This window comes from Callithrix jacchus, chromosome 11 (genome assembly GCF_049354715.1).
Source record: "Callithrix jacchus isolate 240 chromosome 11, calJac240_pri, whole genome shotgun sequence".
Lineage (NCBI taxonomy): Eukaryota > Metazoa > Chordata > Mammalia > Primates > Cebidae > Callithrix > Callithrix jacchus.
Genome location: NC_133512.1, coordinates 14142660 through 14286838, shown reverse-complemented (window position 1 = coordinate 14286838; position 144179 = coordinate 14142660). Strand labels below are relative to the sequence as shown.

The following is a 144179-nucleotide window of genomic DNA, read 5'->3' as shown; positions in this document are numbered from 1 at the left end:
AGAGAGTTCAGGAAATGGCAATGTGGTGGCTGGGCTGTGTTGTGAAAACATAGGAGTACGCCATTCAGACACAGACCGGAGTAAGTAGGAGGGTGACCCGGCAGGTGGAGTTCCTGGGAAGACATCTCAAGGGGACAGTTCTCAAAGTGGGGTCCCCAGACCCAGCATCATCTGAGAATCTGTTAGAAGGTCTCAGGCTCCACCCCAGATCTACCAAATCAGATCCCTGGAGCTGGGGCCTTTAATTATCCAGCACCTTTAAGCACAAATGCCACAGTCGTAGCCTGACTTGACTAGAACTGAGAAGAATCAGGAATTTGCTATCGGTGGTCTGAGGCTGAAGTTTGAGTGTCAGGACCTACACTGTAGGGATGAGGCCTGCAGTTTCCAAGGCACTCGCTCAGAATGACCTCATCTTTGGTCATGTTTCTGCCATCACCATCTTGCAATTCTTAATAATTTATGAACATGGAGGCCCTCATTTTCATTTTGCATCGAGTCCAACAAATTATGTAGCTGACCCAACAGAGTATCAGAGAAAAGACATGTGACCTTAGGCTTCATTTCTTCACAGGCAAATGGGAAGAAATGACCCTGGGGAATGTATTTATTTGGAAATCCAATTGAATAATAGAGTTATATGTGCTTTTATGAAAACCTATAGAGTTCTACATAACTAGCCATATTACTCAGTTATTATCACTACTAGTTAGTATTTAATGACCCGTGGTGGAGAAATGATTTTTCTGTCCTAGATTATTAAAAGCTCAGGGAAACCTTGCTCAGTTATTCCTACCCTTGGCTCCTTAAACAGAGCCTGTTTTAAAACAAAGAGATCCTCTGAAAGCTGGCCACAGGGACGGTCACCTATCCAAGCTATGCTTCTAGATATATTCTTCTTCTTTGGCACCTTTCATCAGGAATTCTGGCTCACTGGAGTCATCACTATGGCAACTCCATTTTTTTTTCAGTGTTTGTTTTAGGTTCGGGGGCACATGTGCAGGTTTGTTATATGGGTAATCGTTGGGGTCTGGTGTACAAATGATTTCATCACCCAGGTAATGATCATAGTATCTGATAGGTAGTTTCTCAACCCTTGTCCTCCTCCCATCCTCTCTCTTCAAGTAAGACCTAGTGTCTGTTTTTCCAACTTTATGTCCACGGGTTCTCAATGTTTAGCTGCCACTTGTAAGTGAGAACATGTGCTATTTGGTTTTCTGTTCTTGAATTATTTCACTTAGGATAATGGCCACCAGCTGCATCCATGTTGCTGCAAAAGACATTATTTCATTATTTTTCAGGGCTGTGTAGTATTCCATGGTGTGTATGTACTACATTTTCTTTATACAGCCCACCATTGATGGGCATCCAGGTTGATTTCATGTCTTTGCTATTGTAAATAGTGCTGCAATGAACATATGCATGAGTCTTTTTGGTAAGATAATTTATTTTTTTTTTAGCTATATACCCAGTAATGGGATTGCTGGGTCAAAAGGTAGTTCTGTTTTAAGTTCTTTGAGAAATCTCCAAACTGCTTTCCACAGTGACTCAACTAATTTACATTCCCACCACCAGTGTTTAAGTGTTCCCTTTTCTCCACAACCTTATGAATATCTGTTATTTTTTGTTTTTAATAATAGACATTCTGACTGGTATGAGATGGTATTTCACTGCGTTGTTGATTCGCTGTTTCTAATGATTAGTGATGTTGAGCATTTTTCATATCTTTGCTGGCCGTAGCTATATGTGTGTCTTCTTTTGAGAAATATCTGATCATGTCTTCTGCCCATTTGTTTAATGGGGTTGCTTGTGTCCATGTATACTCAGTGTTTAGCTTGTTAAGTTCCTCATAAATTCTAGATGTTAGACCTTTGTTGAATGCATAGTTTACAAACATTTTCTCCCATCCTATAGGTTGTCTGTTTACTCTGTTGATAGTTTCTTTTGCTGTGCATAAGTTCTTTAGTTTAATTAAATCCCATTTGTCAATTTTTGCGTTTGTGGCAATTGCTTTTGGTGTCTTTTTCATGAAATCTTTGCTCATGCCTATGTGCTGAATGGTATTGCCTAGGTTGTCTTCTGGGGTTCCTGTAGTTTTGAGTTTTACATTTAAGTCTTTAGTCCATCTTGAGTTGATTTTTGTATGTGGTGAAAGGAAGGGGAGTAGTTTCAATCTTCTGTGTTTGACTAGCCAGTTATCCAAGCACCATTTATTGTATAGGGAGTCCTCTTCCCATTGCTCATTATTATTTTGACTTTGTCACAGATCGGATGGTTGTAGGTGTTTGACTTTATTTCTAGGTTCCCTGTTCTGTTCCACTGGTTTACGTGTCTGTTTTTGTGCAAGTAGCATGTTGTTTTGGTTACCGTAGCCTTGTAGTATAATTTGAAGTCAGGTGGTGTGATGATTTTGGCTTTGTTCTTTTTGCTTAAAATTGTTGTAGCTATTTGGTCTCTTTCTGAGTTCTATATGATTTTTGGAATAGTTTTTTTTTTTTTTAGTTCTGTGAAAAATGACATTGGCAGTTTGATAGGAGTAGCGTTGAATCTGTACATTGCTTCGGGCAATGTGGCCATTTAAAAAATACTGATTCTGCCTATTTACGAGAATGGAATGTTTTTCTATTTGTTTGTGTCTTCTCTGATTTCCTTGAGCAGTGTTTTGTAATTCTCAGAGAAATTTCTCACCTCCCTGGTTACCTGTATCCCTAGGTATTTTATTCTTTTTGTGGCTGTCAATGGGATTGTGTTTTTCATTTGGCTCTCAGATTGGACGTTATTGGTGTATAAAAATGCTACCGAGTTTTGTACACTAATTTTGTATCCCGAAACTTTACTCACATTGTTAAATAAACATCATCTGACTGCCTCTCGTCCCAGACTATACTCTCAACTCTGGCATTTTTGCCAGAACCCAATGATGCTCCTACCTAAAGGCCTAGAGGAGTCTCTATCCACAGAGCTATCACCACCCAAACCCACATTTCCTTTACCCTTAGCTTAAAAGACTCTATAAGACTTATCATATTGCTTTATTACAGTGAGTGCCCAATAAATATTTGATGAGTCATGAAATTCTATTAGGGTCTCCTTATCATTTTCTCCATTGGACATATAAATTCATGATGCTGTCTTATACAGTAATCCACAGTAGAATGTGGCTACAGATCATTGGGTAGGATCCATCTCAAGGATCCCATTTATCAGTGATTCATTTTGTTAGAGATGCTGGTTCTAATGTAAAATGAACATTGAGGAAGCTACAAGGAAAAATGCCATCTTTTGAAATGTCCTTAATGTCACTTTCTTCCATGTCCAGTGGTCATAGCAGAAATGACAAGTGTCACTGTTGAAACCAGCGCCATGGCCTCCTAAACTGGTTTTGTCATTGCAGCTCTGTGTCTTCAACATTCCACTTCTCCCAACACCCCCAGAGGCAAGGTTCTTCATTTAAATCCACACCATCATACTTGCGGGTTAAACCGTTTAACTGCATTCCTTATCTCCCACCTGTAGTGAAATCCAAACTCCCGGTTACTAGCCCCACAAAATAAAGCCCTTGTCTCCTCTTCAGCCTTCTGGGGGTCACTCCTGCCTCACTCACTACCCTCCAGCCATCCAGGTTTCCTTCAGGTCCTCATAGATTCCCAGCGCTTTCCTGCCTTGGGCTACCACATGCAGGTTCCCCACCAGGTTCCTCTTCCTCACCTGTGGTGCTGCCACCTGTCTCTAATCCTTGGGACTCATCAGGAGTCAGTCCCAAGTGTCCATCTAAGCTCATCCTCCCTCCTGTGTCCTCTCACAATTCTTAGCTATCATCCTGAATGGAATGTGTTGTATTTACAAGTGTGCATTCATCTGAACGCTGTGTCTGCTTGAAGGTGATCAGCACCACTAAACAGATTATAGATTCCTATTCTCAGGATGACAGGCATGATGGCTCTTTATTTCAATAATTTTTTCAGACTCTGTCACAGGAGTCATTTGATAAAAATAAACAAAATTGAATAAATAAATGGATTTATTAAAGTGATTAATTCCATAATCCGCTCTAATTGTAACAGAGCATCAGAAAAATCCTAAACCACATAAATATTCTGATATTGACACAGAATTTAAGAGTTAGAAGTCAGTGTAGTGAAAATATTTAAGCACCCATCAAGAAAAGGGACTTAAGACCCATAAGGTGAGCATTTCTGCTCCTGCCCAAGACGAATTAACAAGAAGCATATTTATATTCCCGCCTGAAACAACTCTCCATCTTTCTTGCTCTCTCTCTCTCACACACATGCCCACACATAAACACACACACACAATGTATACAACAGTGATATTTAAGACTTTGCACATCCGGCAACACAAGACACCTGGGAGAAGGGAACGAAGGAAGTAATGCCTGTACTTGCCCCAGACAATTTTCAAGTCAGGGTGCATAAGGACAAGCCCAGGTGGAACTCCAGAGTCTCTCTGAGTAGAAGACAGAACTGGAAGTCCAGGGGGATCAGGGAGCTAGGGTTTGCAAAGCAGAATACAGGGAAAAGAAAGAGGCACTGAGAGAGAGAGAGTTCCAAGACCAGCATAGACTTCTCTTAAGCCCTCAGCTAAGTACAGACCAGCCCATTTTTGCACGTGAGGAAATCACACAAAGCTGGAGAAAGAACCATCTGAAAGTAATAGAGGAAAACATCCTCAGGACTCACACAGAGAAGGAAATATTCCAGTTTCTACCAGCCAGTTTGGAAAGCATCATAATTCACAGAGCATCAAGCACAGCACTCAGAAACATGTTTCAGAGAAGGAAAAACATATTTTTGTTGTTAATGCTCTGGTCTCGCCTAACACAGCAAGACCTGAAAAATATCTCACTGTTTCCAAGCAATTTAACTATGTACCAGAGACAAATTCAAGAATATCTGTAAAAATAAAAAAGTATCCAGCACATAATAAGGTAAAATTTTTGTCTGGCATCCAGTCAAAGATACAAGAAATACTAAGAAAGAGGAAAAAAATCATTGAAACTGACCCAGGTGTGACACAGATGATAGAATTTTCAGGAAAGGCCGAGAACACAGTTACTATGCCTGTGTTCCACATGTTCAGGAAGTAAAAATGGAACATGTTAAGAAGAGATACAAAGATATAAAAAGATTCTGATCAAACTTCTAGAGTGAAAAAGGATAATATTCAAGATGAAAGTTATACCACACAGACTTAACAGATTAAATACTGCATTGGTGAGCACGAAAACATAGCAATAGAAAGAATTCAATAGAGAGAGAAGTAAGACAGGGAAGAAAAAGAATTGAGTGCAACTGAGCTGTGAGACAACATCAGATGGTTAAATAACAGTATAATTAGAATCCTCAAAGAAGAGGAGGGGGCAAAAAAAAACATTTGAAAGAATGACTAACATTTTCCAAATTTGATGACATCTGCAAACCACAGAAGTAAGTAGCTCAAAGAAATCCATGTACAAAAACCCCGAGGAAACAAACACCAAGACACCTCATAGAGCAATTGCTTAAAACCGGTGATAAATGGAAAATTTATCAGCTAGGGCTGGGGCAGAGAGGGAAGAGAATGTTGGATACAGAGAAACAAAGATCAGGAGGACAGCAGGCTTCTCCCCTCAGAAGTGAACATAGGTGTTTGCTTATTTGTTTGTTTGTTTTGAGACAGGGTCTCACTTTGTCACCCAGGCTGGAGTGCAGTGGTGCAGCCTCGGCTCACTGCAACCTCTGCCCCTTGGGCTCAAGTGATTCTCCTGCTTCAGTCTGCTGAGTAGCTGGGATTACAGGTACCTGCCTTCACACTTGCCTAATTTTTGTATTTTTAGTACAGATGGGGTTTCACTATGTTGGCCAGGCTGGTCTCGAACTCCTGACCTCAGGTGATTCCCCCACCTTGGCCTCCCAAAGTGCTGGGCTTACAGATGTGAGCCACAGCCTGGCCTGAACATAGGTCTTATGCATTCCAGCCCTGCATCTTCTGTGCAGGAGGATTGAGGATGGGGGGGATACTTTGACAACTTTCTAGATGTTGTTGGTTACAGAATCAGGCCCAATGCCCAGTCCCTGGGGTCCAGCAGTCAGGTAGCTGCTCCACCCTGGGTGATATGAGTGGAAATAGGGGTCTCCAGGAAGCCCTGCACAACTGGGAACAGCCCTCAGAACATTGCCCTCCGATGTCATACTGCCCCTGTTGTAGCTGAAGATGGGAGTGAAGGAGGGAGGAATGTGTGCCGCCAGTCAAATGGTATGCTAAATGTCACACAGAAAGACGGCCTCTCCTCTTCTCATCCACACAGGGCATCCCTGTCTCCCTCTTCTCTACTCACAGGACGATCTTCTCTGCTGTCCCAGTTGTCAGGGACTTGGGTTGCGGGTGTTTGTACACAGACCTGTTCTCAGGGTGACAGTTGCTCAGAGCAAAAAGGGACTGTTCTTTGTTTTCACCTCCCAATCCTGCAAGCTGAAGATCCCAGAAGAGTCACAAACATGCATCCTACCTCTAACAAACGTGTTGCACAATGACTTAAACACAGGGTTCTCAGACATGTTTTTTCCAAATGCACAGTTGTTTTATACACACACATATATATATATATATGCTCACACACACATTGCACGAGTCTATTATTTGTGAATTTGTGATCTAGACAGGATTCATTTCCTTGGTATAAAACAAATAGTAATTTAGATGAGCCAATATTTTTGTTTCAAATTTTTGTTTTCTAGTAAATGGTTACAGGAGACCCGAGAATTTTTTAGTAGTTTTATCAGTTTTGGAAGATGACTAATTAAATTGCTGGATGACTGAGAAACTCAGATGAATGCATTAATTTCTGTAAGATAAAGTTTGACTTACTATGTAAGTTAAATCAACATGAACCAGGAAAGAGAGCAAGGAGGAAGTTCTTGGCCTTCTAGTATTTTCATTTGCCAGCTATGTTTAGACTTATCTGCACTTTATGTACTCAGCTGGGTGAGATACCCCCATGAAACAGACATCTTCGAGTCATTCTTTTCTCTCTGAGGTCTGACTAGAAGGCAGAGGGGCAGGATCCCATGGGAATGCCTCTTTTCTCAAAGGTTTCACTCTCATTTTTCGGATCTCTGAACAAACATTTTAAATTTTTTATCTGATGCCATGCTGGCAGGGTTGCAGGTGGATGAGGTTCCCTGGTGAGGTCGCATGTCACTTGTCACCAGGCTATGTGCACGCCCACATCTGCATCTGGCACTGGGGTAAGCTCTCCTATACCCACAATAGCTCTCCCAAGAAACCCTTCCTGTGAGAAGCCTTGATCCCATCAGGACCACGAGGTCCACAACAGACTGCTCTCTGAGGCCATTTCCCAGCAAAAGTGTAGTGGGACAGGCAGTTAAGAAACAGCCAAATAGGTGACTGCAAAGACAAGAGAGTACGGTGAGCGTAACAGTTCTTGGCCCCAGAGGCTCTGCAGGGCCCAACGCGCTGTTTGTTCCTTTCCAGAAAGCTGCTTATCAATCTTCAAGCAGTCTAAGGCAGGTGGACTGGGATTTAAGAAGAAAAAGAGGTGACGCACGCTCACAAAGATTGAGATTCTATGAGTCTAAGTGCTTCATACCGGTTATCTCATTCAGACTTACATAATAAATGAAACAGTTTATATAATCTCCATCTGTATGAAAATAAGAAAATAATAGGAAGACAATTAAGCCTGATGACTGCCTAAAGATGGAGGTAGCAAATGAAAGATTCTGGATTTGACACATCTGTCCCCCAAGATGTCTCTGAAGATCATCAGGGCAACTTGGGGTCCCCCAAGTTCACACCCTCATGATGTTCGCATCAGGTCACCCTGGATTGAGCAGGCCCTGGCAGTGAGCACAATGCTGGAAGCATGGGCACCCACTCCCATGCTTGGCTGGAGTCTCTGTCCCTGCCACCTGCACTGCTCCTGTGGCTCAAACCTTGGTCTGCCTTGTGCCTCCATTCTGCTTCTCCTCCTCACTTTGACATCACCTTCTTAGAAGACTTCATTGCACTGATAGGGCAGCCAGCAGATGGGCAGCCTGGCTGGTCTCTGAACAAAGTCTGAACAAACACTCCCTGCCTTGCCCGCTGACTGAATTACTCCCCTCACTCCAGAACAAACCTCAAGGCTGAAGTTTGAAAACCTGAGCAGCCTCTGCATTTCTCATGCCACCATCCACAGTGTTAGCTTCTTGCCTGCTGCACTGTGCCTGTGGCAGCCCTGGATCACACTGTCCCCCAGCACTCCCGGAAAATGCTGTGCCTTCGAGTCACAGTCCCTGCCTGTCTTCTTCCATGCAGGCAGATTCAGAAACTCTAGCCCAAGCAGGACAGCCTGAGCACATGCCTTTCCCTCTCAGGTTCCATCCACAAGAGTGATGTGGTCAGTTGCCTTTGTTGGCTCTCTGTGTCCATTGCTGGGGGCAAGGACACGAGGCAGAGATGGAAGATAGAGGCAGTCTTGTATGATCATGCTAGAGTCCTTGTCGCAACTTGCTGCTCAAGGTAAGTGGAGAGGCCAGGACAGTACATGCAATGGCAATGAATAAATCCACATGCTCTATAAAAAACTGGAAACTCAGGATGACAACTGAGCTTTCTTGAGCTCAGGGTCAGCCTTTGCTTCAGCTCCTTCACATTATGTTCCTGAATAGAAACAAAAACACACTGTGCACAGCAGCATGGGGGTTGAAGGAGGCCTGAATATCTATGGTGACAATCAAAATAACTGATGAACTCAGATGGGGTGTGTCTATTAAAATAGTGGTAGCTGCCACTCAGGACTGCCCACTGTCTGCCAAGTTAGGAACATGGCCTCACATCCGTACATCCACCCTGTGAGGGGAGTGGCCAGATGTCCATTTTATAGAGGCATTGTAAAGAACTTCCGGAACTAAGGTCAGACGTGGGGTCTTCCAGCTCTAAGGGCTGTGTTGAAGCTCTGCACTCTCGGACCGCCTCGGGACCTGCCTGTAACTCTTGTACCTTCATGCCTGCACCTCACCCTGTAATGTAAGCTCTCCAGGTATACGAGCCCCACCTACCTCCCTGTACAAACACACCCACGTACTCCCTCACCCCAGATGGCATTCAAAACTTTATCTATCCTTCAGGGGTTGGTATAAATGTACCCTTCCTTATTCTATCCCCAGCATTTTGTTTCTTAAAGTGCAACTTAATGTTTCCCACTTCCAAAAAGCGTTTCTTTATTTTTATCAGTGAGTTAATATCATCTGAGAAATAACAACTCAAGTATCTCCCTAGTAAAAGTGACCCTAGTTGACCATCCTTTGTTGTAGTGTGGAGATGAGTGAGGAGAGAATGTGTTCAGCTGGGGAGAATACCCTAGAATGTGTGCCTAGACCTAGCACACAGTAGGAATGCAATAAACAAAGTTCTTGTTGACTAGCTGGCTCAGCCTGTCCTGGGCGAGGCTGTTTCAAGGGAGATGCTGCACCACAGACTGAAGCCTGACCTTGATCCCCACACACCTTCCCACCTAGACCCCGGGAGTTTAATCTCCTGGGCTGGAGAAATGTGCATACCCCACCTGAGCTATTTCACGTTGCTCACAGCTCTGGGCTAGCAAAGAAGCAGCAGCACTATAATCACTGAAACAAGACCAGCTGCTGTTATCGTTCTATAACAACAAAGCAACACAGTTTTCCCAGCTTCATGGAAGACTGCCAACTAGGAGGTCATCTGAGAGAAGCCAGTCATCCAGTATGAGTGCCATGTCATGTTTCCCCCCATTTTTGGTCTTAATTTTCTCAAGTTCCTTAGAGGAAAAGTGGCTGATGCTCAGACGATGGTTTCTCTTATCCCAAAATGGTATGGGGGATTCTTTTCAAGGAATCTCATTATCCTGTTTACTGCTTTTTTTTTCACAGTTCCTTTACATTCATTCAGTCCTTCATTTATTTATTTGCCCATAATAGGGTCATCAACAAAGATCTGTGAGGTGAACGTTTCGCGCATAATAAACCAATCAGCTTCTTCGAGGCAGTAAACATTCTGTAACAGGAATTATTATGTAATGTATGACATCCAAGTTTCTCTGGTTTATGGAGTTTCCCTGGGTTGTGGGGATGCAGAGATGAATGATATTCTGTCCCTAATCCCCATGGGGGATTCAGTAGAGAGGACAACTTATAACATGTGATAAAACAACAAGGTCAATACTAGAGCAGAAATACTGTTAAATCTGTTGGAAAAATTTACATAATCTTCATGGAAAAGGTATAAGGTAACCCAGGCCATGAAGGGGATAGGATGTCCCAAGTGAAAAGAAGTAGAAGGCCTTAGTGGTACCTATAACTACGTATAGACCGTCCCCTAAGTAGTTGCAGGGGATGGACAATTTTATTTAGCAGAAGCACAGAAGATACTGGCATACTTTCATTTCCATGTGATCAGAAGCAAATGTCAAATGTAGTCATAAATATACATACATAAATGTTCACATGGAGGGACCAAAGACTGTATTCTCTGAAGATACGTGTCCTAATTAAGAGGGTCCCTCTTGTCAGGCCAGGTGGGGCTCCCATTGAGAAGTTACAGTAATATATTATCCATTAGCACCAGAAAGAGGCAAGAGATAACTAAGACGCACCCTGCAGGCCCGGACCAAATTACAAGGCAGAGTTGAAGAGAGACTTCTAAACACCTGAACCATCTGCTTCCCAATTTGCAACATTTGGGCAGCCTTTAAATGCATGATCCAGCATTTAAGTAATCTTCATTATTCATTTGTTCAGCTCCTGTGTTCCAGACATTACATTTTTCATTAAATGGCAGTTTCTTAGGCTCAATTCAGATGGTAATAATTTGTCATAACTGGCAAAGTGATGACATCCTAAATTTTCTTAACTTGAAATGCTTGCTGGCTTCCCTAGGAATTATAGGAAAAGCTGAATGTGGGCACAAAGCTTATTTTTCTAAGGGGAGGATGCCAACGTCTCATGAGATAGAAGATTCTGTTATCTCCTGAAAGTCAAGGATTGCTGTCTCTAAACGTGTTATAAATGATAAATACAGAGCAGAATGCCTGCCCCAACACATAAGCCATCCTCTTTTTTTTTTTTTTAAGGGAAATAAGGTTCCTTTTTATTGAAAAGTACAAAAACAACACATACTGGTTTCCAGTAGGGATATGACAGTTAAAAAGAAAGACATCCTCTTAAGAAAGAAAGGAGGGGAATGCTTTTATATAATCAGGCCCCCCATTCTTTGAAAAGCTGCTTTATGGATGTAATAAGTAGGGAATTGAGAACCACAGATTCAGTTCACATTCGACAGGACAGGGAGTCTGAACCTGAGTCTGAACTCACTCAGGCTTAAGTTCCGAACCATGTGGCTTAATGCTAACTTCCTGTAGAATGGTAGGCAATTTACTGATTCTGCCTGTGATTGTTTATTTCGTCTACGAGATGAATGGCTGAACGCCTGGGCTGTAAATTATGCCCGGCAATTGAATCTCTACAATTTTCTTAAAGATTATGCCTACATATTTGGGGTTTATATATATACCTTTAAAATTTTACGTGCTGAGGAATCTGGTTACATATTTACATTTATCTACATGTGTTTTATATTACATGTTTACTCTCCTCGATGGCCTCAAGCCCCCTATTTAAACACGTCGCTGAACTTAAACTCACTACATGCTAGACTTCACGTGCACATTGTGAATAGAGACCTTGCTCAGAATGTACTTCGTTTTTTCTCCTGTTGCACAATGCTTAGTCATTTTCAATGGGCTTTATTTAAATTCTATTAATGGTCTTCTACATTAAAATATGTTTCAAGAGGATAAGGAAAATGCATCTACATCAGATAAGATGAAATATACCCAGTGATCTTGTAATTCATTTGGGGAAAAAAACACATGATGAGAAAGGAAATGTGATACTCACATGAAAAGCACCAGGTTACAGAGGCGGTGGCTGCCCTCTCTTTTGTCATTTGCTTAGGTGCACCGTGCTAAATGTGTCCTGTCTTGACTAGGCCTAGCAAGGCTGAAATAAATCATTAAATACTGACAAGCAGATGCTTTGTAAGTGGGAAGAGGTGTATAATTGTCCCGTGATCACACTCAGCGTTTCTGCCTCATTAGATACCTGAGAAATATGGGGCTTGGCTGACAGGTACCTGAGGGAACTGCTTCACCTCACTCCACCCAACTAATCACATTCAGATTTTGAAACTTACATAGCCACACCCTCTGAAAAAGCTACAACAGCTCCTTGCATGATCCTTTCTCTTCCATACCCAAGACATTTTCAAGTTGTCATATTTGAGCCCTGTATGTATAATTCACTATGGCAAAAGCTATTTGAGGCTAAGAGAAGAACCACATTTATTCCTGCTGTCTTCAAGTTGCTTTCAATAGATACAACTGCCTCTCTGTCTCACGCCCCCAAACCCCATCTACCTATTTATCATGGGTCAAAACAATAAAATAGAAAAGTAAAGGGCAATGGAAGCACAGAAGATGGAGAATTTTCATGTAACCAAGGGGCTAATGAAATAAATTTAAAATGTGTTTGCTTTTTAGAAGGGTAAGATTGCATATAGAGACATAAGAAAAAAATAAGACAGTCTGACTAAAAGAAGAGGTGGATGAATATGTGGCTCTTTTAAGGAAAAGGGTAGGTTCTAGGAATCATCCCTGGAAATAAAAGTGGTGAAATAGACTGAGATCTGATTATTGGAATAATGCAGGAATGTGGCCTCACACGCAGCTAGCAGAAATACATCATTACACATTTGTTGTCATTCTTGTTTTTGTTTCCTTGTTTGTAGTTAAAAGAGAATAACATTTAGAGAAGATATTTCCGGTAGCAGCATAGTGCGTGATTGTCATGACAAGTACAATGGAGGGAGAGATCTGAGGTCATGGAACTCCATAGAGACCGTTAACATACAGTGGTTAGTGTGTCAGGACATGAGTAAAAAAGAAAAATGAAATGATATTCATTTTTTAAGTTGTCTCATGTATTTCTCCTGTTGGGTTCAATTACAGTTTTTTAAAATTATACTTTAAGTTCTGGGATACATGTGCAGAATGTGCAGGTTTGTTACATAGGTATACATGTGCTATGGTGGTAGGCTGCACCCGTCAACCCATCATCTATATTAGGTATTTGTCCTAATACTATCCCTCTCCTAGACTCCCACCCCCTGACAGGCCCAGGTATGTGATGTTCCCCTACTTGTGCCCATGTGTTCTCATTGTTCAACTCCCACTTATGAGTGAGATCTTGCAGTGTTTGGTTTTCTGCTCCTGTGCCAGTTTGCTGAGAATGATAGTTTCCAGCTTCATCCATGTCCCTGCAAAGGACATGAACTCATCCTTTCTTATGGCTGCATAATATTCCATGGTGTATATGTACCACATTTTCTTTATCCAGTCTGTCACTGATGGACATTTAGGTTGGATCCAAGTCTTTGGTATTGTGAACAGTGCTGCAATAATCATACATGTGCATGTGTCTTTATAGTAGAATGATTTTTAATCCTTTCAGTATATACCCAGTAATGAGATTGCTGGGTCAAATGGTATTTCTGGTTCTAGATCCTTAAGAAATTGCCACACTGTCTTTCACAGTGGTTGAACCAATTTACACTCCACTAACAGTGTAAAAGTGTTCCTATTTCTCCACATCCTCTCCAACATCTGTTGTTTCCTAACTTTTTAATGATTGCCACTCTAACTGGCATGAAGTGGTATGTCATTACGATTTTGATTTGCATTTCTCTAATGACCAGTGATGATGGACTTTTTTTCATGTTTGTTGGCTGCATAAATGTCTTCTTTTCAGAAGTATCTGTTCATATCCTTCTCCCGCTTTTTGATGGAGTTGTTTTTTCTTGTAAATTTGTTTAAGTTCTTTGTAGATTCTGCATTTTAGCCCTTTGTCAGATGGATAGAGTGCAAAATTTTTCTCCCATTCTGTAGGTTGCCTGTTTATTCTGATGGTAGCATCTTTTGCTATGCAGAAGCTCTTTAGTTTAATTAGATCCTACTTGTCAATTTTGGCTTTTGTTATCATTGCTTTTGGTGTTTTATGTCTATGTCCTGAATGGTATTGCCTAGGTTTTCTTCTAGGGTTTTTATGGTTTTAGGTCTTACATTTAAGTCTTTAATCAATTTTGAGTTAATTTCTGTATAAGGTGTAAGGAAGGGGTCCAGTTTCAGTTTTCTGCATATGGATAGCTAGTTTTCCCAACATCATTTATTAAATAGGGAATCCTTTTCCCATTGCTTGTTTTTGTCAGGTTTGTCAAAGATCAGATGGTTGTAGATGTGTGTTGTTGATTCTGAGGCCTCTGTTCTGTTCCACTGGTCTCTATATCTGTTTTGGTACCAGTACCATGCTGTTTTGGTTACTGTAGCCTTGTAGTATAGTTTGAAGTCAGGTAGCGTGATGCCTCCAGTTTTGTTTTTTGCTTAGGATTGTCTTGGCTATGCAAACTTTTTTTGTTTGTTCCATTTGAAATTTGAAGTAGACTTTTCTAATTCTGTGAAGAAAGTCAGTTGTAGCTCGATGGGGATAGCATTGTACCTATAATTTACTTAGGGCAGTATGGTCATTTTCATGATATTGATTCTTCCTATCCATGAGCATGGAATTATTTCCCCATTTGTTTGTATGTGCTCTTACTTCCTTGAGCAGTGGTTTGTAGTTCTCCTTGAAGAATTTCTTCACATCCCTTGTTAGTTGTATTCCTAGGTATTTTACTCTCTTTGTAGCAGTTGTGAATGAAAATTCACTCATGATTTAGCTCTCTGTTTATTTGTTATTGGTGTATAGAAATGCTTGTGATTTTTGCATATTGATTTTGTATTCTGAGACTTTGCTGAAGTTGCTTATCAGCTTAAGGAGATTTGGGGCTGAGACAATGGGGTTTTCTAAATATGCAATCATGTAATCTGCAAACAGAGACAATTTAACTTCCTCTCTTCCTATAAGAATGCCCTATACCCTATATTTCTTTCTCTTGCCTGATTGCCCTAGCCAGAACTTTAAATACTATGTTGAATAGGAGTAGTGAGAGAGGACATCCTTGTCTTGTATTGGTTTTCAAAGAGAATGCTTCCAGCTTTTGCCCATTCAGTATGATATTGGCTGTGTGTTTGTCATAAATAGCTCTTATTATTATGAGATATGATCCATCAAGACCTAGTTTATTGAGAGTTTTAGCATGAAGGGGTATTGGATTTTATTGAGGGCCTTTTCTGCATCTATTGAGATAATCATGTGGTTTTTGTCATTGGTTCTGTTTATGTAATGGATTACATTTATTGATTTGCATATGTTGAGCCAGCCTTGCATCCCAGGAATGAAGCCAACTTGATAGTGGTGGATAAGCTTTTTGATGTGGTGCTGGATTTGGTTTGCCAGTATTTTATTGAGGATTTTTGCATTGATATTGGCCTGAAATTTTTGTTGTTGTGTCTCTGCCTGGTTTTGGTATTAGCGTGATGCTGGCCTCATAAAATGAGCTGAGGAGGATTCCATCTTTTTTTATTGTTTGGAATAGTTTCAGAAGGAATGATACAAAATCCTCCTCATATCTCTGGTAGAATTTGGCTGTGATTCTGTCTGGTCATGAACTTTTTTTGGTTGGTAGGCTATTAATTACTTCCTAAATTTAAAAAAATGTTAAGGTCACCTAGAGAGAAAGGTTGGGTTACCCACAAGGGGAAGCCCATTAGACTAACAGCAGAACTCTCTGCAGAAACCTGACAAGCCAGAAGAGAGTAGGGGCCAATATTCAACATTCTTAAAGAAAATTAATTTTCAAACCAGAATTTCATATCCAGCCAAACTAAGCTTCATAAGTGAAGGAGAAATAAAATTCTTTCCAGACAAGCAAATGCTGAGAGATTCTGTCACTCCCAGGCCTGCCTTACAAGAGCTTCTGAAGGAAGCACTAAACACAGAAAGGAGCAACTGGTACCAGCCACTGCAAAAACATACCAAATTGTAAAGACCATCGACACTATGAAGATACTGCATCAACTAATAAGCAAAATAACCAGCTGACATCATAATGATAGGATCAGATTCACACAGAACAATATTAAGCTTAAATATAAATGGACTAATGCCCCAATTAAAAGACACAAACTGGCAAATTGGATAAAGAGTCAAGACCCACCGGTGTGCTGTGTTCAGGAGATCCACCGCATATGCAAAGACTCAAAATAAATGGATGGAGGAACATTTACCAAGCAAATGGAAAGCCACAAAAAGCAGGGGGTTGCAATCCAAGTCTCTGATAAAACAGACTTTAAACCAACAAATAGTTTAAAAAAAAAAAGAGAGAGAAGGAAGGGCATTACATAATGATAAAGGGATCAATGCAACAAAAAGGCTAACTATCCTAAATATATATGTACCCAATACAGGAGCACTGAGATTCATAAAAAGTTCTTAGAGACCTACAAAGAGACTTAGACTACCACACAATAATAGTGGGAAACTTTAACACCCCACTGTCAATATTAGACAGATCAATGAGACAGAAAATTAACAAGGATATTCAGGATTTGAACTGAATGAATTGACATCTACAAAATTCTCCACCTCAAATCAGCAGAATATACATTCTTCTCAGCACCGCATTGCACTTATGATAAAATTGACCATAATTGGGAGTAAAATCATCCTCAGCAAATGCAAAAGAACAGAAATCATAACAAAAGTCTCTCAGACCACAGCGCAATCAAATTGGAAGTCAGGATCAAGAAATTTACTCAAAACTGCACAACTACATGAAAACTAAACAACCTGCTCCTGAATGACTACTGGGTAAATAATGAAATTAAAGCAGAAATAAATAAGTTCTTTGAAACCAGTGAGAGCAAAGACACAGCATACCAGAATCTCTGGGACACAGCTAAAGCAGTATTCGGAGGGAAATTTATAGCACTAAAATGCCCACAGGACAAAGCAGGAAATATCTAAAGTTGACATCCTAACATTGCAATTAAAAGAAAAACTAGAGAGGCAAGACCAAACAAATTCAAAAACTAGCAGAAGACGAGAAATGACTAAGATCAGAGTACAACTGAAGGAGATGGAGACACAATAAACCCTTCAAAAAATCGATGAATCCAGGAGCTGGTTTTTTGAAAGATTAAAAAATAGATAGGCTGCTAGCCAGAATAATAAAGAATAAAAGAGAGAAGAATCAAAGAGACGCAGTAAAAAATGATAAAGGGGTGTCACCACTGATCCCACAGAAATACAAACTACCATCAGAGAATACTATAAACAACTATACACAAATAAACTAGAAAATCTAGAAGAAATGGCTAAATTCCTGGACATATATACCCTCCCAAGACTAAACAGGAAGAAGTTGAATCCCTCAACTACAATTTTTCTATTCTTCTTTCCTCCAGGGCGTTTTTTTCTTTTTTAAATTACAGACCCACCTACCATCTTCCCCTTACAAACGGTGTGCTAACATCAATTCCTCATTGCAGAAAAGAACCAATACTACCAGTGGAGTAATACCCAAGAGTGAACATGCTGCTCTGTTCTTCCTTCCTCTCCTTTACTTAAGGTCTCTTTCTTATACTAGTATGAGAAGTAGCCAAATAGGATCTGTAATCAGGTCTTCTGTTTTAGAAAGAGTGGTTCATTGTTTTTTATTTAGGTTCCAGAAATGGATGGAGCTATTTGATTCTGCTAGAATTAATTCCAGATCACAATTCACATTATGAAAAAAACGATACACTGTTGGTTAAAACGTAGCACATGCCATCTGAAAACACAGAGTATGCAGGTAAACCTGCATGTAAATCTGGAATTAACTGCCTGTTGTTTCCAAATAAAACCTATGAGGCCCTCACTGGCCAGCGTGTTAATGGGACCCTTCCTTCCCTACGTCCACACCAAATGCTCATCTCATTGAAGATACCAACTGTGCTCTAATGATTTCTGGTATTGACCTTTAACCCCATATGCTCCCAAACTCCTCTATAAATTTTTGGACTCAGAACTGCACTATTTAAGCTCTTTTAGGAAACCCCACACACTGCACTTGCTTCCTATGGAGGACTTTTTGTGGATGAGCTGGAGGACTGGGGTGCCCTATAGAGCATCCTCAAGGACAAAAGACAACTTAGAATGACCCTTCCCATGAGTCAGAAGTGACTTACACAACATAGACATTCTCCCTGGAACACAATCAAATGTTGTCTTTCTCCTCCCTTTTGTCCTCTAGAGCTGAAAGGGTTAGAGGTGACCTGTTTCTAACAAAAACACTAATATTAAGGGGTTTGGTGATTAACATTAACTCTTGCCTTCAAAAGCTTACAGGACTATGGGGAAGTAAATGCAGAAATTTATAATTCAGCATGGCATCTTCTGTAATATGCATTAAGCACAATCAGGTTTTCCTTCTTGTAGACTCCTTCGAATATTATGAAGCCCTTGAGATCACCCCTGCTTGGCTTCGGAGAGAGTAAGCAGGAAAAAGTATAGCTTCTCTTTATGAACAAAACCCTCAGAAGATAAGCCCCCTTCATTAAGTGTCTTGTGCCAGGGTAGAGTGACACATGATGTTATTTTGGAAGAGGCATACTTGTGTGCTGAGCCACAGGGATTTCAGGCCCAAAACATCTCAGATTGAAACCTTCGGTCTCACACTTACCTTTTCTATAATGTAAGGTTTTATCTCTCTGCACCTCAGCTTTCTCTGTTGTAAAATCGGCATAATAAAAAATGCCTACCTGTTAGGGTGTTGTGTACATCAAAAGAGTTAAAACACATGCTTGAAATATTGCATGGCCTGTAATGAGTCCTACCTAATTGTTAGTGGACAGTGCCAGTGGACTAAAGATAACAATCCAAGATGCACAGGGCAGCATACGGCTTGTACCAGACTCTTTATAAGCTCAAAGAAAGGGCATGACCCATGATATTCAGCCTTTGTATTTGAAGCAATACCATCAGAGTGGAGCCTCTTACACACACAGATCTAGCTATTTTCTCTAAATTGCAATCCAAGATGCACAGGGCAGCATACAGCTTGCACCAGACTCTTTATAAGCTCAAAGAAAGGGCATGACCCATGATATTCAGCCTTTGTATTTGAAGCAATACCACCAGAGTGGAGCCTCTTACGCACACAGATCTAGCTATTTTCTCTAGATAGCTACAGTGTCAGGTCCAGATCACTGTCATGGGCTCCCATCCAGGGCACCACATTTCTCACTTATCAGTGACCCCTGAACACTGAATAGAAAAATCAAAAACTGAATCTGTCCCATGGCCCTTTCCTTCTTCTATATTCACAACTACTCCACATTGCGTAAAGGAACTTTGGTCCCGTTTCCATGAATGGCCTTCCCATCTGCCCCCATCCCACATGCCAGAGATCTGGATGAGGCCGTCAGACACATCTTCTCACTTTTCACGTGCATTAGTCTTCCTAGTTCTGGGCCTAAACTACCTCATGAAATTTCTCCCTCTAATTCTGCTCTCCCAGCAGAGCCTCAACGGTCCCCTAAAGTTGATCTGCAATCTCTGCTGTCAGATTTATCCTGTACAATCAAACTACATACTCACTCTCCTGGTCTGCACAGAGAACAAATGACCCAGTTTCAGTCAATTAGACATGCCTGCCTTGCAGTTTTCATCTAGAGAGTGATAAAAAGAAGCTGGCCCATGAAGCCCACCTGGGCAGAAACAAAGGGAAGAATATTTTCAGCACAGACCAAGGTAGCTTGCTAACTTATATGTGAAGATTATTCAAGCACATATATAGGGAGAGCAGTAACCAACTGTGTAAGTCAGAAAGCCTAGGGCGGTGGGGGTACTGCTTGTGTCTGGAAGAACAGGCAGAGGTTTCATTACTAAAAGCCTGCATTCCTGCTTAGGTACACACATTGTCTTCAGGAATTTGTTAAATAACAGTGAGCTGGCATTGCCAAGATTTAGCACTTAATCTATAAACACTAAAAGATTTTCACATGTGCAATTTTAAAAACTCATCCAATGGCGTGTCAGGTGAAACCTTATAAAACTGTAACAGAAACCAGCTGTGTGTGCAGACTCCCAGCACGTCCATGTTTGTCTCTGGCTCAGCGGGGAGTGAAGGACGTGGTTTGGAGGTAGAAAGCTCCTGGCACAGAGACACCTGGGCTCCAACCAGGAAGTAAGGGAAGGGAGAAGGGAAAGGCAATCCAGGGGTGGGAATCCAATCTCCCTGGGTTCACGCACAGTTCAATCTGAGTTTAAAGTGGATACTTGGGACATTTATTATCTTATCTGAGCAAGTTATCTGCTTCTTAAGAGTGATGAGCTCATTGTTACGGCCTTGCTTTTGACTCTCAGGCTTCCCATGGGAACTTAATAAAGAGCCCATAAATACATGTGTAACCATGTCTCTAGCATGATCCAGGCTTTTGTTGGGCTGGAAATTACCTTAAAATTAATTTTTATATGTGTGAATAAATAAAAATATACTGCCACTCCTGTAAACGATGCACACATAGAATGGACATACTCTGAACCAGGAATTTAACTGTTAAGGCTGAGATACACACATCCATATTCAATAGAATATTGTATTGGGATTTTGTAAGCAGAGCAGTAGAAAGTTATAAACTATTCTCTCGTCCCTTAAAATATAAATCGAAGTATGATAGTATTAGTAGAATATCTTGTAGGACAGTTGCTTTAATTTCCAAGCGTGTGACACTTTCTGATCTTTATTTTAACATTTAGATGCATATTATTGCATAAGAGAATTCAGAAAGAGAGTAGTTTCTCTTACCCTACTACTGATTCATAAGTTTTGACCAAAACTTTTATTAAACATAATATAATAAGAATTATACACATACATTGTACCAAGTGCCACTTTCCTGGTTTCCATGTTGCACTACAGTTACATAAAATGTAGCCAACAAGGAAACCAGGTGAAGGGGACATGGGTCCTCACCACACGATCCTTCCTACTTTCCATGGGAAAAATTTTGTAATTATTTAGAAATAAAATGTTACTTTAAAAAAGCATGCTTGCATTTCTGAATTGACCCCATTTAGTCATGGTGCATAATTCTTTTTACGTATTCCCAGATTCTACTGATTAATTTTTTTATTGCATTTTAGGTTTTGGGGTACATGTGCAGAACATGCAAGACATTTGCATAGGTACACACATGTGTTTTGCTGCCTTCCTCCCCTTCACCCACATTTGGCATTTCTCCCCAGGCTATCCCTCCCCAGCTCCCTCCCCCCTGTCCCTCCCCTCTTCCCCCCAATAGACCCCAGTGTTTGGTACTCCCTTCCCTGTGTCCATGTGTTCTCATTTTTCATCACCCACGTATGAGTGAGAATATGCAGTATTTCATTTTCTGTTCTTGTGTCAGTTTGCTGAGAATGATGTTCTCCAGATTCATCCATGTCCCTAAAAACAACATGAACTCACCGTTTTTGATTGCTGCATAATATTCCATGGTGTATATGTGCCACATTTTCCCAATCCAGTCTATCATCAAGGGGCATTTGGGTTGGTTCCAGGTCTTTGCTATGGTAAACAGTGCTGCAATAAACATTCATGTGCATGTATCCTTATAGTAGAATGATTTATAGTCCTTTGGATATATACCCAGTAATGGGATTGCTGGGTCAAATGGAATTTCTATTTCTAAGGCCTTGAGGAATCGCCACACTGTCTTCCACAATGGCTGAACTAATTTACACTCCCACCAACAGTATAAAAGTGTTCCTTTTTCTCCACATCCTCTCTAGCATCTGTTGTCTCCAGATTTTTTAATGATCGCCATTCTAACTGGCGTGAGATGGTATCTCAATGTAGTTTTGATTTGCATCTCTCTGATGACCAGTGATGATGAGCATTTTTTCATATGTTTGTTAGCCTCTTGTATGTCTTCTTTTGTAAAGTGTCTGTTCATATCCTTTGCCCACTTTTGAATGGGCTTGTTTGTTCTGTAAATCTGTTTGAGTTCTTTGTAAATTCTGGATATCAGCCATTTGTCAGATGGGTAGACTGCAAAAATTTTTTCCCATTCTGTTGGTTGCTGATTCACTCTAGTGACTGTTTCTTTTGCCGTGCAGAAGCTGTGGAATTTGATTAGGTCCCATTTGTCTGTTTTGGTTTTTGTTGCCAATGCTTTTGGTGTTTTGTTCATGAAGTCCTTGCCTACTCCTATGTCCTGAATGGTTTTGCCTAGATTTTCTTCTAGGGTTTTTATGGTGCCAGGTCTTATGTTTAAGTCTTTAATCCATCTGAAGTTAATTTTAGTGTAAGGTGTCAGGAAGACGTCCAGTATCTGCTTTCTGCACATGGCTAGCCAGTTTTCCCAACACCATTTATTAAACAAGGAATCCTTTCCCCATTGCTTGTTGTTGTCAGGTTTATCAAAGATTGTATGGTTGTAGATACGTTGTGTGGCCTCCGATGCCTCTGTTTTGTTCCATTGGTCTATATCTCTGTTTTGGTACCAGTACCATGCTGTTTTGATTACTGTAGCCTTGTAGTATAGTTTGAAATCCGGTAGTGTGATGCCCCCCGAGTGTTCTTTTTGCTTAGAATTTACTTGGCTATGTGGGCTATCTTTTGGTTCCATATGAAGTTCATGGTAGTTTTTTTCCAGTTCTGTGAAGAAAGTCAATGGTAGTTTGATGGGGGTAGCATTGATTCTGTAAATTACTTTGGGCAGTATAGCCATTTTCACGATATTAATTCTTCCTAACCATGAACATGGAATGTTTCTCCAACTGTTTGTGTCCTCTCTTATTTCGTTGAGCAGTGGTTTGTAGTTTTCCTTGAAGAGGTCCCTTAGTTTTTTGTGAGTTGTATTCCTAGGTATTTTATTCTTTTTGTGGCAATTGTGAATGGCAGTTCGTTCTTGATTTGGCTCTCTTTAAGTCTGTTATTGGTGTAGAGGAATGCTTGTGATTTTTGCACGTTGATTTTATATCCCGAGACTTTGCTGAAGTTGCTTATCAGTTTCAGGAGTTTTTGGGCTGAGGCGATGGGGTCTTCTAGGTATACTATCATGTTGTCTGCAAATAGAGACAATTTGGCTTCCTCCTTTCCCATTTGAATACCCTTTATTTCTTTTTCTTCCCTGATTGCTGTGTCTAGAACTTCCAGTACTATATTGAATAGGAGTGGTGAGAGAGGGCATCCTTGTCTAGTGCCGGATTTCAAAGGGAATGCTTCCAGTTTTTGCTCATTCAGTATGATATTGGCTGTTGGTTTGTCATAAATAGCTTTTATTACTTTGAGACACTTTCCACTGATACCGAGTTTATTGAGGGTTTTTAGCATAAAGGGCTGTTGAATTTTGTCAAATGCCTTCTCTGCGTCAATTGAGATAATCATGTGGTTTTTGTTTTTGGTTCTGTTTATGTGGTGAATTACGTTTATACACTTGCATATGTTGAACCAGCCTTGCATCCCCGGGATGAATCCTACTTGATCATGATGGATAAGTTTTTTGATGTGCTATTGCAATCGGCTTGCCAGTATTTTATTGAAGATTTTTGCATCTATGTTCATTATGGATATTGGCCTGAAGTTTTCTTTTCTTGTTGGGTCTCTGCCAGGTTTTGGTAACAGAATGATGTTGGTCTCATAAAATGATTTGGGAAGGATTCCCTCTTTTTGGATTATTTGGAATAGTTTCAGAAGCAATGGTACCAGCTCCTCTTTGTGTGTCTAGTAGAATTCGGCTGTGAATCCATCTGGACCTGGACTTTTTTTGTGTGGTAGGCTCTTAATTGCTGCCTCAACTTCAGACCTTGTTACTGGTCTATTCATAGTTTTGGCTTCCTCCTGGTTTAGGCTTGGGAGGACATGGGTGTCCAGGAATTTATCCATTTCTTCCAGGTTTACTAGTTTATGTGCATAGAGTTGTTTGTAATATTCTCTGATGATGGTTTGAAATTCTGTGGAGTCTGTGGTGATTTCCCCTTTATCATTTTTTATTGCATCTATTTGGTTGTTCTCTCTTTTCTTTTTCATCAGTATGGCTAGTGGTCTGTCTATTTTGTTGATCTTTTCAAAAAAACAGCTCTTGGATTTATTAATTTTTTGAAGGGTTTTTTGTGTCTCTATCTCCTTCAGTTCTGCTCTGATCTTAGTTATTTCTTGTCTTCTGCTGGGTTTTGAGTTTTTTGATCTTGCTCCTCTAGCTCTTTCAATTTTGATGACAGGGTGTCAATTTTGGATCTCTCCACTCTTCTCATATGGGCACTTATTGCTATATACTTTCCTCTAGAGACTGCTTTAAATGTGTCCCAGAGGTTCTGGCATGTTGTGTCTTTGTTCTCATTGGTTTCGAAGAACTTCTTTATTTCTGCCTTCATTTCGTTGTTTATACTGTCAACATTCAAGAGCCAGTTGTTCAGTTTCCATGAAGCTGTGTGGTTCTGGGTTAGTTTCTGAATTCTGAGTTCTATCTTGATTGTACTATGGTCTGAGAGACTGTTTGTTATGATTTTCGTTGTTTTGCATTTATTGAGGAGTGCTTTACTTCCAATTATGTGGTCAATTTTAGAGTAGGTGTGATATGGCGCTAGGAAGAATGTATATTCTGTGGATTTGGGGTGGAGAGTTCTGTAAATGTCTATCAGGTTTGCTCGTTCCAGGTCTGAGTTGAAGCCCTGGATATCCTTGTTAATTTTCTGTCTGGTTGATCTGTCTAATATTGACAGTGGAGTGTTAAAGTCTCCCACTATTATTGTGTGGGAGTCTAAGTCTCTTTGTAAGTCATTAAGAACTTGCCTTATGTATCTGGGTGCTCCTGTATTGGGTCCATATATATTTAGGATCATTAGCTCTTCTTGTATCGATTCTTTTACCATTATGTAATGACCTTCTTTGTCTCTTTTGATCTTTGTTGCTTTAAAGTCTATTTTATCAGAGATGAGAATTGCAACTCCTGCTTTTTTTTGCTCTCCATTTGTTTGGTAAATCTTCCTCCTTCCCTTTATTTTGAGCCTTTGTGTATCCTTGCATGTGAGATGGGTTTCCTGGATACAGCACCACTGATGGGTTTTGGCTTTTTATCCAATTTGTCAGTCTGTGTCTTTCAATTGGGGCATTTAGCCCATTTACATTTAGGGTTAATATTGTTATGTGTGAATTTGATACTGCCATTTTGATGCTAGCTGGCTGTTTTGCCCATTAGTTGATGAAGTTTCTTTATTTTGTTGATGCTCTTTAGCATTTAGTGTGTTTTTGGAATGGCTGGTCCTGGTTGTTCCTTTCTATGTGTAGTGCCTCTTTCAGGAGGTCTTGTAAAGAAGGCCTGGTGTTGACAAAATCTCTGAGTAGTTGCTTGTTCACAAAGGATTTTATTTTTTCCTTCACTTATGAAGCTCAGTTTGGCTGGATATGTAATTCTGGGTTGAAAGTTCTTTTCTTTAAGGATGTTGATTATTGGCCCCCACTCTCTTCTGGCTTGTAGAGTTTCTGCCAAGAGATCTGCTGTGAGTCTGAAGGGCTTCCCTTTGTTGGTGACCTGACCTTTCTCTCTGGCTGCCCTTAGTAATTTCTCCTTCATTTCAACCCTGGTGAATCTGACGATTATGTGCCTTGGGGTTACTCTTCTTGCGGAGTATCTTTGTGGTGTTCTCTGTATTTCCTGGATTTGAGTGTTGGCCTGCCTTGCTATGTTGGCGATATTTTTCTGGATAATATCCTGAAGAGTATTTTCCAGTTTGAATTCGTTCTTTTCATCCCCTTCTGGTACACCTATCAAACATAGGTTAGGTCTCTTCACATAGTCCCACATTTCTTGGAGACTTTGTTCATTCCTTTTTGCTCTTTTATCTCTAATCTTGGTTTCTCATTTTATTTCATTGAGTTGATCTTCGACTTCTGATATTCTTTCTTCTGCTTGGTCAATTCGGCTGTTGAAACTTGTGCATGCTTCGTGAAGTTCTCGTGTTGTGTTTTTCAGCTCCTTCAATTCATTCATATTCCTCTCTAAGTTATCCATTCTTGTTATCATTTCCTCTAATCTTTTTTCAAGGTTCTTAGTTTCTTTGCATTGATTTAGAACATGTTATTTTAGCTCACAGAAGTTTCTCATTACCCACCTTCTGAAGTCTGATTCCGTCATTTTGTCACAGTCATTCTCCATCCTGCTTTGTTCCCTTGCTGGTGAGGAGTTTTGGTCCTTTGTAGGAGGTGAGGTGTTCTGGTTTTGGGTGTTTTCCTCCTTTTTGTGCTGGTTTCTTTCCATCTTTGTGGATTTATTCACCTATCGTCTGAGTAGTTGCTGACTTTTCAATTGGGTCTCTGAGTGGACGCCCAGATTGTTGATTATGAGGTATTTCTGTTACTTGGTTTTCCTTCTACCAGTCTAGCCCTCCACTGTACAACTGCTGAGGTCCACTCCAGGCCCTGCTTGTCTGGGGTACACCTGTAGCAGCTGCAGAACAGTGAGGGATGCTACCAGTTTCTTCTTCTGCTATCTTTGTCCCAGAATGATGCCCGCCTAATGTCAGTCTGATCAGTCCTTTTTGAGGTGACTCTGGATATACAGGGGTCAGGGAGCTGCTTGAGGAGAAGGTCTGTACTTTATAGGAGCTCAAGTGCTGAGCTGTGAGCTCCGTTTTTCATCCAGGGCTGTTAGGCTGCTACATTTATGTTTGCTGCACCAGAACTCTTAAAACCCCTTTTTTTCCCTCAGATGCTCTGTCTCGGGGAGTTGGGGCTTTCTTTATGAATGTCCATTGCACTATCCTGCCCAGCTAGGAGGCAGTCTAGTCACTATTTGCCTGCTGAGGCTCCACCCTGCTGATGTGGGGTCCACCCTGTTGCTGCAGGCTCTGCCCTGCAGCCACGGGCTCCGCCCTGCTGCCATGGGCTCCACCCTGTGGCAGAGTCTCTCTGTTATGGCGGGTTGCCTCAGCAATGGCAGGCTGTGTCAGCAATGGGAGTGTACCTCAGTAATGGTGAATGTCCCCCCCCTCCGAGCTGCACTGTCCTGGGTTCAGCTGTGCTCACAGTGAAACTCTCCACCCAGAGCCTTTCGAATTGCCATTTTTTTTGTCCCCGTGGGGGTGAAATCCAGCGAGCCTGCTTGCCTGGCTCCCTGCCTCAGAGCGCCTTTTTTTTTTTTTTAAGTTGAATGGATGGCTCTCTCCCAGGTGTTTTGATCGCCCACTATTAGGGCACCAGAATCTGTGTGATTTCCCATGCAGCTAGCCACTGTGCTGGCTCAAATGCCACTTCCAGGGAATCTCCTGGTCTGGCTCACTGTCCAAGTCCCGTTTAATCAGATGGATATACTAATCTGCCCTCCCAAATCTCAGATTGCCAGTTTAGCAGGGCACCTGGACCAGTGTGTTTTGTGCGGAGTGTTGCGGAGTGCCGCTGCACTGCGGCCGAAGTGGCCGCAATAGCCAAAACAGCTGCGCTTGCATCCCGTGTCTCTCCTACACCTGGGAATTTCCCCATTCTGTGGGCAACAAAGATCCGTCTGGAAATGCGGCTTTGACTCACCCTCTGAGCGTTCACTGAGAGCTGCGATCCTGAGTTGTTCTTACCATGCCATCTTGAATCCTTCTCTCTACTGATTAATTTTTAAAAACTATTTTTGTGTTGAACTATAAGAGACTATAGTTTCATATTTTTAAATTATTGGGTTTTGTATGGTTTTTAATATCAGATTAATACTGACATCATGCAATGGATTGCAAAGTGTTCACTTCTCTATTTCATAAGAGAGTTTTGAGTGGCAGTGGTGTCATTTTTTTTTTTTTTTGCTTAAATATTTGATAAAATTTATCAGAGGGGCCAGGTGTTCCTGGAGTGTTTAATTATTGGTGGAAGAGTGTTTGGCCAGGTAATATATGTATAAGCCTATTCACATTTAACTACTTCTTCTTGAAGCAGTTTTGGTAATTTGTGTCTTTCAAAGAATTTGTTCATTTCATGTAAGTTATCAAATTTATTGATCTAAAGTTGTTTATAATATTACCTTATTTTAACATCAGTAGAATTTGTAATTATATCTCCTTTTTTCATCTTAATAGTGTGATTTTTGTCTCTTAATTCTTTATCATTATATCAGATAAATAAATTTTATTGTTATTTTCAGTGAAAAAGCTTTCAATTCTATTTATTTTTCTAATTGTATTATTTTTTCCTCTTTTCCTTTATTAAGAGAGAAATTGAAAATAGAGACAGATAAAAAATAAATAATAGGAAAACATAATTTCTATGAATTGCTTTCTGTTTTTATATTATTTTTTCCCTCTCCTTAATTTGGGAGTATTTATTCTTTGCAATTTTAAGTTAAAAACTTAGAATTTTAAATTGTTTTTCTTTGCTAATGTCAGTGTTTAATGCTATACATTTCTCTTGAAAACTGTAAGATGTATGCCACAATCCTTTTAAATCATTATTCATCAAAAATATATTCTTTTGATAATTATTTGCCTCTTTGATCAACATTATTTGTTTAATTTCTAATTATTTGAGGATTCCCCAGATTTTATTCTTTTATCTCTTATTAATTCTGGTGTGATCAGCAAATATATCTGTATTATTTGAATCTTGTTATACTTATTGTGACTCGTCTCAAAGACTAAAATATTGTCTATTTTAGTAAATGTTTGCAAATACTTGAGAAGCATGTATATCCTGCTGTTGCTGAATGCAGTGTGGCTTGAATTTCAATTTGGTCAAGTTCACTGATAACCTTGTTCAAGTCGCCTATATATTTTCTCCTCACCTCCTATTCACCTCTCTAAATAGCATGAGATGGCCAAACACAGCACATTCAGCACCAGACAAGTGAGATACACAGCAGCTCATGACTGATATGTGCTACCTGCCTGGGACAAGGGTACCACACACCATACAGGGCCACGGAGGTTGTTCTCTGTGAGAGAAAGAACAACCAGGAGCCGCAGGAGGCCAGCTTCGTAGTAACAAGAGAGGGGGTGACACCTCATTTCTGTAGGAGAATGTGATCGACTTGTGTGGGCTGGCAGGGAGGCAAAACCCAACAGGCTGAGGACCTGATGTGTTGCAGGTGGTCCAGTTTATAGGAACTGGCCAGGTGAGGAGCCTCTTTTACTGAGTGGAGGGTGTGTGGTGACAGTAAGAGAACTCATGACTAGAATCTGTGGCTTTGTGAGGCTCAAAGATCCTAGGGCACCATGTGAAATTTTTGGTCTTTGCTGATTTTTTTTTTCTCAATTAGTCTTTCAATTGCTGAGAGAGGAGTTTTCAAATCTCCAATTATAATTTTAGATTTGTCTTTTCCTTTGATCTTCATCAGTTTATATTCCATGTATTGTAAAGCTTCTTACTGAGTTTGTACACATTTAGGATCGCTATATCTTCTTGTGTATGCCACTGGCAGAGAGATAGACACACAGACCAGTGGAACAGAATAGAGAATTAAAAAATAGTCTGACATAAATACACGTACAGGTTTTTGACATAGGTGCAAAAGCATCTTTTCAGCAGATAATGCTGGGGCAATTGAACATTCATAGGCAAAAGGAAAAAAAGAAGCCCCAACATTGACTTTACATCTTATGCCAATATTAATTCAAACTGGATCACAAACTTCAATGTAAAACATAAAACTAAATATAAATTAATTATTAATATATCTGGACATAAATCTGCCATTAATTATTTGTTTCCCATTTGTCTTCTCTTTCTCATTCTTCTGATCCTCTTTTCTCAACTTTCTGTGGGTTATTTATACATATTTTAGAATTCCAATTTGATTTACTTATTGTGAATGAGTATAGTTTCTGGAAGAGTTTTCTTAGTGGTTGTTCTAGAGATTACAGTACACATATGTCATGAGTAGCACGAGGTCATGTACATTTGTGTCCTTCCCTAAACTCAGATTTTTATTGGTGTTATTTCAGTCCCCAAAACCATGAGCTAGAAAATGTTCACAGGAGACAATTCTCCTTAGGACTACCCATTCACTAGGTAGAGTTGCAGGCAAACAGGCTCATGTGATCCACAAGTCAGTCAGCATTGCAAACCATATGAAGTAGTATCCTCAATAAATATATAAATGCTACAGATTAAACATACCACATTCAACAAAGTAACATTTAAAATCAAAAATGGGGGATATAAAAATGGGGTTAATAAGCTGGTCTAAGGAGGGCGACATGGATAAGGAGAGTGTCTCAGCTGATCCAATGGATGTTAACACCTTGCAGGAAGAGTCTTTGATTTGGGAAAAAAATAACCAAGTTTCAGGGCAGATGCTAGGTGCTGATCATTAGTGACAGCTGATCATGAGTGACAGTGTCTTAACATGGGCATCTCAAGCTGGTGAAATCCTGCTCTTTTAATGGTCAAAGAGTCCTCTGGTGAAGAATGACAGTCCTCTGGCTATGTCCCTCTCTGGTTGGGTGCAGTCTTTATGGATTAGGTAAATATCTGGTCCTGTCGGCATGATGCCTTTTGAAATTTAAGACGGAGTCTTTCTAAGATGGAGTTTCTTATATCAAGGGTTCTCTATACAGCATACATAAATTATCACAGTCTAATGGTTTCAAATTTTTATGACCTTGAGTGAAGAAACCTTGCTTCCCTTCATGTCCCTTAATCTCCTTTATAAAATAATTGTCTTAAATATTTCCTGTACATACATTGAGCATCACATCAGGTGGTATTATAATTTTTGCTTCAACCATCAAATATGATTTGAGAAACTCATGAGAATTAGGAAAGTCTATTATAGTCACCCTTTTATACACATTCCAACCTGCATGTGTGTGTATTTCCTCTCTGAAATTTCAAAGTAATGCATCATTTGTCTATGGATGCTTACAAGGGTTTTTGTCTTCAGTTTTTACACATTTAATTATCATGTGTCTTTCCTACATGATTTATTTGGGTTTATCTTGATAGAGGCTTTCTCATCCTGAATCTCTCATCAGGTTTGGGAGAGTTTTCAGTCATTATTTCTTTGAATGCCTTCTAGTTTCTCTCTTTTACCCTTCTTCTTAAATTCTCAACAAATAAAATTTAGTATTTAGAAAAAATATTGTCCTAAAGGTCCCTAAAACTTTGTTATTTTTTTCCCAGTGTATTTTCTCTTTGTTGTTCAGATTGGATAATTTTAACTATCTGTCCTCAAGTTCACTGATTCTATCCTCTATCATCTCCAGTCTATTGTTGGGCTCATTTTGGGAGTTTGTTTTCTAATTTCTGTGATTTTTATTTTTCAGTTCTAAAATGACACTTTTTTAAATGACATATTTCTTTGTTGAGGTTTTCTATTATTTATTTGTTCCACAAGAATTCAGAATTGCTTGTTAACATATTTCTATTTTGGTCACTTTAAGATCCTTGTCAGATAATTTCAACATCTGATTCATCTTTGTGTTGGTCTCTTTTCTCACTTATATTGTGATGTCCTTGGTTCTTCAAGTGACAAGTAACTTTTAATTATATCCTGACATTTGACTGCTTCTTTTTCTTCTAATTTTGAAACAATGGATCCTATTTACTCTTTCTCTTTTAGTAGGCAATCTGCCTGTTGAGATGTGGCATGAGGGCTGCGTATGTATATGTTCAGTTTTCTTTTGGGTCCTGCCAGTGCCATCCCAACACAGTGGGCCCTTCAATGCAGATGAGTGGGGTGAATGCTCAGGCTTACCGTGGCTCTGCCTGTACTTTCCTAGTGAATGTGTGGCAGTGATCCATAGTCCCTCTGTTCCTTTGAGTAGGGGTGTGAGATTCACTCTATCCTGGCCTTGGCTGATACCCAAGAAAAGGAGCTAGAAAAGTAGACTCCAGGTAGGTCTACCACCCACCACCATGCCCACCTTGTTTATTCTGGTAGGAACTGGGACTCAGCTAGTCACTGGCTCCTACTCACAGTAAGGGAAGGGGTACTACCTCACTTTACATCACCTCATTCTGATTCAATGATGCCAGGTGAGAGTGGATTTACTATAGTTATTCAGTCATGGCCATGGGGCTGGAAAACTATGGTAGGACCATAAGGAGTTTTAATTAGCAATGCTTTTGAAATTTATTTTGCCTGTGTGCATCATTGTCATCTAAATACTTACACATTTTTCTCACTGCATTTCTCAAAATATATCTTAATACATAATCCTAAATAGTAATGATGTGATATTCCCAAAGATGAATATTATAGAACAAGTTATGATAAAAGAGACTATGTAATCTTACAGATAATTTAAATTAATTAATCTATAAAAGCAGATCTAAAGTCATTAAAATAAAAAAGTATGCAGTAATGTGAAAAATATTTAGAATGTTAATTATAGAAACAAATGCAAAATTGTGCATAAATCACAATTTCTAGCAAATAAAAATATGCATGCTTCTATTCGACTGTTTTTGGACTGAAACCAACACTTTTCTCCAGCTTTGTTAAGGTATAATTAACAACTAAAAATCGTATGTGTTTATGGTATACAATATGATGCTTTGATATATCCATTGTAAAATGATTGCCACCATCAAGTGAATTAACACATCCCTTATCTTATATATTTATAATTTTTCAAACCAGCAGTTTCTTAAAATTCAACCTAGTAAATTAAGATATTGATTATAGAAGCATTTAAGTGACTGGCATAAGTAGAATTATCAGACAAGGTAAGATAGGTTAAATTAGATATGTACTACCAAACTCTCTGTGTTAGTACATAGCTTATTTAACTCTTCTGGTTATGAAATGAAAGGTTTATTTCTTGCTCTTACTACAAGCTCAATGTGAGCTAGGTGAGGATGGGAAGGAAGCTCTATTTCTGTACGTCCAAGAGTGTTCAGGAGAAAGAAAATGCCACAACATGCAGTAGCCCTCGATCCTTCAGCCAGGAAGCAAAAATAAAGTGCACTTTCTCTGTACTAAGCTGAACTGAAGCCTCATTCTTTCTATACAAATTGTAAATTAGAATATTTCTGAAGCAAGTATTTTGAATAGAATATTCCAAGAATATTTCTGAAGCAAGTATTTTCAGGAACTCGATTCCAGTTTTACAAAGCAGTTACCAGACCAAACCCATGATTTGATCATCTCTGAAACAATAATATGTCAGGGTCTTATAAGTAGCATTGACAATTTCCACTGAAATTCTTCCTGAACTGTACAAGCTTCTAACCCTGTTAAGAAGTGTGGTGTATAAATAATGTCTTCACTTCCAGCAATTCGCATTTATTATCCAAAGGTGAAAATATGGCTGGTAAACCCATGTGCTTTGTACCTTGTTTAAGCTTGCACCAATTTACTCTGCTTATGATGATGAGCAAGTTGAGTCTACGTTAGCATTTGGATCAGTGAAAAGTTTTTTTTATTTCAGGGCAAGAAAATATTAACTTAGCTGTTGAGAAATGACATGCTCAAACATTGCCTAACTTGAGGAGTTCAAACTTGTTGGAATTTATTTTACTGTATGCTTTTTGGAACCAAAAGTGAGCTGAATAATGCTTTTGGCAATGACATGAGCAGCAAGGTGGGGACAGTCCTGACCTCTGCTCACTGGAATCTCGTATCAGGAGCCTCAGTGTACATCTCATTTACTTGAGTCAGAACAACTTGAATTTAAGAGAAAAAAAGTTTAGCTGCTTCTTTTATTCTTTTAGGAATGTGGGAGATCCTCAGTTCCTGTATTTTGGTGGCACAGAAGGGCACTAAAAAGCAAGAAATAAAGATTTGCCCAGAAACTCAGATCAATGTACGTCTGCATTTGGAGGTTGTCTTGGGGTGGTGGTCAGTATGACAACAAAGGCAAAGGTACTAGAAGCTGCTGGAATTAGAAGGAGAACTTCTCGTGAGCAATACCCTAAAACTATAGTGACAGATATCATGAGTAATTTACAATTAGATTAAGCTATTCTAGGGAAGAGGTAGAGTAAAATGATTTTTATTGATTGTAATTTCTCTGCCAAAACCAATTATAATTTAGCGATGTTATAGTATTTAATCTTTTCAAACATCATGTGATATAAGCATTATTATCCCTCTATGCAGTTGAAAGAACTAGGTTGGAGGACTTAAATAACTTTTCCTAGTTCATACAAAAAAAAAATCTGGAATTTGAACACATGGCTGTCTGACATCAAAGCCTATATTTAATATATAAACAGAGAGAGAGAGAGATGATAGATACATACATACATACACACTTACATACATGCTTCTCTGATGACATATGGCTCATGGATTATAAAGGAAAATGGTAAATTGAGAGTGGATCTGACATGTTAGTTTTGTATATGGTGTGAGGTAAGGAGTTTTCATCCTGATGAATATTCAGCTGAGTCCTGCAATATTTTTCAAGTTAAAATCATGCTTTATTATATAACATATTTTCATATATGTTTCATTACTATTTCTAGAGTTTTCTTTCCATTCTTCATATGTCTGGAGACATGACTATACCACACCCTTTGATCACTCTGTATTTATATTTTAGTGACTATACAGGCAAGATCCTCTATTATTCTTCAGATTGTTTCAGTTGTATGTTAGGCTTTTCTTCATAGAGGCTAATATAATTTTATTTAATTCAAAAAATAATATTTGAATTACAATTGTGAACCTATTTCAATTTACATAAAATGTCATTTATATATTCATTTTGAAATAAAATTTCTAAATCTTTTATTATAAGAAAATACTAGGTCTTTTCATGTATTCACTTCTCAGTTTTTGTTTAAGTTTATATTTGTATTTTTTAGGTATACTTTTCTGCTAAAACTATTCCTAGGGACTTTATGGATTTTGAAAGTTTTGTTGGCTATAAAAAGAAGAAGTTATAATTCCATTTTTATCTCTTGATATTGAACTAAATAAGTCTAATAAAAATACTAAATAAAGTCATAGAAGAGTCAGTACTTATAAAATTATATGCTTATCACCTTTAGTTCATTATACATCAGTTATAACTTAATAACTATATAAGAAGAAAAGTTCAAAGTGTTTTTATCCTAAATGTCTGTGAAAATATTTCAAACCAAGAAAGAAACTTCAAAACCATTATTTTTAAAAATGCACATATTTTACTATATAGTTTAAAATATTATGACAAATTATGCCAGAGAAAATCAATAACAAGTGATATAGTTTTTAAAAATATTAAGACATAGATATATAGATTGATAAAAGATTATTTAATACAGAGATTGATAAAAGATTAATACGTAAAATATACAAAGAACACATAGGATTTTTAAAGCAATCAAAAGGAAAAATAATGAAATTATTTTTCATGAAATTAGAAAAATAATAATACATAACAGATATTAATGCCCAATGTGTATAAAGATACATTATTACTTATTGATTTTTCATTGAATACAGATTAAAGTTATGATGATATATTACTTTATATCCTTCTGTTTGGCAAAATATTTTTGAAATGATATCTATTAAGCATATAAATTAAAAGTGTACTCTGTTGTATTAGCAGAGGAGTGATGAATTGTGACAACCTTTTGGAAACATGATCTATCATACCACAGAAATTTTAAAAAACATTAGTTTTGGTAATCTGTTTCCCAGAATTTAAAGCTCTGTTGTGTAAATAGTGCTAGATATTGTAAATTGGTAACAATTATAAAGCTATTATCCATGTGTGCCTGTGTGTCGATATATTGTGTATATACACAAACGTGTGTGTGTGTAATAATTAGTGTGTTGGTAAACTAGGAACATAAAAATATACATTAATAGAAAAGCATTTAAACTATGAAACATGCATACAATTTAATATAATACAGCAATTAAATGGAGTTATATCTGACTTTGTTGTCAGTTTAAATAGATTTAAATAAACTACACATAATGAAGGTTACAATTTGATAACTTTTGAGATATATGTGCACCCATGAAACCAACAACAGAGTCGGGATAAGAAACATAACCTTCACCTCTGAAAATCCCCTCATGTCCCTTTGTAATTTCTCCATCTTGCCCTTCCATAGCCCCTTCCATTTCCAGGCAAGCACTGCTTTCTCCTTCTCATAGATTAGTTCCAACTTTTCTGAAATTTCATACAATAGAATCATTGAGTATTTACTCTTTTTTGTGTTGCTTATTTCATCATATTTTGAGATTTATTCATTTGACTTGTATCAGGGTTCTTTTCATTTCTGAGTAGTATTCCATTGTGTGGACACAACCCAATTTGTTTATCCATTTCCTTCATGAGCATTTCATTGCTTTGACTTTTGAAATATTGAAAAACAGAGCTACTTTGAACATTTCTGTACGTGTCATTGCATTAACATATACTTTCATTTCCTTGGAAAAATATCTCCAGATGGCACAAATGAGAAGACTCAATAACTTCATTCACAGTTAATGAATGTTTAACTTTACAGGAATCTGTTAAGCTGTTTTCCAATGTGATTGTAACAATTTATATTTCCACAGACTGTGGATTAGAGTTTCAGTTCCTCCACATTATTGCCAGCACTTTCGTAGTCATTGTTTTCAATTTTGGCCATTCTAGTAAGTATATAATTCTTATTTTTCTATTTCCATAATGACTAATAATGCTGAGCATCTCTTTCATGTGCTTGTCATCCATTTAGTAGCTTCTTCAATATCTGTTCTAATTTTTTGGCCATTTTTAAATTGGGTTGTTTGTTATCTTATTACTGGGTTTTAGAATTCTTGATATATTCTGTATTTTAAAATAAACAAAAGAAAATGGAAAGCTGTATATGACCATGTATTCATTTGATAAAGAATATTACAGAAGGTTACACATCTTGCTGTTAACATTGTGTACCTGGGGATTTGGAGATACTGATGCATTTTATGACGAATGAGAGAGGGGTAATGCCATAAAAAAGTAAAACATGAGGGCCGGGCGCAGTGGCTCACGCCTGTAATCCCAGCACTTTGGGAGGCCGAGGCGGGTGGATCACGAGGTCAAGAGATCGAGACCATCCTGGTCAACATGGTGAAACCCCGTCTCTACTAAGATACAAAAAATTAGCTGGGCATGGTGCCGCGTGCCTGTAATCCCAGCTACTCAGGAGGCTGAGGCAGGAGAATTGCCTGAACCCAGGAGTTGGAGGTTGCGGTGAGCCGAGATTGCACCATTGCACTCCAGCCTGGGTAACAAGAGCGAAACTCCGTCTCAAAAAAAAAAAAAAAAAAAAAGTAAAACATGTCCAAGACAAAAAAGAAAGTATTATATGAAGATGGTAATTTAAACTTATAAAGATGTGCAGGAATAAATGATCACCAAAATATTTACATTATTTATTTCAAGATGGCCTAATTTCAAGTGATTTTTACTTCTTTATACTTCAATTAGCCACATTATTGTTTTTAAACCTGTGTAATTAAAAAACTAATTTGCATTGTTAACTAAACAGAATATCAAGGAAATCAGAAGTCTGAGTCACTGAGCAGATAGCGGTGATTCGAGGAAGAACCATGAATGTGGTTTGGGACACCTTTATGGCATGAGAGAAGACAAATCTTTTGTGGACATCACAAGTGAATATTCTTCATGGTGGATTTCCTGGCTATAAAAAAGAGCGTGGGTCAAAAGAAAGCTTATAGATAAAATGACCATAAAAGCATTAAATGTGCCCTTAATCTACCTACGGATGGATGTAGTCCTCCATTTTATAAGCAAGCTTTTAGTAAATTGGTGACCACTCTGAGGATTTAAAAGTGGTGCACTTTAGAGCTCAGATTTTGGATTTACCACTCTAATCAGATCTTTCATTTGCATAACTGAATAAGTCTTGCATTCAGGTGACTCACCAGCCTCTTCGGTGACTCATTTGTTTAATTAGTGAAAAAGCTCAAAAGAGATTTTTCCACAACACTATGGTGATAGCAAGTTTTAAGAAGTTACATAAATATCAAAAAGCAACCATGGTTCTTGGGCATTTTCCTACTTTAAACTATGTAATGGAAAACTTGACATAAATGCAACATCCAAAAATTCTAGATAGTCATAACTGAAAATGAACTCAGAGGTCGACCTGTTCAACTCTCATAATGAGAATTCCACAGGTATTTATTGATGACCTATCATGTGCCGGGCACTACATATCAAAACCTCTAGAATAAAGTTAAAGCAAAATTTAAAAGGGTGTTTACAGATTTAAATATTCAGATACAAATAGGTAAAATACAAACCATTTATAACTTCAATTATGTTAAATACAAAGGAATAAATCTAACAAAATAGAAACAAGAACTCTAGGAAAAAATACATAAAACATTACTGAAATGAATTAAAGAATATCTAAATATCGTGTTATACTTAGACACAACATTAAAAAGATGTTTCTTCAAATTTGTGTAGATTTAGTGAGGTAACAAACATCCTTGTAGTGTATGTGTGTGTTGTGCGTGCGTGTGCATGTATGTGTGCACATGTGTGTGAGTGTATGTGTGTGTGAGTGAGAGAGAGAGGGAAGGAAGGAGAGAAAGGAGAGAGAGGGAGAGAAAGGAGGGAGAGAGAGAGAGAGAGAGAGAGAGACAGACAGACATAATGAGATGATTCTATAATTGATATGGTATTGTATTTGTATAGCCAAGAATAACAACGATCTTCTTGTAGAGGAAGCAGGTTCTGCAAAAGCTGACTTTCAGAATCATTTGATAATTATATTATTAAGATTTTGTGGTGTTGATAAAAGGATGGGAGAATAGATCAATGGAATAAATGAAGAGCCCAGAAACAGCTCACACATATATGGTCACTTGGTTTATGACAAAGTCAGAACAGCACACTACACTTTCACCAAGTGGTCATGGGGCAAGTGCACATCTATAGGGAGAGAAAAAATAAAAATCATTAAAATCAACTTCTCGTATAGAAATTAACTCCTCATTGATTTTATTTCTCAATTGAAAGTCTAGATAAACAATAGTATATGCATATAAAATTGAATACTATTTATCAGTAAAAAGGAATGAGCTCTCAGCCATGTGAAAATGTGGATAGGTTCACATTTATGATGTCAATGGAAAAAACCCATCTGAAAAGGCTACATAATGGATGATTCCCATTATGGATATTTTGGGAAAGGAAAATGTATAAAAATGGTAACCAGGTCAGTTGGCAAAGATCAGATTATGAATTAACTGTACATCAAATTCCTTTCAGAAGGGAGAAAATTGCAACCAACATTTCCAATTCATGCCTTCATTGTTCCAAGATTAACTTTTAGAATTCTCAAACAAACAGGAAGTTCATTCAATGTAGCAGGAAACAAAGCCACAGAGGGGTTACTTTTAGAGTGAGATAGCAAACTCGCCATATAGGTTACAAACTCCCCATTGTCAATGTCCATTCCATTTCTATGGGATTTCAGGGTGCCGACTTCATTTTGATTACTTCCTGCTGGCTGTGGGCTTTGCTAGGTGCCTGAAGAACAGAAGTTACTTTCTTGGAGTTTGAAATATTTCTGTGTTCCTGGGCTCACAGGGGTAACATGTTAAAGCATCATTGGACGAGGAGGTAAGAATGTCTGGGTAGAGTGATCCTGTAGCCCCATGCATATTGTATAGCAGCAGTATAACCCACAGCAAAGATGTATGCCTATTCCTGAAAATATAGTCAGAATGATGAGGTTTTTTTTTTTTTTTTACCAAGAGGGTCTTGACTCCAAGCAAAAAGAGAGCCACTGGTTTAGTAACTTCATAGGGTTGAACATTGCATTAATTTGTTTGTGCATGTCCTAGAGGGCAGAGATGTTTTCTAATTTATTTAGAATATACACCTAACATTCAGGGTTTTTTGGTGTGTTTACTGTGGTCTCTAAGATGATAATCTAAACATTGTAGGAAAAGGATGACTCGTACCTTTCTTTGACATTTCTGCAATTATCATCAGTTTTTGTTTTGTTTTGTTTTCAATCAGGGGATGGACATGTGTTAACTATAAAATATATTACCTTCATATCAATGAGAAAGTAAGTTTGTTTCCCACTGTTAACTGGACTCAGAGCTCCTATGGAGACATCACAACAGGTTGATTAAACGCACATTTTAACAGGTTGCAGGAGGAGCTGTGAATATTTATGAAGGTGGTCCTGACACATGTGTATTGAATAAACATCTATATAACTTATGGCCCATGCTTATTTTGGGATGGAGACTTAGCGTCAAAATATATTACAACTAGGTCTTGTACATCAATAGATCTATTTAGGACGTAAATAGACCTAATTACAAAAGTGCTTAATTTCTGTAAACCAGCCAGAATTAGACCATGGTCTGCGGTCTTTTTATCAGGAGAAAGTCACTGAAATCAGTCTTTGCCTAATCAAAGCTGCAGTTATAGCTGGCGGAATAGGGAATGGGGGTCAGTTAGCATCTAGAAGACATGTAAATTGTTTTAATTTTGCTTATCTTGAGGCCAGGACTTGTTTGGCTGCTTGAGAAAAAGATAAACCTCGAGGTAGTTAGAACAGAGTGTGCTTTTTAAGCCTAGGAGTGTGTGACTTAACCCTTGCCTGGCATGGTCTTAACTCCTGCTTGTTATTTGGTATGTTATTGTCACAAAGAATCTGTCTCATCAGTCTTATGATCTTTATTTAGATGTTAATGCTGCTTAGCTGTGTCTAAACTTTAAATGGGGAAGGATATAACAAGGCACTTTCAACCCTTCCCTGCCCTTCATAACTTGAACTAATTTTTCACGGGATTTCCTTGGTCAAAAAGGAAGGGTCCATTTAGTCACTGGGGGCTTAGGATTTTATCTTTTTAGTGTTTGTTTCCCCGGTTTTGGTCAAAATATACCAGAAGCAGTATCAGTGGCCAAGCATTTATTTTGTTCCATATTCATGCTGGGGTAGTATGCTACCTGCCCCCCACCTCTCATGTCCCTTGGGGAGACCCCTATGGCCAAGGGGCTTAGAGTCAAAAGAATTACAGCCAATTACCAGTTTCAGGCCAGATGGGAACAGAGGCGAGCAGGCACTCATTAACCTTCAGAGCCCTCAGAATCTTGCAATCTCACACATCCACCTTTTCCATTGTAGTTCTTGGGCCTGGAGGGATTAAATAGTTTTAAATTCTGAAGGTAAAATAAAACATAAAGAATCAGCAATGTAAACACAAAGGTGGTAATCCCTGCCTAGTCTTAGAAACGACGGGAAAGGAAGCTCACAGGTAGCTAAACACATAAATTACTTAGTATCAAGACACAGAATAAATATTTATTCAGATGGAGGCAAAATTATTAAATGAGTCTTAATGTTTTTGAACAGAGGCCTGTCCCTGTGTGCTCATGAAAACAGGGTACTTTGATTGATGTCTTTGCTTGGGTCTAAGATGAGATTTGGTTAAGCCTGAGTTTGGTGTCAGATAATGGCAGGAGTTGGAGACTCCTTTAGATGAGATATGCCTACCCAGCAGTCAAAGCCTGTAACTCAACAGCACAAGATGAGTTAATAGTACCTGATAAAGATCTTTACGAGAGGCTGAAGGTGGTTATACTGGAGTCCATGACTTGATTGGAAGCTGTAAAAAGATTCTACAACCTTGCAGTGATTAGTTTTTATAGCTTTAATAAGTCCCCAGTAAATAAGTGGCCAAATACCTAATTTGGAATTTTGATTTTGAGGATATTTGTCAAAGATATTAAAAGTCTCAAAACATTTGATCGAATAGAATCATAGGTCACTGTAAAATCAGTTACTCATTTCACCAAAGTGATAAACAAGATTTAAAGGCAATACAGAAGGTTATATGGATGTGAAAATTTTAATCCTCTTAAATCATGTTTTTTTTCTAAGTATCAAAAGCTGAATAAAGACAACATAGCATAAAACATAAAATCTTGTGGGGTTTTTTGTTTTATTTTTTCCAAAAAGGCAAAGAAAATTCTGCAGTGTGACTGTTTTTCCTTCTGAGAAGTCCCTTTAGGTACCCTGGTAGTCAAACCTTATAAAAGAAGTACTTGGATTTCATCAAACACAGGGAGAGTGTGTTCAAGGTTATGAGTACAGCAAGTAAATACATGACTCTTAGTAATTGCATGAGAAGCTTCTTTTTTTTTTTTTTTTTTTTTTGAGACGGAGTTTCGCTCTTGTTACCCAGGCTGGAGTGTAATGGCGCGATCTCGGCTCATCACAACCTCCACCTCCTGAGTTCAAGCAATTCTCCTGCCTCAGCCTCCTGAGTAGCTGGGATTACAGGCACGCGCCACCGTGCCCAGCTAATTTTTTGTATTTTTAGTAGAGACGGGGTTTCACCATGTTGACCAGGATGGTCTCGATCTCTTGACCTTGTGATCCACCTGCCTCGGCCTCCCAAAGTGCTGGGACTACAGGCGTGAGCCACCGCGCCCGGCCGAGAAGCTTCTTAATTGTGTTGAACAATTTAGACGTGAGATGCTGAGGTGGGCAAATCGCTTGAGCTCAGGAGTTCAAGACCACCCTGGAAAACGTGGTGACATCTCATTTCTACCAAAAAAAAAAAATGTCAGTGACGCCTGGTGGGATGCACCTGCAGTCCCAGTTACTTGGGAGGCAGGGTAGGATGATCACTTGAACCTGGGAGGTGGAGGTTGTGGTGAGTTGAGATTATGCCACTGCACTCCAGCTGGGGTGACAGAATCAGACAGTCTCAAAAACATGAAAGAAAAAGAAAAATTCAGACATATTAAGAAAAGCCAAGAGTACAGAATGAAGTTATACTGGAGGAAAACATAGCTTTTCTGGACACTTTAAGATAAAACATTTTATTATCAGACCACAACAACAGTAAAAACTAAAGGAAAATAAGTTCCAGAAGCTGAAGAAAAAGTTGACGGGCAGAGTTACTGTCTCCACCCTTCTCAAGGAGAGAAAAAGCTGAACGCAGCGAATACTGAACTTCTGAGATATGAATCTGAAAGGTTTTAAAAAGAAACAGGGTATAGAATTAAAAAGAAAAACCCCTTGTAATTTTATTAAGAGCAACTTAATTCCTTAAGAAAACTTTGTTTTAATGCAAGGAACCAATCTTCAGAAAGACTATCATGTAGATAGATATGTTGATAGGTAAATTTTAAAATTATAGCCAAGTTAATAAGATTTTTTTTAATAAATAACTTCTTACGTCCATAATTTTAATCTTTAGATAACTTTTGAATTAGACAAACTTATTTTTAATGCATGAAATTTTTATAATTAATTTTGTATTAAAACATGTTTTTTGTTAACCATTTTTAAAGCCTGTGAACATCAGATGTTCACCAATGTAAGAACGTTAAAGGTAAACACAAGGGCATTTTGCTAATCATTCAGAAAATGTAGGTGTTTTCCTTAAACAATAATCTTAAATTAGTCTTATATTTGTCATGGGTTTGTAGTCATGAGCTTTTTAACCAGCCAAGAGATGGCCTCACGAGGTCTTAGGTGGAATAGAAATTGAGCCACCCATTCCTAGGGTAGGGAACGGAAGGGCACAAACATACAAAGATCAAAGCAAACAAAGGGAGTCCTCTCAAGCAAATTCCTAGAGGGACACAGGAACGTTAATAAATTGTACCTTAAAGCAATCAGTACCGCAAACTAATCATATTAGGTCCAAATGGCACAAAACTCAAAAGGCAGAGACAGGATTTCTGGTATGCACACCAGTTCAGCTTCTGCCCTCCTGAGGCCTGTCGGCTTCCCAGACCCCATTTTCTTCGCACCAATGCAGTGTTGAAGGCAGTTGATACCACAGTGGGGAGACAAGGGGGATCCCTCAGAAAAAGAGATCTTGGCAGCTGCTGGGACATCCCTGGAATCCCAGCCGCCAGGTCAGCTCTCTAGAAGCAGCAAGAGCCATTGCTGCTCTGCCCAGCAGTGTGAACAGGTAAGCCCTGGCATGTTGCTACATCCAAATGCTGCTTCTGTTGGATAGTGGGCCGGCTAGATAGCCTGAGGCATGTAGCCCTATGCTAGGCACCAGGTCACTGTAAGCAAACTCAGGATTGGCTGCTCACTGCTTGAAAAGCCACATACAGGACAAGCAAATCTGGGTAGAAGGAAAACAGCTTTATTCAAGTGCTAGCCACTTAGAAGACAGCCAGACCCAAGTCTCAAAAAGGTATTTTGCATTCTCAGGCTGGCTAATGGAGCCTTAAAGGGAAGGGTGGCATGGAAACAATGTGCAGGAATGGTGTGAGGTGTAGGTTTGCTTGTCATTTTTTGATGATTGACTTGAGTAATGGACCATCCAGAGACCTGATTGGTGTGATGTCACTGGGGAACCAATTATGGATTAACTGTGCATTTCAACATTTCTGCTTCATGCCTTAATTTTTCCAAGATTAGCCTTTAGAATTCTCAAGCAGATAGGTAGTTAGATAAATGTATAGCAAGAAATAAAGAGAGAGGTGATACTTTTAGAGTAAGCTAGCAAATTGGCTATGCCAGTTACGTAAGTGTTTACTGAATGAATGAATGAATGGAGTTACCCAACATTTAGGGTTGGCCTACATTAGAAATAAAATGCCATACACACACACACTCACACACACACACACACACACACACTTTTTTTAATTAGCTTTGAAATCTCTGACTTTTTTTGAGCATAAATGCATAGACAATATATTTATTCTTGAATACTTTCCAGAATAAAAAATATGATTGATTTCTTAAATATGGCAAAATGCTAATTAAAAAACTAGCCCCAACAGTATTTTCTATTTAAAATGGCTTAAATATCTTAAGTATTTAAATCACTTACTTAGTTCTTCCATTTTCCTTATAAAAATGTGAAACAGCTTTGAAAAAAAATGCTACAATTTTTAAATAATTATACATAAGTAAAAGTAAAATGGAATAAAATGTAAATAGTGGCTTCTAACTTTTGAATGAACATTATGTACATGGCATTATTGTTGCAACTTCACATTCTCAAACTTCATGAGGTAGATATTTTACTGCCAATTTATACCCCAGAAAATTAAGGTTTGCAAGGATTCCCAACTGCATACCAATTATAAGTGGCAAAGTGCTCTAGGGTAGTGTCCTGCCAATCCTACCACAGGCACCCACTCCCCGCATCATGAAGAATAGTCAGAACACACACGAGATTCAGACCATAGAATCTCAATGAGCTTCAATGCAGCCAAGAAAAAGAGGGGAAAATGCTTATTATATAGTATTTCTGCAAGAATGTCTCATAGAATTCTAAACCTGAAAAGTTGTTTTGTACTTCAAGAAAAAGAGTTTTCTTGCCTAAAAAAAATTGGGAGAGCCTGCGTTTTTCAGGAGAACTTTGCAGTGTACATCAGAGTGCGAACAGCTTGGTATAAATGTGCAGTCGCATCACAATTAACTGCATTTATCCAGGATTTCCTAAATGTATTTAAGCACGGAACCTTTTAAAAAACAAAACAAAACATCTTAAATCTCGCACAGAACTAAAAATAAATTAAACAAATTGAAGTAAATGCTGTTCACGTAGGAGGCATCACACCAGGTCACTAGGAGAAAAAAGCTTTTCCTGGCCATGAATTCTGGGTGGATTTTGAATGGTTCTATAAACAAAGTGCATTAAATAATGTACATAGTAGAAATTTTATTTAAAGAATATGAAAATATGCTGTGACATATTGTTAAATCTACATGTGATAAATTCTTAAATCATAGCTCAGCAGAGACAATTTTAAGAGGACCAAAGTAACAGATCTATAGTTTTGGAGTATACTGACTTCTAAATTCCAATTGTCAATTAGAAAAGAATATTTTTTTCCCAGGCTACAGAACATGATATACTTGGCATGTGTGAATTTCCAGTCAAATGGAGCTTTGCAGCATCTGCTGATTCACTTTGGCTTAATGACACCCCATTGATTCAAAGGAGAAAAGGAGAAAATGTTTATGAAAATATTCCTTTCTTACCGTCTCTCATCAAAGTTCACTGGACTCCAGAAAATGCTACCATCCAAAGGCTTCTAAAACAGAAAAGTATCGTGTGTGGTTTGTACTTATTTCAGAGATGTGATGTTGGCATTTTCTTTGCAGTACTTAGGAAGCTGTCAATTAGCTGGAGATGAGTTTTGCAGAACATGTTTATGGATTATTCAGTCCAAATACATTTTCAAAAATATTTTAGTTATTTTGGTGGGTTCAAAATACTTCCAGTACTTTTTCTTTTTCTAATTCTGCACCAGTTTTCTGACTCAGCCCTTCCACTTGGTAGCAGAGAATGTAGTGAAAACTTAAGCGTGTTTGAATGCTGTCAATTTCTAATTTTGAAAATAGCTGTTCCACTGCAGAGACCTCTTTCACATTTCCCACAAAGACTCTGGCTTGGTGCAGCACACAACTGTGCATGGATGCCTTGAAATGGCATGTGCCTGAGATTCTGTTAATCTACCATTCCATACAAATGGGTGCTCTTGAACTTTCTTGGGATATGTCTAGTTGTTGCTGAACACAGAGCACAAGTACTGAAACTTCCCCTGTAGCTGGGGCTGAACAGGTTCTGCACAAATTACTTTTGGTACAAGTGAAAGAGTGAAAGTGAATTATTGGGCTATATTAGTTCATCCTCACATTGCTATAAAGAAACATCCAAGACTGGGCAATTTACAAAGAAAAGAGGCTTAACTGGCTCACAGTTCTGCAGGCTGTATAGGAAGCACGGTGGCATCAGCTCCACTTTTGGGGAGGCCTCAGGAAACTTACAATCATGGCACAATGCAAAGAGGGAGCAGGCAAGCCACATGGTAGGAGCAGGAGCAAGAGAAAGAGAAGGAGGGAGGCATGTTTTTAAATAACCAGATCTTGTGAGAGTTTCACCCACTATCATGAGGACAGCACCAAGCGGATGGTGCTAATTCACTCATAAGAAATCCACTGCTATGGCAGATATTCAGGTTCCATGAAAAATAAGTCAAGGCTTCATCTTTCAAAGACTGGCTTAAGTTCATTCGTTTTTTTCGTACATTCTACAAACATTTATTCAGCACTTATTGTATACTATGTACTGGGTTAGGCACTGGAAATACAATTGATGAATGAAAGCTGGCCCTTAATTTCAAAAAGCTTACAGGCTAGTGGACGTGCCGTCAGGCAAACTGGCAGTTATAATTGCCAGTGGATGGCGTATTTTAATCTCTAGACAAGATTATGAACCAAGGTGGCTTCCAAGGGGAAACGACATCTAACATGGGAAACTGAAGCTTGAAGAATTACGAGACGAAAGTCTAGGATAAAGACAAGGTGTGCAGACTGATGGGGGTGGGAACACATGCAGAGAACACCATGCACAGCTGAAGGCAGAGACCTGAGCAATGTTTCTGCAAGCCAAGGAACATCAAAGATTGCCCAAAAACCCACCCATAATTACAAAATAGGCCTGGAGCAGATTCTGCCCTCACAGCCTCAGAAGGGAGCCAGTTCTGCTGACAACCTGATTTCGGACTTGTTGCTTTCAGAACCGTGAAAGAATAAATTTCTGTGAAGTCATGCAGGCTGCTAAACTTTGTTATGGCAGCCCTAGCACACCAATACAGTTGTTAAGTGTATGCTACTCTTATTCTTGTGTCTATATTTTTTTCCACTCCTTCTTCTGTGTATGTGATTCCCATCCTTTCTTAATCTGTGGGAAAATTCTTTATTATCTCCAAGATCCAGCACAGCATCTCTTCTCTGAAGCACTCACTGGCCAACCCCACACAGAGCCAGGCTCTCTTCTGTGTTCCAGTGGACTTCACACAGTCTCTGTGAACAGCACTCCACAGGCACCCTCTGTTGTCATTATTTCTGTCTTTGTCACTTAAGTGATCTCCTGGGCGGTAGGAGACAAAGTTTGTTTTCTCTATCCCTAGGCTTGATCTTAGAGCATGATGAAGTGCTGACCCCAGGAAATGTCCACTAAATAAATGATTTAGAAATTCACGAGATTGTTGTCTCTTCCTTTTCCATAATATATTGACAAGGAGATTTTCAAAGGGTACAAAGATCATCTCCTATAACGGGCTATAAAACGCAGTGTTTCCCTGTGGAGGTCACTGGTGGGCCATGACGCCTCCCTTGCAACTTTATTATTTCAGCTGAGATTAGACGTCACTGATGAGCGAGAGGAAATGTGAATGTGTGTGTTGCTTCTGGTTCACTGCCACTGTCTCACTCCCTGCTCACTTGCAGTTTAATTATATATTTTTCTCCCTCAACTTCAATAAAACAAAAGACAAATGCAAGCACTTGACGGAGGCAGTTGCCGATGGTGATGTTGTAATTGTCTAAAAGAACAATTTGTTTCTTTAGGAAAGACTATGCATGAGGGAGATTTTGAAGAAAAATCAGTAGAGCTTGGTAAATACCTGTATACAAATTCCAGGTGGGGTCAGATCTGTCTCAATGTGTTCAATTACTGGATGCCTCCAAGAATATTGGTATGTTACCCATACAGAAGACACCACAACATATCCATCTCTTCCGGTGAAGCCCTGGTCCAGCTTCCTGCATAGTCAGCCTAGCTCTTCTCTTATGCTTTACCCACATAAAGCCACCTGGCTGCTCTGGACGTTTCCTTCTGCTGCATGCCCTTTGCTTAATACCCTTAGCTCCTTGGCTGTTTGAGAAATACCTATTTATCATATGCTATCTCACGCAGCCCCAAATGCCACTCCTTTCACTACATTTCCCTTTAGCTCATCTTTCCTGAGTAGAATCCTCCCTTGCCAGCCCTCTCATGCGAGCAACCCATGTCATTCAACAGGCTACACGTGGACCATTCACCCACTTCTCCATCTCACCCTCTGAAGTTCTGGCAGAATGGAGAGCAGGCATAAGAGAAAAATATGATTTTTTAAAAAACACTAGCTTATTGCAGATAATGCTGATGGACAAAGCCACTAGTTTTCTTGCTTCCTTACCACTAGAGAGAGTGCACATGGCCAATCTCAAAATAACTCCCTCCAAGGGGCTGAGCCTTGGTTTACTGCTGAGAAGGTAGGAATGAAAAGATCAACAGGTTCACTTAGAAGTCAGGACATCCAGAAATTCTGGGACAATTTGGCTTTCCCACAGGATAAGCCATTTCTTAGTCTTCTCTCACAAGAATGAGATGCTGCATGAGGGATAGAAGAGAGGTATTTCCATTCTGGTGTGGGGAACATAGGCTCTTGGCCCTTTACAATTTGCTGAAAATCACTGACATGAGACAAATTGCTTAATAGGAGAAAAGGCATACAAATATATTCAGTGTGTATACACAGGACCCTTCAGAAGGAAGATTCAACTTCTCAATACGTTATAGAAGCTTATATTCCATCTTAAGTTTACAGAAGAAAACAGTGGCTTAGAACATGGCCAAAACCAAGTTCTGTGGTGAGTCAGATTTAGTGGCAAGACAGGTTATGAGAGGGAGTAAGGAAAAGGCTTGGCCAGCAAGGGTGGATTTATTGTGCAGATGAAACTTCCTCAGAAAGGATAGATGGTAAATGTTTCTTTTTAAACTTTTAAAGATGTCAGATGTCTCAGTGTCTCTAGATCTGGGTGGTGCCTAGAAACGGGAGGCCTGGCTGCATTAACAGAGATTCTCCATGGATGAAAACTTCCCCCACCTCAGTCTTCTGACCCCGTAGCAGCCATTTCAAAATAAATGAAAAAAGAATATTTGGGGTAAAATATTTTTATTTCCTTCACTGGTAATTTGAGAGGGAAGAGTTCTTGTTTTATAAGCAAGGGCAGAAGAGCAGGATGAGAGGGAAAGTCCCTGAATGGGTCTCTGTTATTTTCTGTAACAGCAACCTGGATGCCACCTTCGTGGAAATGACCACAATTGAAATTAAGCGCTTTCTTATAGCTTAGTTGTTACTATCTATCTTCCACTCAAGCTTATAAACTCCCCCAAGGATGAAAACAATATCTGTTTTACTCATGAATGCATGAACTTAATTCTCAATAAGCATTCAATAATTCTTTGTTAAATGAATGTGTGAATGAGAGCCAATGGTCAGAGGTGACCAAACGTGCCCTCCAGAAAGAGAGTGTGGAGGAGCAGTTTCAGACAATCGGTGTCATTTACCATCCCAGCTCATGGGGCATTAAGTCGGTCGGGATATATTGGAGCTGACAAGAGTTGTGCCTTTTTCTAGAGCCTGAGGAAGTGAGACAAGAATAATACAGGATGGTCACAGGAGAACAGAAAATTCCAGGCCACAGTTTCCCATTCCCAGGACAAGCAAAAGGAAACTGTTAAAATAGCATCAGAAGCTAGGAGCTGATCAGACTTTGAAAAATGAGGGTGTGGGCCAAGCTGGCTAAGACTGGACCCAACAGGGCATTGGATATGACCTAGGTTTTTCTTGGGACCTCATGATATGCTCAGTGACATAATTACACACCCACTATGCCATGATAGTTCTGGTAACACCCACATTTGGTATAAAAATGGGTGGCGCAACAAATGAGAAATTTCCATTTTGCTCCAGGTATCTTCATAAATATTCAACCCCTTGGTTAAAGGAACCCACAAAGATAGCAGTCCCCAAATGAGGCTGCTTGAAGCAGAGTGTTCTGGTCATTATCCTCCAGCTTCCTGAAGGAATAACTACACATGTGAGTTCTCCCTGAGCTCCTCCACTAGGATAGACACCGAGAACACCTAAGGAGCTTATTACAAAGTGTGTGGCTTGACCCCTTATCAGGCAGGATGTGCAGATGAGGATGTTGGGGCCACCAAGGGGTAGGGGTCTTTCTTTCAGGAAAGGAAGTCACAGTGGACTGGGCCAGTGGTGTTCAGGGACTTACCAAGAAACCTGGAATGCCTGGAGGAACAAAGGACAGGGGAAGGAGTTTGGTGAGACTTCAACCCAAGCTCTGAAACAAGCAAGCCCTGGAAGCCCTATCCTTAATCTGTTTTGTATACTGGTCTTAGACAAGGTTCTATTTATGCCAGTGTTCTGGTTGAAACTATCGCCAATAGTTTCAAAGCATTCAAGAATATGTAGATGGTCTCTATGGTGTACATTAGTCTCTCAGATGGAACAGAAGCCAAATTTAAATCAGCTCAGACAGAAAAAGTGATCTGTTATCTCAAAGCTTCCATGGACCAAAAATCGAGGCACAGCACGGCTCACTGCTTCTCTGCACAAAGTCAAAATCTAAAGTGTTGGCTGCATGACATTCCTGGCTGTCAGCTAGGAGCTTCTTCCAGCTTTTTATCCCTTAATCACCTGCATTCCTCATCACAGTGCCACTTCCATCTTCAAATGAGAAACAGTGCATAGAGTCCTTCTCATAACTGAGCTCTCTCTCTCTCTCTCTCTCTCACTTTCCCTGCCACATCAATTGACTTCCAGCCAGATAAAAGTCTGCTCATAAGGGCACAGGTGATAAGATTGGGCCCATGTGGGTAATCCAGGATACTGTCCCTGTTGGAAGGTCCATAACATTAGTAACTTCTGCAAAGTCCCTTTGCCATGTAACATAACATATCATATTCATAGTTCTAGGACTCAGATGTAGACATCACTGGAGGGCTATTTGCCTACCACAAGATCACACTAAACTTATGCTCAACATTCACTGGGGTGGCACTTGAAATCTAGAATAACTCAGCTTGATGGAACTATAAGTAGCATTGATTCCCAGGCCACTGTTTAGCTGTAATGTTTATTCTGTTTGGGATAATAGGCAGGACCTTCCAAGGATGAAAAGTTTAACTTGTAGCAAGTGAGTGTCTGCAAGCAGCCTGGCCACCAAGGCTGCAGCTTTCTGTTGTCTTCCCACTCGCCGAGGGAACAATGACAGTGAAAAAAATCACAGCTGAGTAACAGGATTCTTGGCAACATGCTAAATATATCAGAAAGCTGGGGAAAATGTGAAATAAGATAAATAACCATGCACCATCAGGACCAAAAGAAAGATAAAGGACACTCCAGCCAGTAGAAACTGAGAAAAAAACATTCAAACAAGAGGATGAGTCCTAGTTAACATTGTTACCAGAAAGGGGTCCCAATTCCAACCCCAAGAGAGGGTTCTTGGATCTCGCATATGAAATAATTCGCGGTGAGTCCAGGGAGTAAAGTAAAAGCAAATTTATTAGAAAAGTAAAGGAATAAATAAGGGCTGCTCCATAGGCAGAGAAGGGTGTTCCCAAAAGTAAGAGAACAAATGCATCCACTGTAGGTGCGATGCTTGTTTATGTAGAAGATAACAATAACAACAAAATCGCGGGGGAGATGTGCTGCACTGCAAGGGTCTGGGATGAAGGACTGGTAATCTTTCTAACTTCTAATTTTTTGCAAGAATTGATATAGCGAATAAAGAATAAGCATAAAGTCAACCTTATTCTTAAACTAGGAATGCTTTTGTTCTTAAGATTCCAGGACATCAGGATATTTGCTGGGTCTGTTCATTTATGGGTCTGTTTATTATTATTATTAATCTGTTCCCCTAACCCTAAACATTTTGTAACTAGGAATTCCTAACGTCCTGGGAATGCAGCCCAGCAGGTCTCAGTCTCATTTTACCCATCCTCTACTCAAGATGGAGTTTCTCTGGTTTAAATGCCTTTGACATATTTTCTCTTTCCCTTTTACAAGGGGACCTTTAATCCTAAGGGCTTCAGAGGCATGGATATCCATTTACTGTAACCTCTTTGGGCTGAATGGGGTGACGATATTCTTGCCGAACTATTAGGGTCTTTTGTATTCAGGATAGAGAGGAGCTCAGTCAGAAAGCATCCATGTGGTGAGGGCCATTAATAACTCTGAGTCCCAAAGAAAAGTGGTATCTGGAAGATTAAGTGTCCAGTTTAAGAAAACATTGAGTAAGCCTATCCTGCATTCCTACACAAAGGGCGCAACAGCAATGTATTTCAGAACAGTAAAGCAAAATAAGTAAAATTATCCCAAGTGAACTAAATAAGAAGGCCTTCCATAAACTGGGCAGTTGTTAGAACCCAGCTGATGCGGAGTCACTGGCCAATTCCAATACATGTCCAAAGCACTGGATGCAGATTTTTATGTTGCATGTTGCCCTTGTTTCTTCTGAGTAGGAGCCAGAGAGCACTGGTTGGTTCACTGGAATAAGCAGGGTCAGTCTAAATTGTAGAAAAAAAGCTCAGAAACAACTGACAAACTAGAATGTAATAAAAGGTGCACCAGTTTGTGAAACATTTTTTTCTCTCTCTCCAGTCCCCATTTTTATTAAAAACAAATCATGAGAGGAATGATTTGTTTACAAAGTAAGTTTTAGTTTTATTATACTTAGCTTATTTATAAAAAGTGCAGCAAGAATAATTATTTGCCATATAAGCTTCTTTTTAAATTGTCTTTGATGGAACTTTATTCCATAAGGCATATCAGATTAGATGTTTAAAAGTCTTGAACCCATCCATGAGTTTACCTATGCCTGCAAATGCTTGTAAGAGTTAGGTAAATTTCTGTCCTCTCAATGTCCCAAGGTAACTTGGGGCTCTTGGGCCTGTCAGAAAATGACGTTCTTGCCAAGAGTGGTAACTCATGCCTGTAATCCCAGCACTTTGGGAGGCCGAGGCATGTGCATAATCTGAGGTTGAGAGTTGGAGACTAGCCTGGCCAATGTAGTGAAATCCCACCTCTTCTAAAAATACAAACATTAGCCAGGTGGTAGTGGCATATGCCTGTAAGTCCAGCTACTCAGGAGGCTGAGGCAGGAGAAATGCTTGAGCTTGGGAGGCAGACGTTGCAGTGAGCTGAGATTAAGCCACTATCCTCTAGTCTGGGCAACAAAGCAAGACTCCATCTCAAAAAAAGAAAAGAAAGAAAGAAAAGAAACTGATGTTCTTTACTTACCACAGGTCAAAAACCCTGCAGAGCGACTGTGTAGATAAAATATGAGGACGGTTTTCCAAAGGAGCTTTTATTTTGGCTCTATAAGTCAACTGTGATTCCTTAAAGCAGTCTGTTTGTATCTGGAAGCATGTAATTCCAGTCAAAGCCTTGCTAAAATAACCAGTTTTTCTAATTGTGTTCTCTTGCAAAATAAAACAGATTCTTATTGTACTTTGCAAATAACTATATTGATACCAGTTGAGAATACTCACAAATAGTTGCCAAACTCTGGAGAAATTAGGTAGAGAGAAATAAATATGCTCCAGATTTCATTTATGAGACTCAATTTTGCTAAAAGTTGTAAGAGCTCAAAAGTAAATTTTTATTGACTCTGAAAAAACAAAACTGAAAGAATTAGCGACTGTTTAAGCAAAAAGTCATCCATGCTACTACATTCTGTTTTTCTCAATGTTTATGAAGATGTTTTCCAAGAGAGTCTTTGAAGTTCTTTCCTCTCTATTTTATTGGCACACTTTTCAAAGTTATCAGAGACCTGTATTTAAGAGTACTTGTCAGAGTTCTGTAGCTGATTATAAACCACCTTTGAAAGAGGATCAAAACAAGACAGCAACTGTCTGTGGATGACAAAAGGTCTTAGGGAAGACATGGTTAAAGACACAATTGCCTTTTTGTTTCTTCTGTGGAAATTCTGGTTTCTTCTGTGCTATACAATAATTTTACATAATAATTATCATTACTGATAACATACACTAAGTAATATCAGAATTATAGGAGTTTCTGATAATAGTGGAACACATACCAATAATGAATTTATATAAATATAGCCCAAAGAAAGCCCAACACCATTTCATATTTTACAATCCTTTCTGTATAATTTTAATATGCCAAATAAGCTAAGTATGTCATTTTTGGACTTTGGGGCACCTAATATCTTAAGGGTTAATTAGATCAGAAAAAGACATAATTTAGAATTTGACTTTGAAAAATTCATCAATTTGATTATCAAAAGTTTAAAACACTTGATACTCCAAAATAAAATTCCGGGTCACCCTGAGTCGTTTATTTATTCAAAATTGTAACTCAAAGATTTTAGAATTTATTAGTTTTCTTTCACCAAAAATGCATTCCATTTTTCTTATACACCATTCATGTAATACTGTTCATTAGTAGTCTCAGTCACATATGTTACAATGATAACTCTTAGCAACTTTTATTTTTGGTGAAAAACCTGGTAGGTAAGCTATTTCAATTATGTACCAGGCATGGAGCCCAGGACACCAAACAGAAGTACAGATACTCTTTTCAGCCTAACCAGGGGTGTGACTCCACATGTCCCCAAGCCTTCTTTAGAATCAAACAGTTCCTATGCAGGTAAGTTGAAAAATTATCATGTCAAAGGCAAAGTTTATGTAGTTTCAGTAAACACAATATCTGACCTGCCTAATTAGACCAAATGTGTAAGTTTTGAAGACATTTTTATTTTACCAATAGTCTTTAAAACTGTCTTTATTTACTAAATATTACTAAAGTCATGTGAACTAACAGGCATTAAAATTTTTATTGTTTTGACAAAATATTTGATTTAGCACTTATTTTTCTTTAAGCAAATTATTAGAGCTCATTTATATAAACATCAAATACGCAATACATATAAATACACAGACAGAAGAAAATCCAGTAGTTGTAGGATTTTTCATTTGCCAGTTTTAAGTTTCTTAATTGAATTATTGGCTTCAGGGTGGAGCCCTACAAAAAACAGGGCCAGGAAAGCATGCCGTTTCTAGGGTCCAATAAGAATACACAGCTGGAAGGCAAAACAGATCTCCCAAAATTACAAGTATCATTTTTATACCAGATCCTGGATCCCAAAAAAGAAGGAGTCAGCCCATCCCTCAATGGAGTCTTATCTCTCAGTGTGTGTGTGTGCTGGGGGGAGAGGGGTGGAGATTTTTTCATGCCTTCTAGGTGACCAAGAGCATGTTTCTCTGATCCAAATGTGCAAAGAGCAAAATATCACCCCATAACTGCCATTAGTCATCCTGAAAGTTATATTTCCTACCTAGTTATTACACAGCAGAGCTGAAAGCTCTCTCATAACGCAAAGTAATTTCTGATATTTCCAAAAGTCAAATTTGTCAGGTAATGCAATGCAAACAAAACATAGCCTTCAATTTTGAGAGGGATCTATCTATATGCTTTAAATTCGTTGGGTTCCATGTGGAAAACAGAGGTATTTCACAAAACAGGGTCTGTGGTAGTTCAGTCAGGGTGGAGGTAAACCTATTAAGGGAAAAATACTAGAGAAAGTTATAGAAAATAGTCACAGACCGTTTTGGAAGGCTGGAAGTTTTTGTAGAAGCCTCAGGATAGAATTATGGCTGAAGGCAGCCTAATCCACCTTTACCTTTAGTTGATAAAGAAAAGCAAATAAATAGGGAATATGGGATAGTTTATCTGAGTAATTTGTTTACTCATGTGGTCCTAAAACTAACCTTTAATCTTTCACAGACTGGATGGCTTTACTGGGAGGGAGGGCCACCAGATTTATCACTGGAAAATGGTGTTTTCTTTAGAACTTGGGACCTGGCCTTTAATCTTTACCCTCTAGTGGTGTTGACTCAAAGCCTTTGCCATTGAATGTGTGCTGAATAAAGGCCAGCAAGGCCAGCGAGTCAGGCTGGTGGCCATTAACTCCTTTGGGTGAGTGGCCATGGTGGCCATGGACACTGCTAGCCCGCTCTTCCACTGTATTCTGTATCTGAGTGAATTTACTCATCTGCCTCTGGGTCAGGGTCTGTGAGTAGGACCCCAGGAAGGGTCTGTGGTGCCTCTTCTGTTATCCCCAAGGAGTCCCAGAGTGTTAGAAATAATCTTAAGTCCTCTTATGTGGGCATCAAGAGTGGCATGAAAACAAACTGGAGAAAAGTTATTCAGTCAACCAAGTAAAAATAACAAACTTTTTATTTAGAAAAATGCAATCCAAGGAGATTAAAAAAAAACAAACAGAGGCCTCTTAAATATAGCTATAGCTTGCATATTTGCTTTTAGTTGAGCTGAATTTTAACCATAACATTCTTTTAAAAAATTATTTTAAATCTCTTATTACCTGGCTCTTGAAGCTCTTGAAGGACAAACAGCTAATATTTCTGGCTTTTGGACTTTACCAAACGTAGCCTCCCAGGTGAGATTAACAAGCCTTAACTAAGGTTATTTAACCATGATTAAAATACCATATATGAGATATTTTCAAAGAGGTAGTTAGCATTTTTTACAAGATCTAGAACTTCCAAAGGTAGCTCAGAGAAAGGAAAATTCAAGACAGGAAGTTGTTCATGGAGGGAAAAAGAGTCAATAAATGGCAAAGGTCACACAAATATCAAACCAGAAAGGACTCATTCCCTAAGCTGGGAATTGAACCCAGACTGTCTCATTGTGAAAAGCCAAAGCCTTAACTACTGAGACACAGCATTGGGTCGTTTCCGTTGTTTGTCCCAGAAGGAGCCTAGAGCAGTCAGTTCTGAGCTTGCCAAAGTTTTCAATTGCTCAAGATAATTTTTAGGGCTAACTATGACATGAACCCCCAAATTCCTGTCCTCTGATGACACAGACACAGAGAAAAGTATCCCCACATGGTAATAAGGTTAAGGACTCAAGGATATATAAAAAGAGAAGAGAAAAATTTCATCCAGGTTTTGTTTCCGGGACCTGAAGCAAAGTTTGTAACTGAACAATTTGCTGAGCCAGCTTGAAGAGCAGATTGACAGAGGTGCTAAGCCCACACTGTATCCATAGTGCCCCCTCTATAACAGAACAACACAGAAAGACAAATTCATAGCGCAAGGTACACCAGATTCACTGTTGTCTGTTGTTGATTCTGTGTTGTTCTTTCTATTAATTAGGCTGTAGTAACAGCCAAAGACTAGCCTCATCATTATTTTTTTTTCCCATTAATCAAAACTTTGCAGAGGAGACAGTGATTTTTACTTTTCATTCACCCAATTTGCACAGAAAGAGAGAAGTCAGAAGCCTGACTGGTAAGAAATTCTTCTTGCCCTTGTACCTGCATGCCAAGTTTCTGGGGTCCCTTCTCTGAGTGCTTTGATGGCCTTACTTACTGTGCCACAGTTATGTGGGCCAAGCCATGTTAAAAAAGAAAATCATCATTTTCCATTTCATAGAACCACAGGAAAAAGCCTCACAATTTTTCAAGATGCCACCCAACAGGTTGCATGGGGACAACTGAATTAACATTTTCCATTCTAGCTGGAGCAAAATATACATGACAAAACATAGACCCTAGCCACCCTGCTCAGGACCTAATATCAACCTGGCAAGGTTCAAATGCTCCCCCGTTGGCTCCTGTCATCTTTAATCTACTCAAAATAAGATGGAATAATCTCTGATCAGAAGTTTCAACATGTGGTCTCAGGGCAAGATGGAAGAGTGGACAGTCACTCTGAGAGACAGAAAAGATAGAAAGGGAAAAGGAGAGAAAAAGAGGGAGAGGAAAGGGGAGAGAGAAAAGCATTGCCAGTGGCAGGTTTGGGGAGGTGAGAAGCTCACAGAGACCAAAGAAAGACTCACCCATTGCAGTGACACTGAATCAAAAGTTTAAGTGGCCACTTGTCAGTCATAAAGGGACCTTTTCCAGCAGTCCCACCAGTTCTCAAGTTTTCCCCTTTGGAGGAGGAAAGTTCCTCATGTTGCCTGCCTATGCCTAATCCTGTCATCCACAGCCATCAGCAAAAATGCAAGGCAGATTAAAGAGAATAGCCGTTAACATCTCGGAGTGCCAAATCTGTTTTTAACCAAAAGGGGCCTTTACCAAGGAGGACCTCTAAGCACTTACGTCTTAGGATGGACTCTAACTTTCCTAATTTGAACCTCTAATTCAAGTTCAGACAAATAGTCATGCACTTTACTAAGAGGCACCTTTAAGCCCCTGTTTCTGATTTTTATTTATTTATTTTTTTTGAGACAGAGTCTTGCTCTGCTGCCAGGCTGGAGTACAGTGGCACGATCTCAGCTCACTGCAACCTCCGCCTCCTGGGTTCAAGCAATTCTCCTGCCTCAGCTTCCCAAGTAGCTGAGACTACAGGCACGCGCCACCACACCCAGATAATTTTTGTATTTTTAGTAGAGGCGAGGTTTCACCGTGTTAGCCAGAATGGTCTCAATCTCCTGACCTCGTAATCCACCTGCCTCCACCTTCCAAAGTGCTGGGATAACAGACACAAGCCACCGTGCCCGGCCAAGACCCTGTTTCTTAAGAGGAACTCTAAACATCCTAAATTGGGCCTGTAACCCAATTCTACCCTTTACCCATTACAAAACACCCCACCACTGACACAAAGCCAGCCAACTGGTGCTGCAGTCTCTTTCTTTTGGGTCAGGGATCTCCGCATTATTGCCTTTTTCTGGTTTGTCATGGAAGATGTTACTGGAAAGTGGTCCTGATTCACACCCCAAGAGAGGGTTCTTGGATCTCACACAAGAAAGAATTCAGAACGAGTCCACAGAATAAAGCAAAAGCAATTTTATCCAGAAAGTAAAAGAATAAAGAATAGCTGCTCCATAGGCAGAGCAGGGCTTCATTTTGCGCAGCACTCTTCAAGATAGGGTGACTCTGGTTCCAACACCTCTCACAACGCCACAGGGGAACAGGGTGCAATGCGTGGGATCTGGTGTTGAGTGCCCACATGAAACAGAAGTCACGAGTGGCTACCGAGAACTGAGACTCCTAAAAGGTGAATAAGAAAGTCTCTCCACGAGCAGGAGGGAAGTGAAACTCCATCTGCCAGCCTGTGGTAGTGAGGCTTGGAAACACAGTTGTGCTCCCTCCTCCATGCATGCTCCCTCCTCCATGCATGCTCCCTTCATTTGGATTCCTGACACTTGCCCTCCCTTGGAGCCTTTCTGCTCGCTGTTGCTTGGGACATCTAGTTTCTGTATGTGAACTACTCAGAAATTCAGGGCTCATGGCTCAGCCTACTCCTGTCTTTCCTTTCCTGCCTGCTTGGTAACTTCATGGAGCCACATAGCTTTAAATATTAGCTATCTATTGATTATTGTTTTATATCTCAGCCCAGAATCTTTCCCAGTGAACTGCATTTTCTTTTGCCCAAAGCCCTTTTTGTTGCAGTTTCAGTGTTTTGTGGGTGTCTCACACATGATATCCCAGAGTTGAAGCCCTGTTTGTTCTACTCAAATCTGCTCCTGTATCTGCCTTTCAAGGTGAACCTCAACTTCATCAAGGCCTTGGGGAGTAATTTCTCTTGCACCTCATTTCAGGCCTGTCAACACATTGGCCATCATTCAAGTGACAACCTTTGATACACTCACCACCTTCACAATCCTTTGTTCAAGTCACCACCAGGATCAGTGAAGGGCATCCTTGGGGTATCTCTGTTTTTGTTCCAGCCCTTCAAGGATCTGTTATCACCACTGACAGCAAGCTAGTGCTTAAAAATCGATTACATTTTGCTCTGTGGCTCTTAGGCCCTCCCACAGCTTCCCAAACTCAAGCAAGAGCCAGTCTACACTCACTCACCAGCTCCCACTTTTTCATCATGCCCATTCTCCAGGTACCAGGGTCATCTGCTGCTCCTTCCTCCCCTGAGCACTTTGCTGTGGCCCCACAGACTTACGTCTTCTGGACCCCAAAATCTGTGGGCTACTTCCTGCGCCTAGAACCCATTCCCTGTTCTTTTTCTTCTTTTTTGAGACAGAGTCTTGCTCTGTCCCCCAAGCTGGAGCAGGTTTAAGCAATTCTCCGGAGTCAGCCTCATGAATAGCTGGGACTACAGGTGTGCACCACCACATCCAGCTAATTTTTGTATTTTTAGTAGAGATCGGGTTTCACCATATTGGCCAGGCTGGTCTTGAAATGCTGACCTTGTGATCCACTCACCTCGTCCCTTCCAAAATGCTAGGATTACAGGCATGAGCCACCATGCCCGGCCAGGGTACCTGTTCTTCTTTTGGCTCTTCCTTAAATACCCAATTTCCTGGGAGGATTTACCTTCATTTCATGTCTTGAATTTGGCATGAATAAATTAGAATATAAATAAATAAAACATCTCTCTTGCCTCAACTTCTGTATTCTTCAAATCACTTATCTGACGGACAATACAATTTATTTACTTCTTTCGATTTTTACCTCATTTTGTTTTTCACCACCAGTAGAATATGAGCTCTGTAAATGCAGAAATGTTTACTGTTTCAGTCACAATCTGAGTCTCCACATTTAGCTTAGTGTCAGGCACTGGGTCAATGTTCAAGAAACATTTGTTGAATGAATAATGGAATGACAGTGAGTACTGTACCCAACAAGATAGTGCTGAGGTTTCTTAAAAGTGAGTAGAGACCGAAGTCCTGACAGTAACTTATATGGAAGAAAATTACATAAATGCACATGGGATCCTATCCTACTAAAACTGCAGAATGTTAACGAAAAAGGTTTTCTATTATTTAGAAGTCACTAGAGCTCTGAATAAGTTTATGATCACTCATTTTTCGTTTCTTTTTTTAGAGACAGGGACTCTCTTTCTCATTCAGGCTGTAGTACAGTGGTGTCATCATAGCTCACGGTAACCTTGCACTCCTGGGCTCAAGTGATCCTCCTGCTTCAGCCTCTCAAGTAGTTAGGGCTACAAAAACCCACCACCATGCACAGCTAATCTTTTATATTTTGCAGAAATGGGGTCTTGCTATGTTGCCCAGGCTGCTCTCTGACTTCTGGCCTCAAGCTATTCTACTGCTTCAGCCTCCCAAGGTGGTGGAATTATAGGTATAAGACACCATGCCTGACTCAAAACAGTAAATTTAAATACTGACTCATTTATATATATTAAAATGTTAGGTGACTATTGAAGGAATATATAACCAAAGCCATTTCAAAAACGAAAGTAAAGAAAACTTGACCTATCAGTTAAAGTCAGATATGGAAAAATACCTAACAAAGGAAAATATGATAAAAATAAAACAAAAATGGAGAAAAGGTAAAAATAAATTCAAATGCAATAAAATATACAACAACAGTTCACAGGTTAAGCATGACTTCCAAGCTTCCAGTTCATACTAAGTGTTCTAGAGCATAGAAAATGAAGAAAAACCTTCTAATCTATTTTATGATGACTATATAGCGTGGATATCTCCAACAAGAAAATAATATGAAAAGATCCTGAATAAATGTAGTTTGCCCAATTCTTCAATTTATGTAAAATCCATAAATTATTAACAGCTAGGGTTAACATTTATAAATTATTTAACATTTATAAATTCATTGGCATCATTTACCATTAACAGTCAGGAGAATAATCATGACCATCTCAATTGAGACAGAAAAAGCATTTAATGAAATCCAATGTTTCTTTCCATCAAAGGAGACAGAAAATTTCTGTATTATCTGCAGAAACCCTAACAAACTTCATACATAATGCTGACTTGCTAGATGCTTTCCTTTCACAGCAGGAAGCAGATAAGGGTCCTACTATAGTAATGTCTGCTTACATTGTATAGGATATCCTACAGAGAAAACTCAGATGAGAAAAGCAAAGAGAAATATAAGGACAGGATGGAAACTTGTCATTATCTGCCATTAAGATGAATATCTACATAGTAAATCCAAGGAAATCTACAATTCATCAGGTCTAATTAGAGTGTTCAGCAAGGTTCCTGGCTGTTAAATCAATATGAAAAGTTGCGGCCAGGCGCGGTGGCTCAAGCCTGTAATCCCAGCACTTTGGGAGGCCGAGGCGGGTGGATCATGAGGTCAAGAGCTTGAGACCATCTTGGTCAACATGGTGAGACCCCGTCTCTACTAAAAATACAAAAAATTAGCTGGGCATGGTGGCACGTGCCTGTAATCCCAGCTACTCAGGAGGCTGAGGCGGGAGAATTGCCTGAACCCGGAGGCGGAGGTTGCGGTGAGCCGAGATCGCGCCATTGCCCTCCAGCCTGGGTCACAAGAGCGAAACACTGTCTCAAAAAAAAAAAAGAAAGAAAAGTTGCTAGCCTGCCCTTACACCAGCCACAGCCAGTAATTTGAGATATGTCTTAATGTATTCATTTTGTCATCTGCATATTCATCTGTCCCAGTTTTGTGCCAATTTTGGTATTATTTATGGATTTTAAAAATATATGGTTTTATCTTTTAATTTCCAAGAGCTCTTTTTTCATGTCTTTTCTGATCATTTTTTTTTTCCTGAATACCCACCACAAATTAATACTTTTACTAAGTTAGGGCCAGATGCAGTGGCTTATGCCTGTAATCCAAGCACTTTGAGATGCTAAAGCAGGAGGATTGCTTGAGCCCAGGAGTTTGAGACCAGCCTGCACAAAATGGATATATATATATATATATATATACATATATATGTTTCCTGCTTTTGCCCACTTAAGTATAATTGCAAGACTGTCAGTTTCAATCAAGGTGAAAGATCAAGAAAGGTATTTGAGGCAGGTTCAGGCAGCTACCCTGCCATGTATACCTTATGACCCTGTAAAGCCACAAGAAGTGTTTATGGAAAATAATATGCTCTATTCTAGGGAGCCCTCGGAAAGCCTTTTTAGGAGAGTCACAGCAGAGCCCCTGAGAGTTTGGTAATGAGCCATGCCTGCATCTCCCTGCACTGTAAAAGCAGTGCCTGGCTTGTTTCCAAGCCTGTTGGAGACTGAATAAAGATTATGGGACACTGTGTAGCCATGTAACCCTAATTTTCTATGATGAACTATTTGCTTCCTGATGAACAAACCTTAAAGCTAGATTTGTATTAAAATATTACATGACAAAATGGAACGGATAAGAAATTAGATAAGGCCTGAACAGGGACAGAAAGGCCAAATAAACACACAAAAAAGCAAGTGGCTCTGATGTCCATGGCACCTGATTCTGCTGCTTCACTGCTTTTTCCTTCCACACCTGTATTCTAATGAGGAATTCCCCATGACCAGATAATGGGAGAGAATGAAGCTCGATCTCATCCAAAGACAGATCCGCATAGTACAGAAATGCCAACACCGAGGGGTGGATACCATGCCCCAGACTGACAGAGGTAGCTCTGGAGACAGGGAAGATAAATCCTTGGAGCAGGCTGAGCACTGGGTGATGTTCCCAATTTCATGGGATGATGAATGGTTAGGGATATGGCTCTACATTCATCCCCATGTTCTAGTTTATCCTTCTTAACTGTGTCCTTTGTTTCCCATTGTATTAATCTATTCTCAGGCTGCTATAAAGAAACGCCTGAGACTGGGTAATTTAATAAGGAAAGAGGTTTATTTGGCTCACAATTTTGCAGGCTGTGCAGGAAGCATGGCTGCATCAGCTTCTGGGGAGGCCTCAGGGAGCTTTTACTCATGCAGAAGGAAAGGTGGGAGCAAGGTCTTACATGACAGGAGCGGCACCAAGGGAGAGAAGGGGGAGGGGCCACACACTTTTCAACAACCAGATCCCATGAGAACTCACTATTGTAACAACAGCACCAGGATTGGGTGATGTTAAACCGTGAGAAACCACTGCGAGGATCCAGTCACCTCCCCACAGGTCTCAACTCCAGCAAGGGGGATTGCATTTCAACATGAGATTTTGTTGGGGACAGAGACCCAAACTGAATAAGACATACTTGTCTTATTATGAACACCCTGGCAGTTCCTCAAATTTTAGGTCAGGTAACAAGACCAGACTGACATCACTCTGCAAGTTGTTGATGAGACTTTGTACATTCCCTATGTGGAGGGCGATAGGAGGGGTCTGTTATTTACCCTCCAAATTTTCTTTCTACTCTTTCCCAATCTTTTTCCTGCAGCAGAAGCCCAAGCTGAATAAATCTCATCAAAGAGCCCCTATGCCCTTGGCTCCTGGCTGGATTTGACCAATCCCAACAGGACATGGGAGGGGGAACAGTGAGTAAGTCTGGGTTTACAAACCTCTGTTTTCTTCCCTGCGAAGGCACCTACAGCTAAGTGTGTCTGTAGCAAAAGTTACTGATCCTCTATATGGACTGTGCTGTAAAACACTCTCTGGGTCTCAATCACTTCTTCTCTGCACCACTGGCCCGGGAGTGGTTAGAGCTCTGCTGCTACTAAGGTTCAGGATACTGCACTATCCTTTGTGGTTCTTCTATGCCTATACTCTTGTTAAATATTCCTTTGTTGATAACCTTCTCTGAATCAGATGGCTATTATGAAAAGGTCAAAAAATAACAGTTGCTGGTGAGGTTGCAGAAAAAAAGAACACTTATACACTGTTGGTGGGAGTGTAAATTAGTTCATCCATGGTGGAAGGTAGTGTGGTAATTTCTCAAAGAGCTAAAAACAGAACTACCATTCAACCCAGCAATCCCATTACTAGGTATATACCCAAAGGAATATAAATTGTTCTACAATAAAGACACATGCATGTATATGTTCATTGCAACACTATTCACACTAGCAAAGACATGGAATCAACCTAAATGGCCACTCATGGTAGACTGGATTTTTTAAAACATGGTACATATACACCACGGAATACTATGTAGCCAAAAAAAAAAAAAGAATGAGAGCATGTCCTTTGCAGAAACATGGATGGAACTGGGCGTCATAGCTTTAGCACGCTAACCCAAGAACAGAAAATCAAAACTGCATGTCCTCATTTATAGGTTGGAGCTAAATAATGAGAACATAGGAATACATAGAGGAGAAACAAACAGGGACTTACCTGAGACAGGAGGGAGAGGATCAGAAAACGTCACTATTGGGTGCTAGATAGCACCTGGGTGATGAAGTAATCTGTACACCAAATTCATGGGACATGAATTTACCTATGTAAAAACCCTGTAAATGTACCCCTGAGCCTAACATAAAAGTTAAAAAAAAAACCCTCCCTGAATCATTCCTTTTCTCTGTCCATTTTCTTTCCTATAAGAATTTCTCAGATAACATTACTACAACTGAAAAGACATTGCCATTGGCGATGATCAGTTAACATCATATGGGCATCTGAGGAAGAGACAGAGGACTTATCCAGGAGGAGGCTGATGATGAGCTCCTTGTGCAAGAGCTGGCCTCGGACAGAGAAGAGGGATTGGTCCATGTGGAGAAGCACTAGCGTGCTCCAGATAGAAAGAATGATGTCAACAGATGGAGATGGATGTGTTTGGGGCATGTGCCATGACAATGAAGACTGGAGATCGACTGTGGTGTATGGTCTGAAAAGAGGGAAGAGTGAAGACACAACTGTGCTGTGAGGGGAGGACTGGAGAATTAATCACTTGGAGACTGGACAGCACTTGAAGATGTGACAAGACACAGCAGGGCTCCAGGCTGCAGAGAGAGACAAATGGTTAGAATGCAGTCAGGGGAGGTAAGAATTAATGTAAGTCAGGCCTCAGGCATCGACATGAGGGTCCACAGCTAGGGTCCAAGGCATTGAGAAGAAATAGTGTGAGATGTGAGTTCCTGTGCAACATATGTGATCTCCCAAGTCTCACCTGAAATTTGAGGCAGACTTATCCATCTATACCAGGATTCAGCTATACTTGCTGAAGTGACCTGTGCGCAACCCTGAAATTCTGGAGTAAACAGTCATAAATTACGATTTGTCCTTTTCTTCAACTCCCAACATCAGGAAGCGCCCAGTATCATTGGAATAAGAAGTGTAGAATGACTAAGAAAAATAAATCTGGCAGACCCCAGGGTGCTAGCGAGGTAGTTCCTGGATGGGGCCTGAGAGGAGAGGGGAGAAACCTTTGAAGTCAAGTGAGATAATGTACTTGGGTGAAAGTAAATCATCGCGGGGAACCCTGATTATATAATCTTTATTTAGCTGACATAGCTCAGATAAGCAAGCCTTTCATTCCCCGACCAAATGTGTAAACTTTACTTAAGCTTACAACCAACACCCAGTTGCATCTGCTGCTGCTGCTCCCTTGCTCTTGCAACACTCCAGGTCCTGACCTTCTTTTTCTAGGCAAATATGTGTGATCCCACATCGTCCATATGGCCTCAAATGTCACTCTCTCCATGTTGTCCAGTTAGTTTGTCATCGGCATGTACTTTCTTAAAGTATGTGCATGGTTTTTCCATTGTGAAAGGCAACATATTTGGAGTCTGAAATCTGAGACCCAGAAAGCAAGAATCAGCTTTATCAAATGCGGAGTAATGTTTACGGTGTGTTGTTTTTTTAATAAGATAAATGAACAAGAGCAACAAATCCTCTAAATCTATTTCATTTATCTGTGTTCATGGAAACTGAGCTCAACTTTTTTTGTGAGCTTTTTAATCATCTGGCCACATAGTTCTACTCATTAGTAGTGACCTTTCGTATTCAATTTCATGCTTTATCGTCACAACCACCACTTACTTTTATAGGACAGAACCTCTCATTCCTATTTTAAAGATAGAGAAACTGAGGCTCAAAGAGCTAAAATGAATTTTCTGAAGTCACAGATTTTTATTACCTTTCCTCATTATTATTTTCTGTATCTCAAATGCCCTTCTAAGCCTTATGAGGAGAGAAGGCTTCAGAGTCCGCTACGGAGAATTGAAGGAAGGAGGCAGTCAGCCTGTTGTTTGACTGTCTGGCCCTGGAGCCACAGGGACCTCCATTAGAGCTCCAGCTCTATTCACATACCATGGGACTTTGGGCAAGTTTTAATTTATTCTCCTTGGGTCTTTGTTTCCTCATCTGTGACCTGTGAGCAACAACAGCGCCAGCATGATTGTGTGGTTGTGAAGCTGAAGGAAAAATGCACGTTGCACACCTGCTATGTGCCTGGCACACAGTAAGGTCAATCAGATGCTAACTGGTCAAGGAATATGTTACTATCATTTCTATAGGTAGAGATTCAGAGACCACCTGCCAACACAGGCTGAACTCAATGGCACATCACATGGGGATATGGACCATTAATAATAATTTTCATCTTAGAAATAAGCTACATTAGAGTGGAAAGACATGGAAACATCCAATGCAGACAATACAATGCCAACCAAACCAAATGCCACTAGCAATGGCACTTCTGCTCTTGTAGTCAGACTAATAAACAGTAAAACTGTTTACCAAAGCCGACCAAGTGTTCTCAGCTACGGTTAGAACATCCTGTTTCTGATGCAAATTCTTTCAAACACCTCTTATTCACTCTGTTGACAAGGGAGAGATTTCTACCCTAGGGTCATGTATGAACTCATAGTACCCTACACTGGACAGATGAGGTTGACAGTAGTTTATAGTCACATATACTCAGACTGAAGGAGGACAATGTATGCCACATAGGGCCACAGAGTGGCTCTTGGGCCTCTTGGGAGCATAGTGAACAAACACGGTCTGGGGGAGGACCGTTTTGTAGTAACAAGAGGGTGATGTGCTCCCTGATCTCTATGGGAGGATGTATTTGGCTTGTTTGCTTGTTTGAATAATTGTGAAGGCTGGCAGGAAACTGGAACCTGGTCCTTAGGGATAAGCAGGAACTGCTTCTGGTCACTGTGATAGGAAGCCTTTGTTTGTTATGAAGGCCTCACCTGTGGGAGCAGAATGGGATCCTTTCATTTTCATACCTCTAGGAGAGCCACGAGTTACACTATCAAAGTTCTCCTGGTTTCACCAAGTATCAAAACACACATAATATTATGCCTTAAATTTAGACCTTACACCACACCTGAACAATGAGTAAAAATGCCCTCCTCAACCAAGGTGCCACTATCACATTTCAGACTGTAGAGGTGAAGAGAAGATCCTATAAAATCTTACTCAAGTATGAAGGATCGAAACACCTTTAGACTTTTCAATAGCATTGTTAGTATCTAGAAATTTATGGAGAGATGCTTTCAACATTATAAAATAAAATGACTTTTGATGTAGAAACCTACACACAGTGATACAAATGTGAAAATAGAATAAAAGCATTTTAAGACTTCATTAATGGAAGTCTCAAGGAATATACTTCTCAATCATTCTTTCTCAGGAATCTTCTAGAGACTCTTTCACTGAAACATGGTATTTGACAAAAAAGGAAAATATATGAAATAGAGAAAGTGGATATCCAACTCAAAAAGAAGTGAAATAATTTTCCAGCTTGTTGGCAAAAGAAGATCCTCAAACCTCCTCTGATTATCAGTTGCAGAGAGCCGCTAGTTCAATGGAGACAGAGGGATCCAGAAGAGATTTTCCAGCAGGATAGGAAAAGCATAGTAAAGTTCCGCAGAAAAGATCAATTTAAATATCATATTATTAGGCATAGCTATATATTTTTGTTTCACAAAATAATGTAAACACTTTGTATTTACCTAACAAATATTATATTTAATGCCTAGGGAAATAAACTGAAAAGGGTGTGACTTAAGAGCAGAGGTTATGATAAAGAACACTAACTCTTTATACTTAGTAGGATTGAAATATATGCTAGTGGCCGGGCGCGGTGGCTCAAGCCTGTAATCCCAGCACTTTGGGAGGCTGAGGCGGGTGGATCATGAGGTCAAGAGATCGAGACCATCTTGGTCAACATGGTGAGACCCCGTCTCTACTAAAAATACAAAAAAAAATTAGCTGGGCATGGTGGCGCGTGCCTGTAATCCCAGCTACTCGGGAGGCTGAGGCAGGAGAATTGCCTGAACCCAGGAGGCGGAGGTTGAGGTGAGCCGAGATCGCGCCATTGCACTCCAGCGTGGGTCACAAGAGCAAAACTCCGTCTCAAAAAAAAAAAAAAAAGAAAGAAATATATGCTTGTTAAACTGCATAAAAATACCAATATAGCTATATAGTTTAGAGACATAAAATTAAATATCAAAAGGGTTGCTAAAGAAGTTCATAGTGGTTACCTGTGTGGAGCATAAGATGTTGGGGAAAAGGGAATAGAGGCTTGTTTTTATTAAAAAAAAGAAAAGCCTTGTCGAATTACCTGACTATTTAATCACTACATATTCACAGCCTCAATCAAAGATAAAAATACATATTTTTGTCTCTAAAGAAGAGCATTTAATACAGTTCCGTCGTTGATGATAAAATTTCTGAGATTTACTGATAAAAGGAATCTACCTAATCCAATAAAATTCCATCTTATCACTAGATATAGAAAACATTGTGCATATATATATATATATGGAATTGCATTGTTGTCATAAGTGTAATATAAATATAATAACAAAACAGATTATTTCTATTATAAATGAGCAGCATAATTCAAGGTGTATCGAACAATGCAATTAAAAATACAAAGAAATAGAAAAAAAACTTAAAGGAAAAGAGTTAAAAATAATTGTTTTCTGGTAATATATGGAGAATTTCTATCATATCAGTAGAAAAATGTATTAAAAGTCATAAGGGAGTTCCGCAAAGTTGCTGAGCAGTGTACATGTCATAAAAATCAAGATGTCACTTCACAGTACTTTAGGTACTAACCTAAAATAAAATACAGTAGAAAATGAGGTATCACTCAGAATTGCAAATAAAAACTACACATAGCAAATGTAACAAAAAATTCACAAAAAGGAACATTTAAAAATTCTAATTAATTCTGTTTTTTTAAAGTGAATTAATGGACATACCCTGTTCATGGATGTAACAACCACCTCATAAAGGCATCAATTCTCCATAGATTATTTTATCACTTAATGAAATTAAATTTAAAATGATAGATTTAGTGTCTGCATTTGATCAACTGACTGAAATTTACATGCAATATTAACATCCAAGAATTGATAAGACAAAGTTTACAAAGCAAAGCAGCAAGTGATAATCACCATACCTCATGTTAATACATACTACAAAGTCACAGTAATGAGCAGAGTGTTGTCATCTTGTAAGAACAAACAGACTAGTATCACATTTTAAGAGACTATAGTAACATATCTGTGGATTAACAGAGACTTGGTGATGATAGAGTTGACATCACAAATTTTTAAGGAATGTATTATACAGAAAATGGGGCTGGAATATTGGTCATGTATGTAGTGAAGAAAACCAAGTGCAACTTCCCAAAATACAAAGGATTGTTAGGCTAGACACAGTTAAGGTACACGAAAGCTCCCTGCCTCCCTCTCTGTGCAAAAGCAGGACAAAGATTCACAAAGACAAAAGTCTTTCCACTCTTCTCCCCATTTTTTTCCACTTAGAGACAGAATATAAATTTTCCTTTACTGTAGACAGCCTTTAAACAGCCCCAAAATGGAGCCAGAGGGATCTGTGAGCAGAATTTGCTCTGTTAGTCTCTGCCCACAAATTTACCTTCCTATAGTTTTTCTGCTTTTGGAAGCCTGGGACTGCTTTTCTTTTTGTCCTATTGCTTCTCTTAAATTTATTACTCTTCGTTGAAGATCTTAGATAAACTGAAACTCTAAGCAAATGCCTTGAGTTATGTTTCTCCAACATGGTATACACTGCATATGTCAATTAACTTGCTTGTTTTACTCTTGTTAAGCTGTCTTCCGTTGCAGGAGTCTCCAAACTATGAATTAATGAGAGTTGAGGAAAAATATAATTTTTCCCCTTTGGTAGGAAAAATAAAAGCAGATACCTATCATACATCATATACACATTTGATCTCTAGATGTGTTCAACACTTAATTGAGAATGGTAAATTTCATACATAGACATATATATGTATGAACTTTATATGTACATATATGCATATGTATTTACACATATAGATATACAAGCACGGCCGGGCACAGTGGCTCATACCTGTAATCCCAGCACTTTGGGAGGCCGAGGTGGGTGGATCACAAGGTCAAGAGATCGAGACTATCCTGGTCGACATGGTGAAACCCTGTCTCTACTAAAAATACAAAAAAATTAGCTGGGCATGGTGGCGCCTGCCTGTAATCCCAGCTACTCAGGAGGCTGAGGCAGGAGAATTGCCTGAACCCAGGAGGCAGAGGTTGCGGGGAGCCGAGATCGCACCATTGCACTCCAGCCTGGGTAACAAGGGCGAAACTCCATCTCAAAAAAAAAAAAAAAAAAAAAAAAAAGAAATAGATATACAAGCACACCCATATGTATACGACATATACACATATGTATGCTACATGAGTAGACAAACACATGTATGTATACACTATATGGGTGTATGCGTGTGTATAATTATTTCTATGCAGAGTGTAAAGAGACATTCTATTCTGGTTTCAGTTGCATTTATTTGATTGTCAATGAGATAGAAAATCAATTGATTTACTTGTTTGTGGTAGGCAGAATTCTAAATTCTGGCCCCTGTTGTATATACATCATCTCCCAATTAATTATTGCTCTCCAGATGTTACTGTAATGAGACTTTTTCATACTTAATTGAAATCCCAAATAGGTTACATTTAAAATGGTTCTGACTTAATCGGTGAGACCTTAAACGGAACTGGGTTATTTCTGGGAATGGCTATTCAACATATGAGAGAATAATGCATAAAAGTACTTCTCCTTTCCTGTAAAGATCCATGTGTCAAGGAGTGTGGGCAGCATTTGGGAGCTGAGACCAGTTCCCAGCTCAGTCAGCAAGGAAGCAGGAATTTCAGTTCAACAATCACAAGGAACTGGATTTGGCCAGCCATCTGAATGTGCTTTAAAGAAGATTCTTCCCAGAGCCTCCAGAAAGGGACACAGTCTGGCCAAGGCAATGATTTTAGCCTTGCAAAGATCTAAACAGAGAACACAGCCAGTCATACCTGGATGTCTGATCTATAAGACTTTGTGCTAGTTGTAAATGAGAGTTGTTCTAAGCCAGTAAGTTTGTGGCAATTCATTATGCGTCAGTAGAAAAGAGAACATTTGAGGGTTTACATGAATAATTTGTTGATTAATATTTTTGTTGATTTGGGGAGGAGGTTCTTATTGATTCTTTAAAAAATCTTTATGAGCTAGACATTAAGAAGAATGTGACATATATATTCTTTGAGCCTATTATCATCTGTTTTCTTTTAAAAAAATACTTTATTTTTAATTTTTGTGGATACATAGTAAGTATATTTACTTATGGGGTACTTGAGATGTTTTGATACAAGTATGCGATGTAAAATAATCCCCTCATGGAGAATGGAATAACCATCCCTCAAGCATTTATCCTTTGTATTACAAACTTGATTCCTGAGGCCCTCAGTTTCCCTAACTCAGAGCCTTCCTGATGCTGGCATGGAATTCTCCTTGAGATCAGTGTTTTCCTCTTCACCAGCTACTGATTTGTCCCTTAAGTAAGATGCAGAGTTTCCAAGCCAAGAGATGCTCAAGTTCACAGTGACTCTGAATGATTAAGTTAGATTAAGGGCTACATAAGTGTTTGTGGGCTAATCTTGGAAATATTCCCACTTCCAACATAGACATTGTGGGGATATGTACTGCTAGGGGAAGAAAACAAAAAGCAAACAAAACAAAGACCAAAAACCCTTTCACTTGGTCACATGTCACATCACAACTTGAAATTTGAATTATATACATTTCAAGATGTAACATAAGGTATTCACTTTCCTATTTACTAAAATATTGAAGTTTTGTCTTTCTTTTATACAATTCATAACTTAATTTTAAACTATTTTTTTAAGAATATCTGAAGTGAGGCTCACTAGTGTCCATTTTTATTTTGAGAATTGTGTTCATTCTTTGAAATTGGTTGTTGAACCAATGTGGCTTTTTCATAACTGGTAGTCATTTTAAAGGGAAAAGCAAAGATTATTTGGGAAATTAAATAAGTGGTGAGGAAAATCAAGAATGTTAATGCTATTTGGATTTGTGGTTAGATCACAGACTTAGGAATCAAAATGTCTTTATCCTTGTTTGAAAGAGAATTTTCTGGTTTCATCAGAGGACTTCTACAGCTCAGATATATAGCCACATGAACACAATGTGGAAAAAAATTAATTTTTTTTAATTAAAAAATGTTGAAAAGTTGAGAAATTGTTCTAATATGACTGAGTATTTATCCATTACTAGAACAAATTTAGAAGTATGTTCAGAGCACAACCAGGCCAAAGAATTGGAAAGGCCCAAGTAACAGTTGTCACTAAAATATGGGAAAAATATCCATGCAAAGCGTATTCTATTCCTTCTGAGAAATATATAAAATTGAAGAACTCATAAGCAATTTTTACAGAAGACAAAACTTGTCATTGTAGTTTTTGTAATGCTAATTTATACAAGAGTTTTATAAAAGCAATGATTATATATATATATATATATATATATATATATATAAATAACGTATTTTGGATTTGAACAATTTGTGATTGCAGGCCTTTTGGGCTATTTCATTTTCTGCCTGCCAGTTAATAATCTAAGACTAAGAGAAGTTAGTGCTGAACAGTTGCAGTGTGCAAGTTCCTTGAAGAATTCACACAGAATGTAAACAGGAAGATCCACAGTTTTGCAGGAAATTCAGGGCCGATCAGATTGCCAGCCTCATTCTGGAGAGAGGCTAGTTTTGGACCAAAATTACAAAAAAAAAAAAATTCTCTGAAATAAACTCCAACCCTTCCAAGCTCACTTTTATTAACATCTAAATAGTCTAGATGTTTGTCTAATTTTTTTAAGTAATAAAAAGACCATTATTTTCTGTCATTAATTTATGGTTCTGGCAAGAATTTCAATCTTAAGCATCCCAGGTCTGCTATTTATATAAAATGATACTATTTGTTTTACTTTTATTTTTATTTTAGACCAAGGCAATAGATCTTGGTTTGAAGGAAAACTTGGTTTAGTGAAATGATGAAATAAATAATAAACACCTGTAATAAAGAAAGACCAGAACTAAAACAAATTGATCAGGGTCCAAGTCCCCAGAGCTCGTTTGTTTCACTTGCTTTTTCTAGGAGACGATATGAAAAAGAGAATCATCTGATCCTATTTTACTTTCTTCATTTAGTACATGGCCTGGGATAAAAAGATCCAAGTTCATGTTTTGGTTTACCCTTTCTTGAGTGTTTTGACCAAGTTATTTCTCTGGGGAGAAGCCAGAAAAGTTATCAACCTCGTAGTTCTATGAAGAGAAATTACTGTGAGAATGACTATAAATTTTTTAGAAACTTGAAAACACATTCTGATAGATGTTGTTGTTGTTGTTGTTACTCTTTTCATTCTGGCTAACGTCTTAGAGTAAAACCAGTCCTGAGGATCTCTCATAAATCAAGAAGGATTTTCCAAAAAGAGAATGTTGGATACTATCATCTGTGAGTTGAGAAGCTTTACATGGTTCCCTGGCAAAATTTAGAAAGGGATCTTCACGTGGTTTGCTTTAGGACAGAAAATGTATATTAAAATAATCACCAAGAGCTTGCACAAATTAACCTTCAGTGAGACAGAAAAATAGTACTATGTTTTCTCAACTGGCAGATAAAGGGACTGTCATAGATGTTGAATCATTCGTTTTACAGTTTTTTAACACAGATTTTTTGGAACATCTCATGGGTAAAATGCACAGAATGCTAGCTCCATTATTAGCTCTTATGTATGTTGAGATATTAAACCATACAATGACGACAATAGCAATGGTAGTGAGAGGAAGAGGGCTGTCCTACCACACTGCAGCTCTGTGACGGCTCAGGTCCCACCTGAAATGTTCTGTCATTGAAGATGATCATATTGGCTAAATTTAAGATGAGAGAATGGTAAGATGATCCTAGCTTCAAATGTCAAAATCATTAAAATCAAGAGATTAGAGAAAGAATAAAAATACTAGCAATTAAGTCTAATGAAGCTGTGTGAAGTTTCTTGTTAATATTTAAAAACTCCAAGTCACATTTGTGCTGCACAATCAATCGCTATGTCAATAATCAATCAAGATGTCAATCAATATTTCTCTTCTTTTCTTTTTTTTTTTCTTTTTTTTCTGAGATGGAGTCTTGCTCTGTCATCCAGGCTGAAGTGCAGTGATGTGATCTCTGCTCACTGCTGCAGCCTCTGCCTCCCAAGTAGCTGGGAGTTCAAACAATTCTCCTGCCTCAGCCTCTTGAGTAGCTGGGATTACAGGTGTACACCACCATGCCCAGTTAATTTTTGTAATTTTACTGGACATAGAGTTTCACTACCTTTGCCAGTCTGGTCTCGAACTTCTGACCTCAACTGATTACCTGCTCTGGCCTCCCAAAGTGCTGGGATTACAGGTATGAGCCATTGTACCTGTCCATCAATCAATATTTCTTAAATTAATATATAAATAAATGTGTGAGTTGGCAGATGGACAGATGAATTTCACATTCTGTGTGAAGAAGAGTTTACTTGACAGTAATTCATACTTAAAAATAAAAATGTAGGAGTCATGAAATCAAAGCTGGGTTTCCCTCACAAGCCATCCAAGTGTCTCTGAAAGAGATCTGGGAGACCTGAAGTAAGGTGCCCATGGCCTCCTGGCCAGGAAAGAACACATCTGAACTCAAAGAGGAGCTGTTTGCCTGCATACCTGGCTGATAAAAAGAGCAGAGGCAAAGAGGAAAGGAGGAATCAGGGAGCTTTGGAAGATTAAATTGTAGAATTAGTCAGGACTGGCTACTGATGGCCATGTTCCCTTCCACGCATATCACTTGCTCTTACTGTTTGAAGATTCTCCGCATATATCACCTTATCACTAACTCCAAAGATAAATAACCGGAATAAGTGATCTGGACAGCAGTTAAAAGGTAAGGAGGCAAACATCTTTTCTTTAATGGATGTTTGGATGTTAAGATGTTTGTAAGGCACACAAACATCTTTTAATCTCTGTATTCTGCACCCTTGAGAAGATGTTTATATGGCAGTGGTTCTGAATCAGCAGTTTCAGCCACTCCTGGGTGCTGGTGAGTAACACAAGTTTTCAGGCCCCTCTTCAGACCTAGTGAGTCAGACCCTCAGAACTGGGCCCAGCAGACTGCCTTGAGTCAAGACTTCCAGCTCATCTGAGGCACAGTCAAGCCAGAGAACCACTGTTGTATTATTGGTGCAAACACCCCAACAGAGAAAGGTAGACATACAATTTATGAAGATGTGAAAGAATAAGAGAGGTCAAGATATCTGTAAAGGAAGATAGAATCTTATTTAGACGGTTAAAACCCAGCAAACATGTATGGAAGGTTGAGTCACTTGTTGAGGTTCACATAGCTTCCTAGGAGGGTAAATCATTATGAATTTAAAAACGCATTTAGAATGACTCCTGAGAATAAAAATAAAAAAGGGCAACAAAAAATATTAAATAGGGAGGAATTCCAAACGCTAAGAATTGCTAAAAGAAGCTAGAGAGGAATTTATCTGTCAAAGCAATGCAGTTTGCTTTTTTTCTGCCCTGCAGTACTAAATCATGCTTTTAATTCAATAATGGCATGTAAGAATAAGCTCATTAAATGAGTTAAGCTTTCGTGACCCTGAAAACTAGCTTTTTTTTTTTTTTTTTTTTGCTCGTTGAATCTGTTGAGAGCACAGCTGAAACCCATCTTCTCCCATCTATGTTGATGTTTTTATCAGGCAAGAGGTCACTATGGTAATTATGGAAGAGAAAAATATAAACAAGTATATATTTATTGTATTTTGGATTTTCTCTTCTGCGGCTTTTATCCTCGTAGGATGCAACTGTCTTTCACACAGATGAGAGCGGCCCTCGTCCATGTTCCCTCTGTCAAATGCTTTACCACTTCACGTTTGGATGATAATGCCTATGTCCATGTGAATGAATGATTCAGACAAGCACAGATTTCAAACTCCCAACAATTAAGAACAAATAAATTTTGTAAGTAAGAAATTGAAGTTTTTTTTAAAACTTCACATTTGTTTTGCTTATTTAGAAAACATGCTTTTAAGCATTTACATGCTTTTTAAACATTAAAATTATGATGAGACACACCAACGTGTGTTAAGCCTGTTTGTCAGGTGGCCACATAAACTCAGGAATGAAGGAAATGTGATTGATATAAATTTATAGCAAGCACTTAGTGACTCAGGTGGTAGGTTGATAAAAACTCAGAAAAGTCCTGGACCTCAGAGTAAGAAGGCTGGATTGTATTAGTTTAAATATCTATAAAGATAATTGGATGTATTGTGTTAAATAAAATACATTATTACATTTATTCCACTTGTTTCTTGTGACTACTAAAGAATTTTAAAATTGCATTTGCAGATCACACAGTATTTCTGTTGGTTGTTTCAGCCAATCCATATTCCATCTCTCAATCTGTATTTCGGGTTTTCTCAATACATCCAAAGAGTCAGGGAATTGCCATGAACTCAGAAAAAAGACAGTAGTTGTGGCAGAGGCAGTTAAGACAGTTGATCCGGGCTGGGCGCGGTGGCTCAAGCCTGTAATCCCAGCACTTTGGGAGGCCGAGGCGGGTGGATCACGAGGTCGAGAGATCGAGACCATCCTGGTCAAAATGGTGAAACCCCGTCTCTACTATAGATACAAAAAATTAGCTGGGCATGGTGGCGCGTGCCTGTAATCCCAGCTACTCAGGAGGCTGAGGCAGGAGAATTGCCTGAACCCAGGAGGCGGAGGTTGCGGTGAGCCGAGATCGCACCATTGCACTCCAGCCTGGGTAACAAGAGCTAAATTCCGTCTCAAAAAAAAAAAAAAGACAGTTGACCCATGGACGACCATTGCTGCTTTGCAAAAGCCACAGCTGTACCACCCTGGCCATGCTTTTTAGGTTACCTGCTCTCATTGTTTTCTGATTCTATATTCCATAAAACCTTGCTTTTGCTAGTTTTCCAAATATGGGAAAGAATGCCTGGTCAAACCACTGTGTATTCCAACCTGCAGGAAAATTTTTATTTGTCATTATGAATTAGTAACACTGACCATTCTGTTTAGTTCATCTATTCATCCAAGTATTTCCTTAGAAAGGAGCTTCCTGGGTTTCTGAGACAGTGAGCTCCCTGGTAGGGGAGAAAGATGGCATGCAGATGTTACTGTGACTTACTTTGGAAAGTGACCCCATGGGACACAGCCCAGGGGAATGATCTACCTGTCAAGGAAGAGGCAGTGGCACCAAACTGCACTTTGGAGAAAATGACACTGTTGAGCTGGTTCTTTTTATTTATTTTCATTTTTATTTTTTTGAGACAGAGTCTTGCTCTATTGCCCAGGCTGGAGTGCAGTGGTGCAATCTTGGCTCACTGCAACCTCTGCCTCCTGGGTTCAAGCGATTCTCCTGCCTCTGCCTCCCGAGTAGCTGGGACTACAGGCATGTGCCACAATGCCCAGTTAATTTTTGTATTTTTAGTAGAGATGGAGTTTCACCATGTTGGCCAGGATGGTCTCGATTTCTTGACCTCTTGATCCACTCACCTTGGCCTCCCAAAGTGCCAGGAGTGAGCCACCATGCCTGGCCAAGCTAGTTTTTAAATGACATGTACAGTTTGGTGATATTTATGTTTTTGTTTTATTTTGCCTTAAGGGGGTAATAAGAAAGGACTTGGATGCAGAGAAGGGGACAGAAAAGCAACACCCTAGGTAGAGTGCCCCACTGGGGGTGGTGTTGGGAGAGGGTGTTTCCACTAGGAGGATTTGAGTTGTGATGTGTCAACTTCCAGCTGCAGTGCTCAGGGAACACTGGGCTCTATTCCACAGGCAGCGGTCAAGAAGGAGCAACTGAAGAGTCAGAGAGCACTTCACTTGCTGGTGGCAGGTGGAATACAGATTGAGAGGTGGAATATGGATTGGCTGAAACAACCAACAGAAATACTGTGTGATCTGCAAATGCAATTTTAAAATTCTTTAGTAGTCACAAGAAACAAGTGGAATAAATGTAATAATGTATTTTATTTAACACAATACATCCAAACTTTTGTCATTTAAAATGTCATCACTCTACAAATTTATTAATGATAGTTTATACTTACTCTTTTTTTACTAGGTCTTTGAAACCTTGCATGCATTTTAAACATAAAGCATATTTTGATTTAGATTCTAAACTCGCATCAGAATTACTGGATCTGTATTTAGATTTCATCAAATTTAAAGTTAAGGAGTACATTCACATGCCGGAGTTTTTCAGAGATTCTTAAGGTCTCTCTCTCTCTCTCTCTCTCTCTCTCTCTCTCTCTCTCTCTCTCTCTCTCTCTTTTTCTTTTTTGAGATGAGGTCTGGCTCTGTTGCCCATGGTAGAGTGTGGTAATGTGATTTTGGCTCACTGCAACTGCCACCTCCTGGGCTCAAGTGATCCTTCCACCTCGGCCTCCCAAGTAGCTGTGACCACAGGCACACACCACCATGCCCCCACCTCACCCCTCAGCTAATTTTTTGTGGTTTGGGTAGAGACAGGTTTCACCAGGTTGCCCAGGCTGCTCTCAAATTCCTGAGGTCAAGCAATCTAACTGTCTTGGCCTCCCAAACTACTGGGATTATAGGTGTGAGCCACCATGCTCAACCAGAGATTCTTTAAAGTTTTCTAACAACTGAATCCAGTATCTATATTTTCTTGATTTAATGAAATTAAATACTACTCTAACTTTAGATAACTGGTTATGCCAATCACATGTCAAGTGCTCAGCAGCAACATGCGGCCACTGGCTAATGTATTGGACAATGCAGGGACAGAGCAAGGAGACTTGGAGGAAAGGATCCATTTGGAAGATTTATGTTGGATGCTTCTTGAATGCAGTGACTAAAACTTAGTCATGATTTCGTCCTTTTTTAACGACAAACACAGATGCGTAGCATGAGTATTGAAATGAGTTTTAAAATTCAGTAATCTCCAGGATAGTATTTATTCACATTAAGACTAAAATGACTTTATCTAAATAAAGTTATTAAAAGAGGGATGAAAAATAACATGAAAAATTTAAGCAAGTAATGAAAAAAAAATGGGAATTAAAAACAAAAACACCTCAATTCTTCTGTTGACCATGTTAGGTAGACAGGCGGTCTCGTATTAAGTTGACCAATAGAAACCAGCTTCGTTATAGTTGATAAAGCCATCTTGTGGAAAGAGATAATGTGAAAATTGTGGACCTCAAAAAAGGATTCTAGGACATGTATCTTTTCACACTGTCTGATTTTGGAAGGTCAAAGTGTGAACTCTATTTACCAGAGTGCCTGGCTTTTAGAGTGCACTAAATATGTTATTTTCATTTCCTCTTGTTAAGAGACAGAAGATAAACAGCTGCTTACATCAATGTGTCTATGCAGGGAAATTCTACAGTGCCATATTTATGATCAAGTCTTATAATAATCACATATAGAATAATAATATTGGTTCAATCTGCTTGACTAATGAATAGCTTAAGACTAATTTTGTGATTATTTACTAATAGCATAATTATTTAAAAATGAAATAAGCTACTAGTCATTATCTTCATATTTGTTTTCCTTGAAGTCTTTAAGTGGTTATGATCTTCAGTAAGTTCGAAAAGATGATTTGTTCTACAGCTTTCCTTTGGTTTTGGATTTTGGAAGGTCACATAATTCAGTGTCACACTAAATCAAATTGACATAACATTAAAAACACATTTCCTAAGTGGATATTTAGCTAAAATTTTACTTGGATGAAGATTATCAGTATTACCTCGAACTTCTCAAAGCCAGGAAAAGAGGCAGAATAGAGTGTTTTATTTCTCCCTAGGAGAAATAGGACTGTAGGACTGTTGCCCAGTCCACCTCCAAAAGTCAAGCCTTTCTTGGTGGAGTCTTATTTACTGTGTCAAAAGGCATAAATATTGCATCTCACCCTGAATTTGAAGGAGTTGACACCTCTTAACCCAAACCAGCCCTTACTCAGAATATGACTAACATATAATGGGCACGTTCTGTGCTTCCTGCAAGTCTTAACTCACTTACCTTTCATCAAGATCACATGTACACGAATGTTCATTGCAGCACTGTTTACAATAGCAAAGACCTGGAATCAACCCAAATGCCCATTGATAATAGACTGGATTGGAAAAATGTGGCACATATACACCATGGAATATTATGCAGCAATCAGAAATGATGAGTTCGTGTCGTTTGTAGGGACATGGATGAATCTGGAAAACATCATCCTCAGCAAACTGACACAAGAACAGAAAATGAAACACCACATATTCTCACTCATAGGTGGGTGATGAAAAATGAGAACACATGGACACAGAAAGGGGAGTACTAAACACTGGGGTCTATTGGGGGGAAAAGGGGAGGGCCAGTGGGGGGGGGGGGTGGGGAGGGATAGCCTGGGGAGAAATGCCAAATGTGGGTGAAGGGGAGAAGAAAAGCAAAGCACACTGCCATGTGTGTACCTACGCAACTGTCTTGCATGCTCTGCTCATGTACCCCAAAACCTATAATCCAATAAAAAATTAAAAAAAAAAAAAAAAAAAAGATCTCGGGAGGCAGGTACTGTCATTCTACCCAACTCACAGATGAGTGAAGCAAGGCACAGAAGGTGAAGTTAATGCTTGGCCTGGAAGGCTGCCTTAAGGACTTTGGTTTATATTCTGGGGGAAATAAGAAGCCACTGTAGGGTTCTGAGTCGGAGATAACACAATGTGATTTAAGTGTCAATGCCCACTCCAGATGCTTTGTTGAGTCTGGACTGTGGTGAGCTGAAGATAAAGGTAGGCAGACTAGCCCAGGAGCTAATCCAGGCCTGAGAAGATAACTCTGATCAGTATGTAGGTGGTAGGGCTGACGACAAGAGGTTGGCTTCTGAATATCTCCTGAAGGTGGAGCCAAAACGATTTTCTGAAAGATCGGATGTGGAATATGGAAAACAAGGTAGAAATGTGGCTGCCTCCCAGAACTTAACCCATGTTCCTGGAAACAGAGGGTTTCCAGAACCTGAATGAGAGTAGGCCGTGAGTGCTGCAAGCAGGGGCGGGTTCTGAAGGGAACATGTTGAATGGAAAGCACAGATTATATGTCCAGTCAGAGATGTTAAATGAGTGATTGGACATATGAGTGGATTTCAAGAGAGGGCTGAACTGAAGAGAAAGTCTGGGAATCTTTTCCATAGGAAAAATATTTCTAGTCAAGAGACCAGGAGAGATTGTCAAATGAGCATTAGAGATAGAGACAAGATTCAGGGATGAAGAGAAGTGAAGTAGTGATACATGCTACAACGTGAATGAGACTTGAAAATATCATGCTAAGTGAAAGACGCCAGTCAACAAAAGGCCACATATTACACGGTTTCATTCATCTGAATGTCCAGGATCAGGAAATCTATAAAGACAGCAGATTAGTGTTTGCTTAGGGCTGGGTGGGAGGATCGGGAGATAGGAAATAACAGCCAATGGGTACAAGGTTTCTTTCTGAGGTGATGAAAATATTCAAAATCTAACAGGTGATGGTTGCACATATCTGTAAATATATTAAAAACCATTGTACTGTACATATTAAGTGAGTGAATTGTATGACATGAATATTTCAATAAATCTGTTTTTTTAAAAAAAAAGAGAGATAGAGACATGAAGAGCATAAGTCAAACCCAATGACTTACTGCTCCAATGAGCAGGTGTTCCTGTGACAAGGAAGTGATGAGCTCTTCCAGCTGCTTCAGACATGGAGATTGTGGCACAAAGGAATTGTAACTCACATGCATGCATAGTCTTCCGTACCTTCTCCCCGAATCCCTTTCCCAGAAGCTACCTAGATGTCCGTGATCTGAGCTCAGCAATGTGAGTAAGTGAAACTGGACAGACTGACTCCAGGGCAGGTACCAGTCTAAGTGCAGTTAAGTTTAATAGGATAAAAAGCAAAAGGTATTTTTCTTTGTCTTCCTGAAATGGCATTGATACAACCCTGCCTACTTTATCTCCAGTGAAATTTGCCTATTCCCCTAGTGGCCAATTAAGTCTTACTGTGACTTTTCAACAACTTAGTTAGGCATCTAGGGAGGATACATTTTAGGGAAAAGACCCTAATCACTTGGGTCATACAGTTCACAGCTCACATTACTAAAGAGCCTGAGTGTCATGGCACAAAGGAAAGGATGCATTGGACAGATCGGGCCTCCAGAGATGTCTGAGATGGGATTCAGGAACTAGGAGATCAGATTTTCCTGATGGGAAGAGGCATACCATAGTTCTAAGTTTGCTATTGTCATACACTTAATTCAAATTCACAATAATGTGTGTTTGAAAAAGAAAAAAAAAACTATAATGTGCTGATTTGCCATTGTTCAGAGGAGAAAACCTTGGACTTCATCAGACTAGATTCCATGAAGACCCAAATTCCAGAGATGCTGGTACACTGTGTGCTCATCTGTCCTAAGACTCAGATTTATTACCTCTGAAATGATAGCCTGTTCGCCTTAGGGAATTGCCATTTTTCTGATTCAGAAAAGAAAGGGACAGTGCATTTTTTTGTCTCATTTTATTAATACAAATAAGAGGGAAAGAGATAAATATGCTAGTTCCATAGACTCTTACAAGATAGAAAGCTTAGCTTATTTTTCTTGTATGCAATGATTTACTCCCTTGAAGATTAGAATGAGAAGAAAAACTAAGTGTTGAATGTGGAGATTCTCTTTATGCAGCTATTATTTTCCTTAGCTAAATAAGATAATAATAGAATAAACAATAAAAAGGGAGCAAAGAATTGCCAGCAATAGTCTTCAGAGTCCCCTCAGAAGTAATGATATAAAACCCATCATAGCTGACTTTAAAGAGTATCACAAAACTTAACAACAGTAAAACTCTCCCCATACCTGGGAGCCATGATTACTAGCTATGTAAACATTATTGCTGAGTTAAAAACATTTACAGGATAATTAAAATGCCCCTTTTCAAACATTTCCTTATAAAATAAATGCCCTGAGACTCAAGTCTGCTGTGTCTGATGCAGCTAAACCATTACGTTCAGAGAATAAAAATATCTTGTATTTTAATTACCCATTGAACTAAGATTGCGCTTAAACTTGCCACTGTGACACTTAAGAGCACACTGTAAAAGAGTGACCTCCTTAACCTGAAAGACAGCAATTCTGTATTTGATGGATTATGACAGGTACAGAGGCATATGTGTGGCCAGCAGAGAACATCTGACCTGGGGGGATCCTAAATTTTAAGGACCAGAAACATGGGAGCTTTAAAGTATAACAGTGAGACCTTAGAGGGAACTTCAACACTGTGGGAAGAGCCTGGAAAATACACTTGTCCTTACAATATTATATGCCACAGAATTTTTCCTCTTCCTAAGACATAGACAAGGCACAAAGTATCTCTTAAAGTGTCCTAAAAAGAAACTATAAAAGCCCAAGTAATCATTTCACATGGTTATCATGGGTTCTTTCTTGTTTACTATTTTAAAGAATAACTTCATGTCAATTGCATCACTTCCAAAGAACTATTCAATATATGATTGGAGTAATACATTTTTCTTTCTCTGCTTAGAATTTGATTTAAGTGGATTTAGATTTTGATATTTTCATTTAAAAGATTGAACACCTGGTGCTCTGAAATATGTTGACTCTCAGTCCAAAAGCTATTCATTGCAACATTTTATTTGCTTGTTTTTCCAGGAAATATCCATGATGCCCAAACCTTAAGGTGTGAATAGAATAGTTACCAAGGTGAAGAACTAGGTACTGACTGGTAAAATGATATTGGTATGGCCTGAAGTTTGCCTTTACACAAGTCCATTGAATGACACGTGAGAATTGTTTCGCAATTCCTCAGCATCAGAGAAAGTATTTTCTGCCAAACAGATTTGAAAAGCCAGAGCCATGGAGAAGGGCAAGCACTTTAATCTAGTGCCGACTTGGCCCCTTAGAGAAGAGTGACGGGAAGAGAGATGACAGCTCTACTGTGGATCATCAGATTGAAAGTCCAAGGGGAGATTCATTCTTTTCCAACCTAGTGGACTCCTCTGAAAGCAAAATGCCTGTCCAGCCTGGGCTATTTCTGACCTGCATAAAGGACCAGAAGTACATGCTGGCTCTCTCACAATCTCATTTCTGTAAACCCAGATCACTTACCTGTGGAACACTATTTCTAAAGGGGTCAACTAAGAATATTTTGAGGTGATTCCTGTACTTGGAAACTTAATAAGCAAGATTAGCCCACCCAGCAGTGAGGTACTCAAGTTATGCATTGAGAGTTTTTTAGTATACTTTTAAAAACTTCAAATGTGCCCACAAAAAATTATTGGTGACACCCACATATTCTTCATGTGCATGTGGGTTTTTTTTTTTGCATTCTTTTTTTCTCCTCACCCAAACTTATACCATCTTTATGATCATTTATTGGGACATAACAAATAATTCACATGGTGACTCTCCTAAATTGAGCTCTTTCCCTTGAACTGGTTAGAGTTTTGAGAGCTCTTCCATGTTTTATGTCACTCACTTTCTATCCACCTCTCCAGCCCTCTGAGCTCTCTGCTCCTGACCTCCATCACACATTCCTCCATGCATGGTGCCGCTCATTCATCTAGAATGTGCTCAAAGCCTGCCCCATATGAGAAACTGTGGAGACTCAAGGGACAACCATCCCTGCCTGTACTTGCTGAGATTGTACGGATCAGGGAGGCAAACAATGACCGACAAATACAACTCATCATATTATTTACTATCTAGGTCAGAGGTATATGCTGTGCAGATAAAATAAAGAAGGGTAATTTGTTCTGAGCCATATCTGGGCCAGGAGGGGTGGCCAGGGGAGCCCTTGCTGTGAAGCTAAGATTTGAGGAAGTTAACCAGGGATGGATCTCGTGAAAAGGATACACATTGTGGACGGCAGAGCAAAGCTCTCACCAGGGAGTCCGGACTGTCCAGGAGCAGGAGGGAGGCCAGTGTTGTAGAGTCCATGGACAGGAGACACCTCTGTAGGGAAGGGGTAAGGAAAGTAAGAGCAGCCAGAAGAGAAATACTGAGAATGGAAGGTTGAATGAAGCAATGCAGAGATCTTCCCTTAGTCTATAAAGAAGAGCTTCTGCAGAGTTGTGGGGACAAGAGCGTGAGAGTAGTGGCTCAACAGCAAATTGGGGAGGAGACAGGAATAGCGAGCAGAGATGCCTCAGAGGCAATTCTGCTGAGAAAGGAAGCTAAGAAATGGGTCCTTAGTGAAGGCAGTGGGGGCCTGTTAGTCCTTCATGGAAAATTGTGGGATTTCAGTGGGATGCCATTAATTAAAACCAGCAGAGAGGAATAAACTTGTCCCAATTTAATGATAAAGGGTTTAAAAAGCATGCGATCTGTTGTGGCTGAAACAATAGAGACGTGAAGATCCAGTTGCCTTTAAATTTCAAAACTTACTGCCTACAATTTTAAAAGACTTATCATCTGAAGGAGGAATTAGGCTTTTTATGCTGGTTAATCAAGGGAAATAATATAGTGAGAAACAGATTCTGGCTCCATTCAATGGGGACTTTTTGATAGACAATCCCTCATGCTCTAGGAAGGACTCCCTGACTCTATCACCATGTGCACGCTTGAAGGCAGTTGTAAATGGAGTGTTCGCACAGTGTCAAGGGATAAAGCAGGGATTCTGCAGGTGCCCTCCAACTTTGGGTTTCTAAAGAGGAAGCAATGCTTTGAAGAATGTGTTGTCTGTGTAAATCTCTTCTGTTCTCCACAGTGAAGGGTCAGAGATGGTCACTTTCTCCCAGTGGGTCAGAAGTAAGACTGCACAGGTTCCATTCAGCCTCTACCTCCTGCTAAGCAACCTTAATCAAATGCTTATCCTCTTCAGGACCTCAACAGATGCATGTTACTAAAATGCCTACAAAAATGGTAAATCAAATAAAGTAATTTACAGAAAATTAGCTCCCTGGGCCATGTATATTTCCAAAAGACAGAATGGAGAATTCTATGCATAGTCTTTCATAATCAAGGACATGGCTAAGAATAAATCCCTAATCAGGAACAAGAAGGTCAACTATTTTGAACAAGGACAAGTGTCATGCAAATATCAGACAGAATTAGAAAAACTGGAGTGTGAAACTGCTCTGCCCCTTCCTGTCTAGTGCAGCCATCGCTATATGGATACAGATGAAAATGCTCAGGTTATACTGTGGCATGTGCTGTTCTCACAATATGAACTATAACAATAATGCTTCAGGATCACAGACAGAGCCAGCACCTGACTCTGCCAAGGCTATGTCAGAGAAGGCTTTGGAAAGGTCAGGACAATGGAAAGATGAGTGAGAGTTCCTTAGTAAAGGGAAGAGGGTGTTTTCATCCAGAAAGAAATCCCTGGGCAGAGTACAAAGACCACCTTGGGCTTTTGGCATGGCTCAACCTCAGGATTTGTTTTTGGGAAGAGATGACAGATTTGACTGGAAAAAAGAAATTAAGAGCAGGTCTTGAAGAGCTAAGCTATTTGGACTTTCTCCTGAAGTCATCAAAGAATAATCCCAACTCCGGGTCACACGGATGATCCAGATGGCATGACTCAGACACATTTAGTCACCACTTCCCCTGAAGACACTGGACCACACCATACTATCATCTTTCACCTGCATTTCTATAATTTTCCTCTACCTGGTGGCCCTGCTTTTCCCTGGCTGTTCTCCATTCTCAACAACAGCCAAAGTGGTCCAGTCAAACACGAAGCAGAGCTGCTCCCCATCCCGCCATGCATCCACCTCACTCAGAGTAAGAAAAAACCATTCTAGTCCCTACAATAGCTCACATTGGAGGAATGTTTCTGAGCTCAGAAATTAGCACTTCTCTTCTCTAGAAGCTCTAATGGCTCCCTATGGCACACCTAATAAGAGAAGCTTCTTACAGCCCTTTAGACTCTCTATATACCTTTCCAAACTTACTCTCTATTTACTTCTTTTTGTATATTTTTGTTCCAATCAAACTGGCCTGCTTCATGGCTTCAGCATGATCCCTTTCATGTCTTTTTGCTCATGTCATGGCTTCAGAAAGTGCTTCTCTCTTCAAACTACCATACACCCACCCTAATGCCAAAGTCACCCTGGAAGGCTCCACTTCTTCAATAAATCTGCTTTGCTTTTCTACCAGCAGGCCCAGACCAGGTCTCTTCAGATTTTCTAAACCGAGGACAAGGATCTTCTAAAACTCCCAGCTCTGAGCATTTCTTACAATCTAAACTTTCTTCTCTAAACATTTCTCATGAATCTTCTTGCGCTGCACTAAGGATGCCATAAGCCAGTTGTGGACGGGACTTGTGCATATATTTGTGGCAATATGGTAAAACTACCACAGTGATTAATACATGCTTCTGGGGAGACATTTTGAAGCTGTGCAAATATTCTTCTCCTCCTTAAAATGTCACCCAGGAATGTTAACATTGTTTGGTGGATTGTGCCTGCAGAAAATGTTACTATGGTTTGCTAATGGCAATTTTGTTATTTCCCTCACCTCTACATTTATTCTCGGGAATTCTCCTGTAAGGACGATTTGCCCACTTTCCCTTATTTATGTATTTAATCAGTTATTTTTATTAGCAGAAATTTATGAATATTTAATTTTTTCAGTTATAATCCAATACATTCATAATTTCTCTTGTACTTATTAAAATATTTTCAACTTCTGCCATTGGGAACTCCTTCAGGATATTTATGTGAGGTTTTTGGTTTTTGTGTTTTTTTTGACATGTTCTCATTCTCCCTTGTTTCTTTCTTCTTCCTTCCCTTTCTATTATCTTTTCTCTTCCTCCTTTTTTTCTTCCTTCCTTCCCTCTTTCCTTCCTTTCTTCTTTCCTGTCTTTCTTCCTTCCCTCTCTCCCTTCCTTCCTATTTTTCTTTCTCTCTCTCTCTCTCTTTCTTCCTTTCTTCCTTTCTTCCTTTCTTTCTCTTTCACTTCTTTGCTATCCCTGTAAGATGCTTCAGGCTCTTCTTGCATTTTCTATACCTCAAACCCAGACTAAGTTATTCAGGAAACCCTGTTTTTTAGTATAGGTAAATGGAACCTAAAAAGATCTGGGTACAAGCTATTTTAATTGCTTCTGAATTATTAGTGCTTCTAGGATCCTCAGCAGACAGAGAAATATATATATATCTGTATAATAACCCATGAATATCCACATACGTATATTTCTATAAAAACCACCCTGTGTGTGGATAGATAGTTAGATATCTCCAACTCTAATCTAGCATCAAACTCATAAATGTACTGTAATTTCAATACAGTGTCACCTGTATGTCTATTTTATCAATACCATGGTTTCATCTTGCTTAGAAGAATGTAGGCCAGATTTAGAAAGGTTTTTAAGTAATCCTGATCCTCTCTTTAATAATGGCTTTTTTTGGTATGCTGTTACATTATATCTGCCAAGATAGACATAGAGGAGATTTTGTTAAGTTGATGGATACCCCTAAAATCATATCAGCTTAACACAATAAAAGTTTTATTTCTGGCTCAGACAAACCCTTTTGTGTGGCCAGAGGACATGCTAGTGGAATGTCCTTTTTAAAAAAAATTGTAATTTAGGTTCTGGGATACTAGAACGTGCAAGTTTGTTACATAGGTATACACGTGCCATGGTGGTTTGCTGCATGCATCAACCCATCATCAACATTAGGTATGTCTCCTAATACTATCCCTCCCCTAGCCCCAACTCCCCAACAGGCTCCAGTGTGTGATGTTCCCCTCCCTGTGTCCATGTGTCCTCATTGTTCAACTCTCACTTTTAAGTGAGAACATGCAGTGTTTGGTTTTTTGTTCCTGTGTCAGTTTGCTGAGAATAATCATTTCCAGCTTCATCCACGTCCCTGCAAAAGACATAAGCTCATCCTTTTTATGGCTGCATGGTATTCCATGGTGTATATGTGCCACATTTTCTTTACCCAATCTATCATTGATGGGCATTTGGGTTGGTTCCAAATCTTTGCTATTGTGAATAGTGCTGCAATAAACATACATGTGCATGTGTCTTTATAGTAGAATTATTTATAATCCTTCAGGCATATGCCTGGCAATGGGATTGCTATGTCAAATGATATTTCTGGTTCTAGATCCCTGAGAAATCACCACACTGTCTTCCACAATGATTGAACAAATTTACACTCCAACCAGCAATATAAAAGCATTCCTATTTCTCCACATCCTCTCCAACATCTGTTGTCTCCTAACTTTTTAATGATCGACATTCTAACTGGCATGAGATGGTATAATCTTTGACAAACCTGACAAAAACAAGCAATGGGGAAATGATTCCCTATTTAATAAATGGTGTTGGGGAAACTGGCTAGCCATATGCAGAAAACTGAAACTGGACCCCTTCCTTACAACTTATACAAAAATTAAGTTACGATGGATTAAAGACTTAAATATATGACCTAAAACCATAAAAACTCTGGAAGCAAACCTAGGCAATACCATTCAGGACATAGGCATTGGCAAAGACTTCATGACAAAAACACAAAAAGCAATGGTAACAAATGCTAAAATTGACAAATGGGATCTAATTAAACTAAAGAGCTTCTGCTCAGCAAAAGAAACTATCATCAGAGTGAACAGGCAACCTACAGAATGGGAGAAAATGTTTGCAATCTATCCATTTGACAAACGGTTAATATCCAGAATCTACAAAGAATTTAAACACATTTACAAGAAAAAAACAAGCAACCCCATCAAAAAGTAGAGCTTTCTTTCCTAAGAGTCTCAGCATCATTTCTCCTCAATATGATGTGTGTAAATCATGACATACAAAGAAAGAGAGAAGTGAGGAACCCGACACCAGCAATTAAATGCTTTAAAGCGAAAAAGACACAGGGTCCAGTTGCTCACACTTTATTGTCAAAGAATATCTCATGACCATAATTACCTTCACACAGGAGCTGAGGAAATGCAGTTTTTCCGTGTGTCCACAAAGAGCAGAGCAAATATTGACGAACAATAGAAAGATTTGCCCAAAAGACCAAGTGTAGTAGTTTTAAAAATTATTCTTAATATAAATACATATCTTTCAACTTTAGCTTTTTTTCTATTATTTCCCTTAAGTGGTTTTATGTAATACTGTCATGTTCATATAAGTTTGAGAAAATTATCATTTTCTTATACAGCCTACATTTGTTGAAACAAAAAGATGAAAGATTTGCTCCTCTAATGATATTTCCCTGAAGTGGAAGGATATATATGTATAAGGAAGGGTGGCAGTAAGTGAAAAGTCTAATAATAGAATTACAAAACACACTGAAGTTTTCTGCTTCTGAGTGGGATGGAGGATCCACACAGCTCAACTTCTCAGTGAGAACAACCTGAAAGCTGGACAAATTCCCAAATATATGACCTGCCCACATATAGTTATCAATAGAGATGTAGCAACAAAAACTAAAAGAAGAAAAAATTCCCGATGGGAGGCATCGTTCCAGGAGAGTCCCAAGATCCCTGGAAACCCTAGTAGCATCTGCCAGTTTTGAGGAGCCAGAGCTGCAAGACCGGGCTTCAGTGGAGCAAAGGGCAGCTACTCAGGACAGAGGTTAGACAAGCGGCGGGGGCTCAAACACAAGGCAGTTTCTCCCTTCAGGTATTTGCTAAACTCTGAAGCTGTGCAGGCTGATGGCCAAATTGCTAAACCACAAAATCTGAAAAGCAGAGGGAATATCCTGCCACCTCCCAGTGTTTGGATGCTCACAAGACAAGGACCCAAGAGAAGAGATACTGGACACGCAGGTGAGAACTGCAAGCCTGGAGGGAGTGAGGAAGCAAAGCGATTGGAAAATCTGCCACCACTTTCTCTTTGGGACCACTGGCCAGTCTGGGCAAAGCTGAAGGCTAACTAGCTTTTATTTATTTATTTTTTTAACTGTGGCTGACATTCTACCAAAAATTACTAGCCATGAAAATAGACTATCTGAAAACCAAAGGAAAAATTAAGGCAGACCTACCGGTGATTATAATTGCAGGTAGCAGTAGACTTTAAAATAACTGCTATGACTATTTTTAAGAAAATAGGAAAAGAAGCACAAAATAGGTGAAAAGCTATGAAAATTTTATAGAAATTTTAATTATATGAAGTAGGGTGAAATTCATATTTAACTGAAGAGTAACATCTGAAATTGAACCCAGGAGGCAGAGGTTGCAGTGAGCCGAGATGGCGCCATTGCACTCCAGCCTGGGTAACAAGAGTGAAACTCCGTCCAAAAAAAAAAGAACTCTGTACATGTTGAATAAAAGACTGCAGAAAAAAGCAGAATTGATATAGATATTAGATTCATAGAAAATACACAAATAGAAGTACAGAGGGAGGAAAAATAATTTTAAAGCATCGCAAAACATATTAGAGGTGATATGTAGTACATCATCAAAAGGCATAATATTCTGGTCCCAGAGTAATACGGGGAAAATTAGTTAAAAGTAATGTTTTTTACAATGACTAAGAATTTCAAAAAAAAAAAAAAAAAAGAATTTCCCTGAAACTTATTAATAATGTCAAACTATACATTTGAGAAGCTCAGCTAGCTTAAGCAGGGTTTTTAAACAAAGAAAAGATAAAGAAACACACACACACACACACACACACACACACCCAGAACCCAGATACACAAAATCCAACTATTGCAAATCAAGGCAAGGAAAAGAATGATAAAGCAGCCAGAGAACAAAAGGGTGCATTGTTTATAAATTTACAAGTAAAATATGCACAGCTGACTTCTCAGAACAGTGGGAAAGGTTAATATGTGAGAAAATACAAAATAAAACTTATTACACAGGCGTTAGAAGTAGCATTTTATAGGTTTAAAATGATAATAACTACAACTTGGTGGCTAACATAAAGCCAGAGTTGACAATAGGTAATATATACATAATTCCAAAGTCGTGAGAGTATTAAAAAATAGTAAAAGTAATAATTTGGTTCATAGTTTACATTTTGTAATATCCAGGATGATAGAAAAAGTATACTCAAAGATGAAAGATAAAACACAAGTATAGCAGTAAATCAATTAAATGCAGAAGGTCTGTGTACAGTTTCAAACAAAAATCACCGCAGAGTTGTTAGTATAAATTAGCATGCTGATTCTAAAAATGTATGTGGAAATGTAAAGGCAAAATACATTCGAGGAAGTGTTGAAGTAGAACAAACTTGCAGGACTTGCAGTTCCAGATAATAATGCTCATTAAAATTTGGTGGTCATCAATAAATGAGGTAGTACAGCAAGTACAGACACATATACCTAAGGCATATATATCTCTTCTCTATTTCAAGATAGCATTTAAAGCCCACATTGGAGGTATTAAAAAGGCGGAATTCAAACTGTGGGATCCAATGAACAGATCTGGGTGAAATACCTAAAACCTCTACCCAGACTTCAGGGATAACAGCCAGAAAAAAATAAGTGAAGATTGCCATATTATAGGCAAATTCCATGAAAATGAGCAAAACCTGACCACATTCTTACAAAACATTTAAACTAGAGAAATAAGAAAATATTTCAGGTAGGAGAAAATACCAATTTTGACCCAAATAAACATCTGCCTAGCCTTAAGGTATTTCCAGAAACACTGAAAAATAGAGCAATGTGCAAAGATTTTAGAAGGCAAAAGTGGTAGACGTATTAACTTTCATTATTATACATGTGTGTGTATGAGTGTGTATATATGCATATATATGTACTTGTGTGTATGTATGTATTTATATCTGTCTATGAAGAAATGTTACCCCATCAAATGAGAAATGAGGAAAAATTAGATATGGAATAACCAATAGTGAATAACAAAATCATTTTAACAAGCAAAGGCAAATACTGCCTGGAGACTGTGAAACTGTAAGCTCCTTACTTGGCCTTTCCCAACCTGGGTGGGGGAGAGGCCACTGTTTTTTTCTGTGGCATTTGGTTTGAGTAGATTATGTTTTGTTTAAAAGTATTATTTTTGTTATGCTGCCCCTTTCCTGGTTCTTTGGCTAAGCAGAGTAGGGCTTGGGTGGAGGGAGATATTCAGTCTGTACCAGTTAACATGTCTGAGTCGCAGCCTTCTTCATCTCCAAGTCTTAGATACACGAAGCAAAATGAAAACACAGGGAACCCACCACCCCATTGTTTCTAGGTCCCTGTGTTCCTGACCTATATGCCTTTTCCTCTCCAGCTTTCAGAGTTTACATATGTTTGTTTTATAGGTAATGACAGTTACAGTTAACAAGAAGAATGGCCACTCCGTCTTCTGAAAAAAAGAAGTAAATTGTGATTTTAAAATGTAATGTCCACTCCGTCTTCTGAAAAAAGAAGTAAATTGTGATTTTAAAATGTAAAGTATCACAAAATGTACATAATGATAGTGGAAATTTGAAAGTCCCTCATCCATGGGAAAAGACAACTGTTTTATAGCCATGGTAACAAGTAAATGCCAGAACTGGTTTTAATCCTGCCTGATTCATCAATGACAACACACCTTAATCCAATCAATTAATGACTGAAAACACCACAGAAAGTCAGCCAGTTAGTGACACTGTGCTTCAAGAGAGTGAGTGGCAGCTTCCCTCCAGTGAACATACTTCTCAACCCTGCCAGTTCATCACAGTTGTGCCTAGTAATCTGTTTCTAAGGCTGTTTCCAGCCCACTGCTATCACTGTAACCAAGACAACCCCAACCAACATTAACCTGATACAGTTTTAGACTAACATGCAGCTCTGCTCAGTGAGACTGTCCTGAAGACGCACAGCACTTCCTTAATTAAGTAAGCAATAAACTCAGGTTTTTTTCCTGTTTGGAAGTTGTTTATTCTTTCTTGAACAAAAGATAGTCTGTGATGAGGATGGGTTATGTATCCTTTTGATTTAGAAAATGGAAGTTCACCCAGAGGACCCAGAGTGCTTCTCTGTGTTAGGCTCTTTGCTGTCTCCCTTCGCCGAGCTCCCTTCACTCCCAAGAGAGGTTTGGCTGCTAAGAAAAGGTCATTAGTTAGAGGAATTAACAAACTCAATGCAGTAATTAAAAAAAAAAAACTTTCACTTCTTCATTTGGAAGAAACGTTCTCCTCTCCCTGGTTCCATATGGCTGTGTGGGTCAGTAAATTCAGAGCTCATTATAGACTCTCTCTCTCTCTCCCGACCCCCATCTGTCTCTCAGTTTCTCTCCCTCTGTCTCTATCTCTCAGCTTCTGTGTGTGTGTGTGTGTGTGTGTGGTGTGTGTGGTGTGTGTGTGTGTGTGGTGTGTGTGTGTGTGGTTTGTGCATCGCTAGTCACATCTAGACATTATCTCTAAGGAAATAAAATAGAATTAGAATTAGTAAGCCATTTGTTGCTATCTAATTTTTGCCAAAATTTTATGGCAGGAAATATGGAAAAGTTGAAGAGTTAATACATTTTCACATTGGTATTGATTGGAAGGCAGGTTAGGGCATTAATGCAACTCTGGAATAATGTCTTCTAAAGTCCTTCAACCTCTCTGTATCTCCCTATAAGACTTATCTCCCTATAAAACCAGCAAGTGCTACACTGCCCACTTCTGTCAGGAAGAGGTTAGAAAGGATAAAGGGGCAGAAAATAAGCAACAGACTAATTTGTTTATCAGCAGTAGATAGACCATGCCTGGAAAAATGAATGGACTTGTGGACTTCTCTTCCTAGACCATATGGTAGAAATGGGATAGATGTATTGAGCTAGGTCCATGCTGTTTATATCAATCCAAACACACAGTTATTTCTTCCCCTTGGCTGAACGTGGAAAATACATGAAGATAGATAAATTAGGACTTTTCTGTTAATATACTGTCACACCAAATGTGGTAAGTGCCATATTGACATTAACGGTCTTTTGAAAGTGGAAAGTAAGAAAACATCATTTTTGAAGGGGTGTAAACCAGAAGGCTGCATAGATGAAGTAGTATTTGTGGCTTTGAAGCATCCATAGAATTTTAACAGCAAAATATACAAGAAAGATAAGTGGGTAAGAATGATGTGTGATTGTGGAGTGAAGTGTGGTTCTGTGGTTGGGCCCCCTTAAATCGAAATCAGAATCAAGAAAGACAAGAGATGACACAGGGCAGGCAGGTTGCAGCCATATGATGACCTGCTTTGCTTAAAAAGATAGAGAAATTTGACCTGATCTAAAGGTAATGAGAAGCCCTGGAAGAGAAGTGGGCATGAGCAATCTGGTCATACTCTTGTCTAGAAACTGGAGAGGAATAGGTAGATACCAGAGGCGGGGAACCCACTGGGGGACCACTATTCCAATAGTGCAGGTGAAAAATGAGCTATGTAAGCTGGGGTGTGTGTGAGAGAGATTTCAGAGATGGGATGAAGGAGATCTCATTCATGTGGGATTTAGAGGGAAGGATCGCTGTGAAAGCTGAGGGGTGTGTGAGAGAGAGATTTCAGAGATGGTATGAAGGAGACCTCATTCCTGTGGGATTTAGAGGGAAGGATCGCTGTGAAAGCTGAGGGGTGTGTGAGAGAGATTTCAGAGATGGGATGAAGGAGACCTCATTCATGCGGGATATAGAGGGAAGGATCGCTGTGAAAGCTGAGGGGTGTGAGAGAGAGATTTCAGAGATGGGATGAATGAGATCTCATTCATGTGGGATTTAGAGGGAAGGATCCCGGTAGTGGTTCATGCTAGAAGGGAAAATCAAGTTATTGAGGATTAAAGGGAGGAGACAGATTTCCAGCCTTGACAGCTGGATGAACTCTATTCAGTTAATAGAGCTAGAATAGTTCCACTGAAAAGCAACTGATCAAAAGAAGCTAAATAGAGGGCTTCCTATTTTCATCCCATTTATCAAAAAGTTGTTGTTCTCCACTTGGTTATGTCCTTTCTAAATGCATAGGCTTTCAAATTCTAACATTCACTTCACTCTTTGCCTTGCCTGACTTTGGACAAAAATGCTAATCTGCTGCTTTAAATATGAGGTCAAGTCACAATAAATAATCTTTGAATTTTGCTATTGAATACATAAACATTCATAACAACACAAACCTGAAGGCTACTATTTGATACAAATAAGATAATATTGAAATTGAATTTTGCCCCTAAGAGTCACATAATGAAAAATGTTGCTACCTTTCTTCTCTGCAGCCAAGTTCCAGGCTCCTGTCTTATAGAGAGCTTGGCTGCCTCATTCATGTTCCTCTCAATTTCCTTTATCTTTTAAATTCTTGGCACTCACTTGTGCTGGGAAGCATGACATTTTGGGGATGGTTATTCCCTCCACATTTGCAGCCCTGCTTGGAGTTTAGGTCCCGGTTGAGCATCTGGGCTCCATCTTCAGAACCTTTCAAAACATGACCCAGTTTTTCTCCTAAAATGACTTTATTATCATCTCAAATGACAATGTCCCAAGGCTTCTCCAGACCTTTATAAGGGATTTAAAAGTAACTGCTGTTGAAAGTGGCAGAAAATGCCAAAGAAATCATTAACTCACTGCAGTGAGTTGCCAAACAAACAGAATTGCTGGTGTCCCACAGACTTCAAAGTGTTTTTTAGCTTCTGACTAAAGGTACTAAGGGAAATATTGGATGGGGTTTTAGGGCTTTTTTTTTTCTTTAGTTGTTATTGTTACAATTACACTTAGATTTCCAGAGCAGCTCTATGAGAAAATCCAAATTCTCAAGAGATTTAAAATCTGATCAAAAGAAAAAAAAAGATAATATATTGGATATTTTTGTTCAAAAAACCTATCACCCATCACCCAGCCACAATTCTAAAAAGTATCAAAAGAGGATATTTTGCATATGATTGAGTATGTTGTGTATGTAAATCCACAAACATTTCAAAAGGGAGGACTTCTCAATATTGGTCAAGTTACTTGACCTCTTTGAACCTCAATTTCCTCACCTTTATAACGTAAACCACAATTATTTGTTGTTAAGATAATATATGTTTCTTTGACAGTGTCCAGGCAGCATTTGATGAGAACAACATGACAGCAAAGACTGAAGCAAAGAGCATCCATAAAAATGTAAGCCTCATGCAATGGGCCTATGGCACCTGGCTTGGTGCAGCTGCCTCTTCATGACAGCAGCACCAGTACGTGCAAACTAACATCTAGCTCTGACCTGCTCATTGAAGAGGAAATCCATGGACGATGAGTAGAAGATCTTCTAGGATATAATTAGACGGCCTGCATTCCTATCTCAACCCTATTATCAGTTCTGTGACCATGAGCATGTTAATTAACCTCTCTGGGCTTCACTTTCCTTGTCTGTAAATTAGTATATTAATAGTAACTGGCTTAGAAGACTGTTGCAAGTGTCAATAAAAACTTACTAAGCACATAGCATAGTCCCTGGCACATTTTAAACATGTAGTTATTTATTTTCAAGTTGACATTCATGTCCTTCCACTGCAGTTATTTTGAGGAACCTCATTATTTTTCCCCAACAATGGTTTTACTGTGCTGGCATCTCATTTCATCGGAGGAAAAGAACACTTACTGGCCGGGTGCGGTGGCTCACGCCTGTAATCCCACACTCTGGGAGTCTGAGGCAAGTGGATCATGAGGTCAAGAGATCGAGACCATCCTGGCCAACATGGTGAAACCCTGTCTCTACTAAAAATATAAAAAATTAGCCGGGAGTGGTGGTGTGTGCCTGTAGTCCCAGCTACTCAGGAGGCTGAGGCAGGAGAATTGCTTGAAACGGGAAAACAGAAGTTGCAGTGAGCCAGGATCGCACCATTGCACTCCAGCCTGGCGTTAGAGCGAGACTCTGTCTCAAAAAAAAAAAAAAAAAAAAATAAGCACACTTACTGCAATGACAGATTTTATTGGGCCAGACGTGCCAAAATAACAACCAAATATATGATAAGTATGTGTGCACAGGTAACTGATAGAAAGATAGAGAGAAGAAAAGGGGAAGACGAGGAGGCATTCTTATTTTGTAAATATAAGAAAATACATACTTTTTTAAAAAACAAAATAACTACAAAACAAAAAAAGAAAATCACTAAGTCCACATGTCTAAAAATATCTCAATGCAGAATATCAATATCCATTGCTTCACACCAGTGACGCGTAAACTGTGAGAGGAATTTATAAGAAATAGAATTTGAATATGAGGAGACAAACTAAAATACATATGCTGATCAGATCATAATACTTCTTTCAACATTTAAGGAGATAGTTACATCCATTTTACTTGTAGTTACTGTTTGCTAACATTGACCTAAATGTCTTGCTTAGATTTCTCTTTAATTTTCATTCTAAATTCATACTTTACTTTCATTTTACACACACACACACACACACACACACACACACGCACACATGCAGACACAGACACACAAGCCAAACACACAAATAATATAATCCATATCATTTGTCTGAAAGTTGTTTTGTCTCCTGGAACTTTTAGTTTATATTGTGTTTTTGGAATAATGAGTTTGTATGTGTATGGGCATGGAAGTATCTGTCTGGATCCTCCAAGTGTTGGAGCCATCTTTCCCCAGAAGATGAAGTCAGCACAGAGAAGAGGCCACAGAACCACAGGCAGACCTGGTTCCTTAATCACTAAACAAAATCCCCTTGAGCTTTCTTTACTGATATAATGTAAAATCATTTCAGCCAATTTCTGTTTGGATTTTTTACTATGCACACTATTGCCACTAAAGATGGCAACCTAAGTGATCTAGAGAAGGCCCTTTACACACACACACACACACACACACACACACACACACACACTGCACTGGATTTACAGAGAGTAATGTTCAAATTAAAAGCCTATCCTAACAGAAAGAAGTAATGTTGAAATTCTAGAACCCACTTTAATGAATGTAATAATGTTATGCCAGAAATCATTAGCAAAATTCTAGGTTGATTGATGAGAACAGAGTCACATGAAATCCTTCACGGGAAAACTGAGTCTAGCTCATGTGTTACCTCCTATCTCCTGATTCCAGACCTTACCTTCCTCTGATGCACAACTGGTTCCCAACTCCAACAGACCAGATGCTTAGCCATTGACAAGATTCTTATTTCAGTCAATAAGACCCATCCCATATTTTTCACCGTACAGTAAAGAACTCCCTGTTATTGCTGTGTCTTCAATATGTGTGTTTTCCCATCAAGTTCTTACAGAACCGGGCATAATATGCTAAAGAGTCAGGGATCCTGCACCATGACCATGGACTAAAATATTGGTAGATGTGAAAGGACAACCTGGTTCATACTTTGGAGAGTATTTGTCCAGGCCCGATAAACTGGTTCAAGAAAATGCATATTTGTTACATCAACCACAGAGATCTGACCATGGACATTAAAGCCAAAAGGTGTATCAAAACCAGTTACTTGTTCTTCTATGTTCTGCTAATGACAGTGGTGGTGGGGTAGGTGCAAGGGTTAGATATTGTGCTCAAAAACTTAATTCTGTTTTAACAACAACAAATGTTGATATGGTGGCTCAATACTGATGCACGATGCCCACCTCCTAAATCTAGCAAAGTAGGCTGGAAATGAACCCATATTCTTAGGAATTCCCTCCGAGATGAAGGTCACAAATCAATCAACACACTGGTACGTTGATAATGTATATTTCTCCTCCATCCCTTGACAACAAGAAAACTCATAGTCTTTTTCAAAGCAACGTTACCATAGAGAGTCTGAACAAGAAGTCAGTCTTTTGAGGAGCAGCTTCCTCATGCTACGCTACTCTTTCTGAAATGAGGATGGAATAAGTGTATGGGAGAGTTAACTTGTGGCTTCCCTTACTCAGAAACACTCTTAGCTTCCCTTCCATAAGCATTTTTTTTCCTAAAAGAAGAACAGATTCTTTAATAATCTCATTAGTTACTCTGAGACAGAAAATTTTTACAGAAAATTTTAAAAAATGGAAGTGACTGAAAATCAAAACACAGTATGTTAAAATATGTAGAATACTGCTGAAGCAACTCCGAGAGGAAAATTTATAGCACCAAATTCTTACATTTGAAATGAGAAAAGACCTTAAACCCATAATGCAAGTTCCTACCATAAGCATCTAAAAAATAAAGACCAAAAAGCAAATAAGCAAACAGGAGAGAAAATACGGAAAAGGTCAGAAATCAATAAACAAAGATAGGAAAACAATAGAGAAAAACAACAAAATAAAAAGCTGCTTCCTGGAAAAGTATCATTGAACCTGATTATTAATATGTAATAATATAAAAAGAAAAAAAGTCAACAATAAATAAAATTGGAGCTATCACCAAAAACCATGTAGCTAGTAAAAAGATGATAATAAGAGATGACTATGAAAAAAATATATGCTCATGAGCTTGGAAACTTAGAAAAGAATGAACAGTTCCTTAAAACCCACAAACAACAAAAACTAAATCAAGATGAAATAGATAATCTGAATATTGCTGTATTACAGATTTCTTTTAAAATGGTTCTTTGTCTTATTGGCACCTTCCTTTTCATATCCAGGCTGGTTATAACCAAATAAAACAACACAGCTAAACTCAGATGCTCTACTTCAATACACCTTACCTTTTCGCGTGGCTTAGTAGAACAGCTTGCAGTGCGTACCTATAGGAGGTCATATAGTTGTGTGACCTGTTACCTGTTATTTCAGAATAACTTGCAGAATACCTGTAAAGTTAGGGAGAATCTGACAATCCTTTATACTGTCATCATTCTGTACAAAGGCTCCTTTATACTTTCATCATTATTCTTGTAGAAGTAGAAAATAGAGAGCTCAGATCACACCTCCTACTGAAAACACAACCTCAACTGTGTGTGGGGTCTGTTGTAGAATCCAGCTCAGTGTTCAAAGCCATATCAGCCCTGAGAGCTTTTTCTAATCATTAAGAAAGACCTGCATAACAGAGTTATGGTAGAAGTTTCATTCTGGTGCTCCCACAAGTGAGTTCTAGTCTGTCTGATAAAGCCTCCTCAATTCCAGGGGTGTTAAAAGTCTGTATCTTCTCTTAAGAAAAAAAAAAATCAGTCATGAACAAGTCAATATACTGCCTGCAATTCACCTTTGCAAAATTTGGTGAAGTATTGAAATGAAATCAAAATAGAAGTTTGCCCAGACTCCTAGCAGAAGCGAACCAACCAAAAGACATATTTAGAGGAGGATGAAAGTGTAAGCCCAGATGTCAGTATTTCTATAACATCTATATCTAGATTCCAGATTCCAATATCTAGAAAAGAGCAAAAGGCAAATTGTCATGCATGAAGGCAAGAAATATGAGTGGGAGCCCATGGGTAGGTTAGCAGAGGACAGATACGGGTTGCATTCACTTAGATATTAACATGAAAAAATTCTGATCATAAAACAAGTCAACTTACTATTTACAAAAGAATACAAGCCAAGCTTTTAACATGGAAATTAGAAACCAGAACAAAGTGACATTTCAGATTTGGGAAAGAACCAAGCAAAAATTCTGGAACTGAAAATACTAAGAATGAAATTAAGAACACAAAAGAAAGCTAACAAACACAGCTGAAGAGGCTGTAGTAAAACTGAATGTGGAACAAAAGTCCATAGAGAAACAGAAATTTAGAAGCTACAAAAAGAGGGCAAAATATAGAGAAGGAATACAGTGGCCAGTCTAGCCTATATTTAGTTGGCATCCCAGAAGGACCAAATGAGGCAGAGGTGATTTGTTTTTTGAAGAGGTAATGGCAGCAAATATTCAAGAACGAATAAAAGATAAATTCAAAAATCCCCAGAAATCAACACAATTCCCACATAGACACACTATGTTATAGAAAGAACTAGGGCAGTAAGAACAGGTATCCACTGAGGTTTGCAGCAAAAAAAGGAAGGCATTTATTTGCAGGTGCCAAGCAAGGAGAATGAGGCAGCTCATGCTTAGGTATTGACCTCCCTGACTCCTTGAAAGTAAAGGTTTTTAAAGGCAGTGTAATGGCCCAGTGGGTTCACCTTGCCAATTTATCAAGACAGGGTAACTGCAATAGAGAAAGAGCAATTCATGCAGCGTTAGCTGTGCAGGAGACAGGAGGAGTTTTATTATTACTCCCATCAGTCTCCCTGAGCATTTGGGAAACAGAGTTTTTAAAGATAATTTGATGGGTTGGGAGAAGCCAGTGCACTTACCAAGGCTCACGAAAAAGCCAGTGAGCTAAGAGTACTGATTGCTTGGGTCAGAGATGAAATCATAGGGAGTCGATGCTGTCTTCTTGCCCTGAGTCTGTTTCTGGATGGGGGCCACAAGATCAGATGAGCCCCAGATTTTATCAATCTGGATGGTGCCAGCGGAACCATCAAGTGCAGGGTCTGCAAAATATCTCAAGCATTGATAGTAGGTTTTCCAATGATGTTGTTATCTCTAGATGCAACTTGGGGAGGGTCAGAATCTTGTAGCCTCTAAAGGCCACAAGCCTTTGCATGACTCCTAAACCATGAGCTCTGGTAAGCCTTCTTTCGAGTCCAGCTCTTCTCCACCTGTTCCTAAACAAATACAAACATGGACGTCTATATTTTCGAACTTCCATGTTTGTGTTTTTAATTGGTGTATCAAAAGCTGTTTTTGGAGCTTAATTGAGACATAATAGACAAATAATAAACTGAACAACACTTCCACAGGTCCTGAGAAATACTATCTTCCACATCGTTTTATTATAATGTATTATGATGTTGATGAAGAAGAAAAAGGCTTCATTATATGTCGTTTTGCTTAAAATGGCAGTGTCCAAGAACCTATCTATGATGTTGAGTACTTCCTGTATACAGTTTGGTAAGTTTTGACATACGTACATACGTACACAAATAGAATCATCACTGCATCCAAATAATGAACATATTTGTCACCACTCAAGGTTTTTCTGATTCCTGTCTCGGGTCAGAATTCTACTAGTAAAAGAGTATATCATTTTTCCTTTGTTTCTTTTCTGTTGACTTAGATATGAAATAGTTTGAAGACCAGAAAATAACCAAAATTTTTTGACCAAGAAATGGTCAGTTTCATTTGGAAAATTTCTAACTTTTCCTTATTTTTATTTATAGGCGTGGCATTTTAAAAAATGTTAAAATGTTTTAAAAGCCTATCTGTTGAAAGCCTAAGTTTGTATTTGAGAGTACTAAGCAATATCTTGGTAAGAACCTTCTAATTTTTCATCTATTCTTAATTTTGTTTTAGTCTTAATGTTGATTTGTTTTCATTTATCCTTTGATTAATAAGGCGTTGTTTTACAATGACTTGAATTCCAAGAAGTAGCTTGGCCACTTTGCTGAATCTCCTTGGATAAACTTCCCTAAAAAGAGAAAAGAGCCATTTTGCATTGACCAAAAAGGTATACATGTGCTGCTTTTTGACATTTTGCTGTAACAAATTTTAAATGTACACAGTAGTAAAAAGGATAGTGTAATGAACCTTCAGGCAGCCATATCCAGCTTTACCATTTGTCAGCATTTCACCAATCTCACCAGTTTTTACCTATCCTTCTATTTTCATTTTTAATACTTCACTTTATTATTTTAATCAAAACTACATATGTAAAACCTGACAGATTTATAACTCTGAGCTTATTAGATTCAATTAATCAAAAAGTTATTTGATATTTGTATTTCTTTACTTGGTATATTAAAATTAAAAGGCATATTTAATCCTAAATATACACATCATTTAGGTGATCAGTGTCTGTAGTTTAATTTTTTTAATTTTATTTTTACATTTATGGATTTTCTTGAAAGAGGACTACTGATTTTATTGGTACATCATGGTGAAAAAAAAATCCTAACATTTTCCTCTTCTATCTTCCCATCCTGATTTACCTAATAATTCTGGTGTGCTGCAACATGTCTATCAGTATCCGCCAAGCTTCAGTCACTTATGCAATGAAATTTTGCTACACTGCAGTCCCACCATGATGGCCACAAGCTCCATCACTTGAAGGGAGAAGCTAATGTATTAACTTTTTTCTTTAAACAAACGTGTTTGATTACCTACTATTCATTATAATACCACATATTTTGATTATCCTATAACTTTCATTTATTAGTGTTATACTCACCAAATGATTAAAAATCCAGATTAGAAATAGCTTGTTTCATTAATCATAGTCTGTGTTTTGTTTTTTCCAAGAAGCATTCTTTTCTTATATTTTTTGGTGTACATATCCACACAGTAATTATAGCGTGGGTGTATGATTTCAATATATAGATAGGCTATAATGATGGCATGAACTTCTTAAGTTCAAGAAAAACATTTTTAGAAATGCAGCCTGTGATCATTTTCATGATATGTATCTATAAACAGTCCAATTCTAGAATGTTCAAAGGAGTTTATATAACCTCATTATCAGTTATTTATAATGCATGGCAAATACATCATTTTGTTTTATCTGCTTAAATTACTGTAAAAGCCAAAGGGTAAGTGAATACCCCGGAAGTATACAGACACCTCCCTTGGCTCTACTCCAGCCTGATCCCCTCCACCTAGGAGCACTCTCCTGGAACAGGCCAGCACTACAGAAACTATTCTCAGTTATCTATTCAATCTCAAACCAGTGATGTCGTACTGATCTACCTAGTAGAAAAGCGCTTCTTCAAATAAAAGGGTTCTCTGCTATTTGAGAAGTTCTGTTGTTTTGACTGCTCTGCCCCTCATAAGGCAGCTCCTAGGTCACCTGCCCTGCTCAGGCTCCCTCTGTTTTAGGGGAGGCCCCATGCTCTTCTCTTCTTGCTGGGCTCAAGCTCAGTTCCCTTTCCAAATATGATGAGTATGACACGGTGCCCTGCAGCTTCACCTTATATATTTGTTGCTCCATAAACTGAGGCAGGAACTTTGTTTTAGGTGTTGCCCTGTTCCCTCTTCTTAGTAAGTGCTTGGTAAACAGAAAGGATTCAATATATGTGCATCAATCAAGGTCCTGGCAGGAAATAAATAGCATTTTGAAGGGCTAATTGAAAATAGATTAAGGTAAGAACTAAAGAAAACCATAAAGGATCAAAGCCACTAGGGATTTGCACCAACAAGATGTTCAGATCTGGAAGACTTAGTCAATAAAGGGAGTGTTTGTCAACTGGTGTAGCAGCAGGACAGCCCAGCATTGACTGCAGCCAAACCGTGAAGATGGGGACAGTGAGGATGGGGAAGGAAGAGTATTCTTTCTCTTCTATCTTCTGATATCATTTCACAGTCTCCCATAAGTCAAACACAATCAGAAATTGGAGGAAACAAAAAAAATTCATAGAGGTCATCCACAGCATGGAGGAGATCAGGGAAGGACAGAGTGGGTGGGATTGGAGGGCAGCAAAAGGTGAGTCACCAGCAAAAGATAATTGTGAAAGAAACTATGGGATATAACAAATACCAGCCTCGTTTGCTGTGCACGGTACCATATGGCGATTGTGGGACCCAAAAAATGGTTGTGAATCAGGTTTGATAGCTAATTCAGGAGGCTGCAAGCCACAATTTCAGTGAAAATATAATTCACTTAACCTTTATATTCATATTTTCAAATTTATTCATTCCAAATATTTTTAATATAAATTCAAATATTTTATTAAGTATTATTAAACAGTTACAATGTACTCATTATAACGAAGTATTCTGTATGCATTAACTTTGTCGATTAGAAGCATAGTCATTCTCTTTTGTAGACAAGGATGCTAAAATTCAAGAGGTCAAATAACTAACCCAAAGGAGAGAAGGTGGACTCAGGCTCAGAATCAAAGTTTGTCCGACTGAAACTTAAATACAGACTCAGCTGGAAGCATGCAATTGCCAGCAGATATTTTCCCAAGCCCAGTGTTTTCTTTTACTCTTTCTTCTCATCCACCCTGATGTTCGAGCAACCTGATGAAGTTTTCTTGACTGTGCTTTTCCTTCTGTGGCTCTGGTGACATGTAAAATCCTTTCTCCCAGGACAACCAGCCCTAAAGTCATCTTTCATTATCCAATTCTAGCAATGGCCCTGTGACACCTCGTGCTGTAAAGGCATTGGCAACCTTCTAAGAGAAGTGTGGCTTACAGAGATGCATTTGGAGTCCCTTCAACTGGTCATAAGGTGAAGAGTTGAAAAAAAAACTTGAAGAAAAGGGAAAGAAGGTCCCCTACATAAGTGTTGATGGAGAACCCTAGGCCAGCTTGCTCTGAAAATTCCAAGGAAAGGACTTCCTACTGGACTTTCCAGAGAGAGAGAGACTAAGGATGGAAGCAGGAAGAGGTAACCAGCATTTGTTAAAGACACAATAAAGATTCTTTTCTCATTGAGGGAATGCATTGTTCCAGGCATTTTCAGAGCAACTTCACTTAAATACTTTTTCAAAACATTCCAAGCAGGTACTTCCACTGACAATTTACAAACTAAGAACCACCTCAGAGAAGTGAAGCAGCTTCGCATCCCTGATATTACAAAGAATAAGTAGTGAGCTCCTAGTTGTTAGAGGTGACCATAGACCTGATTACTGTTTGGACCCAGTGTTTTTGGGGGAACTCAGATGTTACATGGGGAATTATCCTAGAAGACATATAAGATAAATCTAGTCCTGAGATTTCACAGTTATATGAGATCTCTTTAAGGACCTGTGGAAGCAAAGCAGTGTCATGTAGTGTCTAACATCGTGAACTCCCAGAGCTGAATTGCTGGAGTTAAACTTCTGCTCTGACATTTCCACCTGTGACCTTGGTAAAATAATTGACTTTCTCTCTGCTCATTTTATACAGTGGTTGTGACAACTGAGTGAGGCTGAATACGTGTAAACAGTCTTTAGGACACCGCATAACACAGCATCAGACACCTGATGTAGCCAGAAAAAGTGAGCAAATAACAATAGATGACAGGATTCTACTGTTCATTGCTTACCCATCAACCTTTTAGTTTATTAGCTGACCCATTGTTTTTCTGTGATGATGCACAATAATTGCACACATTTATGGGGTACATGTAATATTTTGATACATGCATGTAATAATCAGATAAGGGTAATTGCAATATCTATCACCTCAACTATCATTTCTTTGTGTTGGGAAAAATTTCAAATCTTCTAGCCATTTTGAAATATACAATAACTTATTGTCCTATGTAATACTAGAACTTACTGCTTCTCACTGTATTTTTGTACCCATTAATCAGCCTCCCTTCATCCCTCTTCTCACTACCTTTCCCAATTTCTGGCAACCAACATTCTACTCTCTACCTCCATGAGATCAACATAGCTGATCCATTGTTAAGGCATATTTAGAAATTCTTTTTGAAGAAAATACAGCTAAGTTCCAAAAACTATCACCCTGAAATTGGACAAATTTTGAGAAAAAGTTTTCCAAATTTTCAGTCTAAAATGAATAGTGGAATTTTATTACTTGATGGTAAATTATGTGACAATAATAAAATCCACTGCATAAACAGACAGCACACTTTTAAACCACTAAGTGCTCTAAAATCCTGCCCTTTGCTGGGAGCAGCCAACCAGCAGGAGACACAAACACACTTTGAGGTCATCTGCATTCTAAGACCCTGAATTCTGTTGTTCTGATCTCTCCCCTTTGTAAGCAAATAATAATTTTATGTACGGAAAGGAAGTTTTTTGCAAGGATTGCAAAGGGAAGATTTAAATATAACTCACTCTTTCAGAAATCTGAGATTAGTTCAGTGTTAAGAGTGCACAGGGGAGAGGAACTGGATGATATCCTGTCTCTGTTGTTCCCCAGCCCAGGTTCTCCCTGCTACGACGCCTGAACCATGAAGAAGAAGAGACACTGGGGGCCTGACTTAACCATCAAAGGACTCATTGTTTAGTGGCTGAGATCAATTTTCTGGCAAGTGTAGACATTGAGAGTGTGCAGATCCTTCTTATTGGTGCCCACTTGAGACATTCTGGAAAAGTAGTTAAATGTGGGACATTTTGTAACAAGCAAAATCCCTAGACTTCTTAATTCACTGTACTTAACAGTTCATAATTAAAATAACAGACCCCCAGTGGTGGTTATGAACAGATGAGAGTATTGAAGCAACAAACAAAAAAACCACCAAAATAACCCCATTTAAAATTAGATTAGTAGAATATAGCCATTAATTATTTCAGAAATATGCTGTTAATTGTCAAATAGACTAAAACAATTAATATTGAGAAGTGACACTAATATTCAGATGTTTCTTTTACACACAGTCACTACAAGTTTTGGAACGTGTGTCATTGTCAGAAGAAGTAACTGTCTATGTACCATTATATTTTATAGATGTCACTTAACTGCCTAAAACTGACTGAACCACTAGAGCTTAAAGCGATGGCTACGTAAATACCTAGTATGTATTCTCTAAGTACCATTTTTCATTAAACCTTGATTCCTTGACTGGGGCAGGAAATGTACAGAGTGTGCCTAAAATATCTTGTGAATCTATAAGCTATGACACATAAAAGACTGCCTGGGTTATGTTGGAGAAACTTGGAAGCCAACATGAAGACGCCCCCACTGCCTAGGGTGGGAGAGATTGAGCATTGGCAAGGATCATGACTGTAGCAGACAGAAAGCCATCATGTGCTCATACAAAACAGGTAAATCTGCAGGACGTGTTGGGAGAAAACTTACCATTAAGGTGAAACTGGTTAAGAAGGGAGAAGATAAGTAATGTATCCTGCCTTTCCTCTGCAGCCTATCACTCAGGTTAACCAAACTATTAACCAAATGCAGGTTAAATACTTATAAAAATCTTTCAGCTAATAAATAACTGAGGAAAAATATCCTTAGAGTATCATAACTTTGCAACTTCCAGTAAAATAAGGGATGTACACAATGCATCAGTGGTGCTTATTTCACAAAAGAAAAAAAAAAAAGAGACAAAGGCACATTTGCTCCTGACATAAGGACACACTAACACCTATTCTGAACTCTCACTACACACTTTTATTCAATCTCTTCCATGTTTACAATATCACTACCAAGTTGTAGAAAATATGGAGGCCAGAGAAATACTTTTTTTTTTTGTCTATGGACATATGTCAGGTTTTTTGTTTGTTTTAACTTTTATAAGTTCAGAGGTACAAGTGCAGGTTTGTTACACAAATAAACTTGTGTCATGGGGATTTGTTGTACAGATTATGTCATCACCCAGGTATCAGTACCCATTAAATATTTTTCCTGATCCTCTCCCTCCTTCTATCCTCCACCTTCCAATAGGTCCCTGTGTGTGGTGTTCCCTTCTACATGTCCATGTGTTCTCATTATTTAGCTCCCACTTATAAGTGAGAAAACGGAGTATTTGTTTTTTTGTTCTTGGCATTAGATTGCTAGTGTGGCCTCCACCTCCATCCATGTCTCTGCAAACAAAATCTCAGTTTCTTAGGGCTGTGTAGTATTCCATGGGGCATATAGACCACAGTTTCTTTATCCAATCTATTACTGATGGGCATTTAGGTTGATTCCATGTATTTGCTATTGTGAATAGTGTTGCGATGAACATATGCATGCATGTGTCTTTATAATAGAGTGATTTCTATTCCTTTGGGTGTATATCCAGTATTGGAATTGCTGAGGTGAATGGTATTTCTCTCTTTGGGTCTTTGAGGAATTGCCACACTGTATTCCACAATGATTGAACTAATTTACACTCCCACCAACAGTGTAAAAGCATTCCCTTTTCTTAACAATTTTGCCAGCATTTATTTTTTGACTTTTTGATAATAGTCATTCTGCCTCATGTGAGATGGTATCTCATTGTGGTTTTGATTTGCATTTCTCTAATGATCAATAATATTAAGCTTTTCCTCACATGATTGTTGGCTGCATGTATGTCTTCTTTTGAAAAGTGTCTGTTCATGTCCTTTACCCACTTTTTAATAAGGTTGTTTGTTTTTTCTCATAAATTCGTGTAAGTTCCTGGTAGATGCTGAATATTAGACCTTTTTCAGATCCATAGATTGCAATTTTTTCCCTTTTTGTACATGTCTGTTTACTCTATTGATAGCTTCTTTTGCTGTTCAGAAGCTCTTTAATTTAATTAAATCCCATTTGTCGATTTTTGTATTTGTTACAATTGCTTTTGGCATCTTTGCCATGAAATCTTTACCTGTGTCTCTGTCCTAAATAGTATTGTCTCTTTTATCTTCCAGGGTTTTTTATAGTTTTGGGTTTTACATTCATGTCTTTAATCCATCTTGAGTTGATTTTTATATATGGTATAAGGATGGGGTCCAGCTTCAGTCTTCTGCATGTAAGTAACGAGTTATCCCACCACCATTTACTGAATAGGGAGTCCTTTCCCCCTTGCTTGTTTTTGTCAGGTTTGTCAGAGATCAGATAGTTGTAGGTGTGTGGCCTTATTTCTGGGTTCTCTATTCTGTTCCATTGGTCTATGTATCTGTTTTTGTAACAATACCATGCTGTTTTGTTTACTATAGCCATGTAGTATAGTTTAGTCAGGTAGTGTGATGCCTCCAGCTCTGTTCTTTTCTGCTTAGTATTACCTTGACTATTTGGGCTCTTTTTTGGTTCCTTATGAATTTGAAAATAGTATTTTCCTGTTCATCTCCTTTGCCCACTTTTGAATGGGCTTGTTTTTTTCTTGTAAATCTGTTTGAGTTCTTTGTAAATTCTGGATATCAGCCCTTTGTCAGATGGGTAGACTGCAAAAATTTTTTCCCGTTCTGTTGGTAGCCGATTCACTCTAATGACTGTTTCTTTTGCCATGCAGAAGCTGTGGAGTTTGATTAGGTCCCATTTGTCTATTTTAGCTTTTGTTGCCAATGCTTTTGGTGTTTTGGTCATGAAGCCCTTGCCTACTCCTATGTCCTGAATGGTTTTGTCTAGATTTTCTTCTAGGGTTTTAATGGTGCTGGGTCTTATGTTTAAGTCTTTAATCCATCTGGAGTTAATTTTAGTGTAAGGTGTCAGGACTTTACGAAAGAAGGTATACATGAGGCCAACAAACATATGAAAAAATGCTCATCATCACTGGTCATCAGAGAAATGCAAATCAAAACTACATTGAGATACCATCTCATTCCAGTTAGAATGGCGATCATTAAAAAATCTGGAGACAACAGATGCTGGAGAGAATGTGGTGAAGTAGGAACACTTTTACACTGTTGGTGGGAGTGTAAATTAGTTCAACCACTGTGGAAGACAGTGTGGCGATTCCTCAAGGACCTAGAAATAGAAATTCCATTTGACCCAGCAATCTCATTACTGGGTATATATCCAAAGGACTATAAATCGTTCTACTATAAGGACACATGCGCACGAATGTTCATTGCAGCACTGTTTACCATAGCAAAGACCTGGAACCAACCCAAATGCCCATTGATGATAGACTGGACAGGGAAAATGTGGCACATATACACCATGGAATATTATGCAGCAATCAAAAATGACGAGTTCATGTCCTTTGTAGGGACATGGATGAACCTGGAGAACATCATTCTAAGCAAACTGACACAAGAACAGAAAATGAAATACTGCATGTTCTCACTCATAGGTGGGTGTTGAACAATGAGAACACATGGACACAGGGAGGGGAGCACTACACACAGGGGTCAGTTGCGGGGAATAGGGGAGGGACAGTGCAGGGTGAGGAGTTGGGTAGAGATAGCATGGGGAGAAATGCCAGATATAGGTGAAGGGGAGGAAGGCAGCAAATCACACTGCCATGAGTGTACCAATGCAACTATCTTGCCTGTTCTTCACATGTACCCCAAAATCTAAAATGCAATTAAAAATATATATATAGCTGACTCTCCTACAAAAAATAGTTTTTTCCTAATTCCATGAAGAATCCCAATGGTAGTTTAATAAAAATAGCATTGAATCTATAAATTACTTTGAACAGTATGTCCACCTTAAGGATATTGATTCTTTCTATCAGTGAACATGAAATGTGTTTTCATTTCTTGTGTCATTTATGATCTCTCTGAGCAGGAGGATTACTTGAATCCAGGAATTCAAAGCCAGCCTGAGTAACACAGCAAACCCTATCTCCAAAATAAATACATAAATAATTAAAGGAGAAAATCTGTAGGTTAAAAGAGATGTAAGAAAGATATTGATTGATTTCAATGTACTCATTATCCCTTAGGTTTAGTTAAAAATTTTCCTTTGAATTCCAGCTTAATTCATGTACAAGTCATTTTCACTTTTAAAGTCATCTTGGCATTTATTAATAATTATGCAATGCCATAGTTCTGGTTTTTAATGTCTGGTTTGTTATGCCATTTGGTCCAAAATCATGTCAAAAATATTAAAATTACCCAGTATGGGGCCCGTCTTCCTCCCTCTGGACTGTGTGAGGAAACTCTCATAATCCAGAAACCATCTGAATTCAATGCCTGCTATGGAGCTCATTTTCTTCTTGCTGATTGATAAAGCCAAGGGCAACTTACTTTATGAATCTGGGTCTGAGTAAAGCTATCACGTCAGAAACTGTGTGAGTGGTCAACAGCTCTCCAGGCAAAGTACAATTCAGAAATGTTTTAAGGAATATTGTTTAGATTACATATTTTTTATTAGTATTCAAATAATCAAAGATTTTCTTCCCTACTTTTCAGCGTTCACTTATTTCTTTACTAAAAAAGTCACTCTCTCTATATTGTTATGATTGCTGCATTTCTTCAGATTAACACTGCACAGGCTCAACACTGTAGTCATTATGCAGCTCTGTTTCAGTCTGTCTCCAGAGACTCACAGCTGAATTCACAAAATTTGCTACCATTTTTTCCCTGAGGACATCCTAAGACAGTGATATCAACTGACCAATCCCCTAAGCATAATTTCAGCATGCTCAGCTTAATATTCACGTAGTAAAAGGGGCAGGTAGCTCTCTGGGGCCTCTGTTATAAGGGCACTAATCCCATTCATGAAGGTCCACCCTCATGACCTACTCAGCTACCAAAGACCCACTTTTTAATTCCATTCCCTTGGGGGCTGGAATTTCAGCACATAAATTTGCCAGAGGTGGTACAAACATTCAGACATTGACATAGAGACACAGGCATATTGGATCAGGGGCTACCCTACTCTAGTACAAGCTCATCCAAAGTTAACTAATTACACCTGCAACAACCCTGTTTCCAAATAAGGTCTCATTCTTGGGTACTAGGATTAGGTTTCTCATATGAATGTTGTTTCATATTCTACAACTCAAACTAAAACAAACACCATCCCTTCCCCTTCCCTTATTACTATTATTTTTTAATAGAGGCTTAGCCTGTAAGATAACTTAATGTTGGGTTTGATAACTTAATGTTACCAAACATTGAGATAACTTAATGTTGGGCCAGACTTCCTCTGTGTCTTCACAACACACAACGTCCTCCCTTCTCTTTTGCTTTTCCCAGCAACCTAATAGAATTCTGAATTCCATATTCCCCAATCCATGGGCTTATTTTAATTACCCCAATCATATGTATTGGGGAACTATGAAGTGCTGAATCCTCAGCATGCCCTATTTCACCTGATCTCATACAAACTTGCAGCCTTGGAATTATCCCCAATTTACAGATGAGTAAACTGAGCAGAGAGAGACATAAATGACTGGATCGAGATCACAGAGACTGTAGGTATCCCAAAGTACAAAAATTTTATTCCAAAAATCTTAAGTGTTTTGAAGGTGATTAAAACAATGTCATCAAATGTTTATTGAGATTCTTTGAAACTTTCATGTTAATTTTTTTTTAAAGAAAGCAAATGCTACATAATTCCAAGTGCTAGTCCTAAATCTTATCTCCAGGTACATTTTGGGTTTTTGTTGTTGTTTGTTTGTTTCTATTTGTTTTGTATGTATAGAAGGGGCAGTGTGGTCTAATGGCTCATAGTGACTCTGGAGTGAAAACGGCCAGATTCTTGCTTCAGTTCTCCAACTTGTTAGATCTGACCTGGGGAAATTGGTGTAACCTCTCTGTGCCTCACTTTTCTGATCTGTACAAGGGGGATAAAAATAGTACTCCTCTAAAAAACTGTTAAAGGGATTCACATATTTAGGCTTAAAACTGTGCCTGCCTGCAATATCTGTTACCCGGCAACAGGTTCTGATGGCTCCCCTGGCATTTGTTTGTATTTCTGAGGACATGTGAGCAACTGTGCAGCAGGAATAGGGGGAAGTGGGGATCACTGGATCAAGTCCGTTTCTTCTGCATCTGTAAGGCTGTCTGAAGTGAATCATGGAAATCAGAATCTGTTATGTGTCAATTATTTGGACTATTATTGGTGACATGATAAGAGGACTTGAATTCTGTGGGGGAACTTGGAGGAACCTGGAGATGGAGTTTCCACTTTGCTCAAAAAAATTCAATTTCTAGCAAGACAGATCCATAGACATTTGGTTTGAAAAAATATTGAATGTCTTTAATAAAGTGTTTTTGATAGCTAGTAGGGCAATTCTTCTCAGCAGCTTTTTATTTCCTCTTAATTTTCCTAATTGCAAAATACCTGCCTTAGAAGCATCACTATCCTCTCCTATGTTGTGATTTGGTAGTGCCATAGTTCTGAGTCCTTGTCCTGATCATATTTCTACATTCAGATAGCGTCCCATACTTAACTCAAGCTGGATGTTCCATGTAGAAGGAAACAGTTAATACCTGAGGACTGTGGAACAGTGTAAAGCATTTTCACATGACTTGTTTAAACCAGAATCCAAAGCTGAGTCTACACTCTCTTAATTAGTTATATTGCCATGTAGGTATGCCTATTAGAATATTGTCTCACTGGCAATAGTATATGGAGTAGAGAGAGACAGCCATGTGTTTCCATGTTTGTAAGGAATGGCTGTCAAAGTTGACAAAGACTCACTCCTGGTCAACATGGATCTTCAGGAATGTTGTCTGACCAGCCAGGCATGTGGAGCTGATGCTCCACCGAGGTTAAAGGACAAGAGTGGCTGCAGCTTTCAGTCTTGCTCATAAATGCCCCGTTCCCCATCCACCTATGCCAAACACACAGCTGGACTGTGTATTCACACTGAGCTGGTGTTCTAGTCTATCAATTCTAACTCAACCTTTCTTAAATCTGCTCCCTCCTTTATAGCCCCTGATGTAAAGTTGCTCATCAATTGAAAGGTCTGCGAGGTCACTGTGATTACCTTACAGCTAGCTTCTCCTCTCTTCAGTTTTAGTGAAACATGACTGCTAGAATTTTCTACCCAACGCCTGACAGTACTGAGCATTCAAGAACCATCTTCTGCTGTCCAAATCCCTCCCTGTGATATTCACACTTTTCACCAGTGTCAGATCAGTCACCCCCAGGAGCAACTTTCTCACCAAAGCCCCAACCACCTGAGAGCACTTGCCACCCTCTGCCTATCCATACTTTGTGCATCTCGCTGCCAGCTCTGTTATTCCAGTTCAGAAAGCTCTTCCCATATGAAAGTTTGCTTTTTTTTGTCTTGTCCGAGATTTTCTTCTTTCAGCCCTTAGAGCAGGAGCCTCATCCACCACCCCCTAGCAGGGTGACATCGCGTGCCCCTTCTTTGATAGTCTCTGTACTCTGGCTTTGCATGTACACACATTAATAAATAGCCTTTTGTTTCTTTTTAAACAATTTTACCTCTTGCCAAAGGAAAATAAATGTTAGGGCTTGGTTTAAAATTCCAAAATCATAAATTATGCATGGATTTAATAGTTGCTGGAATATTTTCACCTTCCTTGTGACTAATTGAGAGAGGGGGGAAAAAAGGAAAGAAAGAAAGAAAATAAAAGAAAGAGAGATAAGGAAGAAAGAAAAGAGAAAGAAGAAAGAAAGAGAAAGAGAAGAAAGAAAGGGAAAAAGAGAAAGAAAAAAGAAAGAGAGAAAGACTAAAAGGTTTTCAGCAGTCACTGAGCACCTGAGCTGTTAGCTGCCAAGCTGATTCAATTTTAATGACTTCCCCATGTGTGGGAAGAGAGATTGATGCATCCCTCGTGTGCTTTACTTCTGGCAAACGTTTCCCTTGGCAAATATGGGAACTCTTGCAAAAGTCATGAATAAAACAAGGCTGCAAAGTTTCCATTTCAAATTGCAAGTCAATATTTCCTCAGAACATGGAAGCTCCATAATGTAACACTCACCGTGGAAAGAGATGCTTTCCCTGGGTGCAGCCAAGATGAAAGGATTTTTAAGAGTTTTTCCAAGCCTTTTACATTTCTCTAATCATCCTCTTTATGAAGATGAGCTGGGTATTTTGTTAAAAAAAAAAAACTGATTCCTATCAATTATGTGTGAAGAATCAAATACATTCCATTCTAGGGCTGAGGCTAGGAATTTTCACTTCAACAAGTACCTGAGTGAAATAGATGTAGGTTATCCATGAACTGCATGTGGAAAGACACTGGGTAGAGTCCAAGCTTCTCAGCATTGGTTCAAATGCCACCATCGGGGGTCCTTTTTTCCATTTCCAACCTCATTTGTCATTGGCCCAACTCATGCAGTCAAATGTGGGTTGCTTTGTGTTTGCAATTTCTATATGCATGCCGTGCCCCCAGCTTCTCCCCATCATTGTCACTGCACTTCCCAACCCAGCTCCAACTTCCGCAAATGCTGTCCCTCCTGCCTTGAAAGCTCACGTCATTTACAATCATTTCTAGGTGAACGTTCAGCGGTATTAAGTACATTCACAGTGCTGTGCAAACATCACCACTATCTACTTCCTGAACTCTTTCAGCTTTCAAAACTAAAACTCTGTGTTCATCAAACACTAATTCCTCACTCCCTCTTTCCCATCTCCTGGCATCCCTCATTCAACTTTCTGTGTGTATGAATTTGACTTCTTTAGATCCTTTCCATATGTAGAATCATACTGCATTTGTCTTTCAGTGACTATCTTGTTTCGGTTTGCATATTGTCCTCCGGGTTCATTCATGCTGTTGCATGTGTCAGAAGTTTCCTCCTATTTAAGGCTGAATAATATTCCCTTGTGTGTACAAACAACGTTTTGTTTATCCATTTATCTGCCATTGAGGTTGCTTCCACCTCTTGGCTATGGTGAATAATGTTGTGATAGAGGTGCACATTTTTTAAGAGAAGGGGAAATGTGTGTAGTTTACATGACACATTTGAAGTTGGAAAACAGGGAAATTATAACAAATAAATTGGTGAAATTATGTGGAATCCCGAATTTTACATACAAAGGCATATCTATCATGGGGCTCACTGAGCTGGAACTTCAGGCTCCTCATGTGTGGTCCCTTCCTCCCAAGGACCAATGCTCAGTTTGGGTTCAGAATTCTCTATTCTTCCACTTAGGGAACGTTCCCTAAAAGTTATCACTTTTAAGACTGCAAAACCTGGCTTTACCTTTGTGTGCATGTAGGTAGTACATGTAGGCATTTCCCTTTAAGGCTTGCCCTTTATGTCATTCCCCTACACTTGCCAGTTTCAGAGGATTCACTTCAAGGAGACTGGAGGACATGCCAGCTGCAATTCCTGTTTTCATTCTCACTTTAAGAGCATTAAAGTGATTTGTAGATTCTGACTCATATGGTCTCAGGCCCTTGATCTGATCCTATTAGCCCTTAGAGGTAGACATTTGATTTAATCTTCAACTGTGTTTATTTGTAGCCATAATTCTATGTTGGTTCTAAACTTCCTGCCAGTCTGTAACTTTTCTGAAAAGCCAACATACATGTTTGAGTTATCTCGTATATTTGTCTTCCTCAAGTGACTTGGGAAGTATTAACATTTTTTTAATTCATTTATCTGCCCATGGACTTTCGGGTTGCTTCCACCTCTTGGCTGTGGTGAGTAATGTTACGATAGATATGCACGTTTTTAAAGAGAAGGGATAAAATGTGTAGTTTGCATGGTACGTTTGAAGTTGGAAAACAGGGAAACTATGACAGACACAATGTTGAAATTATCTGGAATCCTGAATTTTACATAGAAAGGCATATCTTATCATGGGGCTCATGGACCTAGAACTTTGGGGTATCAGATACAGAACATCAGCTGTCTCATGACCTACTCGGAACCCCCAGAGACCCCCTTAATTCTCCCTGTCCTGTGTTATCCTTATGCCCACCTATGTATATCTGAGTCCTGTGCTCTTTTCTTTTCAATGAAGTCACAACAATTGGATTTTTATTAACCTCTCACACTTCCCAAGGCACTTTGAGGAAGACAAATATATGAGATAAGGATATTATGTCACTGTGTAAGACATTTTTTAAATGGTGATATGGTTAAGGTTCTTAAAAGGTCTGTGCATTTTTTCTTTGTCTGCATGTTGAAGACCTTCCATTTATCATATATAAGAGAGAATTTGGACAATTTTCTTCCTGAAAGCAGAAAGATGCATTATCACTCTTTCCTACAGGGTACAGCAAGGCACCTTTCTTCACCACGCTCTTCCTGCAACACTTGATCTCACAATCCTACAATCCCATTGTAAGATGGACCTTTCCCATTAAACATCATCCTTGAAGTTATAGCTTTTCTTTTTAATAAGATAACAACTACTGCAATTTTATTCACCTCTCACACTGCCCAAGCCACTTTGAGGAAGACAAATATATGAGATAACCCAAATATATATTTTGGCTTTTCAGAAAAATTACACACTGGCAGGAAGCTTAGAACCAACACAGAATTACAGCTATAAATACACACAGTCGAAGAGTAAATTAAATGTCTACCTCTAGGGGTTAATACGATCAGACCCAAGTGTCCCAGATTGTATGAGTCAGAATCTACCAATGCAAAGTTAGGATGTATCTTCACTGTATAATATATTTCAAAAACAATTCCGGATCCTGTGTTAAAAATACAAGATTCAGTTGCTGGCTCAATAGCTTAAATGTGGAACGTTGATAATATCCCTGGGCTTTTGCGTCTGTGTCCTCATTTTTGAAATAAATTTTATTTATTTCAATGGCACTATTAGTTCTACTGTGATCAATGCTTAAAGCAGAGATTTATTGCTCTGATCAGGTTCCAGGTAAGGGCCTCTTCCTTGCTGCTAGACAGCATCCACCTACTGGCCTTCATCTTCTCCTCAGCAGAAAACCACAAGCCCACCTGCCCCTTGTTAGTCTGTAGCAGAGATGAGACATTCAGTTCAGTGTTCCTCCCCTCTAAGGCCCAATCACTCCCCTTCACTCTTCTCCACTGCAAGGAGAGCCCAAGTAGATGGGAAAGCAATGAGCTGGCCTTTAAAATGGCATCAGTTTTAGGATAAGTACCAAAGATTTAATACATTCAGGCTATATTTTGAAATGCCTCACATGGGCCATGTGTGGACCAGGTGCTCGGGGTGATGATACAGAGACAAATAAAATCCTGGTCCTTCCAGTTGAATGCAGGACTCAGACACACACAGGTGAGTATAAGGACCACACAGGAGAAGGAGAGTTAAGGGAGCCTCTGGGGGTTCTGGGTAGGTCATAAGATTGAGAGAGAGACTAGGAGAAAAGCTAGGGTTGGAGAGGAAAATGGTGTATTTATTCTTTCTTAAATATCTCAGGGTTAATTGAGTTTGAGAAATTACCAATGAATTGAACAAACTAATATTATATAATAGAGGTTAATTATTTCAAATTCTGGAGAGAAAAAATCTCTATTAAATAACACCTTGATTCTGAACTTCACATTTATATGGTGCTCACCACGTATTAACATGGTCAATTCTGGGAGTTTAAATAATTTTGCTCTTAGCCCTGATGCTTAGACTTGGAACAAATGTACCCTACTGCCAACTTTGGCAGAAGCATATAACTAAGCAGACAGTAAGTAGTATGAATTGAATTGCAGCACCCCCTTCCCACCACAAAAAAAAAAAAAAAAAAACCTGTTTTGAAGTCTTAACAGCTTGCACCTCAGAATGTGACCTTATTTGCAAATGAGGTCACCGGTAGAGATAGTTAGTTAATATGTGGTCATACTGGAGTAGGATGGGCCCCTTATTCGATATGACTGGTGTCCTTATGAGAAGACAGCCATGTGGACAGAGACACAGGAGGATAATGCCATGTGATGATGAGGGCAGAGATTGGAGTGACAGAACTGCAAGGCAAAGGATGCCAAAGACTGTCAGCAACCACCAGATGCTAATAAGAGGCAAGGAAAGACTCTTCCCTTTGGGTTTCCAAAAGGAGCCTGGCACTGCAAACAACATTTGGACTTCAGGACTCCAGGACTGTAAGATGATAAACGTCTGCTGTTTAAGCCACCCAGTCTATGTCACTTATGACAGCCCTAGCAAACTAATACAGCAAGTAGGAGTAGAGGATGGATAATCATCAGTATAAAGAAAGCAGTAGAAAAATTGAAGTGAACCTACTGTTAAATCCTTTATAGAGATGATCCTGACACTGGAAGTTATCTGTGAAGAGAACACGTCAGACAGCTTCATGAAAAACAACACACAAGCCAAACTTGAAGGACACCAGCGGATGGGTAGAGAGTCTTTCGGGCTTCAGAGACAGCACAAACATAAGGGAATAGGTCAAAATGCACGGGATCTTTGAGGGGACAGTGTATGCTGGTGACTGGAGGATGAAGGGACACTTGCAATGAGAGAAAGAACTGGTCAAATAGGGCACAGGCAAAGCAGGGCAGCAAAAAGAGAATGCTGAAGAGATTGGAACTGGAGCACAACCTCCCCACAGCCGAGCTTTAGGAAGGTGAGTTGTTTCTGAGTGAGGAGATTGGATCGGAGAAGAAGCTAATGGGAAAGGCCAGTTAGGAGATGGCTGTAACTACCTGGAGGAGATGCAGGAGGGCCTTCCTGGCACAAGCTGGCTGCAGGAGCAGAAGATTAACTTACACTTGGCCACAGAAAGGAACTGGTCACTGGTGAGGAGTGCGGAATAGAGAATAGTTCTGAGTCAATGTTATTAGGAGGTCGGAGACAACTGAAAGCTGGCTCGGAGCAGAAATGAAATGCTCCTGATATTCTGCTGTTGAGGAGCCAGTGGGACATTGAGGGAGCAATGCTCGCTACTGCTCAGTGATGGAGTAAAGCTTGGAATTATAGGGAGAGGTTAGATATGCACATTTCTACCACCCTAGATGTGACCACTGGAAACATGGGAGAGACTGAGACCACTCAAAGAGACAGAATCAAAAGTTGAAGAATGACCACTTTAAAAAAGAGAAGCCAGTAGCAGTAGTACATGCCCATAGTCCCAGCTACTCAGGAGGCCAAGGCAGGAGGATCACTTGAGCCCAGGAGCTGGAGACCAGCCTGGACCAGCCTGGGCAACGTAGCAAGACCCTGTCTCTAAACAACACCAACAACAAAGGAATCAGAGGAAGTGGTTCTGTGGTGCAAGTTTCCAAGAGGAGGTGGAGATGCAGTGCCCCTGCTCATTTCTCTTTACAAGGTCATGGAAACAGATGAGACCTGAAAAATTCTTAGATGCTAAGTATTTGGCCTTGCAGACAGCTCAATAGTGTTCACAAGCAGAAGCCAGATAAGAGCTCTCTCCATTTGCTCTGTAGGTTTTCTGGACCTATTGAGAACATAAACACCACAAATCATTTGTCTCAGGAAGGCTCTTTTATTAGATTGGACAACCCTAAGAATGGAAAATGCATCTGCCTTGGAGAGATGTCCTTGACAGTGAAACTGGATTGTATTTCTTCAAAGGAAACTCTTGCCAATGACCTCTTTTCCCTTGTATCCCATCCCTGCAAAGTTTCTAACCTCCAGCCTACAGCTAACCCCACACGGGCTGTGTACTTCACAGAGTGTTTACTTCTGTGGATTTCAGGATGTGGTGGAGCCCTTGAAAAGCAAGATATTTTTTGATATTTGACCTGTTCAGATGGGATGAAGATTAACCCCAGACGTTCCTGAGGTTGTAAAACATTCAGTTGAGTGTTTTAACTTTACTTTAATGCAACCCCCCCTTTTTTTTTTCTGTAGCAAAGGAGAAGAGCCAGCAAATAAAGTTGGGAGGTTAAGTACTCTCAGTATTTCCAACCTAAGGCAGAAGCACCATAAATCTCAGAAGGAAAGCTATGCTCAGCGTGCAGCCAGTTCCACTGTGCTCACAGGCACAGGGTTCTCTGTGGTTCAGATAAGGTGAAGATTGCTAATCCAAAGGCCTCATCTGACCTGATTTCCAGTTCCAGCTCCTGCGGTGGCTGAAACATGGATTACTGGGAAATGATTGCCCTGGGTACTGTTGGCTTTACTTTTAAATAGGTATGTGTTTCATGTAGTATTTAAACTTAGATTGGTTAAAGTGGACCAGGACAGAACATTGAAAAGTTAATAAAACCTTAAATTGGTTAATAGAATCCCAGCACTGCTATAAACCCTGGAAGCAATCTCTGAGGCATACTTGAGTTAGTGATATTTTTACCTGAGCAAGATTTTTTTCATCAACACTTCACTCGAAGGGCTGCCTTGTATGGGTGACATTAGTTTATCATATCTTTGAGGAGCATTTTTCTGTTTGTATGACTCTTCGTGGATACATTTGAAAAATGATCTCAGATCAAAGTGGACTCTAATCTTATCCCCAGTGTTCATTCCCTCACCCTCCCATGGGAGCTTTCTTCCTGCAACCTCTGTGAAGGAAGGCACCCTGTCCTGGTCTCTGCTCCTAGACTAGCGTGTTGCACAATGCCTGTGACATTTCTTAAGTACACTGTCATTCCAAAATTCTAGAAACTCACTCAGTTTTGTCACAGAGAAAAGTTACGTTTCTGGTGCTTTTGGGCTTTGTTTTGCCGAGTAGAAAGCGAAGTCTTTTCCTCGTGCCCTGAGAAGGGTCCCTGGCACATTCACCACTTTCACCCTGCACATTCTCAAGACTCTCACAAAAGCCACAGGAAAGGCCTTCTCATTTCCACAGAACATTAAAAAATAAAAAAAGCGACATCAGAAAACCAGATGTAGTGAAAGGCGATGCTGAGAAACCTGCAGTTTTTCGTTGTGTTTTGTGTTTCCTGCTGGCCCATGGCATCGAGGCTGGGTTTGCTCTGGGAAGCTGGGCATGCCACCCAGGACTGCCTCTTGTTTCTACAGATGGGAATTAGATAAACATTCAGATGCAGAATGGTCTTCCACCGAGTGTCCATGATTTAATCTCCTTTTAAATCATGGAAGATTGCCATCCTCGGCCAGTAATGGGAGTACCAAGAGGAATTTTTGGACACTTGGCTAAACCTCAGCCATGACTCTCAACAATGTGCACAGAGGTAGGATGGGGGTGAAGAAGTTCATCCCCTGCCATTCTGTCAGGGGTGGCACGGCCAAAACCAAATCCTCTTCTCACCAACTCTTTCCCCAGCTAGTCAGGATGCAACTCCATGAGACAACACAGATGGAATTCTCAGGTCAGCCCAAAGCACAGTGGCATTAGTAAGTGACAGCTCTTAGGTTTTATTTCCACAAATCCCTGTTCATGAGGTATAAGGACTAGAGAAGAGACTGGGAGCACCCATGAATACTTCATTTTACTTTTAGTTGTTTGTAACCAAGCTGCTTCCAAATGATTACCATTTAATTTTATAAATGCTCAAAATGCAATCTTTTAAATATTTTACTTGGCCATGTCATCTCAGATGCAGGTCAGTATCTGGCCCAAAGGTGACACAATGCACCATCTCCCATTTTATGCTGTCTGTGGCTCTACCTGACTCAGCAGATCCAGCCTTCTCTGAGGTTCTAGGAAGAGAGCTGAGCTGACCTCTTCTGTCAACAAGCACTCTGGAGCTCTCTGGCTTCAACTCCAAAGGAACCCAGCACTTTACTCTGCCCCAACAAGCACCAGGGTTATTAGGAGACCATGATTGTGGCCATAATAATAAAATGGAACTGGCTTTTTCTATTTTATGACGAAAAATAATATTTAAGGTAGAAAGGGTCATAGGGAAGCTTTCTGAGTAATTGGAAGGATTGGAGAAAGACTTTCCCAGAATGATACCAAATTCCTGGCACAGATGAGAATTCAGCCATCACCCACAGCCACAGTTGAGCATTGAACATTAGGAACTCGGCTTGACTTGACTGATGCAGCCATTGGCACGGACACCTTCCTATGCCTTGAATTTGACATTAAACTCCTGAAAAGCCATTGCTGCAGCTGATGCCACTGTAAACAGCCTGCTCCGCTGCCCAGACCAGCACAGATTAGTCTATGTTGCCCACTTTAGAACTGAAGTTCAGGACCTGGATGACTGAGTGTCAGCCAAGATCACAGACCTGTGTCCCATTTGCAAAGGGAGATGAAAACATGAGTCACAAGGTCCACATGAAAGGGTCCCATCATCAGGGACATTGTGACAGGCTAAGAAATATGGATAAGGCACTAAAATATAAAAGGCAGTCAGGAGTACCACACATGACCACAGCAGGCTGTGGAATCCACAAAACTGGGCTGGCTTCCAACCCTGATTCCACACTTGGTGTTTGATAAATGGTAGTGAGTGTAACCATCCAATGGGTTCACTTTGCCTGCTGCCTAGACAGAGCCGATTTATCAAGGCAGGGGAATTGCAATAGAGAAAGAGTAACTCATAGAGGTCCTGTTGTGCAGGTGACTGGAGTTTTATTATTACTCGAATCAATCTCACCAAACATTCAAGGATCCGAGTTTCTAAGAACAACTTGGTGGTGGGTGGAAGCCATTCAGCCTGGAGTGCTGATCGGTCAGGTTGGAGATGAAATCATAGGAAGCTGAAGCGGTCTTCCTGCTTTGAGTCAGGTCCTGGGTGGGGTCCACAAGATCAGATGAGCCAGTTTATCAATCTGGGTGGTGCCGTCCAGTTCAGGGTCTGCAAAATATCTCAAGCACCGATCTTAGGAGCAGTTAAGGGAGGGGCAGAACCTCGTAGCATGACTCCTAAACCATCATTTCTAATCTCGTGGCTAACGCGAGTCCTACAAAAGTAGTCTAGTCCCCAGGCAAGAGGGGGGTTTGTTTTGGGAAAGTCTCTGTTTTAAATGGTAAATATAAATGAATTTCTTGCCAAAGTTAGTTCAGCCTATGCCCGGGAATGAACAAGGCCAGCTTGGGGGTGAGAAGCCAGATGGGGTCGGTTAGATCAGAGCTCTTTCCACTGTCTCAGTCACACCTGTGCACTGGCGGTTTCACAAGTGTTAGTATTTGGAGTTCAGATCTCTCCTGCAATGCCTTTGCCCGTCTTAGGATTTGGGACTGCTCTACAACAAATTTTTTCCCTCTTTCAATCAGAAATGTATGGCTCAGCAGAGTAAAAGGGGCAAAGTATACAGGAAGTCTCTTTTCTTTTCTTTTTTTCTTTTTTTTTGAGACAGAGTTTCGCTCTTGTTACCCAGGCTGGAGTGCAATGGTGCGATCTCGGCTCACCGCAACCTCCACCTCCTGGGTTCAGGCAATTCTCCTGCCTCAGCCTCCTGAGTAGCTGGGATTACAGACACGTGCCATTGTGCCCAGCTAATTTTTTGTATTTTTAGTAGAGACGGGGTTTCATCATGTTGACCAGGATGGTCTCGATCTCTTGACCTGGTGATCCACCCGCCTCGGCCTCCCAAACCTTTTACTTTCTTTGCTGTCATCCTGATGCCACACCATACCCTTGGAGACGTGCCCTTGAACACCTCATTCTTGCACCAAGCACAACCACAAACCCTTTTTTAATTATTAAAAATTTCCTTTATTCTAACCTCATTCCTTATTTCTATTGTTAGGCAATCAATTCCCACTCAAAAAAAAAAAAAAAAAAGAAAGAAAGAAAGAAAGCTATTAGGCAAATGTGTGACACATTGTGTTTGAATTCTATGCCTGGCATTATGAGCTACATGACCTTGACTAAGTCACCATCTTCTATTACATCATCAGCAAAATTACCATAAGATGGCCTGAAGATTTAAGTGGGGTAATTCATGTAAAAGTGTCTGGTGCTTATCACATTCTCAATAAAGACTGATTTCATTCCTCAATGTACGTAAAAAACTTCTGGCACAGTATGCAGCATACAATAGGCACTTAAAACACGTGCTTAATATTTCTGTATTTTAAACTAAAAATTTAAAAATATCATATGAAAATATGTTCACTTCACTTAAAGCCTCGCTGAAAACAAGAAGCAGCACAACATACGGTGCTCCCATAAGCCCGCGGATCTGGCCCCGTCTCAGTCCATTCAGACTCTGTAACGAAAATGCCAGAGACTGGGTGGCTTTAACAACATTCATTTCTCACAATTCTGCAGACTGAAAAGTTCAAGATCAAGGTGCCAGCAGATTTGGTATCTGGTGAAGGCCTGCTTTCTGGTTCATAGAGGACACCCTCTTGCTCTGTCCACACATGGTGGAAGAGGCAAAGAAGGTCCCTGGGGCCTATTTTATAAGGGCGCTAATCCTATTTGTGAGGATCCACCCTCACAAGCTCATCTAATTCTAATCACCTCACCACGGCCCCACCTCCCAATATCATCCCATGATAATATAAAATTTATGGGACAAAATGTTCAGCCTATAGCAGTCTCCATTTGCAGGAAAGAATTGAGGTTCTGAAAATGGGGACATAGGACCAAACTGGCCATGAAAGAATGCAAAAAAAATAAACCATGGTCTGTCCTGACTTGAGCTGATGAATCACCTAGCGGTCTGAAGATGAACTGTCTGCAAAAGATCAAGATACGGTGGGCTCCCACCAGGAGAAGATCGAGGAATGTAAATTCGCGTTCCTTCAGAAACAAAAATAGGTTTGGGGCTACAGCAGGATGTGACTCTAAAAACAAGAAGATTAAATTGTAAAATCTCTTCTAGACAAACTCTCTTCAAGAGCTAGGGATAAAAATATGTTCCTGAAGTCAAGACTGACTTGAAAATCTGTAGGCATTACAAGGACTCCTCGCTGAAATGAGAGACACACACCTTTGATTTCTATACCTCCTGGAGGGTTATGTAATGTATGGGAACATAGCTCAGAACACTAAGCCACTACCAAGGGGGAAAGCCAGGAAATTCAACCATGTGACCTTGAACCAGAGCATCAGAATGACCTCTGTATGTGGGATAGAGCAGGACATTTCTCATCAGAAATGAAGCAATAGTATTTTACCGGTTTTGATATTGGTATCAGTAAACATGTAAATTGATTTATCAGGCCTATTACTTTTTGTAAGCTCTTTATTATTAATCTTGAAATCAATCTTGGTATATACAGATGTTCTAGGCTTCTGGCTATAATGGACCGTGTCCTTTTCCTATGTTATATACAAGAAAACAGATACCTGATTATTAGGAAAAAATATTTTCTGATGATTCACAAAGTCACAAGTTCTGGAAAAGCCAAATAGTTTTGAAATAAGTAATAACGCAGTCATGAGCACAGAATATGGCCAAATGACAAGATAATTTGTGAAGAAGTTCCTGGATCTGGATTGGAATAGAGCTAGGGAGTGACTTAGCGGGCCCTCGTTGTGTTTAAGATGTGACTCAGAGCCTGTTGATCTTGCTGCGTTGGGTGTCTCTGGGAGAAGTAGCATTTGTGATTCATTGTAAACCTAAGAATTTTCCTATTTTTAATCATATTTGGGGAAGTTCTTTCAATAACCGTCTTGATGTTTCACTCCATGGCAACACTATCTTCCTGCAGCCCCAGTGTTGGGACCCTGTCTTATCTTTAAAACAAACAAACAAAAAAATTGTTTTACAGCTGGTTTAGTCTAACATGAAGTGTTGAAGTTTCCTCGAATGAATCGGTGAACCTGCGAACTGTGCATCACACGTAAAACAGACTATGCCCCGTGCACAGTAACACTAATATTGACAAAATGAATTGATATACAAAGATTTTTAAAAAACAAAAAGTTAGAATATTTGTTTTAAAATAATTTGCAATGTGACTTACAAAACATTTAGGAATTCTGTTTTCAAATAATTCACAATAGAACTTGCAAAACTATATACTTGAAATATCACATACCCTGAGATAATATATGTATATTTGTAGAAATCTTTTTGAAGTAAGCACAATCAATTTGAATTTAGTAATTTAAGATTATTGGACACTAAAGTGGCCTTGTTTTGATGGACTTTATTTTTTGGGAGTAGTATAAAACTCATAGCAAAATTGAATGGAAAATATAGAGATTTTTCCATAAACCTTCTAACCTACACCCCCTACCTCCACAGACTCCCCACTATCAACATCTCCCACTAGAGTGGAACATCTGTTATGCTTGATGAATCTACAATGACACATCATTACTAACCAAAGTTCACTCTTGGTGTACATTCTGTGGGTTTGGACAAATGTATAATGACACGTATGCACCATTACAGCATCATACAGAAGAGTTTCACTGCTTTAATAATCCTCTGTGTTCTGCCTATCTGAACTAACTTTTATTTATTTTGTTATTACCATATGTGTATTTATTATAAACTTCAAATAATATGAAAATTGCAAAACTAGAAAGTCAGAGATCCCTAAAGTCTCTCATTTCCTCATCACTCCAGCAAAGACAATCTCCACTGGAATTGAATCATAATTTCTCCAGTTTCACAATCTTTGGCATTAAAAGCTTTTTATGTGTACTGTACAAAAATATATAACTATGGGATGTCATGAATATATTCCTCTACATTTTGTTTTATGAGCTTTTCCATTTCTCTCTTTTTTTCTTCAGAGGAAAATAGAGATCAGGGCTCATGTATCTCCATAGAGAGATTCAACTGTTCTAGTCCTATTTATTTAAAAAGACTTTCCTTTTTTGCTGAGTTGATGTGATGCATTGATCAAAATTAAATAGACTATTTGGATTTCACCTCAGGTTTTTAAAGTGCTCAAAAGTTGATATTCTCTTCTTCACAACAAGAAAAAATTTAATAAATACAAATGAACAATTTGACTATGACCCATTAGAGGGTGAAGTCACAGGACAAACCACCATCTAGAAACTTGTGGAGATAGATGCCTGTAAAATATACAATGTTTGAAAAATAAATTTTATGCCGGGTGCGATGGCTCACGCCTGTAATCCCAGCACTTTGGGAGGCCGAGGCGGGTGGATCACGAGGTCAAGAGATCGAGACCATCCTGGTCAACACGGTGAAACCCCGTCTCTACTAAAAATACAAAAAATTAGCTGGGCATGCTGGCACGTGCCTGTAATCCCAGCTACTCAGGAGGCTGAGGCAGGAGAATTGTCTGAACCCAGGAGACGGAGGTTGCGGTGAGCTGAGATAGCTCCATTGCATTCCAGCCTGGATAACAAGAGCGAAACTCTGTCTCAAAAAAAAAAAGAAAGAAAGAAAAATAAATTTGATATATGAAGAAAAATAAAACAGATTCTCTACTTTACACCACATTTCCAAGTAGATTCCAGCATATTAGAGCTCTGGATATAAAATATGACACAGTAAAGTTAATAGAAGAAGTTACTAGAAGAAAATGTAGAATTATATTTTTGTCTCCCAAAAGAAAATCCACAAAGTAAAATATTTATTGATTTTATTGAACGAAAATTAGATTTCTGTTTAAAATTAAGGATGTAAACTTCCAGTTTCAACTCCAGCACGTAACAGATGGGAAGTCATCACTTCTGTTCTTACAACAAGAAAAAGCTGGACAGTATAAAAAATCAGAGACCTTTTCTGGACCTATCAGATAACTGAGGTCACAGAGCAAACAACCACCTCAACATAAGAAGCAGCAAGTGCATCTAAAGACATAAAGCAGATGAGATCTGTTTCTCTAGAGAGAAAGCAATGGGACCCCATAATTCTGTTGGAACATAAACTAGAGTCTGAGTGGGCTGCATAACGGTGAGAAGTTCCTGAGTCATCACCCATAGGTGGGTCACACTTTCTAAAGCTTTTTTCCATATACCCCTCCACCCACTGCATTCCCATGAGAAGACTCCCCAACTCCTCTCTCCACTCTCTCTGTCTTCTCCTTCCTTACCCTGGCCTCGCCTGCCCTGGCAGTAAAAGGGGAAGAGTGGTCATCATGAAATCTTCTCTAACCTTTCTTCCTTACAATACAGAAGGCTTAATTCCAGTGATTTTACATGACAAGAGTGAAATTCAGTCCCAGCTAGGGAAGAGAACTCTACCTTGTTTCAATACTGCTCAAAATGCCCTTTCTCTATTAGCTAAGGCAAAGAAATAAACACACAAAAAAAAACATAATTTATAGGGAGAGGGCTCCAAAGGCACAGATTTCAGAGATTATTAGCTGCATGTGAGGAATGAATTACATTGCAGGGAAAGCTTTAACCCTTATTAAGAGGGATCTGTGAAGGCTGTATCCTCAGGGTAGCCTGTTATGTACCCCAAAGGCTGAAAATTAATCAAAAGATTAGAGATTCCTTCTTTTCAAACACACATAGCCTAGAAATATGTTTGTAAACTTTTAGTTAGTAGACTACAGCTGGGAGAAGTGCAAGAAAGTCACTCTCTCTGAGGACTAGAGCAAATGGAAGCCACAAAACAAAGAAGAGAGGAAGAAGCAGGGGCAATAGAGAAATGGCATGCCTCTACTGCCTGCAGGGATAAGGGATATCAAACAGCCCAACTCGTAAAGGCTAATTCAATCTCAGTATTCATTACCCTATACAACAAAAAAATTACAAGCCATGCAAAAAGACAAATCAACACAGTCTAAGGATACAAAACAATTATCAGAAGCAGACACCAGGATGGCATAGATGTTGAAATTATCAAATAAACATGGAATGTAATATGATGATGATTAATGATGTGTTAAAAAGGTTAAAGGAATAAAATATCAGTAACACACAGGATGAGATAGATGATGCCAGCAGAGACGTGGAAACTCTAAGGAGTCAAACGAAAATGCTAAATATCAAACACAGAGTAACATAATAAAGAACAACTTTGATGGGCTGGATTATCAGTAGACCTAACACGGTGACAAGGAAATAATAACTAAAAATGAAGGTTAGTCAATAGAAATTATCTAAACTTAAACACAAAGAAAAATAAGAAAGGAAAAGAAGAACGTCCAAACATTGTGCTAAAATATCAAGTGGATTTAACATTCATGTAATTGAAATACAGGGAGGATATAAAAGAGAGAGGATTGTCTCTATGAAGGATTTCAAAAAGGCAACAGCAGAACATTGCACCACAAGCAGGATGCTTATGAATGTAAGACCCGTGCAACTGCTTCACCAAAGGCCTACCTTTGATCCTTCTTTGTATGGTACTTGAATTTTCCTTTGTTAGTATATAAAAAAGGCCCTCCATGAACGCGGTCTGCTCTGGCACTGCATTTCCCACTGCTGCCTTCCATGTGCTATCGGCCAGCCCACAGTGCAGCATAGCTTGCCTCTGGTCTTCATTGCTGCATGCATCAGTACACACCTTGCAAGGCGTGGATGAGGCAGACCAAGACAAACTGTGTTAAGGCTGTTACCACAGTGCTCTGGCAATCCTATGGCCTTATTAAAGTAACAACACCTCCATTCTCCCCATTCCACCTCACTTTCCCACCCTTTAAACAACCCCTCAACCTCCAAAACCAAACATAAGGCTTTTCTCTTCTTAGAAATTTGCTCTGACTTCCTCCAGGTCAAGTGACCATTCCTTCTTTTGTACTATTATGTACCACACTGCACCTAATAGGACCTTCCCCCATACAACTGTAGCTTACAGATGAGCAGAAAAACAGACATCCACTCACTATGATGAAAAGCAGATTCAGGTTCAGAACACTAAAGTTCACTGAGCTTTCTGCTCTACTTTCTGCCAGGCACCACAGTGAGCCACTTTGCTGCTGGTTTTGCAAGCGAGCTTAAAACCACGCAAAGTAGATGCTTTTAGCATTCTTATTTCTGACATGAGGAAACAAAATCCAGAGGGTTACATAACTTCCTGGGCGGCGGGTGGAGGGGGGTTGTCACATGAATAGCACTTTGGCTCCTTATAGGAAAGGGAAGAAGTAAAAAAGATTTCTATGGTAAATTTATGGGTAAGACAGATGTTTTGTTACCTGTTTTTAAGATAGTTCCAGGCCAAAATGTTTGTAATCGGTGTTTTTCAGACTGAAGGTTTAAAATTTCTGTTTAGAAAATTAGAGAATTAGGTCACTTTAAATACATCTTACACAGAGACTAAAAGACAGACCTTCTGGGTTTGAGCAGAGCTCTGGAGGGCTCCATAGGACACATGTAGCCTTACTACCCACTGCCTGTAGCCCCTTCCCGACGTAGAGCACACACACTCACACACCCACATGCACAATATTTGGGTCTTGATTGCTAAAGAGAAAATTTTTGAAAATCTAACCTTTGCAGTGCTAGGATAGAGTGTGGACAATCATTGCACACTTATCTATATAGTGGAGAATAGCCAAAATGTACCTTGAAGGAAAATCATGTCCATTTTTCTCAGCAACTATGACATTGAACCATCTGCCACTATACTTATTCGGTTGAGATCAAATATATTAAAGATATTTTTAAGGAATACCTAAGAAAGATCTATATATCCTTGAAGTACTATTTAAATTCAGACCATCAGCAAATTGTGTTTTGGGAATGTATCTTTTCACCTCCCATACAATTGCATTTTCTAAGATGCATTTAGGCCTAAATTAATTGTTAGAATCTGAGAAATAATATAAGGAACAGCCTTATAAAACTCAATAATTTTATTAATGTTTCGAGGATTCATTTGATTGTTTAACATGTATTGAGTTCCTGGCTGGGTGTGGTGGCTCATGCCTGTAATCTCAGCACTTTGGGAGGCCGAGGAGGGCAGATCATCTGAGATCAGGAGTTCGAGACCAGCCCAGCCAACATGGCGAAAACCTGTCTCAGCTAAAAAAAAAAAAAAAAAAAAAAAAAATATACAAAAAATTAGCTGGATGTGGTGGCACACATCTGTAATCCTAGCTACTTGGGAGGCTGAGGCAAGAGAATGACTTGAACCTGAGAGACAGACACTGCAGTGATCCAAGATGGCACCACTGCACTCCAGCCTGGGTGACAGAGCAAAACTTCATCTCAAAACAAAACAAAACACACCATGTCTTGAGTTCCCACTATGTACCCAGCACTCTGCAACGATGTAGATAGAAAAAGAGGAAATGGTAGACACACTCATACCTCATAGATTTTACGTTTTGCAGAGAGATCATTAATAGTTATATAAATAATTACTTGACTTTGGTGGTATTAATTACCTGACAATCACAACAGTGGCTCTAATAGTGAAGTTCAGTCTGTCTTGGGGAGCAGAGTAAAGGCTTCCATAAGGAAGTGGCATATAAGCCAAGTGCTGAACGATGGGTAAGAAACAGCTGGATTTAAGGATTGTGGGACTATATTGAAATGCTTTTTTATGAAGATTTGATCATCTTTTTGAGAAACCTGTAGGAGAAAGTTCATTCCCCAAGGTTAGGAATGGTGGGTCTTTGTTCCAATAGCTAATTTGTTTGGATGGCATGGAAACACAGTAGTGAATTATTTCTTAGTGGAAGTTGGCTTTTCATTTTTGTACCAGTAAATTAGCACAGAGACCTCCTACAGAAGTAAATAAAGAAATAAATCAGACTTCATAAATTTCAAAGTTGTGTACCTGAAAGGACATTATCACCCATGACACGATGGTTTCATTACTGAATTTTACCAAATATTGAAAGAAGAAATAATACCAATCCTACCCAAACTATTCCAAAAATTAGAGGGGATGAAATACTTGCAAACTTATTATTTGAGGTCAGTATTATCCTGATACCTAAGTCAGATAAAAGCATATCAAAAGAAAGAAAGAAAGAGAGAGAGAAAGGAAGGAAGGAAGAAAAGAAAACTACAGGCCAATATCTCTGATAAACATTGATGCAAAAATCTTAGTAAAATACTAGCAAACTAAATCCAACAACACATTAAAAAGATCATTCATCATGACTGAGCAGGATTTAGGCAAGGATGGTTCAACATACGCAAATCAATCATATCAACAGAATAAAGGAAAAAGAAATTATCATTTTAATTGATGCTAAAAATTTTGAGAAAATTCACCATCCCTTCATGACAAAATGCCCTCAGCAACTAAGTATAGAAAGAACATACTTCAATATAATAAAAGCCATATACAACTAGTATCACACTGAATGGGAAGGAACTAAAACCCTTTTCTCTAAGATCTGGAAGAAGACAAAGATGCCCACTATCATTACTATATTCAACATAGTACTGGAAGGCCTACCCAGACCAATCAGACAAGAGAAAGAAAGAAAGGGCATCTAAATTGGAAAAGAGGAAGTCAGGTATCTCTGCTTGCAGATTATATGATCTTATATTTAGAAAAACCTAGACTCCACCAAAACCACTAAAAATGATAAATTTTTTAAAGATGACAGATACAAAATCAATATACAAATATCAGTAGCATTTCTATATGTAAACAATCTGAAAAAAATTATAAAGTAATCTCATTTACAATAGCTATGAATAAAATAAATACCTAAGAATTAACCAAGGGATGTGAAAGATCTCTCCAATGAAAACTATAAAACACTGGTGCCAGAAATTCAAAAGAACACATGAGAAATAAAAACACACTCCAGGTTCATAAATTGGAAGAATCGATATTGTTAAATATTAATACTATCCAAAACAATCTACAGATTTAATGCAATCCCTATCAAAATACCAATGGCATTCTTCACAAAAATAGAAAAAAATAATCCTAAAACTTATATGGAAGTACAAAAGACCCCAAATAGCCAAAACTATCCTGAGAAAAAATAAGAAAACTGGAGGAATCATATTATCTGACTTCAAATTATACTAGAGCTATAGTGACCAAAACAGTATGGTACTGGCATAAAAATAGACACATAGACCAATGAAACAAAATACAGAACCCAGAAATAAATCTAGACATTTACAGTAAACTCATTTTTTATGAAGATACCAAGAACATACGTTGGGGAAAGGACAGTCTCTTCAATAAATGGTGTTTGGAAAGCTGGATGTCCATATGCAGAAGAATTAATCTAGATCCCTATCTCTCACGACATACAAAACAATTAAGTCAAAATGAATAAAAGACTTAAATCAGGGGTGTCTAATCTTTTGGCTTACCTGGGCCACATTGTAAAAAGAAGAAAGGTTTTGGGACACACAAAAAATACACTAACAGGCCGGGCGTGGTGGCTCAATCCTGTAATCCCAGCACTTTGGGAGGCTGAGGCGGGTGGATCACGAGGTCAAGATATCGAGACCATCCTGGTCAACATGGTGAAACCCCGTCTCTATTAAAGATACAAAAAATTAGCTGGGCATGGTGGCGCGTGCCTGTAATCCCAGCTACTCAGGAGGCTGAGGCAGGAGAATTGCCTGAACCCAGGAGGCGGAAGTTGCAGTGAGCCAAGATCACGCCATTGCACTCTAGCCTGGGTAACAAGAGTGAAACTCGTCTCAAAAAATAAATAAATAAATAAATAAATAAATAAATAACAGTAACAATAATTGATGAAGTAAAAATAAATAAATAAATAAATCTCATAATGTTTTAGGAAAGTTTACAAATTTGTGTTGGGCCTCATTCAAACCTGTTCTGCACTGCATGTGGCTCGTGGGCAGTGGGTTGGACAATCTTGACTTAAATGTGAGACCTCAAACTATAAAACTACTGCAAGAAAACACTGGGGAAACTCTCTCAGGCATTGGTCTGAGAGAAGTTTTGGAGTGATACCCTACCAGCACAGGCATTCGAAGCAAAAATGGACAAATGGAATCACATCAAGTTTACAAACTTCTGCACAGCAAAAGGAACAATCAGCAAAGTGAACAGATAACCCACAGAATGGGAGAAAATCTTTGTGAACTCTCCATCTGACAAGGGATTAATAACCAGAATATGTAAGGAGCTCAAACAACTCAATAGGAAAAAAAAAAATCTAATAATTTGATTTTAAAATGAGCAAAAGATCTGAATAGACATTTCTCAAAAGAAGACATAAAATGGCAACCAGGCATATGAAAATATATTGAACATTGTTGATTATCAGAGAAATGCAAATCAAAGCTACAATGAGATCTCATCTCACCTCAGTTAAAATGGCTTTTATTCAAAACACAGGCAATAATAAATGCTGACAAAGATGTGGAGAAAAGGGAGCACCTGTATACTGTTAGTGGGGATGTAAATTAGCACAAAGACTATGAAGAATAATTTAGGGGTTCCTCAAAACACTAAAAATAGAGCTACCATATAGTTCAGCATTCTCACTGCTGGGTATATACTGAAAAAAAAAAAGAAATCAGTATTATTGAAGAGATATTTGCACTCCCATCCTACTCTTCACTCTAAACCCAAAGACAATGACAGGACTTATATCCTGTGGCTATAGTTTAACCAAAACATTAGATTGTGAGTATAAAAATAGAAGTCCATAACTTCTTACCTATCGGGAAAGTATGCAAGAACTGCTATTTCATGCCTCCATGCCTAATAGCATATGGCTTTCTCAACTTTTTTTTTTTTGAAAGGAGAATTACAACTTTAATCCAGTAAGAAGGCACTGGAGTTTAGAGTTTGCAAACAAATGCCCATTACCTTCATTATGTCTTAAGCAGTAGGAACCATTTCAAGCCTTTACACAATCAGTCTGAGATGGAGGGTGAATTCTAAGCTCCCTGTGGAGTTGAGGTGACAGGAAGATTTTCTAGAATCAGATAAATGCTGTCAGAAGGAGAGTCAGGCTTATAAAAACTCCAAGAAAAGATTTCAGAAAGATAATTTCAAATAACTGCTAGATAGAACTGGTCACAGACTGGAGGCTTAGATTTGGCTGAGCTCTATTTGGATCCAGTGATTAAAAACAGCAACAACAACAATAAAACAAAAACAAAAAACTCAATAACTCAAGCTGTCTGCTCAACATGGCGATGGTTATAAAGGCTTCAGCTAAGCAGCTGACACTTAAGGATTATTAACATGGCATGCAGGACTACAGTGCAGCAGGATTTTCACACATGTACAGGCAAAACAGACTGCATTCTACTTTTGGAAACATAATAAAGTAATATACCTTGTAATCTTCCAATACAAATTCCTCTACCTGGCAGAACCTATGCACCAGGTCAAATAACATATTGTTTACTTTTTTCTTTCCAAAAACCTGATAAAACAAGATGGATTTTCTAGCATCTCAACATTTTTATTGAATCATTTGGTATTTTATGGAGAATTCCATTTCAAAGGACATTTCCAAGCTCTGACTCTTTTGGATATCTAAAAAATAGGTCCCAATGTTTTTATTTTTTTTATTGCATTTTAGGTTTTGGGGTACATGTGCAGAACATGCAAGATAGTTGCATAGGTACACACGTGGCAGTGTGATTTGCTGCCTTCCTCCCCTTCACCCACATCTGGCATTTCTCCCCATGCTATCCTTCCCCAACTCCCCCCGCCACTGTCCCTCCCCTATTCCCCCCAACAGACCCCAGTGTGTAGTGCTCCCCTCCCTGTGTCCCTGTGTTCTCATTGTTCATCACCCACCTATGAGTGAGAACATGCAGTATTTCATTTTCTGTTCTTGTGCCAGTTTGCTGAGAATGATGTTCTCCAGATTCATCCATGTTCCTACAAAGGACACGAACTCATCGTTTTTGATTGCTGCATAATATTCCGTGGTGTATATGTGCCACATTTTCCCAGTCCACTCTATCATTGATGAGCATTTGGGTTGGTTCCAGGTCTTTGCTATTGTAAACAGTGCTGCAATGAACATTTGTGTGCATGTGTCCTTATAGTAGAACGATTTATAGTCCTTTGGATATATACCCAGTAATGAGATTGCTGGGTCAAATGGAATTTCTATTTCTAGGTCCTTGAGGAATCGCCACACTGGTCCAGATGGGTTCACAGCTGAATTCTACCAGACACACAAATAGGAACTGTTACCATTCCGCCCAAAACTATTCCAAATAATCCAAAACGAGGGAATCCTTCCCAAATCATTTTATGAGACCAAATCATCCTGATACCAAAACCGGGCAGAGACACAACAAGAAAAGAAAACTTCAGGCTTTCTCAACTTTTAAAGGATAGCAGTTATCCATTGGTCTTAGGAACCAAAATCATTGGTGCAACTCCAAATAAAAGTAAAAAATGCATTCCTCCACCACCTTAATAACCCTAATCCCCCTACTAGTACCTATTACCATCACCCTAGTTAATCCCCATAAAAAATTTTTATATCCACACTATGTAAAATTAGCTATCATATATGCCTTTATCATTAGCTTTATATCCATAACAATATTCATTTTCACAAGCCAAGAATCTATTATTTCAAATTCACACTGAATAACAATCTTAACTCTCAAATTATCACTAAGCTTCAAACTGTATAGTTTATTGCAGCACTATTTAGCCAAAATTTGGAAGCAATCAACTATCAACAGAATAATTGATAAAGAAATATATATGTATATACTATATATATGTAGTATACTATATATATATGTAGTATCATGTGTGAATACTACCCCATTGTGTATATATGGATATACATATATATTTCTTTATCCATATATACACAATGGGGTAGTATTCACACATGAAAAAAGAATGAGATCCTATCATTTGCAACAACATGGATGGAATGGGAAGTCATTATGTTAAGTAAAATAAGCCAGGCACAGAAAGACAAATTTAGCATGTTCTTACTTATTTCTGGGAACCAATAAAGTAAAACAGCTGACCTCATGCAGAAGGAGAGTAGAAGAATGGTACTAAAGTCTGGGAAGGGTAGTGGATGGGTAGAGGGGAAGCAGAGATTGTCAGTGGGTACAAAAATATAGTTATATAGAATGAATAAGATCCAGTATTTGATAGCACAACCGGGTAACTACAGTTAACAATAATTTATTGTACATTTAAAAAAACTGAAAGACTAATAAGTGGATTGTTTGTAACATAAAGAAAATATAAATGTTGGAAGTGATGAATTCCCCACTAACCCTGATGTAATTAGTACTCATCGTATGCTTGTATCAAATATCTCGTGTTCCCCATATATATATATATATATATACACCTACTATGTACCCACAAAAGTTAAATTAAAAAAATAAATAAAATAAACTGAGAGTCTCAGAAGATCAGAAATATAACGCCCCCCCCACCCCACACACAAAAGGATACTATCAAGAAAATGAAAATAATCTATAGACTAAGAAAGAACATTTGCAATTCATATATGTGATAATGAGCCTGTTTCCAGAATATATAATTAATTCTTACAACTCAACAATAAGAAGATAAACAGCCCAACTAAAAAGATGGACAGAGGATTTGAATAGACATTTATCCAAACAAAATAAACAGATGGCCAATAAGCACATGAAAAGGTACTCAATATCATAGTCATCAGTAAAATGCAAATTAAAAAGACAATGAGATCTCACTTTACACCCACCAGGATAGCTATAATCAAAAAAGACAAGTACGAGTGTTGGTGAAGACATAGAGAAATTGGAACACTCATACGGTGCTACTGGGAATGTAATACAGTGCAGCCAATTTGGAAAACAATTTGGCAGTTTCTCAAAAAGTTAAACATCGCGTTTCCATATGACTCAGCAATTCCACTTCTGGAATTCCACTCAAAAGAATTAAAAACATATGTTCACAAAATAATTTGGACATGAACACTTATAACAGCATTATCCAAAATTGTCAAAAAGTGAAAACAACTCAAATGTCCATGAACTGATAACTGGATGAACAACATATACTGTGTTCACACAATAGAGTATTATTAAGTTATAAAAAGAAATTAAAGTGCTGATGTATGCTACATTTCCACAAAAGTGCACACACTGCCTTTTGATTCACAGGCTCGGGCTTTGTCTAGAGATCTGCCGAATAAAACACCTCAAGATAGCTGGCTATCTACTTAGGGGATCCAGGTCCGCAGACAGGTGAGGCTGTTTGGGTCTGCTTCCCAGTCTTCAAAGGGCTGATACTGTGAAAATGTCATGCTCACACTGGTGAGCGTGATATTTCAGTTTTAATAGTGGGGACTTTGAATTCATTTTGCTTTCTGGACATTTATTTACATTATTTTACTAGGTTAAGGCATTTTATTCACCAAGCAAAAAGATCTTTCTGGAGGAAGTAATTAAAAACAGAATTAAGTAAGAGAAGGCCATTAGTGAGTACAACATGATTAAGAAAGGTTTTAGAGCAATAATATTCCACTATAGATTTTATTCCACAGAGTTGTCTTCACCAGGAGAAATTTGATGTGGCCAAACCATGTGCAGCTTTTCACATTTAGTAGTCTAAAATTAAGCATGAATTGCAAGGGGGTTTAGAGACGTGGAAAATCCATTAGCATCCGGCAGAATTATTTTGAATGTAGTCTCCACTGTTCTGAAGCTCTATAATTTTAATTGAGCCAAGTAAACTCTGTAAGCTTAGCTCATTTTTTAAATGAACTATTTCTGCCTACTTCATTGTGTTATCGTTTTATAATGAGGAACAAACGAAATTATACCTATAAAGTTTTTAGTATAGTGCCTGGTACATAGTAAATGTTCAATAAGCGATCATTTATTATTATTATCAATTGAGTTCTTCAACAGTTGACTATAACCAACATTTATAGACGCAGGTCTTCATTCAAAATTCATTTGAGTGCAAAAAACTGTGCTGAGTTCTAAGACGGTTTTGGTTAACAAACAGCTTCAAACCTTCTGATAGAGCGAGGAAAAAAAACAGCCTTCACAGTTCAGTGGCAAATATAATACCATATCTAAGTAGTTCTGAAACACTAGGGTGCATGAAAATCACCAGGAGAATGTTTTGACACCATTTGTTTCTGATTCAGGAGGTCTGGGTTGAGATCTGAGAATTGCGCTTCTTACAATGCCACGTGACTGGCTGGAAAGCCACGTTAGGAGAAAGGTAATTATAAAGGAGGGACGGGAATTGCCAAGCATGACTTGGCAATGTTTTTGGCATTAGGAGCAGTGTGCGTGGAACTCCACAGACAATGCTAAATCAGAAAATCTTGAGGAAATCACTAGTATAGAAAGAATAGGAGCAGAGCAGAGATTAAGGGATGGGAACAGGTACAGAGGGGCCAAGCCTTTGGGCTCTCTCACACATTGCTGGACATTTCAGCTTAATGGGGAGACTTTTAAGATAGTTACGCAGCTGCATGATGGGCTATATTTGCCTTGTAGAAACGTGGCTCTAGGTCAGCCCTTCGCTATCACACTAGGCGGTTTGCTATTTCTCAAAACCTTGTTCTATCTGCTTTCCTGAGCTCATGCTGTTTCTTCAGACTGAAATATGCTTCTCTCATATCTTCACTTGCTCACACCCAAAAGTTTTTCCTTGGATTACAGCTGATTGTTTTCTTGTTTTCCAGCAAATGATATCATATTACTTTCCTTAAAATACTAGTGTCTTTATCATGGCTTTCAAGGCAGAGAAATCTTAAATGTCCCTTAACCAGGCTGCTAGTGCAGGCAGCTGTCACTGAATCCTGGTAACTGAAGTCTGCAGTTTTTGCTATTTTTTCTTTCTATTAATATGCTTGTCTTCTTTGCGTTTTAAATGTAAATATGAATATAAACACAAATCTGTAGTTAGTAGACACCAATCCACTCTGATTCAAATACATTATATTATAAAAATTGCAAAAATCTTTTCTTTTAAATTTATTTGTGGTGTGTAGATAGCCAAATAAAGAACCGTTTCTTCAATTTTATTTTATATATTATTTAAAAGTCCTTTCCTATATAAAACAAGGGGATATAATAATAAACATGCAAATGCATACATGGAGTTTACACAAGAAACCAAATAAAAAGATAATCTATGGGGGAGGGTAAAGAAGACGTGGAAGAAATACGGACTGAAAGTAGGATATGAGGGAGGAGAGGGAGGGGGTGGTACCTCTCTGCATATACCATTTTTTGTAACATTGACTTTTAAAATCAGAATAATGTTTTACATACTTCAAAAATAAACAATGAAAATTGAGGATGTGGGGCAAACCCCAACTGAAATTTAAACAGTAATAAATGAACCAAACTAGATTACAAATAGATAACAAAATCACATTGAAAGAGGTGAGGGGGAATAAAATGAACTGACCTAAGTAACTCTGGAAGAAAGTATTTTGAGTAGATATTCTAAGGCAAAGGGGCAAAAAATAACTGTAGGCAAACACTGTACTCCAGTTAGTATAACTTTTCCTCATGGGGCAATGCATTAGCAAGTCTGAAACCACTTTCCATGTATGCAACAGTTGAATAAACAAGTAAATATACCATAGATATTGAGAGACAGGATTCTCATTGTAAGAGGAGGAGAGACAAACAGGGAAGAGGAGGCTGGAATGAACCTGTGGTGTTGAATTGGAGTCAGAGATGCAATTATGAACTCCTGGATTTTCAGTAGAAACACAGTTAGATATGGCAGAAAAGCAAGTGTGAGTATGCGTGCTTAATCTATGTGTAAACATTTCCTAGCTCTAGCCATGAAAAGGACCATGAAGCAACCACAGTCTGTTAAGAATGGCCACGCCTAGCACCTGATCTTGATTTCTCAATGCAATTCTCTAATAAAAGAAACCAGGAATCCTTTTAAAAGTAGTGATTTCAGGACTCAGGCAGAAGAAATAGAAGATGAACCCGGAGTGTCTCCTGGTACCAGAAATTAAACAAATGCTCAAAAAACAAAAAAGGAATATGTTGGAAGGACTCAGGAGCCAACCTGAAAGAGCTCCCAATGGCTTAAGCAGGAACAATTTGAGCCACATGGTAAGTAAAAACAGAATTGAGCTATAATCCAAAGAATAAAATATGTTTTCATGAGTACGTATTGATAGGTAATTGAATTAATAAATTGGGAGGATAACTCATTCTTACAAAGTAATTTCCATTAATAAACATGGAATTTATGAGGTATATGGAAAATCACCAGGAAGCAAACATCATTGT

The 144179-nt window shown here is 39.0% G+C and overlaps 2 long non-coding RNA genes across 2 annotated transcripts; both read right to left on the bottom strand.

Annotated features, from left to right (window-relative positions):
• Nucleotides 1-35038: 35038 nt before the first annotated feature.
• LOC108592816 (uncharacterized) lies at nucleotides 35039-102078 on the bottom strand. The gene is made up of 3 exons (XR_004727842.3): nucleotides 101905-102078; nucleotides 40924-41031; nucleotides 35039-37542 (listed from the first exon to the last, which is right to left on the bottom strand). It is a non-coding gene; the product is annotated as an uncharacterized LOC108592816 (long non-coding RNA).
• A 23712-nt stretch (nucleotides 102079-125790) lies between these two features.
• Nucleotides 125791-133004, bottom strand: LOC118143618 (uncharacterized). Its single transcript, XR_004727841.3, has 3 exons — nucleotides 132884-133004; nucleotides 132384-132564; nucleotides 125791-126017 (listed from the first exon to the last, which is right to left on the bottom strand). It is a non-coding gene; the product is annotated as an uncharacterized LOC118143618 (long non-coding RNA).
• Between the last annotated feature and the right edge of the window lie 11175 nt (nucleotides 133005-144179).